The following is a 141277-nucleotide window of genomic DNA, read 5'->3' as shown; positions in this document are numbered from 1 at the left end:
ACAGGGGAAACTGTTGAATTCCTGTAATGTTTCCGATTCCCGCGGGCGCAGCCACCTCCTATCCGAGAGCCATGCCAGTCTTAGGTCAGCAGACAATACCTGCAAAGGAGGCGCAGGCTTGGGCGTGGTCACTGGTCCCCGGGGCTGCCGGATCTAGGACCCGGAGCCGCACCCTTTGCGGACAGTCACCACTACGGCCTCTCTCTGATTTTACCACACTGCACCAGGCCAGATGCAACCCGCCTCCAGCGCTTCAACGTAGGCCGCCTGGCAAACAAAGCCTGCTGGTGTGGGCAACCCACTCCGGATGGAGGCGACCTTCGGCTCAGGGTGCCGCGTTGCCGGGGGCAGCCCGCGCCAACCCTGCCACGTCTCGGCAGCCGGTCAACCGCTCCGCGCGGGCGCGCGGCAGCCAGAAGGCGCCCGGCCCGGGGCTGCGCGCTGCTGCGACAGGCTGCAGGTCGCAACGCCCCCACCACCACCACCCTGAATTCACGACGGGGCTAGACGACCCCACGCAAGCCCCACAGAGGCAAGCACAGTTTGCTCTTGGTCCCCACGTGTCCCGAGATTGCTCTGCGTGTATTTTCTGCCCAGAAAGCGGCTCGCTTGAGTTGGGGAAGGGGGGCAGATCGTGGTCGGGCGGGTGATAGTGGTAGCTATTGTTCTCTGGGTCTTCCCGGCGGGAAACGTCCCCCATGCCGCCTGCCTGGCAGCACACACCGCTGGGCAGAGCCTACCAGCCCGGGAAGAAAAGGGTGTGCTGGGGCGGATCCCCACAAAACCCCTGAGTGACTCCCCAGAGGCGGGTCTCAGGCCGCGAGGGACAAAGCTCCACGTGGGGTCAGCCCGGTCCCTCCCGGGGTCCGCCATCCTGGGTCCCAGGACCACGCCCAGTTGGCCACCTGGGCCACCAAGCCCCCCTAGCCTGGAGCGCAGGGTCTTCAGGTCCGACACCCACCGCTCTGCTGCTAGCCCCTCCCTCCTCCGGTGACACCCCTTCACCAGGGGGACCCCCCCCTACTCGGCGCAGGTCTCCCCCTCCCACCCGCCTTCCCTCTGCAAATCCAGACGGTCCCCATCCCCACGCTCCTGCAAGTCCCCTCCCCTCCTCATTCTTCAGTCTCGGATGTGGCCACCTGCACCGAGTGTTCCGCAGGCCAGGCCTCCTCAAACCCTGGGCCCTACCTCCCCAGAACCCCGACTGCCCCACACAGCTTTCCATTCACTCGAGCGTCCCCACCTTGGCTCGAACCCCAGGCCTCGAGCTCGCCTCTCTGCGTCCCCGCTTCTCCCCAGCTCACGCGGCTGCCTTCTCCCCTAGGCCTGGGGGCGCCAGTGTCGCTAGCCTGCCAAGCTCGATCCTGCGGGGTGAGGGGTGGAGGGTCCTACACGGATCAAACGGGGGACCGGGAGGGGCGGCGGCCTTTGTGGTTCAGCAGGTGCCGCGGAGGCGACAGGCGGGTCCACTCGTTCCACCAGACTGGGAACTGGGCCGCTGAGTTCGGTCCCAGTCGGGCCAATAGCAGCCCGGAGTCAATTCTCGGACGGAGGGTGTGTATCTGGGCGGTGGGTGGGGTCCCCCGTTAGGACAGATGCGGTCAGGGCGGGCCCCCAGCTAGCGCTCCCTCCCGGGGAGCGTTCCAGGCGTCGCTGCCCCTCGTGGGGCAAGAGGTGCGCACCTACTGTGTGCTCGCTGTGCCACCCCTTCAATCAAGCCGCCTCTTCACCCCAGTTCTCGGCTAGCGCACCGACGCATCACAGGTTAAACGGGGAGCACGGCAGCACGACGCGCACGGTGGGCGTACAAAGGGGCCCCGATCCCGACTCCATGGAGCCCAGGCGGCCACCAGCTCTCAGCCTCCCAAGTACAGCTCCCACCGAGTCCCCGCGGCTCCGGCCCGCAGGCGCACCCCATCCCCGCCCTTTTGTGCGCTTCACAGAGAAACCCGGAGGAGGCGAGGAGGAAGCCCCAGCCCGGGGAGGATAAGCCCACCGCCCTCCCTGCCATCACCCACTCCTCCAGGATGCTGCGGCTGCTAGGGTCCGTGGGTCCGTCCGTCTTCCCCGTTTCGCCGCGGCGCGGGAGCTGCGGGTGCTGGGCGGCGGCGGCTGCACGCGCGCTCGCTGGGTCGCCGCCTTGGAGCGCCTGGCGCCGGAGCCCGGAGCCGGGAGCGGGGCGGGGCTGTGGGTAGGAGCTGGGGTGGTCTCCGCCAATCACCGACCAGACGGCTCCTCCCCGGCGCTCCCACCGCGCGCTGGCAGGTCCGGGAAAGGCGGGGACCCGCGGCGCCCCGCACAGTCGGCGCCGCGCGCGGCCGCCGCCCGCAGACTACAACTCCCGACGGGCCCTGCTGCAGGGTTGGGGTCCGAGGGGGGAGATGGAGAGCGCATCCTGGGAACCCGCTGACCCCACCGGCGCCCTGCTCCGCGAGCCTTATGGTTTCCATGGTGACTCGCGACACTTCACAAAGCCCGGGCGCTCAAACACGAGTCCCCCGGGAGGGTTCCGGGGCGGGTCCCGAAGACACCCCCTCCCTCCCTCTCCGCCTCCCCTCCCCCTCCAGGTCCCCACCCGAGGAGCTGAAACAATGCCCCGGCTGCCTGGGCGCCTCCGCCGCCCGGCCTGCCCAGAGCTGCGGGGCGCGGCCGCCCGGGGCCCCCGGGGACCTGCCGAGACCCAGCCTGACGCCTTTGAAGTGGGCGCGCTGCTGGACCGCGGGGCGAGGAGGGCGGGCTCGCGGACAGCCGCTCGGGGCCACCTCGGCGTGCGGGGTCCCCTGAGGTCTCGAGCCGGACCTGCACTCTCATGCCTTGCTGCTTGGGGTGGGGCAGGCTGGGGGCTCTCCGGGCCGAGCTCTCCCGCGGGCTGCAGACCCCGTTTCCGGCATCTCTTCCTAGGGGACGGGAGGGGTCTCTGGGCAGGTTAGATAAGCTCATTTACATTCGCATCACCTTTCCCTTCACGTCGTAAATCAACGCTCAATGTCACAAAAACAACGGTCTAAAAAGGGAGAAGAGGAGGGCCACCGCTTTGTTCCGCCTCCCTGGCTAATCCCTCTCCGACCTCTGCGTTTCGCTGGGGTTTTTTGGTTTTCTTAATAGCTTGGATTCGGTGTGGTCATCTATCTGTCTCCTTTCGTTTGCTGCAGCGCCAAAGGAGTTGCTTCCAATAAAGTGTTAAAATGCATTACGGAGTCCTTACCAACAACCCCGTCCGGGAGGGGGTGGGGTGTCCCCAGGGGCGGCTGCCGCGGAAGCCCCTCCCCTCCAGGGTTCCCGGGAGGGTTTGGTTGGGGAGGGAGGCCCCGGGCACCCGGCTACACCATCTGGGGTCTCCTGAGGTTGTTCGCTGGGAGGCATTTTCACACCTGGTGGTGCTTCGCGGCTCTGGGGAGTTGCCCCTCCGCGGGTGCGCCCCTGTGGACCCTGTCTCTGTTTTCCTTCCCCGGGCAGGTTGGCGGGCAGGGGACACAGGAGGAGTTTCATTGGGCCTCCACTTCTGGGAGGCTGGCTTGCTTGCTCTCTATTCAGCCCTCCCGACCCCCGTGAACTCTCAAAGCAGCCAAGGAGTCCACCACCCTAAAGCATCCCCAGCCCAGGGACGCACGGGACAAGGCTGCGAAAGCTCGAGGCAGAGTGGTTCACTCTCCTTCCGCTGCCCCAGCTTGGAGAAATGTCCCAGGGGCCCCTCAGGCTGCCCAGCTTCTCACCCAGACCCAGGGGGGGTAGGCAAAATTGGAGTAAACGGAGGGGTGGGGGTAGGGGTGGGGTGCCTGCAGTCTGGTTCCCAAGCTGCCTGGACTGGGGGCCAACGCCGGCATTGGATGTTGTCTAAGGGGAGGAAGCCCTCTAGTGTCTAGAGACATTGTGTGCAGCATTTAGATCCAATTCAACGCCTTCGAATGGTCGGGAACGCATAGGGACCCTAAGTGGACAGGGTAGAACTGTCCCTGAAAGCGTCCATCAATCTTTACTAGAGTAGAAAACCTCGTCTTTCTTCCTCGGAGCAGCTGGTGGTTTCAAACTGCTAACCTTGAAGATCGCAGCCCAACGCGTCCCCACTACGCCATCAGGGCTGCTGAAGCATTTCATTTGGATTTGGTGGCTGCTTTGTTGTCTTGAACCCTGGTGAAAACTTGTGAGTCATCAATCTGCCTGGAATTTTGATCAACGTTGCATCCAAAACTGAAGCTGCAGATGTCTTCAGTACTCGATTATTTTTCTCATTCATTTGCGCTTTCATAATCTGTACTTTCTCTCCTCGGAAGTAGCGTCAGCGATGACACATCCCTGAGATTATAATCCTTGCTCCCCTAACCTTCTCACTATTTGACCTTCATAAGGTGGGCGATCCCCTCTGAGGCTCAGCTTCCTCCAGAACAGAGATGTAATGCACTTCTTTATCTGTGCTGTGTAAATGCTGTGTAAACGCCTATAAACAGCATGACACACTGCTTGGCACCTAATATGCCCTCAACAAATAAAGTCATTCTTCCCCATCCGTTCAACATATGTAGCTAGTACTATTCGTCTGTTCGAGAACATTGAACAAAGCAAAGCATCTAAGGCTACATGACCACATGACTAGCCCCAATAGGGACAGGTTAGGACTTGTCTGATAAAGCTCATGTGGCCATCTCAAAGTGAAATAGGTATGCAGGTGAGGGCAAACTCCGTGTGGAATAAGTTATCAGGGAATGGAGGAAGCGTATTTCGATTTCATCTGAAAATGAAGGAGGGCTCAGGATTGGATGAATGACGCGAAGTAGATGATTGATTCCATGATGAAGGAGCAAAAACCTGAGGCTGAGCAGGCCCACAGGTGTTCAGAAGACGGCTGAAGAGCCCGCCCTGTCTTACAGGTCACGTCCATGAGTGAGGCTACAGAACCATATGACAGATAGTAAGACTTCACTGAAGAAGAATGTGGCATCAGGATTGGAGGAAGGCTTATTAACAACCGGTGCAATATGCAGATGACACCACCTCGCTTGCTGAAAGTGAGGAGGACTTGAAGCGCTTGCTGATGACGATCAGGATTGCTGCCCTTGGGAGGGAGGGAAACAAATGAGGAGCTGATACCCAGGGCTCAAGTAGAAAGCAAATATTTTGAGAATGGTGATGGCAACAAATGTACAGATGTGCCTGACACACTGGATGTATTTATGGATTGTGATAAGAGTTGCATGAGCCCCCGATAAAATGATTTAAAAAAAAGGATTGCAGCCTTCAGTATGGATTACAGTTCATTGTAAAGATGACCAAACTCCTCACAACTGGGCCAACAGGTAACATCATGATAAATGCAGAAAAAATTGAAGTTGTCAAGAATTTCGTCTTGCTTGGATCCACAATCGATGCTCATGGAAGCAGCAGTCGAGAGATCAAAAGACACATTTCATCAGATAAACCTGCTGCACAAAACCTCTTTAGGGTATTAAAAAGCCGCAGTGTTACTTTGAGGATGAAGATGTGCCTGACCCAAGCCATGGTATTTTCAGTTGCCTAATATGCATGTGAAAGTTGGACATCAAATAAAGAAGGCCACAGAAGGATCAATGCATTTGAATTGTGATGCTGGAGAAGAATATTGAAAGTACCGGGGACTGCTGAAAGGACAGACAAATCTGTCTTGGAAGTACAGGCAGAGTGCTTCTTAGAGGCAACGATGACCAGACTTTGTCTTACATACTTTGGACATGTTGTCGGGAGAGACCAGTCCCTGGAGAAGGCCACCATGCTAGGTAAAGCAGAGGGAGGGGCAGTGACGGTGAGGAAGGCCTTGCCGATATGGATGGACACAGTGGCTGCAACAATGGGCTCCAGCCTAGGATGGCACGGGGCTGTGCAGTGCTTCGTTCTGGTGTGTATGTTGTGTACGGGGTTGCTATGGGTCGGAACTGATGGATGGGACCTAACTACAACATCAGGAGTTTACAAAGTTCAAGGCTATTTGTTTTATACGTAAGCATGTCTTGTGGCCCAAATAGCCCTAACAGCAAACTTCAGGATGAGTCACACTCCTGGTTAAGTGCTAGCCATACAAGGGAGAGAGACAAAAACTGCACTTGTCAAACTCTTGCTATAAACCAGGGCCTATTGTGTGTTGAACCTTAGTACCCCATCTACCAGGGAGTCCTGCATATTTTTTCAGAGATGAAATATCCTCTTAGAGCAGTTCAGTCACTTGCTCAGACAGTCATTCTTCTAGTGAGTAGCAGAACATAGCTTCCAAGCCCACTGGATTAGTCTGAGTAGACTAGAGTAACAGATCTAGGGAGGCTCATATGTGTGTAAGAGAGAGCTTTATATAAAAGAGTAATTGTATATTAAGAAAACAGCCCAGTCCAGATCCAGTCCAGAAGTCCTATATTAGCCCATAGGTCCAGAACCAGTCTATAAGTTTCTCTTCAGACTCAAGCAACACATGCACACTCATGCAAGGAAGATCACAGGCCAGTGGGTGGAAAGTATTGTGGATTTAGTGGTGGTAGAAGCATCTCCACGTGGCTTCTCCAGCTCCAGGGCTCTGGCTCCATTAGCGTAGCTCCATGTGGCTTGTCAACAGGAATGTCTCTCAGGGAGAGAGTGTGTCCTGCCTCCAGGGAGAAAGACAGGAGTTCCCAGAATCCTCAGGAGAAGGCCAGGCCCACACAGAGGCCTCATTGGCTATGGCCTGAAAGACAGGCTAGACCCCACCCCTTTTCAAGTTGACAGGAGATTATGTAACCGCCACACCCAGTCTGCCTGATTCCTGCAACACAGCCTTCTCTACTGGCTCTGGGGACAGAGGAAGTCTGTGGTGGCCATGAGGACTTTCAAGGAAGATCTCTTGTACCTAGATGCTCCTGCTCTGCAGGTTCAACCTGTCCCTCCTTGCGGTGCCAGCTGGGAAAGGGGACTCTCCAATATGCCTGAGGAACTCTGTCATAGGTTTCTTCCTCAGTTATCTTTCTTTTGTACCTTTCCTCCCTCCCCACCCCCGCGTTATAGGCCTGCTTCTTAATGACAGCTCTAGCGGGGAGACCATGTTGTGAAAAACAAAACCTAGTTCCAAATTATTTTTTAAAAACACCAGTCACAAACACTTTACCAAAGAACACATTCAAGCAGCCAAGGAACACATGGAAAGATGCTTGTGACCATTAGCTATTAAAAACAAAAAACACACAAAACTTTACTATTTTCTAATTGATTCCTATTCATAGCGGCCCTATAGGACTGTCCCTATAGAGATGGGGAGCCTTTAACTCTTTACAGGAGCAGAAAGCTTCATCCTTCTCGACAGAGCAGCTGGTGGTTTTGAACAGCTGACCTTGTGATTAGAAGCCCAATGCACAACCCACTACCCTACCAGGGCCCTTAAAAACAAAACAACCCTTTGAGAATGATTGGGGCAGGGAATGTGCGGATGTGCTTTATACAATTGATGTATGTATATGTATGGATTGTGACAAGAGTTGTATGAGCCCCTAATAAAATAAAAAGAAAGAGCTTTAAAAAAAAAACAAAGAAAGCCCCAATTCCCCGCCATGGCATTGACTCTGGCTCATAGCGACGCTGTAAGACAAGGTAGAACTAGCTCTGTGAGTTTCCAAGGCTGTAACGCTACCAGAATAAAAGTCCGGTCTTTCTCCCTTGCAGCAGCTGGTGGTTTTAATCTGTTGTGCGACCACTATGCCACCAGAGCACCCATCCAAGCCACTAGAGAGTGCACATCAAAACTACAATGAGACGCCATTGCTACAATGGCGCTTCAAAGAGGTCTTGTGCAGCCAATTACCCAAGGCAAAGTCGCAGATGAGGCTCTTGACCGCTGCTTCCATGAGCATTGATTGTGAATCCAAACAAGACAAGTATCTTCGACAGCTTTGATCTTTTCTCCATTTATCAAAATGTTATCTATTGGTCTAATTGTGATGATTTGCTTTCAGCACCCTATATTCAAGGTCAAATTTCAGAGCCTCTTCTGACCTCCACTTTGTTCTTTCCTTTCTTTCCCACCTTTTAAATGACCTTTTGTGTTCTTCATGTGTGCGATTCTTCATCTCACCCATAATTTTTCAGTTCTTCCATCATTTGTGTCCAATGTGTCAAATCTGCTCTTGAGATATTCTTGAAATTCATGTGGGATGGACTCAAGGTTATACATGGCTCTCATGGATTTGTCTTAATTTTATTAGCTTCCACATGAACTTGCATCTGAGCAATAAATGGTCTGTTTCACAGTCATCCCCTGGCCTTGTTGTGTCTGATTATATTGAGTTTTACTCTTGTTTCTTCCCACAGATGTCGTCCATTTGATTCCTGTTTATTCCATGTGACCAGTTCCACGTGTAGCTGCTGCTTGTGTTGTTGAAAACGGGGTACTTGCAATGAACAAGTCATTGGTCTTGCAAAAGCCTCTCGTGTGTTCTCCAGCTTCAGGTCCACCACCAACCACTGATTCCTCATCTTCGTTTCCAGTGTCCTAATTCCACCCGCCAGTACTTATCAGTGACTCTTGATCGCATGGTTGATTATTTTCACACTGAGAAAACCGGTGAAATTTCTTCATTTCTTCATCACTACCTCTAGTGGTTGGTGCATGAGATAATTAGGCTTTGTGCCAAGTGGGCTGGGGCAGCATCCCCGGGAGCTTGACAGTTACACCCTCATGGTGTGTTCTAATACAGTGTAATCAACTCCACAACGGGATGTAACATAATGTAATTAACTCTGCGAGCTGCCAGCATTTGTGCAGCCCCTTCGATTAGGTCACAGCCTTGATGCAATGGAAGGAAAGACTCCTCAGACTGCTGCCTTTAAATCCAGCTCCCTGGGAACCTGGTCACTTCTTCTAAATCTGGATCCTGCGTCTCGTTTATGGACCTCCAGCCACAGTGTTGGAGGATCCCATGATTGGACTCACTGCCGACCTTGGACTCATTCAGCTTTGCATCCACCTGCCTGCTGTCTTTCTGCGTCTGGCTTGTCAGCCCTGGCAGCTGCTCAAGTCCAGAGGAGCCTCCAGCTTACCATCTGATCCAAGGACTTGAACCGAGCTGGACTTCCCTGCTTCCACGACCGCGTGAGCCAATTAGTGATCTAAGTCTTTTTCTACAGCCATACACATGTACCCGTCACTGGGGTTGCTTCTTTAGGGAACGCAGCCTAACACCGGGCACACATTTGAATCGTAATTGTATTAACTGGACTTCCTTGTAGCCGTGTAGCTATTAACTATCCTGTTATGAGCAGAATTATAACACAAGCTGGACTTTGAAATGATCTTTTTGGTGGTGGGTATGATGGCATTGCCCTTCACCTTGTCATTCTTGGCACAGCAAACCATTTCCAGGCTCAAAATAGCCAGTGCCCGTTTACTTCAGCTCACTAATGCCTAGGATACCAATCCATACGCATTCCATTTCACTTTTATGCCTTCCAACTTTCCGAGATTCACACTTTGTATATTCTACACGTTACCGCGGGTCCTGGGCTGCCGCTTATCCTCAGTCATTGGTCTTAGTGGGAGGACGAATTCGGCCGAGAGACACAGCATGCAGCAAAGCACAGGAAGTTTGTATAGAACGTGAAAGCACAGATGTCCACCAAAGCAGAGCAAAGTTTTAGTACACTTGACACAGGCTCAGTGGGCAGCTCAGGCGAGAATCTGTGAGCCCTGCCTGCCTGGTGGGCTTCCCTTGTGTAGCCCTTTGCCTCGTTTTAACTCCCTCAGTGGTTGGGCTTTCTAAGCAGGAGGCAACTTCGATGGTGTGTTGCTGATCAATTTTTCATTCCCCTCTTTGGATTCCCTCCTCCTTTGTCTGGCTCTAAACTATCCAACAACCTGGCTTAAAGTCTAGTCATCAGTCGGTGTTTACAGCCCTTTCTTCTCATTTCAAGTTAGGCCCAGCACCCAAGGGTCCCGAAAGCTATATCACATCCTCAGCTTTATGTCCCTTCTACGTTGAGGAGGCAGTTCTTCACCAGCCTTTTTACCGAGTGCATCTTCCAGCACTGTGGGGTACCAGCCCCACAATCAGATGGGTCCAAGGGGCGGTTGTGTAATTGAGGAGTAAAATGAAAGAGACACCAGACAAGATAGAACATGCCAGTGCTCACCTCCGGGACCATCATGACTTCAGAAGCCAGGTCGGCGCAGAGAGAGAATATATTTCCAACCAAGACTTATATATTCTTGGGGGTCCCTGAGCATATTGGAGGAGTAACCGAACACCAGTGCCCGGGGCAGGTAAGGGGGAATTGGTGTCTTCAGAGCCTAGAAGAGCAATAGCACATGTCTGCTTCTGTAGTTAAAGCTGCCGGTTACATAGCAATCAGCCACGTGCTTGTAAGAGGTAAGATAGCAGTATGATGGGAGGATACAGTGGGGAACAATATTAATTATGAGACTGTTCTTGGGACTTACCTCCAACTCACAAGGTGAAGGCCTCCCTCCACCCCAGAAGCCCAGCCTGCCAGGCTTCTTAATAGATGAGAAAAGAAGGATTCATCCAGATACACTCTCTTCCCGTTCTCTGCTCCCTGCTTGGCACTGTATCAGACAATGTTCCGCTGCTATATTCATAAGACTGCCAGGGGCTCAAACCACCTCTTCCTTCTGCCTAGCCTGTTCCGAGTCTGGAAACTCTGGCAAAAGCTGTTCACCATGGGCAACAGGCAACAAGCAAGCCACCACAGTAGGACCAACTGGCAGATGCGTGGTGGCCACGAGCCACGCTTTCAGTTAAGTACCAGAGAGGATCCTAAAATGACATGATCGTTTGTCAGTTCTGCGCTCCTTTCAAACATCATCCTGAGGACACCAAACGGTCAGCCGTTTCTCAAAAGCAAAGAAGAGACTCTGCGCGGCAGGAAATGGAAGTAACGAGACAGTTGAAACGCTGTGCAGTGCGTCCCCAGTGTCACCGAGCACATGGCGCACATGGGAGGCGGAGCAAGACTGCAGGGGCAGCAGGACGGACGGTGGCGGGCAGTACGATCAGGACAGGTTTCAGACCCCCGCTGAGGTGGGGCCGCCCAGCCCGACATAAGAGACACACCGAGAAGGTTGGGGAGGTGGGGCGGGGAGTCAGTGCTTGGGCTGAGAACTTCCACATAACCCCCGTGGCTGTCACCCTCCTGGAAAATGTTGCTACCAAACCAGAAACCCACCTTCACCCACCAAGTCGATTCCAACTCACAGCAACACGCTGGGACAGAGTAGCCCTGCTCCGGAGTGTTCGGGAGACTGAATCTTCCTAGGAACAGACAGCCTCACCTTTCTCTCGAGGAGCCGCTGATGCGTTTGAACCGCTGACCTACTGTTAGCAGCCCATCGCCTCACCCGCGGGGTCATCGGGGCTCTCTAACCATCGGACTCACTTTTCCTGGCACAGAAAACACTTTCTCTCCGGCTTTCACGTTTAAACATTAACATTTCCATTTGAACTACAACTCGTCTTCCGTGGAAAGAGAATAGACACAAACCAGCAGAAAGGAGAAGTCTCTGGGTGGTTCCCGAGGCCCTAGCAGCTGGACCAGAAGTGGGCTATTCTAAAGTTGCACTGTTTTTCACACACACATTGAGATCCGTGAAGCCAAAAGGAACCTAGCCATTGCATCGTCTCAATGCCAACATTATCCAGATGGGGATAATGAGGCTTTGTTATCGGCCTTTTCTTCCTTAACAAACGATTCATTTGAGTATTAGCAAGAATAATGGCAGGGAGGACAGAAACCCAATGCAAATCAAGGCAGCCGCCAGCAGGGGAGAAGAGTTTCTCCAAGAGCCAGGTCTTTAACCACTGTTTTCCTTGCCCACCTGCCACACTCCGCAGCGCAGCACTGGGTGAAATCCTGCCCAGAGCTACGAAGCGGAAAATCCTGGAGGCTTCCCTCCCGGCTCCCACAGTGGATTTTTAATTGTAAATTGAATGCAAAGAAAGGAAACAGTTTTTTTAAAAGCCATCAGTTACTTATTTTTACTTGAATTATTTCTGGTAATTTTTCATGAAGCCAGCCTTCCTCTGACCCCTTCTAGTTCTTTCTCTTCAATGAGCCCACACTGATCTCAAAAGACTTAAAGCTAAGATGGGTTGTGCACTTCCTGTCGAGATCGGATGGGAGAACTGGTCATTTCGTGCTAAGAGTTGTATGAGTCCCAGTAAAATGATTTTTTTAAAAAAATACAAAAAATGTGAGTCCCTTCCAGGCAGTTGGCCATGTTGCTGTCTTCCAAATTTGCTGGCAAAGACAAATGAGTGCTTCCAGCGCTTCATTAACTTGTGAAAAGATTTCAGTTGGTATTCCATCAACTCCTGGAGTTTTGGTTTTGGCTAAGGCCTTCGGTGCAGCTTCAATTTCTTCCTTCAGTGCCACTGGCTTTTGATCGCATCCTACCTCTGGAAATGGTTGACTGTGGATCAATTCCTGTTGCTACAGTTACTCTATATGGTCTTTCCATTTTCTTTTGATGCCTCCTGAATTGTCGAATATTTTGCCCACAGAGTCTTTCAAATCTATTATAGCTATAGTGAATTGTTGGTTCATTTTACCTTACAGGAGCACGGTGGTTACATATTGGGCTGCTACCACCATCCAGTCTACTGGAGAAAGATGATGTCTTCTACTTCCCTGAGGAATTAGAGCCTCGGAAACTCATAGGGGCATTTCTAGCCGTCCTATACGGTCACTGTGATGGTTAGGTTTTCTGTGCCAGCATGGCTCCCATAGGAACATTTAGCCTGTTAATCAGGCCACAGCTTGATTGGAAGGTGACCCAGATAAATGGCTATCTGGGCTGGCCTCCTTCTCTCTCTCTCTCTCTCTCTCCCTGGAGGTGGACCCCACCCTCTCTACTCTCACCTTCCTGTTGACAAGCCTGGTGGAGCCACGCTGAGACCTGTGAGGGCCCTGGAGATGCTTCCACCGCCACTGGATCCACAAGACTTTGCACCCACCGGCCTGTGAGCTTCCTGCATTTTGCATCATGGTATGTGCTGCGGGAGACTGAAGAGGAATTTTCAGACTTGTATCGGACATATGGGCTAATATTGGACTTATGGACTTGACTGGGCTGGGATGCTTTCCTCATATACAATTACTCTTTGACATAAACCTCTTTCTTATACACATATGAGTGTCACTAGATGCGTTTCTCTGAATCAGAATCAACTGGACGGCAATGATTTGGGTTTTATTTCCTTGAAACGGTCTCTGGGCAGCACACACAGTTTCCTTTCACCTGCTAGCCTAAAGGTTGCTGGTTTGAACCCACCCAGATCTGAGGAAGACAGACTAGGTGGTCTGCATTAGTAAAGATTACAGCATAGAAAGCTCTCTTCTGTAACACGGGATTGCCATGAGTCAGGATCAGCCTGATGCCACCGAGTTTGGGAATCGTGGGTGTGTTTGCTTTAGAGAGTCTGTGCAGGGGGAGTAAATGCAAATTCAGAGAAGTCCATTTCTGATCCGGTGTCTCAGGGCAGCGGGCTTATCCAGGGCATACTACTTGCTGCTGGTTGTGGGCATTCTAGTTCCAAGCAAAAATAAACTCTTACTTCAAAACTAGACATTGAAATTAAATAAAGTCAGGGTGTAGGGCCAAGGGGGATGTGTCCCAAGTCAAAAGGAATGGCTGAAAGTTCGGGAGAGTTCATTAGCACTCGGGGATCATGAGAGCTTGGATGTTTTCAGTCTAAGCTACCTTTCAGCGGGGTAGCCACACATCCAGTTTGAGACTTTGTGTAATTGTGTGAACTCCCCTGCACACACACACACACACACACACACACACATTCCCCTTTCAAATAGAAACCTGAACGTCCCATGTGGGTGCTGTGTAAGACACCCAAGGAGCCATGTCCCCTGCGGTGACTCGGGCCCCACAGTGATGCCTACTCCTCAGAGTAGGGTGGCCAGCTGGGAAAGTGCCTGGCTGACCTGACACTAGTCAGTCCCCTTGGCTAAGACCCCCCTTTCCCACATGCTCTCCGTCTGCCAAGGTGAACAGAGACAGGCTAAAGGACCAGCCTTTGAGGGACGTGGGCTACCTTTGAAAGCTGCCTGCACCACTCACTCAGCTGTGGGATCTTGGGCAGGTTGTGCAGCCTCTTTTGACCCTAGTTTCCCGCTCAGTACAGGAGAGATTGTGCCGAGCCTACCCACGGGGTGGCCATGCCCAGGAAGAGCGACAATATCCTAAGATGTCCACAGATTAAGCACACGTTAAGTGTTCAATATGGTTTATGCCAATAAGTTGAATATTTTAACACTATAACTCACTGCCAGCTAGTCAATTCCAACTCATAGGGACCCTATAGGACAGAGTAGAATTGCTTCTGACATTTTCCAAAGCTGCAAACTTTATGAGAGCAGACAGCCTCATCTTGAATCGTGGCTGGTAGTTTTGAACCACCAAACTTGCAGGGAGCAGAACAATGCTTAGCCCACAGTATCACTAGGACCCCTGTAACAATGTGAAACTCGCTGCCAACAGTGACCCTATCCAGACTTTCCTAGGAGCCCCAGCAGCATAGAGGGAGCTGCTAACTACAAAGCCAGCTGTTCTAAACCACCAGGCTCTCGGCAGAAGAAAGATGAGGTTGTCTGCTCCTGTACTGATTTCCAGCTTGGGTAAACCAACAGGGGCAGTTCTGCTCCATCTTACAGGGTTGCGCTGAGTCAGAACTGACTCAATGCTAGTGAGTGAGAAGCCTTAATGGGGAACAGAAGCCTCATCTTTCTTCCAAGGAGCCGCTGGTGGCTTTGAATCACCAACCTTGTGGTTAGCAATCCAACACAAAGTGCCATGGATCAGACAATGCCCTGGGATAGGATGTAAATAGGATGTGATGACATTTAATAAATGGCCCAACATCTTGCTGAATTGAATAGGAAGCATTACATAAACGCCAATTGCTATCATCATCGTGATCTGAGGTGTGAAGTGTCCCTTCGCCTTGCTCCTCCTTTGTGTGTGTTTGGGAGGCTGGGGGTAGGGGTGTTGACAAGCAGCTCTTTACCTTGAAAGAGCACTTCACCTAGATTGATGGCAATGCAACGGATGTGGTTTGTAAAATCTATCATTCCACTGGACACCAAAATAGAACAGATGAGTCAAAGAATCGAGAAACTTGCTGAAAGCGTTTCTAAAGATTGGCAAACTTTTATCTCATAATTGTTGCTTTTATGGGTAGTCGTTAGTTGCCATCAAGTTGATTCTGACTCCTCTTGACCCCAGGTGCTAGAGCAGCGGTTCTCAACCTGTCGAATGACCCTTTCACAGGGGTTGCCTAAGACCACCGGAAAACACATAAATATTTCACAATATATAATTGCATATTGTTTTTTGATTGATCACTATGCTTTAATTATTATGTTAAATATGTAACCATGAAAATACATCTTGCACATCAAATATTTACATTATGATTCATAACAGTAGCAAAACGACAGTTATGAAGCAGCAACAAGAAGAATGTTGTGGTCGGGGGGTCACAACCACATGAGGAACTATATTACAGGGTCACGGCATTAGGAAGGCTGAGCACCACTGGGCTAGAGGAGAGGCTTGCTGCACAGGGTTTCTAGGATATCATCGTAACGGAAGCTCGTCACTGGAGCCTCTTTTCCCAAGGCCTGATTGGGTGGTCTCACCTTTGGGTCTGCAGTTGTGCCCAAAGCACCTGTGCCACCGAGGCACCCAGTCACGTCTGGAAAGAGAGATTTGAATTGCAACGTCATCTAAGATGGACAAGGAGGTTCACGAGAGGAGGATCTTGGGAGTCATTCTTGAGTATGTATGGAAGAAAGGGGCCAGTCACGCGAAGTCAAACCACGTGGGGAAACTCTACAAGGGAAGCCTTGGTATGCCTTTCCCAACCCCTGTAGCTGGTGGGATGGGGCAGTAAAATCATATATGATGCTTTGTAGCTGCCGTCCCTGAATGGGACTCTTGACTCACCAAATCTCCCAGCCCTACTCTAGGTGTTCAGCCAGTTTTCTAAGAATATCTGGGGACTTGTCTGGGAATTATATTGGACTGAAGTCCATACTTGTTAGTTTCCATTGTTTTCTGTTAATTACCATCCTTGTGGGCATGGGGTGGTCTCTCATCCTGATTTTGTGTATTAATTTTTAATGAAAAAACTAGGAGCATATAGGAAGAAGGATTCATTCTTACTGTGGAAAACATCACAGAAAAAGTGACCTTTGGATGGGGTCTTTCGGGGGAAGGGGGATGAGGTGTCGGGGAAGGGAACTGCAGATAGGAAAACTCCATCCGGAAGTGCAAACGTCTGTGTTATTTCAGGCATGATGCTATCTATTTGCCTGGGAAGTGTTTCTTGGATGGGAGGAGGTGAAGGATGGGAAACTATGGGTTTGGGGTACATGCATTTGTCCCCTTGACCATCTCTTAGGGCGTGGCAGCAGTAAACAGAGCTGCTTCTCCCCAGGGGCATCGCCCAGAACAGTGAGCATTTGCTGAGTACTAACTGTGTGCCAGCCCGGTGCTATCTGCCCCCTCTGGTTCTATACTTACGTTGATTATTAAGTTTTTTGGTTTACATTCCCATTGTAATGGCTTATTACAAATGCTCTCTCGGGAGCTCTAGTGACACCGTGTTTACGTGTTGGGCTGCTAACCTCTAGGTCTGCAGTTCAAAACCACCAGTCGATCTGAGGGAGAAAGACAGGGATTTTTACTCTCATAAAGAGTGACCGTCTTGGAAACCCACAGGGATAGTTCTTCCCTGTCCTATAAGGTCGTTAGGAGTCGGCATGGACTCAATGCAGTGAGTTGATATTGTCTTTGCTGGGGTCAAATCAGCAAGAAATTACACATTTTCCTAATGTGTTCATCTGACTTGCTCTTCTTTATTAACAATCCAAGAACCTTGTCCAATTTAAAAACTTTTAAAATGTATCTCTTCCTCTTAACGAATTTGATTTTTAAGTATGACATGAAAAATTATTTTGTGACACTTTGATCCTGTACATCAAAGTAGTATCTATTGATTTAATTTCTCCTCTTCTTTACTTCTGTCTCATATTTTGCTGGGTTTTAGATGACTTGTCTTTCAGGTTGTTAATCAATTCATTTTACCGTAAAAGATGACACTGCCATATCCTGTCCAAGAGGGGGCGCTGCTGGACATGCCTCTTACCCCTTTAGCGGGAGGGTAGCGACCTGCACCTGGTTAAAGGCTGAAGGAGCAGAAGGGAGAGAAGAAAGAATATTGCCTGAGCCTTTCTGGAGCTCTTGGGCCTGGCTGCTGGCGAGCATTCAAATCCTCATGTCAAGTGATGTGAGTTGAATCCTGGTCCGCGGGCCCTTTACTCTTCTCCTGACGCCTGTGGTTAAGACAATCCAGCTCTCATTCTAGGCAGATGAGTGGCCTGTGAGACTTGGTCTTGTACTTAAAGTTTGCTCACCAAAGGCAGCAACAAGCAAACAAAATTTGCTCGCCATGAGCGAAGTTCAGGTCAGCAGTTTTTAAAACATTGTCTTAAAAATTTTAAATTACAGTACATTTGTTATTATCATAGAAGTCAGATATATTTGTTGTGTAAAATTGGAAAGGATAAATAGAAAGGTTGGGGGGGGGAGGGAAAAATCACCCACAACTCCATATTCCAGGGAGAATCACAGTAAATATTTTGGTATAAATTCCTTCTAAAGGTTTAGCACAAATGCATTTATACTTCTTTATTTTTTCCACAAAAGTGAGATCATATATATATGATACTTTGGGGCTTATGAAATTAGTTCTGTGTTAATTTATATACACCCACTCATATCATCATTGCTGTCAGGAAACATTGTGGGTTTTGAAATGGACAAAATATTTATCGGATATCCAACTAATGGGATATTATTATCTCAAATGTGTCTTGGAAGAAGTCCAGCCAGAATACTCCTTTGGACTGGTCCTCAGTAGAGACCAAACTCAAACCAAACTGACTGCCATGGAGTCGAGACAGATTCACAGTAACCTGGTAGGACAGGATAGAACTACTCCCATGGGTTTCCCAGACTCTTTATGGGAGGAGAGAGCCTCATCTTTCTCTAGCGGAGCAGCTGGTGGTTTCGAACAGCTGACCCTGCGGTGAGCAGCCCGGCTCATAACCAGACCCCAGCAGGGCTCCTCTCTGGAGAGACTAGGCCCTGGAAAAGGACGTCGTGCTTGGAACCGTAGGAGGGAGGAAGGGAACAAGAGGAAACGATATGGGTCCAGATCACCAGAGGGATGTGTCAGGGTCGGATCTTTCGTCATACTTATTCATCTGTGTGCTGAGCAAATAGCTGGGAAGTTAGACCACGGGAAGAAGAAGGCAGCATCAGGATGGGAGGGAGATTCGATAGCCACCTGCGATATGCGGGTGACACAACCTCGCTGGCTCAAAGCAGAGAGAATGTGGAGGTCAAAGACTCCAACTCAGTGTAAAGAAAGCAAACAGCCTCACAAGTGGACCACATCACAAGACACTGAGAAAAGACGGAAGCTGCCAGAAGGTTCATTTCATTCGGATCCACAAGCAATGCTCATGGAAGCTGCCAGGAAGAAATCCAACAACCGAGTGCACTGGGCCAATTCGCTATGCAAGACTTCTTGACAGTGTGAAAGAGCACTTGGCCCGAGCCACAGTGTGTTTGATGGCTTTGCCCGCAGGTGCACGCTCAATGGGGCATCCGGGAAACTGCGGGGAACTGATGCGCTCGGAGAGGGATGGTGAACGTGCCGTGACTGCCAGAACAGGCCCGACAGTCTTGGAGAAAGTAGAACTGGAATGGACCTCAGAAAAGAGGACAGTGAGACCTCACCTCACCTACTTTGGACTTGACATCAAGAGATACCCCATCCCGTTACCCCCAAGCCCCCCCAAAAACCCACAAAAATTAAAAAGCACTGCCATTAAATTGAATCCAACGCATAGTGACCCTATATAGACTGTAAATCTTTAGGGAACAGAAAGTCTCAACTTTCTCCCAAGTGATGGCTAGTGGATTTGAACCACTGACCTTGCAGTTGATAGTCCAACTCTTATCAAACAGCACCACCAGGGCTCCCAGAAGAGCCCAGTCCCTGGAAAAGGGTATCATGCTTGGTAAAGCAGAGAGATCAGGGAAAAGGGGGGAATACTCTCGACGTGATGGGTGGGCACACTGGCACACTGGTTGCAACAGTGGGCTCATGAGGCTGGCACAGGACGAGGCAGTGTTGGGTTCTGCTGTCCAAAGGGTTGCCATGAGTTGGAATTGACTAGATGGCACCCAACAACAACAACAACAACAAAGGTATCTGCATGATTCTTTGTCTTTGACTATTTTGCAGCTCTGCAGAGAAGAAGTTACCAGAAGCTGAGGGTGATGTTATGATTCCTATTTATAGAAAGGCAAATGCATTTTTGTCTGAACAGATGAATTGATTTCTGTCCTGTGGAAGTGATCAATCTTCCTGTGTGACTGTGAAGTATTTTCCTATTTCGGGAAGATACTGAAAATAGCTCATATCATCTCTTATTAAAGGAGCTCTGTTCTGATTGATTTGTATGGAGCTAGATGTCTATATTCATTGAATAGCCCTAATATTTCCCCACAAATAAGGATATTTAACTTGAAATGCTTAAATATACTAGATTTTCTTTTATTTTATTATAAAAAGAGTCTTGATGGCAGAGCATCGTGTGTTGGGCTGCACTCTGTGAGGTCAGCAGGTTGAACCTACCTGCAGCTCCTCTGGAGAAAGACTGAACTTTCACTTCTGCAGAGATTTACAGTCTCTGAAATCACCAAGGCAAGTCCTGCTCTGTCCTATAAAGTTGCTATAAGTCAGCAATGACTCAATGGCAGTGAGTTGGGGGGGCCTGGAGGCATAAAAACTTCTAGCTCAGAAATATTTTAATATCTAAATTCATCATTAAGATAACTCCTTGCTGAAGAGATTAGATTGCAGTTTGATTTTAGAACACATATGTCTTTTCTCTGATTTCTCCGTGTTAATTATAATACAAGCATAGATTTAATTTTACTTGAACTTCTCTGTTCACAGAGCATAGTTAATCGGAGCTTCCTGAATTACAGACACTGATCAATTAAGCTCCCATTACTCCTCCGTGGTGTTTAAAATTATCCTAAAACATGAATGTAAAATTATGCATATTGAATCATCATTATAACAAACTCTTCTGTTTACACTCATTATGTTTTGTCATATGTCACCTTGAAGATAATTAGCAAGACAATTAAGTAACTTAAAATCTTGGATAAAGACTACATTGAGCTATCTCAATGGATTCCTAGATAATTTCTAGATAAGATAGAATACCTAAAAAACAAAAACCAAAAAGTTACTAAACACAAACTTTAATTTATAAATTTTAAAAATATTTAACAGATTATTGAGATATAATTCATACACCCTATGATTCAGTGGTTCAAACATATTAAAAAGAGTTGTGCAGAGGAAAGTCAAAGGAAAGAGAGGAAAGAGCTAGGAGGCAAAGGGCATTTATAGAGGTCTAGACAAAGGTATGTACATGCAAATATATATATGAGGATGGAGAAATAGATCTACATGCCTATACTTATAGGTTTAGTATTAAGGTAGCAGAAGGACATTGGGCCTCCACTCAAGTACTCCCTCAATGCAAGAATATTTTCTTCTATTAAATTGGCATTCTATGATGCTCACCTTCTGACACAACTGCTGAAGACAAAGCAGGTGAATAAGCAAATGTGGTGAAGAAAGCTGATGGTGCCTGGCTATCAAAAGACATAGCATCTGGGGTCTTAAAGGCTTGAAGGTAAACAAGCAGCCGGCCATCTAGCTCAAAAGCAATAAAGCCCACATGGAAGAAGCACACCAGCTTGTGCGATCACAAGGTGTTGAAGGGATCAGGCATCATCAGAAGAAAAAATCTTATCTTAGTGAATGAGGCGGGGGAGTGCAGAGTGGAAACCCAAAGCCCATTTGTAGGCCACTGGGCATCCCCTTACAGAAGGGTCTCGGGGAGGAGATGAGCCAGTCAAGGTGTGATGTAGTAATTATGAAACATACAACTTTCCTCTATTTCCTAAATGCTTCCTCCTCCCCCACTATCATAATCCCAATTCTACCTTACAAATTTGGCTAGACCAGAGGATGTATACTGGTACAGAGGAACTGGATGTGCAGGGAATCCAGGGCGAATGATCCCTTCAGGACCAGTGGTGTGAGTAGTGATACTGGGAGGGGAGAAGGAGGGTGGGTTGGAAAGGGGGAACCAATTACAAGAATCTACCCTGGGGGACAGACAACAGAAAAATGGGTGAAGGGAGATGTCGGACAGTGCAAGATATGACAAAATAATAATTTATAAATGATCAAGGGCTCATGAGGGAGGGGAGAACAAGGAGGGAGGGGGAAATGGGGAGCTGACACCAGGGTGGAGAGCAAATGTTTTGAGAATGATGAGGGCAATGAATGTACAGATGTGCTTTCCACAATGGATGTATGCGTGGATTGTGATAAGAGTTGTGTGAGCCCCTAATTAAAAAAGAGAGATGTGCAATTATCAAAACAATCCATCTGAGAACATTTTTTCAGGCTTGTCCTCATTATGATTTGCTGTCCAGTTCCTGCCAGCTCCCCTGCCACACCCAAGACACTGTTAATCCAGTTACTGTCTCTCTGGATTGGCCTCTCCTGGATGTCATGTAATTTTGCAGCCTTAGAAGGAATTTAATACTGTATAGTTAATTGATTTGCAAAGCAAACCCAAGGAGGCTTATGTACTTAATTAATTCACACTCTTGTTAGCTAATGAAAACTAGTCTTCTGTGTGTGTGACCTAGAATAATCCCTGGGATTATGATAAATCACAAGAGGATCCTGAGAAGACTTTGGGATAGTGAAAATACAACGGAGCATTCTTTCAGTGGAAATTTAGGGATGGGCCCTTCCTATAGGCGTCCACAGGTTGACTCTTCAGCAATTGTGGTGAGTGAATTACTTGATCTGGCTTTTCAGTCAGTCTTCATACCTCCCACCAAATGACAGGGTCCAATGGAACCAAAGCAAACCCGTTGCCACTGAGTCAATTCCAATCCACAGCGACCCTCGGAATCTTGCTGGGGGCATGGGACTGGGTACAAATGGGAGGTGCTTGTGGCCCACCAAGAGGACTGGATAACTTGCTAATGTAAATAAGGGGGCATGACACCCTTGTGAGGTTGGGACCCTAAATGCGCACTGCTCAGTTTTACCACTTGGGTAGGCTTAAAATGAACCATCCCAGAGGTGTAAGACGGGGCGTTCATGGCTGTCAAGAGAGCCTGGAGGGAGAACCGATCTCGGAGATCTATGTGTAACCTCCTCTCTGGGAGATTGGCAAGGGGGAGGTGGGTGAGGGGAGACGCCGGGGAGTGTAAGATAAGATATGATAATTATTTATAAACTATCAAGGGACCAGGGGTGGGATCGGGGAGGGAGGGGGATGGGGGAAAAAAGGGAAACCGAGCTGATTCCAGGAGCCCAAGTGGAAGGTGAATTATGAGAGTGACGAGTGCAACGAATGTATAAGGGTGCTTTGCTCAATTGATGTATGTACAGATTGTGATAAGAGCCTTATGAGCCCCAATAAAAAGATTTAAAAAAAAAAAAGAGAGAGCCTGGAGGGAAGTGTGTCGCAGGGCTTAACCTCCTCTGTCCAGGTGCAGACAACTATGGCACCAAGAATGACAAGAAGCAGCAACAGAGAAATGTCAGCAGCAGAGGCAGCAGGACAAGCCTGGGAATGAGCAATGGGCTACTGGCTCACTGAGTGAAACGACTATGTGCCTTCAGCGAGGAGGCTTCCTGGTGGAGTGAGGTGCCTTAGAGCACTGATTGGCATAGAGAGCTAAAAGAACTTTGGGTCTTCATGAGCAGGACAGAGGCCTTTGGGATTGGGTGTGCTTGCGGGCACTGATTAAAGAACTGTATCTCTAACATTCCTGCACCTGAATTGTTACTTTCCTAATAGGGAACCTGTAACTCCCCTAATAACCCCTGTACTGTGAGTATGACCTGTGAGTTCTGTGGGGCCACGAGTAGAGACTGCTGAGGGAGGGAGGGAGGGAGGGGCGCTATCAGAATGCGTAAGAAGGGTGAGGTGGAAACCTGTCTTACCTCCGTCTCATAGGAATCAGCCTCAAGTGGCTGATGATCTTGATTTTCCCCCCTCCCTCTGAAGTTAGATGGTGATGCAAATCATTCCTATTTATAGATGTAAGGCAGATTTGATGACAGAAAGAAAGAAAGAAAGAAAGAAAGAAAGAAAGAAAGAAAGAAAGAAAGAAAGAAAGAAGGCAAAGGTAGAAAACTGTTTCTAAGGTTTATTTCAGAGCTCCCAGCAAAGTTCATGGGTCCCTAATTGGGGCCAGAGAAGTCACGCTGCCCGCGAGGTAGGGGAGGACAGAGAAAGGGATGGGAGCATCCCGAGCTGAGAGTGAGGTTCAGGAGGCCCCAGCTGGGGGCTGGTGGAGTTGTGCTCTCTGGGAGGGAGGTCAGGAGTTTTATAGCCCGCGTCTAGGGGAGGGTGTAGCTGGGGAATTTCCCACTGCAACTTTGTTGTCCACAGATCCAGGGCTAAGCAACAATGCTCAAAGTTACCTGTCATGGTCAGCCTTCTGTACCTGGGCTGGAAGGCCGTCGAAGGGGCGGGGAGACCTGGTCTTTCACAGCGTCCTTCAAATGTTTTCACCAGCTGGGGGCGTCCCTCCATTTGCCCGCCCCACCAACCCCCGCTTCTGCCTGACGATGGACATATAAATGACGTTTGTCCAGTAATGAGGTTTTATCCAGTAAGAGTGGCCAGTCTTGTGTCTTATGTTCATGAACACGTTCACCTCACCATTCCTGAATCCTTACATGTCTGCTCACCTTTGGAAACAAGTTTTATGACTCACAGATTCCGTCCCTGAATTAAAATCATTCCTATATTAGCATGAAAGTCATGATTGTACTTTTCTCCACACACACCAACCACCAAAACAAAACAAATAATGAATGAAAGAAAGAAAATCAATAGATTCAGAGCATTAAAGGATATGCTTTTGAGATCTTCTGAGGGGTGTGTTTCCATATTTCCTCTCTTCTTTCCCTTTTCTTCTGTCAGAATTCTTTTACTGTCTCAGGGAAGGGATGATGGCATTTACAGAAAGCAAAGACTAAATGAGTTAATTCTGGACTTTTTCATCTCAAAAGCCTTGCCCTGGGGGCAGGAGGAGCAGAAGGGACTCCGGAGTAATACACAGTTCCAGACAAATATGAGTCTGAGTAAGCCTTTATGTCCACAAAACCAATAGACTCCCAGGCCTGGGAGAGGAGAGAGAGAGTGCCTGGGTGTGGAAATGGTTAACACCCTTCACTGTTCCTTTATTTGGCCCACTGTCCTCTTTCCAGAAAAATAAATTTTCTCAGCGCTCCCTGGCAACTAACAGCTTTTGTGCTCTAGCCCTGGATAGAGGATAAGGTGTAGGTACCTGCTTTCGCAGCCCCCTGGATTGTTCCAGTGCCCCCGGGGCTACAGTGCTGACACTGGTAAGCACGGTCTTAGTCTAAATGCTAAAACAGTTCGTTTGTGGAAGGCGCAGTCCCCAGTGGGAACCCTAACTCCATGTTGAATCTTGGCATAAGTTCAGAGACCATTTGAGGTCTTTGTACGAGGGGGACAGAATGGAGCTTTCATAGCATGCGTTTTTCCCACTAGATGAGCATCCAGCAGCTCCCTCTGCTGGCCCAGCATGAAGCTGAGGACAGAGGCTGGAGCTCGCTTTCCCACAGTGGAAGGAGGCATGAGGCAGTGCCTGCAAAGCAAGGGAGGGCTCTCTCCAGGAACAGGCAGAAAAGGGGCCCCAGAGTGAACACACAGGAGTAGAAGGCTGGCCCTTGAAGTCTCCTTAGCAGGTGAAGGCAGAGCAGGGAAAGTTCACCAAGACCAAACTTTCTGCCATCCAGTCTATTCCTACTCAGGAAAAGAGGGGCCTTATCTGACCTCGTCAGAGGCTGTTCTGAAAGGTGTGGGGCCCCAGGCCAGGACAGCAACCCTAACAAATCTGGGGGACTTCCTCCCTCATCTTTCCTGAATGTCTCTGTGTGCACTCTGGGCAGGGGTTCTCCACCTTCCTCATGCCACGACCCTGTAATACAGGTCCTCATGTGGTGGTGACCCCCCAACCATAACATTATTTTCATTGCTACTACATCACTGTCATTTTGCTACTGTTATGAATCATCAAGTAAATATCTGATATGCAGGATGTATTTTCATTGTTATAAATTGGACATAGTTAAAGCATAGTGATTAATCACAAAAACAGTATGTAATTATCATTCATGAAGTGTCATCTTACCTCCAATACTGCTGCTTTCAACACAGTAGCTGCTTTTAACAGAGTAGCTACTTTCTACACAGTAGCTGATCTCTACACATGGTTGACTGGTCTGTGCAAGTACATTATGGCGCCAACCCTGTCACACCTGTATTTGTATGGAGTGTATGTGATGGGGTTGGTGCGATGATGTCGTCACGCTGGGGTACTCTTATGTGAGTGTATCTGCATGTGGGCAAACCCGCCTGGAGACGGATAGAGGAGCTGTGTCTCGGTTCCTAAGACCATCGGAAATGTGTTTTCTAATGGTCTTAGGAGACCCTGTGAAAGGGTTGTTCAACCCTCCTAAAGGGGTCGTGACCCACAGGTTGAGAACCGCTGATATAGAGGCATATGGTGGCCAGCATTGATTGCTATGTACATGTAGACTGTACAGGTACACATACTAACTGAAAGTTTGGTGGTTCAGATCTACCCGGAGGTACCTCAGATGAAAGGGGTGGCAATCTACTTGTGAAAACTCTCTGGAGCCCTCTGGGCTGGAGGATAGTTTGCAACATGATGGATTGCCAGACGAACTGAGAAGGCCGGGATTGTGGTGAAATGTAGGACCTGTTATGGGGCCTCCCTCAGGAAAATGATGGAGATGATTGAAATCAGCCAACATGTCACGTGCATTTGCTCTTTCTGCGGCAAAACCAAAAGAGACGAAAGCAGTAGCTGGCAGTGCCAGCTCCGTGGTCACACCACCTGGGCCTACGCCGCCAGCTCCATGGTCACAGCAAAGCCCTCCATCAAAGGCCAGTGGAAGCGCCACCATTGAAACATCTCTGGCCTGAAAACAAAATCAAGTGGAAAGGAAACCCCTCCGTCATTCAGTTGCACCCTCATGCCCATGAGGTCCACGTGGCCACACAACCTCTGTGTGAACTTATCTCCGTTGATGTTTCGAAGTGACGGAACGCGTTGACTGGCCCACCTATCGGGGATCTGGTCTCTGCATTTTTCTGCAGCAGCATGTGTGTCCACGAGAAGATGTTCGATTCTTGAAGGAGCCCATGCGGTGCTGCATCTGGAAGCACCTTTGGGTAGGCGCATGCCCGCGCAAATGTAGCTTGAAAAATTGTGTGTGCCAAAGCCAGCTTGCTCAGGGAGAGTCAATTGTCCACGTTTTGGGGTTCCCCCACCAAACTTTCATGTAAGGCTGTTATGTTGGCAGCCCAAACTCGCCATGGTGGGAGCGTGGACACCACAGAAACTAGTAAACGGACAGACACGTTTTTCTGTTGTTGCTGCTGCATCCTACGGGTGTGTGTTGGTGTGGGACCTACTTACCAGTGGAGAAGGATGGATGTGAAAGTGGGAGCCTGTGTCGTGAGTCCCATTTGCTTTTGTAAGCCACAGAGTCAAGGGTGCAAACGGAACTAGTTTCCTATCACTAATGTTCGGGCTCAACCCTCGTCTCTCTGATAGCAGAAAGCTTAATGTGTGATTAGTCACAGACATAACAATAAGTCCAGTGGCATCAGCGATTTCTCCGTCATTTCCCATTTCAACCCAGAATCAACACTTCTCCTCCGGGCCCCCAGGGCTGCGTCTGAGAGGCAGAGCGAGCAACTCGGCGGTCGCAGGGCAGAGGGGCTGTACCTCTGCCATCTGCCGAGATGCGCAATTTTCCATGCAAAATAGGATACTTTGGTTATCAGTGTCCAGTCTGCATGGGAACTGCCCCACGTCCCTTGAGGTCTGCAGCTGCCCAGTCCACATGGTCACCTTTGGAACCTGTCCTTTTGCCAGGTGTCAGGGATACTTCTGTCTCCTCCTGCTGGGCTTCTGTGCTCTCCCTCCAGCCATCCCCCTCCAAGAATCAGACCAAAGGAGAGAAGGGAGAGGCCCTCACCTAACCACACAGCACCCTAGACCACAGCTTTCCAAATGTATTTGGCCTATGGACCCCCTTTTCACAAAAACACACACAATTACTCAGCAGCCTCTGGCAATGGAAACCTTTATACTATAGTCTGCAATTCAGGACAAAGTCTATCTGCTTCTGCAGGTCATCCAGTAGCTCCCTGGGTACCTCCCACTTTGGGAAACACTGCCCTAGACGATGAGCTGTCTGTCCATCTTAGAGAGGCTGAAATTCTCCTAGGTTAGACTCCTAACAGGGAGTCTGAGCCCAATTTCCTGTAGCTATGCTTCTGCTACTCTGCAGACTAACAATTCTCTAGGGGTATGGGTACTTGCTACAAGCTTAGTCAGGGTTCTCTGAGATAACTAGGGGTAGATGGATAGTTGGATAGATGATATATATATATATATATAGATAGACGGACAGATATTCATTTCAAGGGATTGTCTTATGAAATTTGGAGATTTGCAAATTAAAAATGGATAGGTCAGTCTGGAGACTTCTGCAGGCTTGGATCCCTGAATCTGAAGGTCAGGTGATGGGAATAGAGAGACAGAGAGAGAGCAAGTTCTGACAAAGTATCTCTTTAAGGGTTGAAGGCATAGCAAACCCGAAGGAACTCCCTCTTTCGATAATCAATGGATTAGATTATATTGTGGAAGTTGTTTACATTCCATTGCATGACATTATGTTAAGGAACAACAGCTAGACTAGTGTTTAGCAAAACCACTGGAAGCCGTCGCCTAGCCCAGTTGGCACATAAACTTAACCATGACACGGGTGAAGAATGAGGGTAGGCGGTCAGAGAATCATAGGGTTCCCAGTTTCCTCATTTGACCCTATATGATCTACCCCTCTTGATGTTCAAAACTCACTACCACTGAGTCAATGCTGACCTATAATAACCATAGAGGACAGGGAATGTGAGTTTCCGAGACTGTTGCTCTTTGTAGGAGTAGAAAGCTCCATCCTTCTCCCGAGGAGCATCTGGTGGTTTTGAACTGCTGACCAATGTGTAATCACTATGCCACCGTGTGTGTGTGTGTGTGTGTGTGTGTGTGTGTGTGGAGAGAGAGAGAGAGGCTGTGAGAATGAATCACCTCTGAATCTAGGAGATGTGAAACTGGTGGGATACATTTCCCAGGGTTTCTGCTCCCCCTCCCACCGTTAGTGCCTGCTGCTCCACCAGGGACTAATTCTCTGGGCCTCACCGGAGTCTTGGGCACAGAGCTCTCTCAGCTATCCACATTGTGTCCCGGGGAGAACCAGGCAAGTGGTCTCCATGAGCAGGGCCGGGTGGGCTATGCAGCCCAGACCAGAAGCTGGATTCTCCCAGAACAGGCCCTCTGGAGCGGTGCGCAGTGTGTGAAAGCATTGCCATCTCTCCCGAGTTTCTGTCTGGCCCACTTACAACAACAACACAAACTTCACCTGTCTCATCGAATTGTATTTCTAATTCACAAGAAGATATTTTACACACACACATACACACACACAATGTCCCCCTTTGATCTTAAAGGACTGATGATTCTAACACGGAAGGAAATTCAGTTCCAAACCAAAAGGGTGACTAAGAGCCATAGCCTTGGGGTCTCACCTGTCCCCGTCCAACGAGCCAGCCCGACATCTTTCATGATTGGAGTTTCCTTCCTCTCTGCCCACGTCCTTCAAGGTGACTGCTTCACACCCATTGGCTTAGTGTCCTCTTTGGTGAAGTGTCTGTCTGTTCATGTCCTCTGCTCACTTTTTAAAACTGGATTTTAAATATTTTTCGTGCTGCATGTTGCCATGTTCTATAAACTTTAGAGATTAGCCTGTTGTCTCTGATGTCATTGCCCAAAATCGCTCCCGGTCTGTGGGTTTTCTGTTTTCTCATTTGGTGAAATATTTTTATATACATATTTCATGTCATCCATTTCATCCTCTGTTGTGTGCATGTGTGTGAGTGCGTGTGCTGCACTGTGTTTAATGGTATATTTATATCATGTATTATAATCCCTATTTTGTCTCTATTTTTCCATCAGTGATCTTTATATGTCCAGATTTTACATCTAGCCTTTTGTAAACAGAGTGAGATATGAACTCCATTTCATTCTACTGGAAAGGGATCCCCAGTTTTGTCAGCACCATTTGGTAAAGAGATGATCTCTTCCCAATTAACGTGGTTCAGCTTTTTGACAAAAAACTCAGCTGTTGGTAAGAGTAGTTTTACCTCTGGCTTCTCGATTCTGTTCCATTCCTGGGCATGCTCGCACTCTCCCTCTCACAATTGTGTGTGTGTGCATACACACACCATATACAGCCATGATAAAGATATATATATACACACACACACCATATACAGCCATGGTAAATATATATATATGTATATATACACACACACATACACACACAATTATACATCCATGGCATATTTATAGCCATAGTGTATTTTTATTTATTCATAAATTTATTTTAAATGATATATTTATAAATTAAATGTTATATATTTATATAAATATATCCTATAAACATATAGAATATGTTATGTAGAAATATATTACATAAATATAAGCTATATTGTGTGTATTTATATACTATATTAGCTATTTTATATATTTATAAATTATATAATATAAATATACATATATACATATAGGTATACATTTAATTGCACCAGTACTGAGCTGTTTTGATTACCATGCTGTTGTGATAGTTAAATTTTGCATCAATTTGGCTGGACCAGGAGTCTCAGTCGTTTGGCAGTTGAGGTCCCCTCCATGATATGACCTAAAATTATATTAAAAGGTTCATGATGGAATCTGTTCTGGGAATATTGGGGTGTGATGCAATCCCTTATGCAGATAATAGGCCCAGGGGTGTGGTCTTCTTCCATATATAAGTACACACTGGAGAATTTTCTCTTTTGTTACTTCTCTGGATCCTGGATCCATCTCATCGACCTCTGGTTCTTTCAACTTGAGTCCGTGGCCCGCCATATAGCCTGACAACACTGGGAGATAATAGTGGTCCGCCATATTGCCTGGCAGCTACTAGTGCCTTGCCATATAGCCTGCCAACCCTGGGAACTAATAGTGGCCCGCCATAATACCTGCTGACCTTGATTTCTGTGACTGTGCAGCCAGGAACCTTACCCGCTGGCCCTGGATTCATCCACCTCTGCTTCCACCAGCCTGTGGTCTTATTTCCTAGCTTGTCAGACCTAGAAACTACATGATTCATGAAACACTTCGAGCTTAACATGTGACCCACAAACTTGAACTGGTCTGGACTTACCTGCTTCCACTCTACCTTTATAGGTTATATATATATGTATGCATGTATGTATGTATGTGTGTGTGTGTATATATATATATGAAATCAAATTATCCCAGAATTATAGAAGCACACCCCCTTATGATTAGTCACGACCCTGATTAGATGACTGGAACATGACAGGTCAAGGCATCTTAGGACTCCAAGCAGCTCCTTTAAATATTCATATGGATAATAAATGCACCACTAGAAAAATAACTTAGAAATACTAGATACGCTTAAAGCTCACTGTAAAAATAAAACACAAGAAGGTCCTGGAAATCTAACAACACATAGAGCTGATGTGGGCTGGATATTCTTCCAAGCCTTCCCCCTTAGTTTGATGTGAGTCATCCTGAAAAATGTCTCTCTATCGGGGAGGAAGGGGATAATGCGGAGCTGATGCCAAACAGTTCAAGAAGAAAGAAAATGTTTTGAAAATGATGGTGGCAGCAATTATACAATTATGCTTGATCTAATTGAATTATGGGTTGTTATAACATCCGTCAGAACTCCCAATTAAAAATTAATTGAATAAATAAATCTCTCTCTAATCCACTCACCACTAAGCTGCTGATGGTAGTGCTGAGGGAATGGAGGCACAGTTAAAGTCAGAGTAGTTTCAGACAAGAGCATCTCCCTTCACCTGCTCTAGCCCCACATGGAGGGGCTTGTGCTATGGTAAACCCTCAGGTGGTACTTGAGTGACCGCCACGGCAAAGTAGAAGAGGGTGTTACAAAGCTTCACCAGACGGGGATGGTCCCATGCAATGCCTCCAAGCCTGGTTCTCCCCTTCTTGGTATTTTTAGCTGATGACCAGGGGTCAGTTCTTGGTTGCACTCACTATTGTAACCAGAACAGTGATTTTAATCATTATAATAATTGTTGTATGTATAATCAATCAAATGTGCCATGCAGCTACTGTGTAATCTGTGTAACCGCACAGCAACCTTCTTTGCGATGCCACAGATGACGTGTTTTGAAGAAGCCATCGTTTGAGGAGTTGATACTGCACCTTGAGTTAGTCCTCTTAGTAAAATCTGATTGCTCCTCTAACACAGCGGTTCTCAACCTGTGGGTTGCGACCCCTTTGGGGGTTGAACGACCCTTTCATAGGGGTGGCCTAAGACCATTGGAAAACACATATTTCTGATGGTCTTAGGAACCCAGACACTGCTCCTCTGTCCATCTCCAGGAGGGTCCGCCCACACGCAGATACGCCCACATAAAAGTACCCAGTGTGATGACATCATTGTGCCAACCCATCACATATATCCTGTACAAATACAAGTTCATGTGACAGGATTGGTGCCATAATGTACTTATGCGGACCAGTCACATGTATAGAGAGCAGCTACTGTGTAGAGAGCAACAGTATTGGAGGTAAAATGACATTTCATGAATTATAATTACTGAGTAAATGTAAAATCATGTACTATAAAATCATCAACTACTGCAATATATAGAAATAGATATAGATATATCTGCACCATGGGAACTTAATCTGGATGCTGATAGGTCTTTATATATTCAGCTGTGGTTGATGTGAATACTGCCCCCTTGTGATAGTAACAGGGATGTAAAAAAAAGGTAAATCAGAGGAAACTTCAGTGAACTGTATTGACTCAGCTATGCCATGTATCATCTTTTGTATTATTAAAGCTATTGTTATATATTATTTTCATTAGTAAACCATTCCATGACAATGGATCATGTAGAGAAGAACATTAAGAAAAGAAAATATAGTGAGGATTTTTTACAGTATGGTTTTACCTCAATAATTACAGCAGAAATTGAGAAACCACTACGTGTTATTTTTGGTGAAGTTCTATCAGCCAAATATACGAAGCCGAACAGGTTAAAACTCCATTTTGACAGCAAGCATCTGAGTTTTGCTGGGCAAGATACCAACTATTTTAGAAGCAAAGCTGATGGACTCAAGAAAGCCAGACTTGACACTGGTGGCAAGTACCACTGTGTGAGTCTGGGTACATTAGAGAAACAAATCCGAAGAAACTCATATGTATAAGAGAGAGTTTTATATAAAGGTTAAGTGTACATCAAGAAAACATCCCAACTCAGTGCTGCCCAAGGCCACAAGTCCAACATTAACCCATATGTCTGACACCAATCCACAAAGTCCTCCTCCATCTCACAAAACACACACTATGACACTGACCGCAGGAGGAAAGCCGAATCAGTGAACATGTAAGCAACTTAGTGCTGGCAGGGGTCTCCACACAGCTGCTCCAGCACCCAGGACTGCATCAGGGTAGGTCCATGTGGCTTCTCCTTGGAGAGGTCTTGCAGGAAATGAGCCTTGCCAGCTGAAGCAGGGAACTGGTTAAGGCAGCTACTAACCATCAGAGAGCAAGAGACCCGAGAACTAGAAAGGTGAGGCTCATTGAGCCATTTATTTCTCCGATCTTCAATTAACCCTACATGTGTTTATCGGCCAGGTTGGCACAATAAGCTTTAACTAACTCAACCACAAACAAAACATAGCAGCCGTTGAAGCTTCATATTTGGTGGCACTCAGAATCGCCAAAGCTATGAAACCTCACACCATTGCTGAGGATTTACTGTTGCCAGTGGTCAAAGACATTGTTCGAGTTATGATCAGAGATGAATTTGTTACAAAATCGAGTGCAATTTCCTTATTTAAAGACACTGTCTGCAGAAGAATAGATGACATGTCTGCTGATATTCTTGATCAGGTAATCCAGGAAATTAAATCTGTTCTACTTCCAATATTTAGCATCCAGCTCGATGAATCTACAAATGTTGCAAAATGTTCGCAGTGACTGGTTTATGTGAGGTATAGTAATGATGGTGACTTTAAAGATAAGCTTCTCTTTTGCAAACCTCTTGAAATGACAACTACTGCACTTGATGTATTTGACGTAGTTGGATCATTTCTGAAACAGCATAAGATCTCTTGGGAAAAGGTTTGTGGTGTTTACCCAGATGGTGGTCCATGTGGATTCAATATTTGGTACTGAATGAGTCACCAAAAGTCATCGAAACTCACTGTATGATTCATTGGCAAATATTAGCAATGAAGACGATGCCACAGGAGTTACACAGGGGTTACAAGTAATGAAAAGCATTATAAGTTCTGTCAATTTTGTAAAGGCGAGCACTTTAGACAGTTCAACGAGGTATATGTGCCGAATAATGCTCTGCTGTTTCATACTGAAAGGAGATACTCATCAAGAGGAAAAGTTTTAAAACGTGTTTTTGAGCTTCATGATGAACTCAAAACTTTTTAAAATCAGAAAGCAAGACCGAAGTTCGAAGTACTTTCCAGCGATAAAAGTGAACTGTCAGAGGAAGCCAGCCCCTAACACCTCATTACGGGTCCGGTAGGCGCAATTGTACAGCGATAATAAGTAAAGATCATAGTAAAGTTATAGAGAGCATGAGAGATAGAAGTATTGAAATAAATGGAGTCAGTCACTTTTCATGGTAGCATGCTCACCTCTGCCCCACTACATGGTCCACGTGGAGGGAGAGAGAGAGATTTAATGCTAGCCCAGGCCTTGTATATTCTCTGGGGATGTGCCATCCCCCTAATTACAGGTGAGGACATACGTCACTGGAAGGGGCTGTCCTATAGGTAATACAGTAATGAGAGGGGGGTGGTCTAGGGATATACATGCAATAGGAAGGGGAGGGATTGGGGTTATACATGTGACAAGATGGGCAGATCCTAGGTTTAGGATGGCGGCTTAATTTTGACCTATTCCCTAGATCTCCATAGGAACCATTATCAGTAGGGTGTAAACCCCACCTTCTGGAACCAAATAAATGTCTGCAGGCATTCATTTTCTTTAACAGCAGGGAGTGGGGCCTGCCATATAGTCTGGCAACTGATCGCATTCTGGGAGGATGTCTGAGCATCTGGCCTCCCCCCACAGTGAACTGCAGAAAATAGCTTACTTGGTTGCCATCTTTGCCATCTTGAATGAGTTAAAATTATCACTGCAAGGACCAAATGCAACATGCCTCAATTTGTCTGATCATTCCAAATGAAACTTCAACTTTGGCCAAAAAAAAGGATGAAAATAAAATGTACATGTTGCCTACCTTATCTACTTTCTTTGAGGAATGTGACATTGAACGAGACAAAAGGATGATGATGATAATTTCTGTGAAAGAACACTTGCACATGCTTTCATCTTACTTTCCAAATCTACCTGACACCCCATTTGCACGTGCCAGAGCCCATTCACAGTCAAAGTTGAAGATGTTCCTGAGACAGCACAAGAGGAGTTCATTGAACTTATTAACAGCAATGCAGCGAAAACGGATTTCTCTACAATGCCAGTTACAAAATTCTGGATCAAGTGTTTACAGTCATTACCTGTTCTGTCTGAGACTGTGTTGTGCCTTCTTCTTCCTTTTCCAGCAACATATCTTTGTGAAACAGGGTTTTCCAGCCTAGTGGTTATCAAGTCTAAATACAGAAGTAGACTTGTGGAAGATGATCGTCCTCTTGCAAAGACTGCCCCGAGAATTCCTGACCTGGTGAGGAAGAAGCTATCTCAACCTTCACACTGACCTTGGCTTTTTATGCATCCTGTCCCAAAATGTAGCAATGTGGTTTACTGTTGTTACATTGTTTACTGTTACCCATGCTATACCTTGTTTCAAGACAAAATTTCATTTATTTGTCATTAGAAATAAATGTTTCACAATATATAATTACATATTAGTTTTGTGATTCATCACTATGCTTTAATTATATTCCATTTGTAACAATGAAAATATATCCTGCATATCAGATATTTACATGATGATTCATAACAATAGCAAAATTACAGTTATGAAGTATCAACAAAAATAATTTTATGGTTGGGGGGTCACCACAACATGAGGAAGTGTATGAAAGGGCCATGGCATGAGGAAGGTTGGGAACCACTGCTCTAATACATCCTTATTTTAACACTGAGCCTAGTGAAAATCAACTCACCCTAGACAAGAGCTATTCATATGGTAGGGTGACGAAGGGCAATCTAATGATCCAAGACTTGTGATACTCAGCTCGTGATATGACTAAAATTATTATATAAGAAAAGTGACTCCACGGTGGGTGATCAATGTCCCCAGCAGAGCATTGATCAGAAAGGGGGGATGTGTAAGCAAACCTCAAAACCTAAGCCATTTGATAGAACTAAACTGGCGACCCAGGTCCAGATTAGAACTTCATTTTATATCAAAGTCTATTTTTTTCTTTAGCCTACTTCTGCTTTTTATGCAGTACTGTTCAGGAGCCCTGGTGGCATCGTGGGTACAGCCTAGACTGCTAGCTGCCTGGTCAGCTGTTCAGAACAACCAGTTACTCCGAGGGAGAAAAAGAGGCTCTCGACTCCCATAGAGAATTGCACTCTTGGAAACACACAGGGGCAGTTTCACCCTGTCCAACAGGGTCACCAGGAGTCAGAATCACCAATGGCAGTGAGTTTGGTTTGGTTTGGGGTACACAGGTAAATCTATTCAAGATTGTCCTTAGTATATACCCTGTTTCCCCCAAAATAAGACAGTGTCTTATATTAATTTTTGCTCCCAAAGATGCACTAGGTCTTATTTTCAGGTGATGTCTTATTTTTCCATGAAGAAGAATATGGTGCCCATTTATTGTTTTACTACAAGAGACTTCGCACTTCCTGTCTGCTCTGGCTGCGCTGTGACCAACAGTGAGCTACATGGCTCCTGCTGCTATGGTTCAGAGTCCAGAGTTACAGTAGCTTTGGGGGGTGTCTTATTTTCTGGAAGGTCTTATTTTCGGGGGATCCCTCATACTTCAGTGAGAGGCAAAACTGTAAGTAGGTCTTATTTTCAGGGGGCGTCTTACTTTCGGGGAAACAGGGTAGGTAAATCTATTCAAGATTGCCCTTAGTAGACAGGTAAATCTATTAAAGATTGCCATTAGCTATTCCTGGAACCTTCCTGTCCATTCCCTTCCTTGCCCAAATGGTTCTTGGAAGGAAAACGCAGACATACTAAGCTCCCGCAAGAAGTAATTTTGTCAAGTTCTTATCCCTGCCTGCCCTAAGATGTCTGCAGATTAGAAAACGAAATTATGCTGGAGTGTTTGCGGGTTTTCAATGGGAAATTTCTGGAATGCCGTGATCACCCGATGATTACCCAAAGCCCTATCCAACAGAAAAGTGCCCGCTAGGTGCTGGTGCTTTTGACTCCAGCTCATCGGGGCGCAGTGTGCTCTCTTACTGGGTCACCCAGTTTGAACTCCCTGTCTGTGCCCTCGCTGTTCCTCTGGACGCACTGCTGGGCTCGTTTCTATCGCAGAGCCATCTCTGGCGAGAGGCCCTCCTGCAAGTTCCTCGGTGCTTTCAGGAGGAGGAAGCTTTGATTTCAGTGCTGGAGAATTGAGTCTTCCAGCCACTTAGGAGGGAAGGGTTTTTACTGCAAGTGACAAAAAGAGCGCTACTACATAGATCAACTCAGCTGTGTGTCACCAGGGGCTCCAGAACCAGGGCTTCCTGCGATCCTTGGGGACACTGGGACAGTCGTCCACACGGAGATATTTGGGCTTGGGGACTTCCGAATAGCCTTGTTCTCACACCACACCCCTTGACGCACTGCCCATCCCGTCTTCCCAAGAGTGAGCTGGGCAGGGGCTGCCATCAGAGGGGCTAGTGAGCCCCGAGTCCCATGAGTCCCACAGGGCCAGGCATGTGCGGTTCAGTGGCCTGCTGAGGCCTGAGCAGAGGGGACAGGAGCGCCTTTCCGAAGACAAGTGGGAAGAAAGTAGCGGCCATGGCTGACCGAGCGGTGACCCAAGGCCCAACACAGAGCCAATTAGCAGCCACCACAATGGTGATGGGCTTGGAGCAGCGTCCACAGAAGGCCTCACGTGCGACTTGCATGTCAGGCCGAGTTAACACCAGGAGGGCTGAGTGGCATCAGGGTGGAGGCGACCCGGGCGGTGGACATGGTAAAGCTTCCTCCCGGGCTCTGGGGAGCTGAGTCAAGTGAGGCACGCGAGCCGGCATGCCTGTGCTCGGGAGCTCCTGTGCTGGTGTGCACGTGTACGTGTGCGTGTGCATGTGTGTGTGTGCGTGTGTGTGCATTTGAGCACATTCAGTGTTTGGTGTGTGTCGGCAAGCATGTGTGCCTCCTGCTCACCGTCGTTTCGCAGGTTTAGTGCTTAACGACTTTGGTGTACAGGGGGATTATGGGAATAAACACACCCACGTCCTTGCCCTCATGAGGCTTCGATGCCAGCAAGAGCAATGGAATAAAGTAGAGAACAAGTAACAAAGTAACAAGACAGAAAAAACAAGTAAACATCTACTGCCTGGCTGCGTCCTGGAAAGGGCACTGAGGAAGAGTGGGCCAGGACACCAGAAGAGAAGCGAGGAAGGCTTCACTGAGGAGGTGACCTTGACCCTACCCATGAGGAGCCAGCCAGTTCACCATCTAGGGGAGGAAGGCTAGAGACGGGGCAGAGTGAGAGGGGCTGGCATGCCACTAGGCTGCTGGTGAGCCTGGTGTGGGCTGAAAGAAGAGGCGCTTCCTCGGTGGGGTGACATCTGACAGACCAGGCAGGGGACAGTGCTCAGGAAGACCCTCCTGGGCCAGCTTGGCTCTGAAGACCACCTCTGAGCTCTCCCTGAACCCATTCACTGCCTGGCATGGAGAGCCTGCTTCAGCTCACAGGCTGGGTACCCCAGGTCTGCTGATCCTACTGTGTCCACATGGTGGCAGCTCCCAAGGAGGACATTGTCCAGGGCTCTCACAGGCCAGGCTTGACCTTGGATCAGGAGCCAGAAATAGCTAGTGTGTCCTGAGGCACAAGGCCCATTAGCAGAATGGTGTGACAGGCTGTTGAGAAGCCCAAGGGGAACCTTGGGAATCCTGATAGGAGGCCCTCAGCTCTGAGTCTCCCTGAAGGGCCAGAGGCCCGACATGGTGCTCAGTCACAGGCAAGGGCAGGTCCCAGGTTAGGCCTTAGAAAAGTTGGGGACTCGGGCCTGCCCTTACTAAAACACTCCCCCTCACACACATACACACCCCACTCAATGAAAGGGGTGCTCTCCAGGCTCCCGCAGAGATGGCGAGCACTACCTTTAGGCGTGGATCTTTAGCTCCCAAGGCTGGCAGCCCTGGGAGGAAGCGGCTCTGAGCTGGCTCTGGCCGAGGCCCTCAAGAACGGAAGGAAAAGAGAAGGAGGCAGGTGGGGAAAACTGCTGTTATCTCCCCCAAACTACCAAAGGGATCAGATTGGCATGCGTAGCGAGGCTGACAGGTGTGTGTCTGGCTGGGAACCGCTGTCCGTGGGTCTGCTTGTACCTGTGTGGTTTGGGGTCTCAACCTTCCTGGGACCCCCCTGATTGTGTAGAAGACTTTGAACTGGTCTCCAGCTGCTTCTGCTCCATCCATCCACCTGTGGGGTCTCTTTGGGGGAGGGGGCCTGAGGTACCTCTGGATTTGTCCACCCTTCAGCTGCCAAGTCTCTAAGGCTCTTGTCTTAGTGATCTAGCGCTCCTAGAAACAGCACAAATGGTGGTTTTGAGAAAGAAAACATTATCTTACTCTCCCCAAAATGTATGTGCTGACCATTCAGGAGGCTAGATGTTGGAATTCGGGGTGCCAGCTCTCGGGGAAGGCTGTCTCTCTTTAGGGGCTCAGGAGAAAGGGCTGTAACTCTTATAGCTTCTGTTCCTGGGCCATCTTCATGGGGCCTGGCATCTCTCTGCCCCACCTCTGCTGCTTCTGCTTGCCTGTTTAATCGTGTGTGTGTGTGTGTGTGTGTGTGTGTGTGTGTGTGATTCTATACACAGACGCAGTGCACTGAGAAGTGGATTATGGCATACAGAAGCAGTTAGGTGAAAATTTAACATCTTATCATTTGATCTCCCATTTGACCCATTTAAATTTTGTTCTACTTTTTAAGCTGTTCTGCTTTGTTTTAGATTGAGGTGTGTCTCTGTTATTGTCGTTAGCTTTTAGGTTTGTCTTATTGTTGCTTTCTTTTGTATCTCTTATGTACATGAAATCCAGCACAGGTAAATCTAGAGAGAGTGACCAGATGGATGGTTTCTTGGGGGCACAGCAGGGAAGGTTGGGGAGATGTGGAGCTAATAACAATGAGTCTAAGGAAGAAGAAAATGTTCTAAAATTGATCGTGGTGATGAATGTACGACTCTTCTTGATATGATTAAAATGCTAACTCGTATGATATGTGGATTATATGCCAATGAAACTGTTTAAAAGATTCTATATATAAAGAACATATATATTATATCTCTATTATGTACATATATAATGTTAATGAGGTAGGATTAGTACAGGGTAAATCTTAAATCAACCTCTTTTGAAATATATATGTTATATAACATGTGTTATATATTTATACTTTATATAGAATATATTTATATTGAAATAAACATAATATTTATTCCAAAAGAGGTTGACTTAAGACCTGCACTGATTTTGTCTCATTAACACAATACTGACAGCCCATTCCCAACCACAGGCATAGAGGCTGGGCTTCACAACACCTACTGGAGAGGACACAATCCCATCCATAACAACCCTGTCCCCTGCCTGAGCCAGAGCTCCTCAGGGGAGAAGCTGCCTGCTCGGCTCGCAGCCAAGGTGACAGCTGGGGCTGGCATGGTGGCTCAAGTGGCTCTCAGGAGAAGCGGTTCTGCTTCTGTCCTGGGCAGCAGTTCACCCTTGGCTCTGCCGCCTTTCACACACACACACCCTCCCCACTTCAGCCAGCCAGGCCTGCGGCCCTCCCTCCGGCCACACTGCTCCTGGCCCCTCCCTGGCCTGGGGCTCAGTTCTCAGACACATCGCACAGCCCTTGATGGCCTGAAGGCACTGGAGGGTAGTGGTGAGGAAAGAGGGCAGGGCGACCAGGGCAGGGCGACCAGGACAGGTAGTTCAAGTTGGGAGGAAATTAGGAGATCTGGTCCCTTCCTCTACTTATCGGTACCATCTACTGTAGTTCTCTCTCTCTCCGTGTGTGTGTGTGTGTGTGTGTGTGTGTGTGTGAGAGAGAGAGAGAGAGAGAGAGAGAGAGAGAGAGAGAGAGAGAGAGAGAGATTACCTTCCACATAATGTAGATGCTCACCGAATCCTTCTATGGATGGTCCCCTCGATTAGGTCAGACTGTGCATGGCCAGATGTGGGTCTGCAGATCTGGGGTTGGAGAGGTAAGGTCTAAACTCCCGGAAAAATAAATAAGAGGAGACGTCACAAGGCCACGGGAACGAGTCAGAAGAGGATGTGTGACACTCAGGTTAGACTAGGAGGCGATGGGAGAGTTAGCTCCATCAGGAGGGCTGGGCCATGCCGTAGGGGTAGCAGGGAAACACCTGAACTTGTAGCCAGCCGTCAGTCATGCAGGGGAGATGCACAGGATTAGGTGCCAGGTGCTAATCAGGCGCCAACCCCCAGGCTGGCTGTTCTTGCCCACCCTGAGGTCGCTCAGCAGACTGGTCTGGTGACATGCCCCTGACAGGCCACAGCCTTGAAACCCCACAGAGTCGTTCCACACTGCACACCAGGGTCACCATGGGTCAGAGCCAACTCAATGGCAACCGACAGCCACAAAAGAGATCCTGGAGCTGACGGATGGCTGCAGAGGTCGTGGCAAATTTAGCAGGCTGGACACCTGTGCTCTTTGGCTGGCGCGGTCTGGCCAGCCCTGGTGGTTGAGGCAGAGGAGCCGGTGCTGCCTGTCCAGTTGAATTGGAAGTAAATAGTCACATGAAGAAGTGGGATTGACGATAGCCAAACATTTGATGTCAGAAAAGTGGGAAAGGGCTTGCTTTAAGTCTCTTGCTGCCCTCACAGTCACCTTATAGCGCCCCTTCAGGCTGGAGAGGAACTGCCTCTGTGGGTTTCCAAGACGCTAGCTCTTCACGGAAGTAGAAAGTTTCCTTTCTCCCACTGAGTGGCTGGTGGTTTCAAACTGCTGACCTTGTGGTTAGCAGCCCAACATGTAACCACTACCCCAGCAGGGCTCCTCAAGCTATTGATCATAATATCACACTAGATAGGTACACTGTTTCTACATAGTTCAAAGCAGGGACACAGAGCCAGTTTGCTGGGTCTTCCCTGGTGACCGGAGTTATTCCATCCAGGTTGTGAGAAGTAGAACTAGCTCCCAGTGGGATTTCTCCCAACCCTGGGGTTCCTCACTCTGCCTCCCTGCCATCGAGCCACTGCAGACTCAGAGTGGCCCCCGGGGGTTTCCGAGACAGTAACTGCCCCTGTCTTTCTCCCACCGAGCTGCCGGGGGTTTCCAATCTGCTGACTGTGAAGATCACAGCCCAGCAAGTAACCACGACACTACCAGGGCTCCGCTGGGATTCCTGAGTCCCTTCATCAGTTCATCTCTTTCCCTTGCTTTCCTGGGGAGGGGAGCTAGTGGGTTAGAGAACTATCTTCTAATCCAGAATTCCAGCCATGGGGACCACCTGGGGCTGCTTGAGCAAAGACACAATCACACTGATCTGCAGTCTGCGTGCTGTTAGTGATAGAGGGGAGTGAGCGTGTTAGTCTGGGTAGACCAGAGAAACGAGTCCAGGAAGACTCATTTGTGTCTAGGAAAGAGCTTTATATACAAGAGCGATTGAATGTTGAGAAAATGCCCCAGATCAAGTCTGATATGCCAAGTACCAGTCTGTAAAGTCCTCTTCAGACTCCTGCAACACATGCAACGATGCTGAGTGCAGGATGATCACAGGCCAGTGGGTGGAGAGTCTTGTGGATCCAGTGGCGGTAGAAGCATCTCATTGCTGGTGCGGGTCTCCACATGGCTCCTCCAGCTCCAGGGCTCTGGCTGCATCGGTGTATCTCTATCAGGCTGGTGGTCAGTAACGTTTCCCAGGAAGTGAGCCTGTGTCCCACCTCCAGTAAGCTGTTTATCTCCTTAGGGCCTCCAAAGGAGGCCATCAAGCTGCGACCTGATTAACAGGCTAAACCCCACCCCTTCGCTCTTAAATCTCAAATTGGCAACAGATTATGTAACTACTTCAGCAGCGCTGGTCCTCAACCTTGATCCCCAGGGGCCAGTGTTGGCTTTAAGTCTGTGGGGAAGTGCTGCCCCTTGGAGTGCCGTCCTGGTTCTGTCACAGGTGATGCTCTGAACCCTGGTGTCATGTGTCCCTCCTCCGTAATGCTACTTTCGTGTTTTCCTCCCTCCCTGGGGGGGATGATATTTAGGAATACGTCAGGCCAGCTGAGGCGCTGTGGTGGTGCTGTGGGGACACACCTGGGCTGCTGGCCACAGGTGTGCAGCTCCGACTCTGCAGCCGCCCCAAGGCAGGAAGGTGCAGGCTGTCTGTGCCTGGAAAGAGCCTCAGAAACCCTAGGGGCCGCTGTCCTCCACTCTTCACGGAGGCTAGGGCCAGAATCCACTCCACGGCAGTGGGTCAGATTGGGTTGGGTTTTGAGGTGGACAAGCAGAAGAAACGCCATGTTTTAGCTGCTGAATGACCTGCCTCCTTCTCCCTCCCCTCTTGGAAAGTCCCACTAGTAATTGATTTTAGAATGTACTCTCATGTACCCAGGTTCTGGACACTACAATTACACTATCCTTCAATATATCCTTTGTTTTAATATTGTTCCTTTTAATGTTGTGATCTAAATTGTGTCGTTAATCTTATTATAGCAACCAGGATGTTATAGTCAATGTTGGTATTGTTTCTTTTATGACAGGAATGTACTTTGTAATGCATGCCTGCTCTTCTTGAAGTTACCAGAACATTATAATCAGTCCTGTACCTTGTAATGCTTCCTAACCCAAAAGAATAGTGATGTTAATTTTGCTTTCTGCTTCTGTCCACGCTTGCTTAAGTCTTAGACAAAGGAAAAGTGAAGATTTTGTTTTTTTTTTTTTTTTTGGCTTAAACAATGGACCCAGGACTGCAATCAAAGAATCGCTTTGAGATTGTAGCAGTCCGGTTATAACCAAATAGACTCTTCTCTGAACCCTCAACAGTTTGAAGCCCTGTTGAGAGTGTATTGCCTCTCTGCTCACAGAGGCCTCTGTGTCTCCACCTGTCCCTTAGAGAGACTCTGCAAAGGAAACTCCCCACCCCAGCAGCCTGGTCACATGACCCAAGATCAGACACCCTCCCTGAAAGGCACCCTAGACAGTGGCTTCTCACACAGGGACTGGGTGACCCCCAGAAAATCTGAGGCATCTTAGCAGGTGCCGCATGGAGTGCAGTGCAGTGGGACGCTAACCCCATGAGAGAGAAGAGAGAACCACGTTCCTGGACCCGGGCTGGAGACTCCTGTGAGGAGGAGGTCAGAAAGAAAGGCCACCTTTAGCCAACCTTTATACCTACTCTGACCTCCCACAGCACCCTCTACCTCTCTGCTTGGCTAGGTAATCCGTGGTGATTGCAACACCGAACGCACAGAAACCACTCATCCTTGCAGGGTTTCTGAGGGAAGCAACAGGGTCAACCCTGTATTAGGAATGGGATCCAGACCGGGAAGCATGCCAGCCAAGTCTCCGGTCTTCAGTACAGGCTGGCGCGCTCCACGCCTCTTGGTCGTGCCCTGCTCCTCTTGCCCCTGGAGGATGAGCTACTCTCAGCTCCTTGAGGACAGGCCTTTCCTTAGCCTGACCTCTGCCCTCTTTAGGCAAGTTTTGGCTCTGCCAATGAGTGCCAGGAACACCCCACTCCAACAGCCAGCCTGCTGCCCACAGGCACTCGTCTCTCTAGCTTGTGCTTTTCCAGTTGGCACGCCCACAGCTGCCACCTCGCTCTAGGGATGCACGGAGGGCCTCTCGCACCGGTTCTCCTGGTTCAGCTGCGGCCATTTCTCTGGAGCTGCTTCTGTCTGGGATTACAGCTTCTTCTCCGGTATTACAGCTCTGTGCCGGTCCACCGAGTCTAGGATGTTCTCTGAGCAAAGACACCAAGTCCAAAGGACTAGCTCCATTGCTGACTCTTCTTGAAGGTGGGGTGAGGACTCTCCTTCCCATCCTTGGATGTCTCCGGATGACAAAGCCCTGGCTAGGGTTCCGTATGCCTTACTAGCATGGCCCCACCCGTGCAAGTTTCACACACCTTATGTGCATCATTAGTACTGTATTTGCATAGTCCCACCTAATCACTTGTGTGGGAGTCACAAAGATCTGGGCAAGAAGGGCCATCCTAAACCATTGACTGCATCGCAACTACAAACGTTTGAGACTCTATTTCTGAATCGGTAAGGCATTTGCACAGAGCAGTGTTTTAAGGATGTAACGGGACATACAGGGAACGCCCCTACTCCTGATCCTCTCCACCTCCACCTGCAGGTCTCTTCCGAGCGAGTCATACCGCCATTTTCTAATGTGCTGCCAGAGATGTTGTATGCAGGAAGTAAGCCCATAGACTGGCATGTACTTCACCTATCACACAACTTAATCATTCAGTTATATTAGGCAGATTTCGGAACATCCACAATCCATTTGGGAACATCTTTCCTGGTTCTCATTGTCCTTAGCACCCCATTTCCCCGCTAGTCTCCCCTGCCATGAACTTAGCAATTATCAATCCAGTTACAGGCTCTATAGATCTGCCTATCCTGGATCTCCTAGACAGAAAACTACATAAAGCACAAAGAGGAAGCAAACAACCATGATAGAAAAACCTCAATGAAAAAGAAAGCAGAGAGCTGATAGATCTCTTTCTCTCCACCTGGTCCCCTGTCCCCAAAGGAGGCCCACCTATGTGGGTACGACTGTCCTTAACGAGGCTTCAAAATACAGAAGTGAACAGGTAGGTTGTCTTCTGTCGCTTACAGTGCTGGATTAAGAGCCTTGCTCCCACAGAGCTGCGGGTGGTTTTGAACTGCTAACATCCAGATCAGCAGCCCAACACAGAAGCACTAGGCAACCGGGCCTTCCTTAGAGGTTCGCATTGCTCTTTAAACCCGACCTTCAGGACCCCTTAACCTGAGGACTCCTCAGAGGTCAGCAGATAGAAACCAGGGAGGCGAATTCAAGGCGCCTGGAAACTTAGAAGGGAAAGAACTTCGATCTTTATTTTCCCCAAACCCTAACTGAACTGTACGCTTCACGGGCAACAAACGCTGAGCACGTTAACAAAATATCTGTGACTGTCTTACTGTATATGATTGAAGATCTCTTGAAATATCATCTCCATTCATCCCTACTTTAACTTTAAGGTAAGTAGTTAGTGGATTTTCAATAGATCTGGGTATGTTATGCGTGAATACAGGTGTGTATAGGCTCTATGGACAAATTTGGTTTAAATTTTAGGCCCGTCTTTTCGTATAATTGTTTTTCTTTGTAATCTTCTATATTTACTGTTATGCATAAAAGTCATATTCTGGGAGGGTGGTGGGAAGATGGGGTAGAAAGGGGTCACCGATTACAAGGATCTACATATAACCTCCTCCCTGGGGAACAGACAACAGAAAATTGGGTGAAGGGAGACGTCGGACAGTGTAAGATATGACAAAATAATAATTTATAAATTATGACGGGCTTATGAGGGAGGGGGGAATGGGGAGGGACCAGGGAAATGAGGAACTCATATCAAGGGCTCAAGTAGAAAGCAAATGTTTTGAGACTCATGATGGCAACAAATGTACAACTGTGCTTGACACGATGGATGGATTGTGATAAGAGTTGTTTATACGAGCCCCCAATAAAATGATTTTTTAAAAAGTAATATATCCGAGATAAGAAACATGGTCAGACTCCCAAAGGAAAAGGTGGCTAGCCCCAGGTGTACATACTTACTGATTTTGCGTGCCGGTCTTGGCCACTAGATGGGGGTGTTCCAGATCAGGGATGGCGCGTTCCTCTGTAGCTAACAAACTCACTCCGGGGTGTGCGCATTCAGCACCTGTAGGCTCTAGGGCACCTGGAGTCTGGCACTGGGCGAGATGCTAGTGATACAAAGATGCGGGGCGCGCTTCAAAGGAACTCAACTCGGTCTAGTTACAGAGTTAAGCCTGAGGATGACTCAGGAACTCCTGACTTTGTTTTTCCTGTGGCCCCAGCTTCCTCAACGAATTCGATCAGACTCATAGCGTTTCTGAGACTGTAAGTCACTACTGGAATAGCCCAGTCTCATCTCTGAGCTGCCCGAGCAGCTAGTGGGGTCGAACCGACAACGTTGAGGTTACCGCGCCGGCACCTAACCCACAGCGCCACCAGCGCGCGCTAGGCACTCAGTCATTCGTCCAATGTTCCCCGTTAGCCTATGCAGCAATCTCCTCCTAGGGACACCTGGCCGGAAACTCCACGTGGCAGGTTGCGGGGAGGGACGGCGGCTCCCGCTCGGTGGGGACTGCAGCTGCCGCGGGAGTGCGCCGGGCGGGACGGGGCCTGCCTCCCGGGCTCCCACGAGCACCCGGTCCCCGCCCGTCGGGGCTGCCTCCTCCCCCCGCCGCGGTCGCCCCCCCCCGCCCCCCGCGCCGCCCCGCGGCCCGCGGGACCTGGAAGCCAGCTGGAGCGCGGGAGCGCTCGGGGAGGCAGCGGTTGGCCCTCCGAGCCGGAGGGCGGCGCTAGGCCGGGCCAGACCCAGTGCGGCGCTCGGGCCGGGCTCCTCTCGGCGGCGGCGCGTACGGCCGTCCGCGGGGCGGGGACGCGGCTGCAGCGGCGGCTCCGTGTCGCCGGAGCCGGAGCGCGCAGGCCCGTCCGGGCGGCCGGGGCGCGGGGGGCGGAGGCGCCATGTGGTTCATGTACGTGCTGAGCTGGCTGTCGCTCTTCATCCAGGTGGCCTTCATCACGCTGGCCGTCGGTGAGCGTGCGCGACCCCGGCCCGGGCGGGCTCCCGGGCTTGCCCAGGGGGCGCTTCGCGATGTTGCCAGGGCGACCCCTGCGCCGAGCCCCCGGCCGTGGTCGGCCCCCCGCCTGTCCCGCCGCCTCCTGCTTTTTTTCGGCCCCCGGCAGCCGGGCCTGTCCTTCCAGGCGTAGTGCCCGAGAGAGGCGGACTCCAGCGCCGCTAGTCGCCGGTCCCACCCTGCGACCTCCGCGCCCGATTCCCCTCCCGAGCCCCTGACCCTCCAGCGCTTTCTGCTTGGACTCGTTGCCTCTGACACGCTAGCCTCCTGCTGATTCCCTAACTCCGGATCTCAACCGAAATCTCACCCCCTGGAAGCTCTCTTTAGGCAGTTTGCTATATCCCAGAAGTGCCCTATACTTCTCCTAAACTAGTAGGTCTCACATGGGCATCGCCCGACTCCCCGATCCTGCTCACTGCTTCCCTCTCCAGCCCCGACCCCAGTTAGAGGACCGGAGGAGACCTCTGTTGACCTGTTCGGCGCAATCCACTATTCCGCCTGAGGCCTGGCACATAGTAAACGCCCAACAGATAATTATGGAGTGAATGAAACTCTGCTCTCTGGGCCAGAGGTTAGCGGTGCGTTGTGACATCAAAGGCAGGATTCTCTCATCCACTTTGGTGGAAGCTTTCCTTAGCCGCTTTGATGAAAAGTTTGGTTTCTCCACTCTTGGAAACGCAACGCCTGCTCCATTTCTTCTCCTTTCCAGCCCTTGAAAGATTGACAGGACCTAGAGGAGGACTCGCCAGAATGGAGGGGTGGGGGGTGGATGCTGCTGGCTAATCTCCCTACTTGCCCCTGCCTACCAGCCGCTGGACTCTACTACCTGGCAGAACTGATTGAAGAATACACAGTGGCCACCAGCAGGATCATAAAATATATGATCTGGGTAAGTGACAGTGCCCCCCCCCCCGCCCCTTTTCTGCCCTGCAGGGTGGGGTGGGGAGAGGCAGTAGGGAAAGTTTGACAGGGATGTGTGCTCCTCTGCCCCTGCTGTTTACTAAGGGTTCCTACCACCTCTCCCTCTGGCTAGATCAGTGGTTCTCAATCTGTGGGTTGTGACCCCTTAGGGGGGGTAGCAAAATGAGTCTTTTCAGACTACAGGAATGCCTAATTGATTTATATAATCACTTCAAAAGTCATGATCAACATGGGTTTTTAAAGCAAAATAGAAAAGATGAGAATTGAAGTTTGAGCTGTGTGTGTGTGTGTATGTGTGTGTGTGTGTGTGTGTGTGTGTTGAGATCACAGTGTAAATAAAATGTTTTGCTTCTTGCGGCTTGTTGTGAAATAAGTTTTGAGAGTCGGAATTAAAAGATGTTGCCCATAGGGCGCAACGAGCCCAGTTGGGACAGCCAGACTGGTGACTGCAAAACAAGACAAACTAGTGCTGCCCAGGGTGAGTCCCGGAAGGCTGCCTGGAAGGGGATCCCTGAGCTGAGCCCCTCTGGTTGTTTCAGTTCTCCACCGCGGTGCTGATCGGCCTGTACGTCTTTGAGCGCTTCCCTACCTGCATGATCGGCGTGGGCCTCTTCACCAACCTGGTCTACTTTGGCCTCCTCCAGACCTTCCCCTTCATCATGCTGACCTCGCCTAACTTCATCTTGTCCTGTGGTGAGGGGACTGGGGAGCAGAGGAGTGTAAGGGTGGTGGTAAGGGGCTGGGATGTTCGCCCCCTCGTGGGCACTGAAGTGGATACAGAGAGAGGAGGTAACCCACCGAAGACCTCCAGGAGACCAAGCCCACTGGGAAGACAGGGTCTTCATGGCCTAGCGATGAGCTTTTGTGGGCTTGTGCTGAGCCCCGGGCAGGGGAGCTTTCCCACAGGATGCGTTTGAAGAGGCGTTTGGGAAAAAAGAAGAGATTGTTGGGTTGGGTTGGCTGAGGCAAGTCCCCAGGCTGAAGCCAGCCCTTCCCTGGCCGGCAGGTACTGCCTATCCAGCCACCTGATCCAATGTGGGAGCCCCAGGGAGACTGGGGCACAAGCCTGAGACAGCTTTGTTTTCTAGCTGCCAGTCAGCCTGGGGTGGGTGCTCAGGGGGACCCCCTTTTATTCTCATGCTCTGTGGCTGCAGCTGCCTGGGGATGCACCTGACCCTCTTGCTTCCTCGTTGTCACTCCCGAGCCTGGGAAGTCACGTCTGTCCCTCGGGGCTGTCGCCGCTCCTTCCCCGTTGGTCAGGGTGTCAGATGGACTTGGAGTTTTGCTAGAGTTGCTTGTCTCCTTCTGTGAGAACCTGGAAAGAAAACCTCACTGACCTGGAGGGCACAGTAGTACCAGGAGGGTGGTCTTCTCCAAACGCCCTGTCCTATATTCACCCCAGGATTTGTTCCACGGGGGGTGGGGGTGGGGGGGTTGTGGGGGGAGTCCTTTTCCTAGAGAGCAGGGGCTTCCCCTTTACCACCTGACCCCCAGCAAGCTCCCTTGGTTTGTGACCCCTTGTCTGCCCTCCTTCAGAGAGCTGAGGGAGTATCCCTACAAGGTGTTGTGGGCCCCGGGCACCCTCCTCTCTTCCAACGGCCCTTGGCATGTCAGAGGTGTGGTTTTTGCTTTAACAGGGAGAAGGAAATGGGGCGGCCCTTAGAGGGGGTTGAGAGATGAGTGGTTTTGGGTCCGGCGCAGGGAGAGGCCACCTCTGAGCAGCTTGCCCCACCAGCCCCGTCTCTCTCGCGGGTCCTGCTCCTCGTGAACTAGCAGCGGCATCCAGACAGAGCAGTTCACACTCGGCACAGGGTGGGGAAGCAGCCGCCTCAGTGTTGAGGAACCCCAGACCGCGCCCTGCAGCAGCCAGCACACTGCCACCTTATTTGCTGAGCAGCGCCGGCCTCTTGATCCGAGGAGGCCCTCCCCCTGCTGCCCACTCTGCAGGGGCATCTCCTGGGGGCATCGAACTTGCACCTCCACCCAGGCTCTCGCTCCAGGAGGCCCGTCCTGTGGTGTTTTGAGTGCGCGACAGCAGATCCTCCTGCTGGTAACTGGCAGGTGCTCAGTCCACCTTGTCGTTGACCCCACAGGGCCTCCTGCAGGGCCAGGCTGGACAGATGGGAAAGTGGGTTCTAGGAAGTTCTCCCACTGGACCACGCGTTGGGGCTCCTCCTTCTCAGGGGCCTTTGGAAGGTTGGCTTTGAGCCCTGCCAGCCCAGCCGGACCGACTCTGCATTCCCTCCACAGGGTTGGTGGTGGTGAACCACTACCTCGCGTTTCAGTTTTTCGCGGAGGAATATTATCCCTTCTCAGAGGTAAGACGGCGAGTGGAGGAGGCGTCTTCTGGGCTGAGGGCCGCCCTTCCAGTGAGTCCTTTGGGCCCGCTTGCCTGGATTTCAGCCTATCATCCTGAGGGTCAGGAAGGGGCGTTGGGTGGCCCCACAGGCTGAGGGTGGCCTGCAGCCCTGAACCCAGTGACCTGCCTGGGTTCCGGCCTCTCGTGATATCTCCACACCCGCCTGCACCCGTTTGAAGCCTCAGGGAGAGCTAGGTCCCTGCCTGGGGGGAGGTGTCTGGGTGTGTGTGTGGTGCAGGCAGGGCTTCCCCCTCCAGGCCAGAGGCGCTACTTGTGCTCCTGACCCAGATCCAAGGCTGGCGGGCAGGCGTCTTCAGCATCTACCTCCCCCCCAAAATTCTCTCTCCATTTCTGAGGGTGTCCTGCCCCTGCCTGCCGGGCCCTGGTCCCTGTTACAGACAAGGTCAGATGTGGGGGAGTGCGTGCACCCTTGAGCACCTCTCAGGCGTGGCACTGACCTGGCCCTCTGGGTCCGTCCAGGACACCCTCTCCTCAATCTTTCTCATGGCAGGTCCTGGCCTATTTCACCTTCTGCCTGTGGATAATCCCCTTTGCGTTCTTTGTGTCACTGTCGGCCGGGGAGAACATCCTGCCCTCCACCATGCAGCCCGGAGGTGAGAGGTGGGCGGCTGGGGGGCAGGTGCCAAGCTTGGCTGAGGGACCAGAGCCCAGTGCTGTGGTGGGGGCTCCCAGGCTCCCAAGGGGCTGGGACTGTGGTTCCCACTCACCTGGCTGCCTGTGTCTCCACAGATGACGTGGTCTCCAATTACTTCACCAAAGGCAAGCGGGGCAAGCGCTTAGGCATTCTGGTCGTCTTCTCCTTTATCAAAGAGGCCATTCTACCCAGCCGACAAAAGATATACTGACACCCTGTGGGGAGGGCTGTGGGGGTGGGATCAGGGCCAATCGGGCCCCTGGGCTTCTGCTCTCGGCCGAAGCCATGAGCCTGGATTACATGGTCCCCCAGCCCTGGCCCTCCTCCCCTTGACTCCCCCTGCAGCCCCCATCCCACCCCCCACCCCCAAGGACTTCAGCTCTGGCAGCTGTAACCTCAGAGGGCACAGGGAGGCCGCCGGAGGTCCCCCTGGCTCTGGGCACGGAACGCCCCATGGCCTGCCCCCATCTGGAGGGTTGTGGCTCTGCCGGGACCAGCAGGCAGGTTAGAGAAGTTGGAGCGCAAACAGTGGCCAGCCCTCTGGGTGGATGGCCACGCGAGGGGCCACGGCGCGGCACTTCCAAGAGGAAGACTTCGGTCTGTGAACTGTGATTTCTGTCCCGAGTGCAGCGCCCGTTTGAATAAAGATTCTGGGTGGCACTGTTTGCCTCGCTATCGAGAAGATCATCTACTTTGCTCCCTGCTGACCGCCTGCCCTGGGCTGGCCCGGATGTGCTGCTCCAGGGACTTCTTTGGTCTGCGGGTCTTGCCCTTCCGAAGGGACTGTACTTGTAGCCCTTGGTGGGCAGGGGGCAGGAATGAGGAGAGGAGCCTGGGCAGGGGTGGGGAGGTAGAGGCAGCTCTTCTGTGGCCCTCCCTTCGCTTCCCCCACTTTTCTCCAGGGTCCCATGGCCACTATGCATGAGGTTGGAGTGGGGACAGTTTAAGCCTGGTTTAGACTTTCAGAACAGCTGTCGTCTCATGAGTTGTCTTCCCCTGGGGAGGAGTGGATTCTGGCCGAATTCTCTCTCAGGCTCAAGGAGAAACTGAAAATTAACAAGTGGGGTCCAGGCAGCCCGGGCCACTGCCCGACTTAAAAGCAGTGTGGCTGGTGGGAGAGCAGCACTATCACCCTGAGCACACACGAAGGCAGACCCTCTCTCTACTCTGGGCTCCCGGGCTGGTGACCTCAGCTCCCTAAGGCGGGCCAGGCCCCAGGCGCAGACCAGCATTGGTTGACCTTGCACTCCAACTACAGTGCCTTGCAAATACTCCTTGCACATACGGAAATGAGGGCCCTATGCGAGCCGTACCGGCCTTGGCCTATACCTCAAAGCCGGGCCGGCAGGCGTGGAGACCCTTCCACCCCTTGGGAGTCCCCTGTGCTGTGAAGCCTTTCCTCAGCATCATGCCCCGGGGCCCACCGTAGCCCTTCAGTTCCTTGCCACTTGCATTTCCCCTTCTCTGAAAAACACCAGCCTTCCCCTCGCACATGCACCCTTGCCAGCCAGCTGGCGGCCAGCCCTATGCTCCCCTCTGCCCACTTCTGGCCCCCTGACTGCAGTCAGCGTCACCTCCGCGTTTTCTCTGACGACAGGCCCGAGAGCCCCTGCTTCTTGGACCACACTGCCCTGGCCTCTGGAGCACAGCCCTCGGCTGGCTCTTGTCCTCCTACCTCTCTGGGTGCTTCCCGGCTCCTGTGCAGGCGGCTCCAGTGGCCCCAGGCACAGGGGGCTTCTCAGGGTTCTGTCTTGAGACAGGGAGCCCACCCACGCTGATGGCGGCCAGGCCTGCTGAGGAAGCGGGTGTGGGCCTCCAGCCCCAGTGGTCTGAACCTCGGGGGAGGTGGGTAGGGGGCGTGTGCACAAACAGTATGAAGTTCATGGCCCAGGTGTTCTCGTGAGCCCACCCCCTGAGTACCAGTCCTGATCCGAAGACCACTCAGGAGCCAGACCATAAACCAGCTTTCTGCCCTGGCTTCCTCGCATCGCTTTCTAGAAACTGTGAAGCCTACCTTCCTGACTTCTGGTTCCAGCCTCCCTCACTGCCACCAGCTGTCACCTGGGTTTATTGTGGCAGCCTCCAGAGCCAGAGTTCTTTTGAGAACACAGGTGATAAAGTCACATCCTGGCTTCCCGTGGCCCTTGGGATGCAGTCCAGACCCCCTCGCATGGCTTGTTGGCCTCCTGTGTCCTGGTCCCTGCGGTCTCTCTGGCCTCATCGCCACCTTGTTGCACTGGGCACCAGCCTCCTGAATCCAGCACCCCTTTCTCTCCTCCTGCACCCCCTCCCCCTCTCTCCACTTTGACACCTCCCCCTCCACCCATGTACCTGGGTTGCTTCTTGGTTAGCTTGGATTTCACTTCCTGGGAACAGCTTGGAGTCTTCCTTGTCCCACCCGCGCCCCATCACTCAGCTGACTTGCCTGCTTACCGGTCTGTCTCCCACTAGACTGTAAGCTCATTGAGGGCAGAACTGTCCTTCAGTTTTTGTATTAACAGTGCTGGGCGTGCTGCCTGGCACACAGAAAAGCACTCAATAAACGTTTGTCGAATGAATGCGTTGTAGCGATGCCTACAGGGGACAATAAGGGATGCACGACCACTTCCTGGTGGGAGCGATAATGCTTCTAGTCTCAAACTGCAGCCCCAGACCCTCCCTGGCCCCAGGAGTGCTGTATCTCCTACAGACACCTCCATGCCCCATTCCCTCCCACATTCTAGCCCTAGAGATGAAGAGCGAGCTCTGGAGCCTGCAGCAGGGAGGACTTAGTCTGGGCAAGGAGCAGATTTTCACAGCAGTCTCTCTCTCTGGAAGCTCATCCCTGGGAGGTGGGGGGCCGGGCTAGGAGGGGGACAGTGGGGATGATGGAGTCAAGATGGAAGGGCCCTAGAAGGTGATCTCCACTCGCCCTGGGGCCCTCTCCTAAGCCAGGCTGCTGGAGGCACATGAGGCATCTTGGTAGCAAGAAGGCAGGCCTAGGATGTAGCCTGGCGGCAGTGGGGCTCCTTGGAAGTGAGGTGACCCCTCTCCCTGGTTCCCCATCCTCATCAGGGAATTAACACACCCAGCCTCCTTGCAACTGCTGCCTCAGCAGCATGAGGCCACCAACATAACTTTATGGGGTCACTTCTTGAGGCAGGATGGGCAGCCCGTGGTGGGCGCGCAGGGCTGACAGGAAGGTCTCGTCAAATGTCTCCTGCAGGTTCATGGCCAGTGTGTCTGTCCAGAAGGTGCCCAGCCGCCGCTTCTGGGGCACATCCCTCATGGTGAGCGGGTGGAAGCCCCCGGGCACCTTGATCCTGTGTGGTTTCAGCGAGGGGTACAGCTCATGAACGGCCACTTCGAAAGGCAGCTGGGGCAGGGTTGCCACCAGGCGGCCAGTGAGGGTGTACAGCAGCGTCCCTCCACGCACATCTCGGCACACTCTCACAAAATTGCGAAAGTCAAGCTCCCGGGTGGGGACTGGCTGTACTCTCAGGCCGGAGCCTTGCTGGGTGGCAGGGACACAGACCCGAGGTCTGGGCTGCCTGGCCACTGGTGGCCTGTACAGCACGGACGTTGACCCCACCAGGGATGATTGCTTGAGGCGCGCCTCCAGGAAAGGGTGAAAGCTCTTGGTCGGCTGCACCCCGGGACACCTGGGGAGCTTTATGAGGGCAGTGGACGGGGCTGAAGCGCTAGGCTCCCGCGTGGCATCTTGGGCCGGCAGCAGCTTACGTTGGAGCCAGTTCTTGAAGTCAGCGTCATTCAAGACTTGACACTTGTTCTGCAACAATGGGGGGGGGGGGGGAACGAGGCAGTGGGGGAGGGCTGTCCCCCACCCACCCATATCCCCTACTTACCAAATTCTCTAGTCTGTTGGATGCGATATAGTTGATGTGCCAGGGGACTCCAAGAGAGAAACCCTTCCTTGTTCTGAGAGATGACCCTCCAGCACCCCGCAGTCCTCCCACAGTGAACCACACGGATGGGGGAGCACGTCCTGCCCTAAGAGTCTTTGGGCCGAGAGGGAAAAGCATAGGAGAAGTGCTTCCCAGACCCTGGAGGAAGGCCGAAAGGCTTGGGATACTGGGAACCAATGGAGTTCATCAGCTCCAGTTTCTTGGATGTGGTTGAGCCTTCCTGAGGGGTCCCAGAGAGGAGACCAGGCTGCCAGGACTCCGGCCTTGCTGTCGCTGCAGACTGTGGTCCCTGACCTGCTTGTCTGTGTTTGCACCCTCTCCGGCCTGTGTGGCTAAAGTGGTGTGGAGACTGACCAGCTCCGGGGGTAGGTAACAAGCAGGTGAAAGCCATGGTCATCGCCCTTCCTTCCTGGCCTCAGACCTAAGTCTCTCAGCAGAGCACTCGTCCTGAGCGCTTGAGGGCTGAGACATGGAGAAGGCTGCAAGGAGCTTCCAGGAGAGTTTAGCGCCCCAGGACCAAAGTGCAACGGCAGAGTAGGTGACACTGGCGGAAGACGAGAGCCATGGAGCTGGAAGAGGGCTGGGGTGCTGGATGCCACTCACCCTGAGCTCCTCCTCCCTCTGAACTCCACCTATGTTCCCCCAACACCTTGCTGGGTGTTCTGGTTCTTGCATCCTATATAATCACATCTGCTTAAAAAAGAAGCAGGGTGTCATGGTTACACGTTGGACTGCGATCTGCATGGTTGGCAGTTCAAAACCCCGAGCAGCTCCTCAGAAGACCAGTGGGCCTTTCTACTCATGTCAACAGTTCCAGTCTCAGAAACCCACAGAGTCATTAGGAGTCGGCATGGATGGCCGTGAGTTTGATTTGGGTTTGGAAAATCCTTCAGTCACTCCCCAAGGTCCTCCCTGATCCGAGCCCCTGCCAAACCTGTGGCTGGTCATCATCCGGTGCACACCTGACGCCCCCAGCTCTACTAGACTGGCGCTTCTTGATATGCAGGCTGATCCCATGCACCCTGATGCCTCCCTGCGGCTCAGCCCTCCCTTGCTGCTTGGCCCGGCAGGCTGATGCCATCCATCTTTAAAGACTTCTCTCAAGCACACCCCTCTGGGACATCATGATGGACCATCGCCTTCCCTACTAGATACCAAGCTCCTTGCATGTGGGAACCACATCCTGTTTGTCTTCCCAGCCCTGGGGTTCAGGTGTGAGCACCCAGTGTCTGTTGGAAGGAAGCTCAGATCTGTAACCAGAATATATGTCCCAGTAAAGGCAGGGCCTGGGCCTCTGAGGTTCTCCTCAGCCACCACTAGGAGGTCGCCATGAGTAAGAATCTCGTCTGCAACTGGTCCTGGTCAACCTCTACAGCATTTGCTCCCAGAGACACGACAAGAGTGTGGGCCGAGTGGTGGCACTTGAGCCGGAGAATAAGGTAGAACAGGAAGACTCCATCTGGTGAGAGTCCTTCCAACCACCCTTTGTGGGTCACTGCCGCCTCTGCTGACAGGCCTGGGTAGCAGCTGAGGCCTAACCCCCCTGCCCAGTCTAGTGCCCCTGCCCAGCCTAGTGCCCCTGCCTGGCCTAGCCCCTCTGCCCGGCCTAGCCCCCCTGCCCGGCCTAGCACCCCTGCTCGGCCTAGTCCCCCTGCTCAGCCTAGCGCCCTTCCTGGCCTAGCCCCACTGCCCGGCCTAGCCTCACTGCCTGGCCTAGCGCCCCTACCCAGCCTAGCCTGTTGCCCATCCTAACCCCCCTGCCAAGCCTAGCCCTTACTTGGTACTTGGTTAGATACCACTGCTCCATGGAGGCCAGCCTTCCCTTGAGCCTCTTCAGAACCCCCATCTCACGGTTCAAGTCATTCTTGTCCCGTTTCCACATGGCATCCTTCAAGAACCTGCTGCCCAGGGGGGAATGTGTCACCCCCACTGTGACAGCCTCATGGTGGGCCTGCTGCTGAGTGGCTGGGGGGGGGGCAGTGCAGGAGGGGCCTGTCAGAGAGGAATGAGCGAGAGGACCACACCCACAGCCCAGACCCCCCCTGCTCACTGCAGTTCCTCTGAGGCGCAGTGAGAGGGGAAAGTGTCAGATGACCATATCACCCCCCTTCGTTCAGCTGAGGAGCCAAGGGCCCAGCACAGTGAATGCTAAGTCCCAAAAGGGAAACACTGGGACTAACACCCTGGGCAGGCGCCTCTTTAGCCGACTTACTCCCCAGCCCATAGAAGAAGACAGATCATCTGGCTTCACAGACTCGGACCTGCTTAGCCTCGGGCAAGCATCTTGGCAGGTGGGCTGGGCGGAGGAGGGCACTGGCGGGCCATGGGTGGTTCTCTCAAGCTCACCGGGCACAGCTGCGGTGGTTCCAGATTTTGCACAAGTCGATGGGTTTGCAGCCCGTGACATCTTGGGCATGGACATCAGCACCGTTAGCAACCAGCACCTTCACACAGCCCAGCAGGCCCTCGCGGGCTGCCAGGTGCAGGGGGGTGCAGCCGCATTTTGTTTGACTGTAGCGTGCGGTAAGAGAAGACCAAAGGCATCAGGTAGGTGGGCCACCCACTTGCAGGCCCTGCTCTACCTCCAGGCCTCTGGGTGACCCTGACCCCATTCCATCTCTGTATCTCCATTTCCTCACCTCCACCTTGGGGAGGGACCGGACTAAATGAATGGTGCGTGTCTCTGAGAGGCTATATCGGAAAGGTGACGGGGGAGGAGGACCAGAAGGAGAGTGGGGTTGGTAGGAGCTCAGAATACTGCGCCACTCGCAAACCAACCACTGCCTGGTCCTCACTCCCCGGGCTCTGCTGCATCTTCCATCCCATCCCCTGGCCTTGTCCCACTCCTTCCTGACACATGGCCCCTGTGGGACCCAGTTCTGGTCACTCCCACCAGCCCTCCTTCCTGTCCTGCCTGGGGCGGCCTGCCTAGAAGAGAGGTTCCTGCCTACCTGCCCCGTCTGGCTGTACTCACGCGTTGATGGCTGCGTCCTTCGCGAGCAAATACTGAATGCAGGGGAGGACCACGGTCTCACTGTCCCTGTGGATCACCAGGTGCAGGGGCGTCTGGCCGAGGTGGGTGCGCTGATTCACGGGGAAGTTGTACTCTTCCAGCAAGACCTGCAGGCACTCAAGCTTGCACTGCTGGGCTGCACAGTGGATGGCTGAGAAGCCCTGTGGAGGCCAGAGTAGGGCAGGGGCGGCTGAGCAGGAATTGGGGTCCCAGAGCCCATAATGGCTTGTGGAATGTCCATTTCTCTGTGCTCTGGGAATCGCTCACTTCATTCGCCCCAGTGTATGTGTGTCAATTCATCCCACCTCGCTGACGCAAAGTGGCCCTGGGGAGGGGAGTTTGGTCCCTGGCCTTCCTCTCCAGGGCAGTCCCTACCTTGCTGTCAGTGGGGGTTTCCCCAGTGTTCCGATTGAGGCAAAGCCGCAACCAGTCTGTGTTGCCCACCGACGCAGCGAATAACTCGTAGCTCCCCATCGCCTTGTGATCCAGCTCTTCGGCATGGCTGGGCAGGGGGCTAGCAAAGAAGGAGCCAGGGGCAGGGTTGGTACCTTGTGTCCCCAGGTGTGTCTGGAGGCAGGGCCAGGGCTGGCTGGGCCAGAAGGTAGAAAGGAAGTAGGTAGGTCGTGGGAGGTGAGGCAGACCCCAGGCCACACACGCCTGCCCAGGGAGCACAAGAGGAGAGAAGCGGGTCAGTCATTCCTGTGCATGCGCAGTTGGGTCACCTTCCCCGGGGTCCCACCTGGGTGGCCTGGAGAACAATTCACCGCAGGTAACCAAGCGGGCTCTGGTCTTGGACTGCGTGTGCATCTTAGTGTTGGCCAGGACTGGGCTTGCTCCCCACCTCGCCTAGAACCTCGGGACTGGAGGAGGGTGACGCAGATGCCGCCGCCCCGCCCCGCCCCCGCCGGTCCGCCCCTACCCTCTCCTCCCACTGGTCTGCAGGCCTCCCCTTCACTCCCCGCAGCTGCAGCAGTCTCCAGGGCCTGCTGGTCGGCTCCTCCCATCCAGCGTGCCCAGCCGGCCTCTGGCCTCGGAAACTCAGCCCCCAACACCCAGCCCCCAACACCCACACAACGAGCAAAACAGACATCGATGCTTTGTTTCTGATGACAGAAGCGAGCCACATCGACGGCAACAGAAAAATCCGGGAGGAAATGAACAAGCGCAAGCCCAGTACTCGCAGATGTCCGTTTATTGGGACCGACATCCGGATCATTTGAGTATACACACTTTGAACTTCTTTTCGTTTCGCGCCATAGGATGAACTAGTTCCCAGTAGGATTCCACATACTAAGCGCATGCTATGACGCAACAATAACCCTGACATCATGATGGGTGTGCGGTGGTATGACATGTGCTGGGGGGAGGAGGGACACAGCCATAGGGGCCCATCCTGAGTTACTGGGACGGAAGTAAGAATCGCGTGCCAGAGGGCATGACCATTGGTTAGCTGTTGATCAAAACACTGGCTGCCATCCAGTGGATTCAGACCCGCAGCGCCCCTACAGGCAGAGGACAAGAACTGAAATCCTTAAGGAAGGTGCACCCTGCCTTAGTTAGCTTTCTTCCCCGAACTCCCGGTGGGTCCAGGCGGTTGAGCAGGTGCCAAGCGGAGTAGCCATTGGTCCCCCAGCCCCCTAGTTCTTGATACCTGCTCCCAGGTACCCTCCAGAAAGATTTGATGCTCATGCTTTTACTTGCAGTGAAAGAGGTTCGCTGACAGTGGACACACATGTGCCCAAGTTTCTGCATCCTTTCAAGGAGGATCACAGTATCTACTTCCAAGGACACAGAGAGAGCAGCGCAGTGGATTTGATAAGCTGAGAAGAACAACTCTTTAGACCATTGTTAGCACGTGGATTTATTGTTAGTGCTTGGATTAGCATTGAATCTTTGCTCACGAAATTGGTAGTGGAAGCATGCTGTAGTTTTATTCACCTCTTCGATTACTCCTTTGAGGACGAAAATAAAAACAATCAACAACCAAAAATAACATCACTGCCCTCTATTCAATCCCCACTCTTTTTTTAACGTTTTATTAGGGGCTCATACAACTCTTATCACAATCCATACATATACATACATCAATTGTATAAAGCACATCCGTACATTCCCTGCCCCAATCATTCTCAAAGCATTTGCTCTCCACTTAAGCCCTTTGCATCAGGTCCTCTTTTTTTTCCCCCTCCCCCCCGGCTCCCCCCTCCTTCATGTGCCCTTGGTAATTTATACCTCATTATTTTGTCATATCTTGCCCTATCCGGAGTCTCCCTTCCCCCCCTTCTCTGCTGTCCCTCTCTCAGTCAATCCCCACTCTTAATGACCCCACAGGACAGAGTAGAACAACCCCTCTGGGCTTCCAGGTGTTAGCCTGGAGTAACAGACAAGTGCTTTAACCAGGGTGCCACCAGCACGCCTTAAAGGAACACCAGCCAGCTGGACTCTGGCGCCTGTTGGTTTACACATTCGACTGCTGGCCATCCCTCCGAGGGAGAAAGATGAGAGGTTGTCTCCTCCTGGCAGTTCTGTGGTTCTATGGGGTTGCTCTGTGTCAGCAAAGCTGGGGCTTTTCCTCCGCTTTCTGCATCCCTCCACCCTTTGCCCCTTCCCCTGCTCCTCACAGCAACTTCTCCTTTCCTGACTGGAGCAAGGCAGATTCTCCCCCAGCATTCTCTCCGACTCCAGTCAGACACCTCTTCTTCCTTGGTTGTTCCTGAGCTCATATTCCACCAAGGAAATATGGCCTAACCAAATAAGCATCTCCCTGAGAAGAATCCTTTCTGTGCCCGTTAGCACACTTTAAAAAGGATCGTTGGCCAAAGATAACAATTACAAAATTCAAATCTGGCAAAGGAAAAGGATCAAGGCTAAAATGATGAACACCCAATTTGTAGAAGGCTCTGGGGGACGGTGGGAGTCCAAAGCCCATCTGCAGAGTACCTGGTCAGACTGAGCCACTGGCAGATCCGCTCAAGCCACAGACGAGACTTGAACAGCCTCACTACCAGGCAGAGACCACTGTACTCTTGATTCTGCTGGACCAAGCTCCATACTTGGCCAGTTGACCTCCCTTGTTCTGGGTGCACGTATGTCTTACTTACTTTCTGCCATGACAGAAATTTCTTCCCTGACTTTTTGAATGTTGATTGGGGGGGAGGGTGTCTTCTTTTTCTTACTCATTATTTGTATTTTTGTCTTCAAATTATCATTGTTTTATCCTTACCATCTTGTTTTCAATTTTGTTTTTTATTGTTTCTGTTGGGATACTCAGTTTGTGAAGCACAGGAGGAGTGGATGCATAGTGATAACAACTGAGACCAGGCCTGGCAGGGGACACAGGGGTAGAGGGTGGGTGTTAGGGAGGGACAAGGGATTTCAGGAATAAAAAAGAAAGGCAGGAGGGGGCAGGGAGCACTAGAACTGATTGTGATTACTTAACTCATTTCAAAGGTGATTTAAACATGGAGGGGGGAGATTCTAAAATGGATGTGGTAAAGATTGTACAATTTTCCTAGATATAATTGAACTGTTGAATTGTGTGATATGTAAATTATGTGCCAATAAAACCGTGTAAAAACATGAAAAAGGAAACCCAAGTACCTATCACCCAACTTTAGCCATCAGTTCAGCTTTCACTTAAGATCATGCATTCTTCTCCTCAGTGTTTTTCTGAGTTGGGTGGGAAGCGTTTACAATTAAAACTTGGGAGACTCCTAGCAGGTCAAAACATAGGCTAGGAGTAGAGGTGGGTGGGGTGGGGATGAGAAGGGGGTAACAAGCGCTCACAGGGAAGCGGGTGCAGGGCGGTGGGGCAGTGTGGGGCTACTAGAGCGCAGTGTCTGCAGCTGGGTCCTGGGGCACCCTCTCCCGAGGGTAGAACTCGTCCAGGACGCTCTGCGGGATGCGCTTCAGCATCTCCTTGGGGAAGATGCGCAGCAGCTGCCAGCCCAGGTCCAGCGACTCAAACACCGAGCGGTTCTCGTAAGGGCCTAGACAAAGTCCAGTCCGGCGTTAGGAGCGCGTGGGGCGGGCCGAGGGGGCGGGGACACGGCCTGGGTGCAGCGGGCGGGGGGGGGGGGGGGGGGGGCGGGGGGCCTCACCCTGCGGGCCTCACCCTGGTGGATGAAGTTCTTCTCGAACTTCTGCAGGAACTCCAAGTAGAGCAGGTCCTCGGGGCTGAGCGCCTCCTCCCCGACCACGGCCTTCATCGCTTGCACGTCCTTCCCGATGGCGTAGCAGGCGTACTGGGGGAGGGCAGGAGAGGGCAGGGGTCACCGCAGTCCAGCGGCCCCCACTCTGACTGTGCTGCCGAGCCCCTTTGGGGGAGGAATTGGGTCAGGAGAGAAGTTCATGGGCCAGAAGGGGCTCACACCTCCAGCGCTGAGCCTGCAGGCCTCTCCTCCTTACCAGCTGGTTGGAGACATCTCCGTGGTCCTTTCTGGTCATGCCCTCCCCGATGGCCGACTTCATCAGTCTGGACAGCGACGGGAGCACGTTGATGGGGGGATAGATCTGGGGTGCACAGGTGTCCCAGGGAAAGGGCATGACATAACATGACGTTTGTTAACAACTAAACCCTACCCCACTGCCCTCAAGTGGATCCCAAGTCAGAGAGACCCTACAAAACTCCCTGCCATCCGGTCAGTTCTGACTCAGACGTCTGATAGGACAGAGTAGAATCACCCCCTGTGGGTTCCTGGGACTGGATCTCTTTAGGGGAGTAGGAGCCTCATCTTTCTCCTTCAGAGTCATAGGCGGTTTTGAACTGCTGAGCCTTTGGCTCGCAGCCCACCATGTAACCACTTCACCAACAGGGCTCCCAGTTACCCTACAGGATAGAGAATTGTTCCCACAGTGTTCCAGAGAGTAGAAATCTTTCTGGAAGCCGACTGCCTGCACCCCAACCCCACTGCCCCGAGAGGTGGTCTTCAACCTATCTTTCCATTAGCAATGGAGTGCTTCATCCACTGCACCACCTTAGTCCATAAAAGGCTCCCAAGTCCACAGCTGTCATCATCTGGACAACACCTGGGTTGATGTCCCAGATGCAGTAGTTTCGAAGAAAGAGCCTGCCGTGGTGCTAAACAGGGTGCACGTGAATGTCCTGGATGCCACTCATGGGTCCCCCTGGGAAATGCTAGACTGCCGTGTACCGGCAGTACCGAGTACCAAAGAGGGCTAGACAGACACAGGGAGACAGTGAGAACCTGCCCGGTCCACACAGAACACAAAGGCGCAGGGCTTGCTTTTTACCAACTTATGGGACAGACAATTCTCTAACCCTTTGACACATTATGTTCAATCCACTTGACCCCATAGTGCTTATGAGTTGGACTGCGATCCGCATGGTCGGCAGTTCAGAACCACCAGTAAGCTCCGTAGGAGATAGACTGTGTGGCTTTTTGACCAGGGTAAATGGCTACAGTCTTAGAAACCCACAGGGGGTAGAGATGAGTCTGCGTCGACTCAGTGTCAGCAAGCTTAGAGTGTTTTGTGGGTCCCTTAACCGCCATTAATTTTCTAGGGTCCCATACAGGTCACTAGTGCGGGGAGAGAAAGGACACGCAGTTGGCGTCTGTGAGCTGAAGTGGCCTTGACGGCAGTAGGTTTGTGGGGTGTGCCATGGGTTTTCTGTGAACTAACTGAGTGTCTGTCCTCACGACTCATCTGCGCCGTAATCTCAGATCAGAGAAGTGACATTATTTTCTCTGGGTGGCACAGCCAGACCGGCGGGATTCTATCGGGACTGGCTCTCCAGGAGACCCTCCTGTCTGTGATCACACCAGCTTCACAGGTGGTTGGGGTCAGCCTTGCCTGCCCCCCACCACCGAGGCACAGGCCAAGCTGGGGAGAGCAGGAAGTGGGCAGGGCAGGGTGGTACCTGTCTATTATGAAGCTGTCTGTCCACGTAGATCTGCCCCTCTGTGATGAAGCCTGTCAGGTCTGGGATGGGGTGGGTGATATCTACAGGAAAATGGGCTAGCCTCAGTAGGGAAAGCAGCAGGAGGGCTTTGAAGGGAAGGGGCTGGAGGGGCTGGTAGGGCAGCGGGCAGCTCACCCACCGTCATTGGGCATGGTAAGGATGGGGATCTGGGTGATGGATCCACCCCGGCCCTCCACGCGGCCCGCCCGCTCGTAGATGGTGGCCAGGTCGGTGTACATGTAGCCTGGAAAGCCTCTTCTCCCGGGCACCTCCTCCCTGGCAGCAGAGACCTGCAGTACCGTGGGCATGGAGATCAGAAACGGGGAGAAAAGCTGACACACAAGGAAGAGGGGTGGGGGCACAGCTCTATGAAAAATGAGCGGGAATGAGGAGGGGAGAGACAAGAGGAGGAGCCAGGTGGAGGCCAGCCCCCCTCCAGGCGGTGAATTTGAGGACAGGCTGCCACCCGGCTGGGCCACTCACCTCCCGCAAGGCCTCTGCATAGGAGCTCATGTCTGTCAGGATGACCAGCACGTGTTTCTCACACTGGTAGGCCAGGAACTCGGCCGTGGTCAGTGCCAGGCGTGGGGTGATGATCCGTTCAATCCTGGGGGTGCGGCCAGGGGTGAGGGACCTGGGGCCCTTAGTGCTCCGGTGAGTGCTTACTTAGCCCCAGTGCTGAGTGGAAGGTGGGCTGGGGAGTGGGTGTTACTTTCTCATGAGGTTGAGCCCCTGACCCCAGCTCTCAGGCCAGGCAGTGGTTCCCAGGAGGGGGCCGCTTCAGCCAGACCTGACACCCCCTGGCCCCTGAGATTCAGAGGCTGGGGCCTGAGAGGGGCTGGCCCTTGTGGGCCAGGGTGTGAGGAAGGGCTGTTCCTCAGCTCAGGTGACCTCTTGCCCACTCCCCAGGGTGTCACACTTGAGTCCCCTCAGGGTGCTCAGAACCCCCTTGCAGTTTCACCAGGAGCCCCTGGAGTGGAGTCCCTAGCTCATGGCAGCGGCTCTTCCCCAGATAGGGTTGCTGTGAGCTCAGGGTTGCAGCCACCTTCTGGACCCAAGTAGGTTTGCCAGAATTTTTTTCCCCACCCACTTGGCCCTCAAATTTAAAGTCACATTTTCTACATTTTTAAAAGTGCATATTGGCTTAAGGAAATAACCCCTGAGGGCTGGCATTGTGCAATGGCCCAGGAGGTGGCAGGCTGGCAGGAAAGGGGCTCCCTCTGCCGCTCCATGAGCTGCCGCCAGCCCTCCCCAGGCCTTGCCTCCCTGCAGCGCTCTGCCCAGTCTGTAGTCCCAGGGCACCCCTGCACCCTGATATTCTGGGTATTGGAAGAGGGCACAGAGTGCCCGCCTGGGGTCAGTCTGGGCCTCTTGGGAATGTCTCACGTGGGGTCGTTGGCCAAGTTCAAGAAGAGGCAGACGTTCCCCATGGCCCCGTTCTGCTCGAAGTCAGACTTGAAGAACCTGGCTGTCTCCATGTTGACCTGAACACACAGCAGGGAGGGCTGGGAGAGGCCTGGCCACTGGCCCCCCACCCCACCCCTGGCCTGTCCTCTGCGCCCAGCCCCACCTCTTCTCAGTGAACGGATCCCTGAGCCCCCTCTCCCCTCTGTTGTCTCCTGTCAGGTCAGACAGGCTTCTCCGGGAGCAGGGTTGTCCCTCCCCATCAGACAGGCTGTCCCCCAGCCCCTCTTACCCCCATGGCTGCAAAGACGATGGCAAAGTTGTCCTCGTGGTAGTCCAGCACAGCCTTGGACTTCTTCACCAGCCCCGCCTGGCGGCAGATCTGGGCAGCAATCTGTGGGGGGGAGGGGGATGGTTCTGGATAAAGGAGGGTGTCAAAGCCAGAGCCCAGTACACGTCCCATACCCCAGCAGTCCCCAGGAATTTCCCAGAGCCATTTCCAGCCCCCACTTCCCCCCAGCCCAGCCCCTGGTGGGAGGGAATGAAGCTCCAGGAATGGAGGGAATGTCCAGGGAGGCAGCCTTTCTCAGAGGCTGGGGCTCATCCTGTTCTGGGGCTATTAAAGGGCCAAGGGGCCTGTCATGGACAGTGGGCAATTCCAAAGTGCAGTGGTCTCGGTACAGATATGGGGCAACTTGGCTGGGGCCCCAGCCCGCCTGTCCTATTCTCGGGCAGCCTCTTGCCTCCTTCCCAAAGTTGTCTTGTGTAGGTGGGCAGGGGGGCGGCTAGGAGCGGTGCCTATGCCTTCTAACCACCAGACCCTTTTGAGGGTGAGCTGGGTGGGCATCAGAGGAGGAGTCCTTGGCACTTCACCAGGCTGGGTGGCTGGGCACCCCGGGTGGTGGTGGGAAGGGGTCACAGGGCTGCCTTGCACGGGGAGACTCTGCACAGGAGCATCAGGACCATTATCAGGGCCCATGGGTGGGGCTGTCAGCTCTCAGGGACCCACAGGGGGCCATCCAGGGCAGAGGTTGGAAAGACCTGCTGGGGACAACAGGTGACTGGCCCCTGAGGAGGCCTGGTAGCATTCTGGGAGAACAGTGCCAGTCTAGAGGCTGGTGATACCAGCACCCAGGCTCCTGCCTGCTGGGGCCCACCAGGCCAGGCCCCCCACACCCGGCCCCTTCCTCTTGGCCGAGCCTGCTGGCCTCTGAGACCTCACCTCATTGTGGGGCAGCCCAGCTGCCGAGAAGATGGGGATCTTCTGCCCACGGGCAATGCTGTTCATGACGTCAATTGGGGAGATGCCAGTCTGGATCATCTCCTCGGGGTAGATGCGGCCATGGGGGTTGATGGGCTGGCCTGGGTGGGGTCCGGGGACAATCATGGGGACCACCCCAGCATTACCCCAGCCCCCCCGCCCCGCCTCCCACAGTGACAGGGCTTTCTGTGGTAGCACATGTCCACTCAGATGCCCATCCGCAGCTCCTGCCGTGTGTGAGTGCTAAGCTCTGGTGAGGAGGGTGGGGGGCACTGAATTCCATGTGACTGCAGTGTCCATATGCAAACGTGGCCAGGGGGACCCTGGACAGCAGCTCTCGGGAGCAGTGGAAGCTTGCAGGGCCTGGAGGTAACTTCCTATCTCAGGGGATTTCACTCTGTGCTCTATCCCTGACTTGTGGTGTGGCCTTGGGCCTGTCACACAACCCCGGGGGGTTCTATCTGCCCCCCTCTAAACTGAGTCCATAGGGTGGGAGGACTGAGGAGGGCCCCAGCCTGTGGGGACCCCATCTACTTCTGCCAACCACCCCAGCCACTGGCCTGGGAACGGAGCTGGTCAAGGGTGCATGTGAAATCTTCACAGCAGTGAGGACCGGGTAACAGAGACCGGCCAGGAAGGGCCAGGGGCAGCATTCCAGGCTCTGTGTCAGCAGCTGGCCACAGATGTGGGGACAGAGAGGTCTTTTCTGCTCTCATGCCCGATCTGGGAGTCAGTCTGATGAGCCCGGGGGTGGGGAGCCCTAGGCAGAGCTGTCTCTGGATAGGTGATGGGGTGGGGAAGGTGGCTGGGGGCTAGGTCACAAAAGCCATCTAGAGCCTCTGGTCACTCACCATTGATGTCCAAGAAGTCTTCTGCCATGACCGCTGGCCCCTTGTCAATGGGCTTGCCGGAGCCATTGAAAACCCGGCCTGGGAGTGGGTGAGGGGGGTTGCTGCCCACTTCTTCACCTCCAGAATTTCCCACCTGCCCCACTGTACCCCCATCTCCCAGTCCTGCCCCGAGTCTCCTCTCAGCCCTCAGTGACTCCAAGGGAGCCTCTTAGAAGGGCCCTCCCTCCTCTCCTAAAGCCTTTTGCAGGTAGAGAACCTGGTCTAGGACAGTGACTGCGATGGGGACAATTGGGGGCAGGAAGTGGGGAGGGCCAAGAAGGTCAGGTGGGGGGAGAGACCCAGGGGCATGCAGGGCTGATCCGAAACAGGTGGCCGCCTCCCGTGCCTTTGGTAGGTTGAAGCTGCCTGCCTCTTCTCTTAAAGGACACCTGAGCGGACCTCAGAGCGCTCACAGGGGTGCCAGGCGGGGCGGCAGCCATGACGCTGCAGTGGCATTGCAGGGAAGCTGAGCCCCTCCCCTGGCCCTCACCCAGCATGTCCTCTGACACTGGTGTCCGTAGGATGTCCCCCGTGAATTCACAGGTAGTCTTCTGGGCATCGATCCCAGAGGTCCCTTCAAACACCTATGGGACAAGAAGTAGGTTATTCCACTGAAGGGCTTGTGGGAGAGAATGGGGTTCCCATTCTCTACACCCATGTGTACCCAGGTCTGCGCCCAGTGCTTCCAGGGACATAGGCTACTTCCGTGGTGTCAGAACCGGGGGATGCAGCCAATCACCAATACCTGGTGGATAGCTCTTACCTGGACAACTGCCTTGGACCCAGTCACCTCAAGCACTTGCCCGCTCCTCTGAGTCCCATTGGGGAGGGTAAAGTTGACGATCTCAGCATACTGGGCAAACTGGTCATGTGAGTTAGAGAGAGAGAGAAAGAGAGAGAGTTCAAGACTGGAGGGGAAGCCCCCCAGCCTTCCTTGGTCCATCTCACACCTCCCCTCGTGAGCCCAGCCACTTTGGGAAGTGAATCTGTTGGGAATCAAGCTGTGCCCTCCCAACCATGTACGCTGGAAGCCCCACCCTGGGCATGTGACCCTGTGTTTTGTTTGCTTGTGGTCACAAATGATTTCTTTTTAAAATAGTGTTGTATCGCGCTCGCTGTGAAAATGTGCCGTGAAATCAGGTTCCCCTCTGAGAATCTTGGTGTCCATCAATGAGGTGCTGGGCACTCGGCACCTCCCACAATGAGTCAGGGTGCTTTTTTCTTTTCTCGGCTCCCCCCACTCCCACCGCAATCTTCTCATCTTTGCTGTGGAGTCATTGTGACCTTGGGTGATACCCAGGTTGGAAATAGGGCTCCTTCAGGTTGGGAGGTCCCTATCAGCTGAGGGTCTGTCCAAAGAGAATCACTTCTGAGTTTTAAAGAGCAGCATAGTTGACTCAGAGACCAGAATGCACCCTGGAGGGAAGCCAAGCTGGGATGGACAAACCTCTTCCCAAGAAGGACGGAGAGAGGACCTTTGCCGAGAGCCAGGGTGTTGAATGCAGGCGTCTGGCCTTCAGGACCAGGTGAAAAGAAGTTTCTGTTCCTTACACACACCTGCTCGCAGTATTTATGTTACAGCAGCACTCGGAAACTAAGGCAGGCTGGAATGACTTGGAAGCAAGTCCCAGGGAGCTTTACCAAGGCGTCCTAGCTCTGTCCACACAGAGGGCGCAGGAGCAGAACCGCCCAGTAATCAAGAGCACTCACTCCTGGGGCTCCCGTCTTGGCTTCAAGATACCATTATCCACTGCAAGGAACCAGCCGATTCTGGGACTGAGGCTAGGGACCCGGTAAGAGGATCCTGGGACAGCTTAAGACCACACATTAGAATGATGGGGATCTGTTTAAGGGACACAGGAACCAATTTGTAGGGGTTCACACTAGAGAAGTCTGGGACAACTGGAGCGGCCGAATACTAGTGACAGTAATCAATCTTTGTCCCCTGGGAATAAAATAGGAGTTAATGAACCCACAATGATATCAATTTTCAAATGAGAGGGATGAAAAGAAAGTGTTTGGGTTTTTTTTTTCCCTACAGTGGAATGACAATGAATTTAGAAGGAGTGATTGAATTATAAACCTCGCCCAGAGCAATAATTCAGGCAAGAAACATCACTGGGTGCTGAAGCCAGTAGGTGAAAGATAAAAACTGGGAGGAATATTGACAGCCCCAAAGTATCCCTATAAAATATGCAGAAATAAAAAGAAAGAATACATTTACAGTGGAGACAAATGGAGATGCCACTCTCTCAAGGGACCTTTACTGCTGGGAATTCCGGCTAAGCCACCCCAGGGCCTGCAGCACAGGTGGGGGGGAGCGGGAGACGGGGTGCCCATGGCAGGAGGTGAAGAGGATGTGAGGACAGGGGTGTTAGGGTGCAGAGGAGGGTGCTGCAGCGCGGTTGGGAGCCACGAGAGGGCGCGGAAGAACAGGGAGATGGAGAGCCGCGGGGGACTGTGTCTCTTCAGCGGTTCTCAACCTGGGGGCCACGACCCCCTTGAGGGTCAAAGGACCCTTTTACAGGGCTCGCCCAAGACCATCGGAAAACATAAATATCTCAAACATATAATTGCATATTGTTTTGTGATTCATCACTATGCTTTCATTATATTCAGTTTGTAAACATGAAAATATATGAAAGGGTCGGTCAACCCCCAAAGGTCTCTCAACTCACAAGACATGAGAGGGTTTCCAGGGTTAAAGGCAACATAGGCAGACATTTTTACAGAAATTTAAAAGAAAAAAGTCAAAAAAAGAAAAAGAATGACTATGTATTCTTATAAAATCACATAAGTGAAAAGGCAGAAATGACTGTAAAGCACTGAAGGTGCCTGTCCCCTATTCCATCTCTCCCACCTCTGCCTCCCCTTCCCGGAGAAAGCAAGACTAGTCCCTCCTCCTCCTCCTCAGCCCACGCAATGTGAAGACCATTCATCCCGGGAATGGATAAACATAAGCTTATAGTATTGATAACTATGGTACAGTCCTATAAATGTATTTTCTCTTCCTTATGATAATCTTAAAAACATTTTCTCTAGCTTATTATTATAATACAAATAACATAAAATATTAAGGGTCTTCCACAAGTACATGGAAATTGTGTCTTATGCAAACACTATTATGAAAAAGATTCCTTTTTTTTTAAGACTCCTTTTGTTAAAAACCAAAATAAATTCATAGTAATTTGCTATAGCCTCCCTGAACAGAATCTAGGCTGGGGCAGTAAGAAGACGAAGGTGTCAGTTTGGAAAGCGGGCCAGTCCGAGCAACAGGGATTCTGTTAAAATCTAAGCAAGAGCAGACCTGGAATTTGTGGCAAGGCATGGGTGTCAGACTGGTGAAATCCCTGGTGCTTACAAAAACAACGAATGGAAAGTCAGTTCAAGCAGGAAGGAGCCAATGTTGGCGATGAAGCCCTCCACAAACATTTCCAAGGAAGTCACTCACCTTGCGCCCTAACTGAAGATCACCAGCCTAGAGCAGGCGCAGTACCAGCACCACGCACTGCACACCTTGCTGAAGTCCGCTTACACCCGCTAACTAAGCAAGATCCAGGAAGCCTTCTCTTCTTTCTGTCTTTTAACCCCGTCTTGCCACAGACTTTTGGAAGTTCCCTTCTATGTGTTAGTCAATTGTAGGCAAGGCTTCCAGTCAACAGTGACCGTCCTTAAGCTCTTAGGGAGTCAGATGGATTTTTGAAGGGTGGGGCAGCCACTCCTCCCTCTACCTCATTCAAAAGACGGCTCTGCAGTGAACCCTGTGAGGCCCAGAAAGACACCTGCTTTTGTTCTTTGGGGTCTCACATGTTCCTGCCTCCGATAGAGTGCAGTCTTACCATTTTCCTACCCCTTCATTTTGGTGGGAAATCTTAGCGTTTTCCTGCCTATCAGATATTTACATGACAATTCATAACAGGAGCAAATGACAGTGATGAAGTGGCTCTTTTGGTGCTGCTGGTTCGGCTCCACGCTAGGCTGCTAACCACACTGTTCAAGCCCAGTTGGAAGAGTCACTGATAACTAGTCTCAAAGAAGAAGAAGACTAGAATAAACTGTGGAAACCAGACCTGTGTAAGGCACCTGCCTTTTCATTTGTGTGATTTTATAAAAATACATAGTCATTCTTTTTCTTGACTTTTTTCTTTCTCATTTCTGTAAAAATGTCTGCCTATGTTGCTTTTAACCCTGGCAACCCTCTCGTGTCTTCTCTATCCTTTCCCCTCCAGCGGTTCTCAACCTGTGAGTCGAGAGACCTTTGGGGGTTGACTGACCCTTTCACAGGGGTTTCCCAATTCATAAAAGTAGCAAAATTGGTGAAGAAAGTTGATGGTGCCCAGCTATCAAAAGATATAGTATCTGGGGTCTTAAAAGCTTGAAGGTAAACAAGTGGCCATCTAGCTCAGAAGCAACAAAGCCCACATGGAAGAAGTGCACCAGCCTGTGTGAATCACAAGGTGTCAAAGGGATCAGGTATCAGGCATCATCAGAACAAAAAATCTTATCATTGTGAATGAGGGGTGGGGAGTGCAGAGTGGAGACCCAAAGCCCATTTGTAGGCCACTGGACATCCCCTTACAGAAGGGTCTCAGGGAGGAGATAAGCCAGTCAGGGTACGATGTAGCAATGATAAAACATACAACTTTCCTCTAGTTCCTAAATGCTTCATCCCCCCCTTCCACTATCATGATCCCAATTCTACCTTATAAGTCAGACTAGACCAGAGGATGTACACTGGTACAGATAGGAACTGGAAACACAGGGAATCCAGGGCAGATGATCCCTTCAGGACTAGCCATGTGAGCGGTGATACTGGGAGGGTGGGTTTGAAAGGGGGAATCGATTACAAGGATCTACAAGTGCCCTCTTCCCTGTGGGACAGACAACAGAAAAATGGGTGAAGGGAGATGTCGAACAGGGCAAGATATGACAAAATAATAATTTATAAATTATCAAGGGCTCATGAGGGAGGGGGAGCAGGGAGGGAGGAGAAAATGAGAAGCTGATGCCAGGGGCTTAGGTGGAAAGCAAATGTTTTGAGAAGGATGAGGGCAATGAATGTACAAATGTGCTTTACACAACTGATGTATATATGGATTGCGATGAGTTGTATGAGTCTGTAATGAAATGATTTTTTTAAAGTAGCAAAATTACAGTTATGAAGTAGCAATGAAAATAATGTTATGGTTCGGGGGTCACTACAACATGTGGAACTGTAGTAAAGGGTCATGGCATTAGGAAGGTTGAGAACCACTGTCCTAATTGCTTTCTTATTGTGTATTGCCAATCCCTTTACCCAAGTTAAGGTGCACTGGTAGTGTCCGCATGGTGGGCAGTTCAAACCCACCAGCAGCTCCATGAGAGAAAGACTGGGCTTTCTCTGCCCATCAACAGTGTCAGTCTTGGAAACCCACTGAGAGTCCACATGGGCAGTGAGAGTGGGGGGTTTGCTATTGGGAAGAGTGCTGTGAGGGACACAGGTGGACCCTTATCTCTTTGTGTCGTGGCTCCTATCTTTCTGATACAAACGACGTGGAGGGGTTGCTGGGTGTTTTTGTCCCCAACTTTGTGAGGAAGCGCCAGCGTGCTCGCCAAGGCAGTTACGCCACTGGGCATTGCCACCTCAGTGAATGGGGGCTCCAGGCTCGCTTCAGCTGCCCACACATTTGCTGTTTCCAGGTTTTTTGTTTTATTTTAACTTCTGCTAATGCTAGGCTGAGAGGCTAGCTCCTGGTGGTTTGGCTTTGCATCTCTTGAATGGCTACCAAGTGCAAGCACTTCTTCCTGCGTCTGCGGCCACCAGACTAGGTCTTTGGTGAAATGTCTGTTCCGGTCTTCGCCTGGTGTGTGGTACACGTGTTATGTGCTGTGGCCCAGAGCATTCAGGAACCCTGAACCACCGCGCATGGGCCCTTGGAGGGACCCAGTACCTGCAAGAAAGCTCTCCACCACAGATGGCTCCCCTGCACAGTATGCTGGGAACGTTGGGAAGGGGAGGTTTCCCAGGGAAGAGCCCCAGCAAGGGGTTGGGGGATGTGGATCGGTCAGGAGGCAAGGGGGTGAAATCAACCCCCAAACCAAACTCACTGTCAAGTTGATGCAGACTCTTAGCAATTGGTCATTTCCAAACTGCTGACCTTGCAGTTAGCAGCTGACATCCAACCACCATGCCACCATGCCACGGGGGGGAAGAATGTGCCAAAGTCCAGAGACATCAAATGACAGCTCCAAGCAGACAGGCTGGATTTCTCTGGGTGAGGAGGGGTGCTAGGACCTTGTAGGAACCTTTATTGAAAGGACTCTTAAGATGGAGCCCCACTCACTCCCTCCCTCACCCCCAGCTGAAATAAGTGTGAAACTGTAAAACTCTGAGCTGCAGGTTGGATAGAGATAGGGAGGGGTGAGAGAGCTGGTTGGAGGAGGGGAAAGAGGTTGGCTGTTTGCCTAGCTGGGAGGGTGTTATGGATGAAAAGATCAGTGGTTCTCAATGTCCTACTGCCTCGACCCTTTAATACAGTTCCTCATGGTGTGGTGACCCCCAACCATAAAATTATTTTCATTGCTACTTCATCACTGTCACTTTGCTACTGTTATGAATTGGGCAACCCCTGTGAAAGGGTCGTTCCCCCACCCCCAAAGGGGTCGCAACCCACAGGTTGAGAATCTCTGGATTAAGTTGTGCCCCCACCCTCCAAATGAGGGCATTTTAAACCCTGACCCCTAGGTCTGGGGTTGTAATCACACTAGGAAAGGGGGTTGTTGGGTTAATGGGGCAGGATCTGTCTCAGGTGTGTCTTGAGTTGTCTCCTTTAAAATATAAGAGATGAAAGAAACCAGGGACTAAAGCTGCTCCTGGGTGGTGGGGGGAGGGATGGGGAAAGAAGCTGGGAGCAGACTCACATTGAGACCCAGCCCTCTCTCTGAGCTCCCCTAGGGCTTGGAGCCTCCTCCTTAGGAACCCAAACCCTGAGCGTCTGGTTTGCTAAAGCCCCCATTTCAGATGGGTGTCGGAGGCTGAAACAGGTTGATGTCTGCAGATGCCCACAGGGTGACCCCATGCCTTTGTGGCCCAAGAATTCCAAGCCCCAGGGGGCTGTCAGGGCCCTACAGAGAGCACCCCACATCCCATGGCCCATCCCCTCTGTGACACCCCCTTCCCTTCCCACTCAGTGGCTGGCAACAGGTGGCCTTGGCCATGTTAGCTGCTCCTGCTCGGCCTTCTTGAAGAGGTTAGATAGCAGGGAGGGTTCACAGCCTTCCTACTGATGGAGAAGAGGAGGCACAGCTGGCCCAGGCTCCATGCTTGCGCTCTCGGTGTCTGAGGCCCACTTGGGGAGGCCAGGCTGGGAAAAGGAGAAGGGGATGGCGCAGCTAGGAGACAGTTGGAGAGGAGAGGAGAACGTGGGAGTGATGGGGGTTTAGAAAGAGCAGGGCAGACCTGGGGAGTTCTTTCGGGGAAAGGCAGTTTTTAACAAATCCTGCGGATGGGAACTCCTTCAAAGAGGTGGGGTGAGCCAGAAGGTCTTACCTTGACCTGGTCCAGCACCACCAGCGGCCCGTTGACGCTGCACACGGTCTGGTAGGCTGGGGGAGCAGATCGGTGGGTGAGGGCTTGCCTGACCCCAGCTCCCCTCACACCCTGACACAAGCAGACCCTCCCTCCCTTCACACACACACACACACACACACACACACACACACACACACACACACACACACACACACACACACACCCTGCCTTTCTGCCCGGTGTGCCTCCCCCTCCCCAGCCCAGGCCATCAGGGTCATTAGCTGTGACAGGGCCAGCCACCATTGCTGTAAGGGTCGTGCCCCTGCCCGCAGGGCCTCCAAAGTCCCAGACACCTGCAGGAAGCAGGGGAGGGCCCTAGAGGGCAGAGGTCTCCTGGAGTCCCCTCACTGTGCAGAGACCTTTAAGCTGGTCCCTCCAGCCGCTCAGCCACCCTCCCTACCCTAAGGCCCACTCCCTCCTCTTCCCTCCTCCCTCCTCTCCACTCACACATTTGAAAAGCTTCTTCCCTCCCCAGCTGGGGCCAGGACCTGTCCTCTGCTGCCCCTCACCCCCCTTCAGCCCACACTGAGGGGGCACTGTGTTTGGAGAGGGTGGGAGGGGGTGAGAAACCCAGAGAGTTCTGACTACCCCCTGCCACAGGGAGCCCCACTGGGTGGGGGGGCAGGGGGACGTGGGGAGGGCTGCTGCGTGGGGGAAGGCGGCGCAGAAGGTCCTACAGACTAGTGACTGGAAAGGTCATGGGAGCTGTGAGGTTAGATAGCATGAACACTTCCTAACCCACCGTCCAAGGCAAGAGCCTGGGGCTGTCTGACAGGACAGTTGAGACTCTGCTAGGACAGTGGTTCTCAAGCTTCCTGATGCTGCGACCCTTTCATACAGTTCCTCATGTGGTGGGGACACCACCCCCCAACTGTAAAATTATTTTCATTGCTATTTCATAACTGTCATTTTGCTACTGTTACAAATCATCGTGTAAATATCTGATAGGCAGGATGTATTGTCATTGTTACAAAGTGAACGTACTGGAAGGGTCCTGATGAATCACAAAACAATATGTACGTAATAATATATTGTGAAATATTTATTTCTAATGACAGAGAAATGAAATTTGGTCTTGAGGCATGGTGTAACATGGGTAACAGTCTTCACGCCGGGTCCTCCTATGTGGGCATATCTGCATTTGGGTGGACCAGCCTAGAGACAGATGGATAGAGGAGCGGTGTCTTGGTTCCTAAGACCATCGGACATATGTGTTTTCCGATGGTCTTAGTCGACCCCTGTGAAAGGGGTCACTTGACCCTCAAAAGGATAGAGACCAACAGGTTGAGAACTGCTGTGCTAGGAGGCCTGGTGGCATAATGGTTATGTGTTGGGCTGTGATCTGTGAGGTCAGCAGTTTGAAACCAGCAGCTGCTCCTAAGGAGAAAGAGGAGGCTTTTGATTCCCATAAAGAGTTGTCTTGGAAACGCATAGAGGCAGTTGTACCCCGCCATAGGAGTCAGCATTGGGGGCTTGTGGTGCTAGCTGAGCACCCTAGGACAGTTCCTTTCCCTGGACCTGGGGTCACCAGGACCCTTCCCTGTGGCCCTGGTGAGTTACCAGCCAGGCTGCTGGGGAGAAATCTGTCGAGGGCAGCTGGCTTTCTGTGGGTGCTCGGGTGGGTGCAGGCTGCAAGGACCTCAGAGGAGTGGGCCAACCCCTTCCCAGTCTGAAGGAAAGCAGGGCCCCTCAGGCTGCAAAGGCCTGTGTGTGTCCACTCAGAGGAAGCTCCTGCGTGGGGTCTGCAGACCGTTTGTGCTCCCTTGCCGATGGAAGGTCCCTGGTTGGAACCAGGCAGTGATGGCAGCCAGAAGCAGGTGACAGCAAAGGCTCACCAGCCAGAGGGGTTTGTTTGTGTTCAGAGTCAGACAGGGTATCTGCGAAGGAGTTGGGGCTGGACCCCAGACTGTCGGTTGGGGAGCTTCCCATCAGACTGCAGCCCTGCCTCATGGCTCACTTCCACAGAGGCTTCCTTCCAGGCACGCCTGGCCTCAGCCCGCCAGAGGGAAATGAGACACTCTTAATGCCCAGCCTTCCCAGGCTGGGAGCCAGCAGGTACCTGTCCCATCCGGGTCCCTTTCTTCTGAGGGGTAGGGAGCTCTCGATGTTGGACAGGGATCTTCCAAGAGTACGGATTATCTGGAAAAGTCTGGGCTCTTGGGAGGAACAGGAATAGGCGTCCCCGTGCTGCAACTCAGAGCAGGGGACCACCTGCCTCACTGGGCTCTCAAGTCTACAGCGCCTCTTCCCCTCTCCTCCCTCCTCCCTGTTTCACGAGGAGATGTCCCACCTCATAAGTTAGACCCCACATACACTGCCTGCCTTGATCCCCACCCCAGAGACCCTTCTCCCTGGGGGGTGGGGGGATTGTCAGCACTCTCCCAGCACTGTCAGCTCCCCACCCAGCAAGCCCTGCTGTCTGTGACCCATAGGAACTCCCTCCTCCACTCCCTCCTCCGCAATCCTCCTCCAGCCCTCCCTTTCCCACCTGGCTTCTCACAACAACGCCTCCAGGTGCTCCCATGCTCCCAGGGCCCTCCACCCACCCAGGCAGCAGGCACCCTGAACCAGAGCTTGGGTCCCCTCTTTGTTTGTCATAGTACCTGGAACACCTCATGGTCCTTCCCCACCTCTGGGGCTACTCCTCGGTCCACTTTGAGAACCTGTCCCGTCCCCCCCTCTGGAAGACCTAGAGATGCCATGGGTTCTCATGGCTCAACTGCATGTGGTTCTTTCCCTGGATGGGCTCCCATCCTCGGCCTCCTCCCTTCCTTCTGCAAGTAGAATTTGGGGCCCTTCTGCAGGAAAGGAACCCTGGTGGCACTGTGAACCCCAAGGTCAGAGGTTCGAAACCATGAGCTACTCTGTCTGCTCCTGTAAAGATTTATAGCTTCAGAGACCCTACAGAGTGTTGCCTAACTCCAAAGCAGAGGCCTCAATTTGGGTTTGGCCTCCAGTCTCCCCCCACAAAAAACCCCCCAAACTTACTTCTATGGAGTTGATGCCAACACATAGCAACTTGATAGAACAGGGTCGAACTGCCCTGGTGGGTTTCTGAGACTGTCACTCTTTATAGGAGTAGAAACCCCTGTCTTTCTCCCCAAAGAGTGGCTGGTGGCTTTGAACTGCTAACCTTGAGGTTGGAGCCAACCTGTAACGTAACCAGGGCTAGGCTAAGCATATAGTCTGTGAGCGAAGGGGGGTGGGGAAGCAGCCCTAGTGGCAATAGTGGTTATACGAGCCATAAGGCCAGCAGTTTGAAACCACCAGCTGCTCCGTGGGAGAAAGACTCAGCTTTCTACTCCGGTAAGAGTCACATCTCGGAAGCCCACAGGGGCAGTTCTACCCTCTCCTTTAAGGTCGCTGTGGGTCAGAATCAACTCGGTGGCAGTGAGTGGGGCACATGGTGACCACTGCCAGCTGCTAACTGGCAGAAAGCTGGAGGTGGGTGCCCACTCAACCTTCAGAGAGAGGCCCACGCAGTGCTTTGTGCGTTCTCCACGGCAACCGCCATGCAGACAATTAAAGAGGAGAAAGCAACAAGTGCCATCCAACTGCTTTGACAACAGCAGCCCCTGGATCCCCAAGGAGCTCCTCCCTTCTGGTTGTCATGGGTTCAAGTCCACTCAATGGCCACTTTTTAATTTTTAAAGAAAATAACAATCTATCGGGGGCCACAAGGGTTGGGGGGGGGAGAAGGGAGGGAAAAAAAGGAGCCGATCCCAAGGGCTCGATGGAAAGTAAATGTCTAGAAAAGAACGATGGAATATCTGTACGAATATGTCAGATACAATTAATGTAAGGTTTGTAACAAGAGTTGTAAGAGCCCTCAATAAAATGATTTTTAAAAAACCACTTCAAAGGTATAGTTAAAGCACAAAGAATTATGTATATTTTATTCTAAAAAATTAAAATATTTGAAGCAGAAAAAAAACGGAAAATAACAGTGTCAAGTGAGATGTGGAATGGGAGTCTAGAGCCTCTAATCTCAAAGAGGAGGTAAAGTCAGAGAGCACAGTCACAAACCGCAGAGTGCGCTGGGAGTGCAAACAGCAGCCTGGTGGCACAAGGATTAAAGCTCCTGCGAATGCCCTCTGGCCATCGCTGCTGGAGGGGGATGACCTTGCTATCCGACCAAGACCTTGCTATTGGACCAAGAGCATTTCCAAGTCAAGTGCGGCTGAGGCAGCGAGCTTAAAGTGTAACATCTGATCATTTGATCTCCCCTCAGATCCACTTTAAAGTTGTTTCAGTTTTTCTCATTTTCTGCTTTCTTTTCTATTGAGGTTTTCTTTTTCTGTTTTGTTTTGTCTTGGTTGTTGGTTTTTTTGGGTTGTTTTGTATGTTTCTCTGTATATGAAATCCAGAATAGAGACAGAAACAACATTGATCGTTTCCTAGGGGCATGAGAGGGGAGGTTGGGGGAGACGGGGAGCTAGCTACGATTAGTATAAGAAAGAAGGAAATGTTCTAAAACTGAAAAACTGATTGTAGTGATAATTGGACAACTCCTTTCAATATGAGGGAATCACTGAATTGTATGCTGTGTGAAGTGTTTGTCAATAAAAGTCTAAAAGGAGGGGGTGGGACCTGTTGTTCAAGAAAGAAGAGAATGTTTTGAAACCGATTGTGGTAGCGATTGCACAAGACTGCTCAATGTGTTGGACTGTGGAATGGCTTAGCTGTAAGAGCTCCCAGTAAAATGGTGTTTTTGGGGGGAAAAAGTGCAAAAAAAAGTCAACAGCAGCAGAATGGGGTGAGCAGGCCCAGACTGTGAGCTGACAGAGCCCTTGCAAAACCCCAAAATGTAAACCCTCCCCAATCAGCAAATTTAAAAAAATTGTTAAAAAAGACAAATGACAAAGCAGAGCGATTCGATGCGGCGGTGCCCACATGGGCTGTCAACATTGTACAGTCACCTTTACACCAATGTGTGCAACAGGTCCTAGGCAGCGCCCACCAGGCTGGAAGGCTATTCACTTTTCATTGTACTCACTGATTTATGTCTTTGGGGAAACTTGTGAGTCTGGATTATTTTTCATATCAGAAAAAAATCACTGAAGGTGCTTTGGAAGTCTTTTTTTTAAAAAAGAGGAAGAACTAGAACCGCTTTGGGGCTGAGGCTTCAAATAAAGAAAGACTTTCCCTTCAGGCTCATGAGTTGGAAGATGGGGGCACCTGGCAGAGGAGAGGGAGCCCTGAGAGAAAGATGGTGTCTGTGAGCACAGGCTGACTTCGGGGGTCGAGGAAGGAGAGCAGGCGTGTGGGTGGGGGTGCAGTGGTTTCTAGTGCTCAGTGCTGAGCCCCCACTTCTTAGAATACCTGAGCTGCCACCAAGTTGATTCTGAGTCAGGTAGGCCCATGTGTGTCTAAGGAGACCTGTGGTCTATTGGAATTTGGATGGCTGGGTTTTCTTGGCAGCAGATTTCCCGGCCTTTCTTCAGAAGGCCTGGGTAGTGTAAACAGTGAAGAAGTGGCTTGGCTCATCAGAAACTCAAATTCACCCAAAGGTGCCTTGGGAGAAATACCTTTCTCAGAAGAGTGTTAAGCACTAGGGGTGCATCGCAGAGCCCATGTGTGCCCCCATCACCTCATCTACACCCCCCACCATGTGTCCTGGTCCACACTTATCCCACCTGAGGGGCTATGCTGCCTGCTCCAGTCCTCTCCCAGTGAAAACAGAGGAGACAGAGACTGCACAGAGCTAGGAGGGGGGTAGGCCTAGGAAGATCCCCCAGGAAGAAGGGTAGGGGGCAGAGGCTTTGGGAATCATACACCTCAGTCAAAGAGCAATATCTTCCAGCAGCCACACACTCTCCTTCAGGCCACAGGGGCTTCTGATCAAAGTAGAGCTACAAGGATGGGGGTGGAGGTGGGGAGCCCAGTAGAGGGAGGAGAGGAGGAGAGCAGGGGAGTGGGGTGTGGAAGGACTGGAGTCTTGCTGGCCCCTAGAAATACATCAGACTAGCCCCCAAATGCAAATCCTCGCCACTGGACCAGTAGGTAACATCGCAATAAACCGGAGAAAAGACTGCAGTGAAGGACTTCATCTTGCTTGGATCTGAGCTCCAGGCGTCTGAAGTCAAGAGTTCAGGTGCTGCTGCATGGCACTGGGTAACTCCGCTGCAGAAGATCTCGTTAAAAGGTTGAAAAGCAAGGAGGTTACTTTGAAGACTAAGGTGTGCCTGACCTGAGCCATGCATGGTATTCTCAATTGCCTCCTAAGTATGTGAAAGTTGGATATCAGATAAGGAAGAAGAATGTATGCATTTGGATTACGGTGCCTTCGATGGACAATGGGAGTCCCATGGGCTGCCAGAGGGGAAACAGCCTGTCTTGAAGGAAGGGCAGCCAGCATGCTCCTTAGAGGAAAGGATCGTGAGACACGTATCAGGAGAGGCCAGTCCCTGGAGGAGGACATCATGCTTGGCATTTTGCCGGGCAAAAGGGAAAGGCCCTCCACGTGCGATGGGTGATGGGCTCTGTCATGAGAGCGACTGGGAGGACGGAGCAGGACCAGGCGGTGTTTCATTCTGTTGTACATACACAGGGCCACCATCGGCCTGGGACCCAACTCACTGGCTTTCACAACAGCCCTAAAAACGGAGCCCAGGGAAGCAGGCAGTGAACGGGTGCAGCAATGGGGCAGGGTGAGGGGAAAGAGTGTAGAAAGCCCTAGGGCAGCAGTTCTCAGCTTGTGGGTTGCAACCCCTTTGGGGGCCAAATAACCCATTCACAGGGGTCACCCGATTCAGCACAGTAGCAAAATGACAGTGATGACGTAGCAACGACAATAATGTTACGGTTGAGGAACTGTAGTAAAGGGTCGTGGCAAGAGGAAGGTTGAGAGCCAGTGCCCTAGGGGATCTCTTCCACTCCCACCTAGTCTTTCTACTTCCTGCACGCCAGCTCCCCAGTTCACAGCTCAGTCCGGGAAACCTCCATTTGCTCTGAGGCCCAGGAGGTAGCATCCTTGTTATCTGCCTGGGGGGGGGGGGTGCTGGGCCTGGTGGGGGGCACAAAGGGGAGATGGGGCTGGTCTGAGAGGAACCTGGGGCCACTGCCAAGTGCCAGTCAGCACCCAGAGCGAGCATCTCCCAGCTTAGCAGCCTGATGCTGGAGTCAAGGTGGGCCGTTAGTCTTGCCCCCAGCCAAGGCCACACGGGTGGGCGAGTAGGGCCAGGTCTCAATGGGAAGCCGCCTTTCCCAGCTGTCAAAGGCTCTGCACAGGCATTTCAGCATGTGGTAGGAGGTGTAGGAGGATTGAACTTCTGCACGGGGCCAGGACCTTCAGGGCAGGTCACAGCACCTGTGTGGCTGTGTGTGTTTCCTCAAGGTGCGACCACCTCCTTCATGGTCGAGTCACTGCAGCCCCTCCGCCTCTCCCAAGGCCCCAGCACACTGTCTGGTTCTCCCCTCAGCCCAGCGCTGGGCGCCTTCAGACCCCACCACCTCTCTGGCCCCATGGCCATCCAGCTTTGGGGACAGCCAGGGCGGTACCTACTGAGCAAGCAAAGTGCCCTTGACCGGAAGCCTGGTCACTGGGTGTTGCCCATGCCACTGTGTCCACTGCATGAAGGGGCAAACTAAGACCCTCCAAGCCTCCGAAGCCAAAGGGACCAGCTGGAAGACCCTGGAGGGAGGGCACACACTCCCTCCAGCCGCCCTGCCCACCTACCCACCCCCATTGTCTTAGCTGACACTTTGGAGGGACTGCAGGCTGGGGGAGCCCACTCCCCCTGCCCTCCAGGTCAAAAGCTCAGCGGGAGCGCTCCAGCAGCCCACTAATTAGGGTCAGCCCTGCCACACCTGCAGCTGCTGGGAGGGCACTGAGGCGGCAGGCAGACCCGCTGTGAGGCCAGGATGGGGCAAGCCCAGGGCAGCAGGTCTGAGCCTTCCCCAACCTCCTGGAGGGATTAGGGGAGGGAGGGCAGGGGCTGCAAGTGAAGGGTTCTTTAAACCCGACCCAGGGCCTGCTGGCTGGACCCCTCTCCTGTGACCTTCCTATTCCCATTGGTTTGGCATTCAAGCCCCTGGGTGCCCAGACCTGGCTCCATCCTTCCACCAGATGGCCAGCATTTTCTTCCACACCTTTGCCCAAGCTCTGCCCCTGCCCCCGGGCTCGCATCATCCTCCCAGGGGCTCAGCCGTAGTTCCAAGCCGCCTCCTTCGGAGATGGGGTCTGGGGCTTTTAGGGAACAAGTCCAGCTCCGCTCCATGGGAGTCAGACAGAAAACTTTGAGCTAGATATTGGCAAGGGTTGAATAAGGTGACCATAACAAAGATTCATTCCCCCCCAACCCTGAGGTGAATAGTGTTGGGGTTCAGCCCCTCTTCCAGGTCCATTCCCTTCGTGGACCACTGTTACCCTCCACGTCTGTGAAATCCATCTCTGCCGAGAACCAAAGTCAGAACACCCAACCACATTCCCAACAATTCCATTCCGACACAAAGCAACCCTATTGGACGACGTAGAACTGTCCCCCCGCCCTGGGGTGGAGTGGGGTCTGAGAATGTACATCTTTAGGAGAGCAGGTAGCCTCATCGCTCTCCTGCAAAGCAGCTGGTGGGCTTGAACTCATGACCTATTATACCACCAGGACTTCTTCTGGAACTCCCCCCACTCACAGGCGCACAATCCCTGGGGCTTGGAGCCAGCAGGCCCTGCCCCCAACCTTCCGGTTCCCCCAGTTCTCCTCCCAGCCTCTTCTGTCCCTACATTAGGAAGTCAGAAGGAGCCCTGGTGGCAGTGGTGATGCACTGGCTGAGATGCCCAAGATCAGCAGTTTGAAACCTCCTTGGGAGCAAGGACAGGACTTCGACTCCGATTTACAGCTATAGCCACCAGAGACCCACAGGAGCGGCCCTCCCCTGCCCAGTGGCCGTGGGTTTTTCAGTTGTTCCATCCAGACCAGAAGACCAGACACACGGACAGTGTGTCCCACCACGGAGGCACTACTGCTGCTGCTACTCCTGCCTGCACACAGCTGTCCTCAAACACTCCTGGGTCCTGCACCCTCCCCTCCTCAGTCACCTGGGGAAAAGTAGAAGCCCATCCCAGGGCCTGGAGCAGCGGTTCCCAACCTTCCTAAGACCTCGACCCTTTCATACAGTTCCTCATGTGTTGGTGACCCCCAACCATAAAATTCTTTTCTTTTTTTCATAAAATTATTTTCATTGCTACTTCATCACTGTCATTTTGCTACTGTGATGAATCAGGCGACCCCTGTGAAAGGGTCATTGGACTCCCAAAGGGGTCGTGACCTACAGGTTGAGAACTGCTGGCCGAGAGCCCGCCCCTGGGGTGGGAGGGTATCTGCGCTGGGTCACTGGGTGCTAGCAGCAAAAGCAGAGGTAAGGAGGGCTGCCCTCATGCCAACGCTGCCAATGCTGCCGGCACGGCCAGCGAGCACGGCTCTGGGCACTCCCCTGAGCCAGCTGTTTTGTGTGAACACATAGCCTGGGGGTCGCATGAAGCCACCGTGGCAGGAGCGATCCAGCACAGCCACTGGTTCCAGGTTGGTCAAAACTGTCAGTGTTTTCCCTCGTTCCAGCTTGCTGACTCTCAGTGGGCCTGGCAGGGAGGGAACTGGATGGGAGCTGTCCCAGGACTGGGCGTTCTGGCCTGGAGCGGGCCGCAGGGGAAGGGTTGAGCCCTGCAGGGCCCCTGGGAGGGCACCTCCAGAAGAAGGAGAGGTGCATATGGGTCCTGTTCCTACCAGACTTTAAGTGTGAACTCAAAATCCAAACTCAGTGCTATAAAGTTACTTCTCACTCTCAGTGACCCCAGGAGGACAGTGGAAAAACGGTCCTCATGGGGTCGCAAGGCTGTGATCTTTCCGGAAGTGGGCGGTCACATCTTTCTCCTGCGGAGCAGCTACTGGATCTGAATCACTGGCTGCTGTCACTGGAGCTCCTTCTGTGGCCCCAACCCAAACCCAGCCCACTGCCACGGAGTTCATGCCCACTCACAGTGCCCTATAGGGCAGAGGTGAGCCACCCTGCTGGGCTTCCGAGTTTATCAGTGTAATGGCTAAAGGTTAGCTGCCCGATACCTTACCTGCTGCACCACCAGCACTGTGCCTGTGACCCCGCGGGGCTACCAAACCAGAGAAAGCTGTGTGGGACGTACACTGCCAGGCCTTTCCTCCAAGTCACCCCTGGGTGGACTCCCATTCCACCCTGCCCCTCAGCAGGGGAGCAAGTAAACGGAATGCATCTCCCAGTTGGCACCACTCCTTGCTCCTTTACAGGCCAAGTCTCCTGGATAAGCAGGGCCCCACTCCCAGTTCTCCCCAGTTGGAATGTAGCTCCACCCTCAGCACCTCCTGGGGTGCCTCCCAGTGCCCCACTATCCCCTTACTCGGGTGGCTCCACAACGGGCTTCCACCTTCTGGGCTAGTTGGGGGACGAAAGAAGGATGTGGGAGGGAGAGGAAAGCAGGAAGGACCAGGCTGTACTAGGCTCACTTTTCTTCCCCGCCTTTTGGAGGGGGCTCCCTTCCGCCTCCCCCTCTGCTCCCCACTGCCCTCCCCCTCACATACACACACTCATATAGCCTGGGAGCAAATCTGACTCTGCTTAGCTGGGGCTAGCTCAGCCGGTTTACCCCAGAGCTGGGTTGTCCAGAATTTGAAAAGGCACCTGGTATGGGAGAGTGACCTTGACCAGCGGGGTGGGGGTGGGGGAGGATCCCTTTGAGCTTTCTGTGCCTCATTCCCCAGCCACAGCCAGGCTACCCTTCTGAAACTACCAGGTCCTCCTCCTGGAGGGCACCCACACCTGCACTTGGGCACCAGGCAGCTGGATACAACGCAGCCACGTCTGCGACATCCCGGACCACACACTCTGAGCCCCTCGGCTCCCCCGGGGGGAGGCACATGTTTCTTCACTGATCACACACATACTCAGACTGTCACACACACATTCCCACATGTCTTCAATTAAGGGACTGTTAGAGCACATGCATTGTACACACACACACACACACACACACACACACAGGCCTGCACCCAGTTATACCTTCTGAACATATCTCAACACACACCCATTGACGGGCCATCCAGCGTCACCCACTCCCTCGTCCTAAGAAAGCACACAGGCTCTCCAGTGTACACAGAGCATCCCAAACACTCATCCTCTGGTACTTCTTCTGCATGTAGAGAGTTCTGGCATGCACGCATGCACGCGCATGTGCACACGCAGGGGCAGTGAGGATCTGGACTCCAGGTCCTAGGACTCAGTACCGCAGGGGAGGGTCCCTGCAGCCACTCTTCAGTGGTACCACTGACTCATTCTCTCTGTCCCAGGAGACCCAGCACCCCCCGACCCCCTGCCCAGCCTTGAGCCTTGGGTTCCCCAGGCGCCTGGGCCCAGTGGCCCAGCTCATTTTCCATCTTGCACCCACGGCAGGGGGAGTGGTCCTACTTACTGACACGGGGGTGGGTGATGAAGTTTCGGGTGATGGCCTGCAGATGCTCACGGGCCACGCCCAGCTCACAGCCATTGCTGGGGAGCCCCCCAGACCTGCTGTCTACCTGCGTGGCCATGGCACAGGGACTGGCTGCCAGGGGAGCCTGCTGGGAGAGCGCTACTACTCTGGAACCAACTGAACCCGCCTGGGGACAGCCCCTCCCCTGCCCTCCTCTCCCCTCCCCTGTGTTGACTGTACACTGGAAAGCAGAGCAACTAGTTCAGGGCTCCTTTCTTCAGAGTGTCCCCGTGGGGCTGGAGCCCTGGGCGGCCGTCAGACGTCAGTCTCCTGGTTTCTCCCACCAGCTGTCATGGGGGTGGGTGGTGGGTGGGGGCTTTCCAGTCAGCCCTGCTTGGGCTGGGAGTGCAAGGTGTGGTGGTGGGGGTCCACCCGTGTCTTAAAAATCGAGCTGCCAGAATGTGATCATCAACATCGCTGAATTACATGTGCAGAAACCACTGCATCGGCAAATCTTTTGTTGTGTGTATTTTTACCACAAACACAAATGTCTACTTTCAGACCTGTCTTCCTCCTGGGCCTGACCATTGGGTCCTGGGAAGCTTTGCTCTTCAGGGACAGCAGACAATGTATGTGTGCTCCGTGGGTGACCGGCAGGTGGGGAGTGGCATGCTGGGATCCACTCCACTCCACTGGGCTTCGGGCTCCCCAACACCTCATGTCAGACTCGGGACTTCCTGGCATTCCTAAGCACTTCCCCCACCCCTACTGCCAGAGCAGGGGCAGGGGTGCATGGGCCCTTTGTGAAGCTCTCCATGTCTCAGCACCCCACTTTGAGTGGCTTGGGTCAGCCCACTTGGAACCAAAGCAGGGACTTAGCAAAATGAAACACTCAAACCAGCAACTGTCGCCCAGGCCACCCAGGGACAATCTACCTGCACCCTCTGGCCTGAGAAGCCGGGCAGCCTCCAGTGCCTGGCACGGCCCCCTTCTTTCAAAGAGGAGCAGTGTGGTTCCAAAGGACCGCTGGGGAGAGGAGCTCTGCGGTGAGGGTACAGCTCTATTGCTAGTGGTGAAGGTCAGCCGAATAGACAGGTGTGGTCAAATGACGGAACCACATGCGTACACACACACACACACACACACACACACACACACGGTACCCACAGCACTTCCCTGCACTGTATTTGGTGACTTCCTGTGAGTCCTGGTCCCACTGTGGGCTAGGTCTGAGGGTCAAACCCCACAGCCACTCTGCCTGAGAATGAGGCGGCCGTCTGCCCCCCGGAAAGGTGACTGGTCCCGGACACTCTTGGCGTTGACTGGTTGGCAAGAGGTTTGGTGTGGTTTGTGACTCTATCATTATTTTTAAAACAAAGAAGTTGAAACTGTCTTGAGCCAAAAGGAAAAAGTAGAATTCTTTTCCAAATGTGTTTACCCAGCAGCGTTGAGTGGCAGACCCTCCCCAGCATGGGCCTGGGGTCTTGCCCGAGTTGACCTTTGATGAGGCCCCTCCCTCTCTCTGGACTCTGGGCTACCTTCCCATCAGCCTGCGTGTGTGCCTGCACCTCAACTCTGGCAGGCCCGGCACTGTGCCTTCCCGTGGAGGAGAGTGTTTGTTCTGGAAAGAGGAGCTGGCAGAGGGCCATTCGGAACCACAGACAGCATGGACTTCGGGAGGTATGGCGGGCCTTGGGACGCCCAGGTGGGTTCTACTGGGAGTGGGCACCTCCCCTCCCTGAGGAGCACAGGGCAGGAGCTGGCAGGGAGTGCTGCTGCTGTCGGAGATGGTTTCCCTTCTAGGCATTGACGTTGCCTTTTATTTCAGTCACACACACACACACACACACACACACACACACACCACTCACACACACAAGTGCGGGACCAAGGCCATCTGGTCAAGTCTCTGAGGGAGGGTGGGAGAGGACCCGAGGTGGCCAGCCTGCCTCTAAGCCGGGCTGGGTACAGTCCCCGGGGGCCCCCAGGAGGCCTGTGGTGCTGGGCCAGGGATGCAGTGTCACATAGACGTGATAGGCTTAAGTGTCAACTTTCCGGCTGCCGGGGCTGCTTCCTTTCCGCTCTAGCTGGCTGTAGGGCTCAAAGGCCGAGGAGGCCAGTTCATAGCCAGCCGGCAGGTCCAGGAGCGGGGCCACAGAAAAGCAGAGGGGTGGTGGAGGGGGCAGCAGAGGGGGCGACGTGGGAGCGGTGCCCAGCTGGCTGAGACGAGAAGAGTTCCTGAGGTCACCCAAGGAGGGGCCCCTGTGGGCAGCAGGCAGGCCTGGAATCAGCGCCAGAAGGCCCGGGGCCCTGGGCACGGGCAGCTGGCGGCCCTGCTCCAGCAGCTGCAGGATGTTGGAGGTGGCAAAGGCCTCTGAGGCAGAGGAGGACGCCCGCTTCTCCAGGTCTCTGCTCTGGTCTTTCTTCTGCTTGGTGCGGCGGTTCTGGAACCAGACCTTCACCTGGAGTCAGAGGGTGGGCCAGGGGTGTCAGGAGGAAGGACCAGAGCCCAGGCAAGGGAGAACAGAGGGAGAAGGCAGGGAAGCCAGGGAAAGGGGAGCAGAGCAGAGGGAAAGAGGGGTGAAGCCCAGTGGGGGTGGAGGGGGAGACGGGAGAGGAAGGTGTGTGGCCAAGGTGGAGCAAGGGAGGGGAATAGAGCAAGAGATTGGCACTAAAGTCATTAACCAGCCTGTCAGGTGAGAGACCCGGGAACCTCAAGTTGCAGGCCTCCTGCTCTGCTAAGTTGGCTCTGGCCTGGGATGGGAGCCCGACTGGCAGGTGGAGGGAGGATGGCCCACCTCAGCACCAAAGTTCATGGCTTCAGCTGCCAGCATGTGGTGCTCCCCGTACCCCACCCCCACCCCCTGCTTTAGACCCAGACTTCTAAACTGAGTCTCAGGCCATGAATCTACCTGCCTGTTAGACACCCCACCTCACCCCCAACAGGTGTCTCAGAAATGCTGAGACACCACACACACAGAAGCTCAGCTCAGATCTCCCCCTACAGCCCCACAAGCAAGGCCCTGGAAACCCCTCCCGCCCTGCACACTTGCTTCCATTTCCCTCTCCTCCCTCAGTGTCTCCTACCTGGGCTACCTGAGCAATTGGCACAGCCTGGCCACCCACACCTGAGGCCCACCTGAGGGAGCACACAGCACTAACCCTCAGGCCTACCCCCGACCCTTCAACTCAGGCTGGGCTGGGTGGGCTCATAGACGCTGACCTGTTCAGAGGTGGTCTCGGTTGCAGGGCCAAACCCTAACACCCACAGGGCTGAGAGGAAGAAAGAACAAGGGTTCTTCTGGCCCCCAGGCCACACACTGCTGTCCAAACTCTGTCCACACCAGGCCTCCCAGACAGCCTCCCCGCCCCCTCTGGGACCGAGGGACCTGCCTGATGGCTGTGTCCACTGGCCATGGAGGGGTGACTCAGGGAGAGGGCCAGATGTGAGCTGGGAGGGGACTCTGGATCACTCAGCAGGGGATTCTGGCAGCTGGGACATTGTCTGGAAGGTGAGGCACAGGCTCCTGGAGGGTGTGACCGGCTGCCCCTGCAAAGTCTTCCTTTCATGAGTAGGGCCATGGCCAAAGTGGGACCAGACAGGACCATCTCTGCCTCCACTCATGCTCCCTTACCCACCCCACCCCCAGCTGTGGAGTGAACCTCTCTAACCTGCTGGGACCTGGTCATCCCTCTGCTGAACGTACCAGCAGCTCCCTCCCTCTTGCCTCAGGAGACCAAGCTTCTCGATGGGATACTAGGTGTCGCAGGAGGGTGGGTGAAGGGACTTCCCAGGGCCACACACTCAAGGCTGGAGACAAAGAGGTGCGTGCACTCAAAGCTGTCTAAAGAGGGCCATGGAGCACAAAGCAGAGACCGGTCTCCGGCCAATGAGAAGAGGCAGCACTGGCCCTGCCGGCACCACCCGCCACCCACTCCGGGCCCTCCCTGGACCCCAGGAGAAAAGTGAGGTTTGGACCTCCGGGAGCTCACTCCTTGCTGATCGGCCCTGTGGGGGTGCAGTGTTGATGGGGATGGGGAGCTTCCTCCCCTCCCTGAGGACGTGCTTCCTCCCCAAAAGGCAGGCGAGGGCCCTGAAAACCCCACTTGTAGGGACTGCAAGTGTCCACAGAGAGGTGAGACCGCTACTCTCTCCCCAGCTGCAACACCTGCAGGCCCTGCCACTGGGGCCACCAGTGGGACTGGTGGGCCTACGTCCCCAGGGGCACAGAGGCTGGCCCTGCCTCTGGACTCGAGGTCTGTGGCTGCTGGAGCTGACTGTGCCTGCAGGAATGTGGGTTGCAGGCCAAGGCGGTCCACCTTGCTTCCCTCTGGCATTTGGAGAATGTCAGACTCTCCAAAGCCTGTGGCCTCTCCACTCAGGGAGTGGGAGGAGGTGGCCAGCACTGGAGGGGGCCTGAGCAGGCACACCTGTGGGCAGGGGAACCCTGGCCACTGTCCCTTCGGCAAAACCTTGCAGAAGTGCCAGCCTGGGTGCCTCCCCAGGCTCTTCCCAGAAGGGGGCCACTAGCTATTTCAAAAGATCTCTGCCTTCCTAAGGCCACCACCCTACTCCCACCCAGGAGGAAGAAGTTGAAGGTGCTGGGGCGCACAGGGCTCCCGCTGGTCGCACTGCCCCCTGGAGGTTGCAATGGGAAACGTTACAGAGAGCACATGTTTCTTGTTCTGGAAACCTAACCACCACCCAGGTGGGGGTGAGTCCTGTTCTGAGTGGTGAGTCAGAGAGGGTAAGACTTAAAACACGTGAGTTTGGTCTTTCAGACAGGATTAGGATGAGTTTTGATAACCAAAAGTATCCAGGAAGTTCTGGGATTTATTTGAGATTGATTGATGGATTGGTTCATTCATTTATTCATTCAACAAATGTGTCCCGAATGCCTTGTGGGTGCCAGCCACTGATCTTGCAGAGAGAGACCCAGAGAAAACCCTCGGGCAGTGTAGTGGGGAGACAGACAGATACAAGCAAACGCAATACCCGGCCCCAAACACCAACCTCATTGCCACCGTGCCAGCTCCAACTCCCAGAGACCTTAGAGGGCAGGGTGGAACTGCCCCTGTGGCTTCTGAGACTGCAGCTCTGTATGGGAGTAGAAAACCTCATCTTGCTCCCACGCAGTGGGTGGGTGGTTTCAAACTGCTGACCTACAACTAGCAGGACAAACAAATAACCCACTATGCCATGGCTGGTGGCAGTAAGTGCTCTGAACAGAGGGAGGTACTGATCTGTTGTAAAGAATTAATAAAAAATGGCCCGATACATGTCAAGCTACACTCCCGTTCTGTCCTTAATTAGTTGGCCATCTGTGGTCTGTTCCTGGCCTCAGGTGAGGTTTGTGAGGGTACCCGGAGCTCTAGAGAAATGCGGCAGGGCACCAGGCAGTGGCATTTGCTTAACCGTGACATGTGAAGGTGATGTTATCAGGAAAGGGTGAAAGGGGAGATTCCCGTTTTTTTCCCCCTTAAAGAAGAAAACACTTAGGTCTGTCACCTGCTGAATTCAATCATTCCACCATGCCAGTGTACCAGGTCCCTGGGGGCCCTGAGCCTGCAGGGGTGGCATGTCTTTCCCTTGCATGGAGTCTGCCTTGCCTCTTTGCCTGGCTAGCACTTAAGGGGTTAGCCCCTCAGGCCAGGCACCCCTTCTCGGAACCCCTAGACTCAGTTTCCTCATCTCTGAAAGGGAGAAAGACTACCTAAACCACTGGGAGGCTTCATTTAAAGGGGGATGACATCATGCCTAGCCTGCACTGAGCAGGAATTACTATTGTTTACGGCTCAAGGAGACTTGGTGGTGCTGAGGGTTAAGTGTGCGGCTGCTAACTGTAAGGTTTGCAGTTCAAACCCACCAGCAGCTGCATGGGAGAAAGGACGTGGTCGCTCTCCCGTGGAAAGGTGCAATGACTTGGAGTCCATGTCTCTGAAACCCCCACCGAGACTGGGTGGGACAGGCCCAGAGGCCCGCGCACCTGTGCTGGGAGCTAAAGGTCTAGGGAGAGGCAGCACGGACACGCCCCTGGCAAACAGAGGGCACCTGAGGGCCAGCCTGTACTCCCCTCTGCCCGTGCATCCTGCGTCATGAGCTCAGTAAAAGGACAGACAGACTGAGGGAGAGACAGGCTTGCTGCCCTCTGCTGCCCTCTGAGCTTGTCTTCCTCCTGCAGAGAGCCTACTGGTCCACCTCACGGTGCCCCTTGTGATCGCTCTCCCATAATTCTGCTCCTCTCCAGCCGTCAGCAGCCCGGTACCACCAATGTACCCATTTGTCCAACCCAAACCACCCTCCCTGCGCCTCTTCCCCAACCCCCCCACCGGGCATGTAGCCCCTTCCTTTGGGAATTGTGTTTGTTCTAGGCTGTCTGTGGCTACTGGTCTTTTCTCTGTGAACCTGTTGGAACTTTCCTAAAAGTTAGGGTGTCCCCATGATAACCCATGGTCTAACCCCTCCCCCAAGGGGAGCTGGGCTGCCAGGGCCTAATTACCTGGGTCTCCGAGAGGCTGAGCTGGCGGGCGAGCTCCGTGCGCTCGCGGCCCACCACATACTGGCAGCGCTGGAACTCCATCTCCAGGCGGTACAGCTGCTCGGCCGTGAAGGACGTGCGGGTCCGTTTGGGCCGGTCGAGGTCCAGGCCCTTGGGCAGGACGATTTCCCGAATGGTTCCTTTGGCATCTGCAGGGGTCACGGAAGGGGTCGGGTTAATCCACCAGCCAAGGGATTCTGCATGTGATCCAGGATGAGATCCTTAGACCTCATTCTGGCTCTGTGACCTCTGACCCTTCTGTGCCCAGCTTCCTCCACCACCCAGGGTTGGATGCTGTTTCTCGTGTTTGCTTGGCACAACCGTTTCATTGGCACAGACTTCGCACAAGATGCCATTGAACTACGCAGTCACTTTCAGAACACCTTCTGCTCCTATACATTGTTGGTAGCTCCCCATTTCCTCTAACCTCCTGCCAGGCCCCCTTTCCATCCAGCTACTGTCTCTATGGATTATAGGATCCTGTATTTCCTATGCAGAAACCATGCAAAACACTAACAGGAAGTGGACAACAACAATTACTACACAAAACAGAGAAAAGCCTCAGTTGAGATGTTGTATCTAATCTGTCCACAAGCCAAGTTGTGTCCGAGTAAAATTGCGCTGGGGTCTCAGGAGCAGATTGGAGGGTCTTTCTTGTGACGTGCCACTAAGTTCTTAAAAAATTAAACATACTTTTAACATGCAGTCTGGCGATCAAGGATTTGTCCTAGAGAAATGAAATGTATGTTCACATGAAAACCTGCAAGCAAGGGCTTACAACAGCTTAACTCGAAATAAATAACCCAAACTTAGAAGCAGACAGTGGGCCTCACTAGGTGAGTGGGGAAGCAAGCTAGAACTGCCATCACTGGAGAAGATTCAGGAAGACCGGGGGATGGCTGCAGCCACCATCACTGGAGAAGATTCAGGAAGACCGGGGGATGACTGCAGCCACCATCACTGGACACCAGCAACAACGTGACAGGAGTTACGCTAAGTGCAAAAATAGAATCCCAAAGGGTGAGAGGCAGTCTGATTCTAGTGTCATCACATTATAAGATGACCAAATTATTCAGACGGAGATCAGTGACTGCCAGGCGTTGGGGGAGGAGGGAGAAGACGGGGCTGAAAAACATAGCAACTTCCACAGGCGATGAAATCATTCTGCATTTTGTTTTGTTTTAAAGATCATTTTATTGGGGGCTCTTATAGTTCTTATAACAATCCATACATCAATTGTATCAAGCATATTTGTACATATGTTGCCGTCATCATTTTCTAAACATTTATATTTTATTTGAGTCCTTGATACCAGCTCCTCTTTTTACCCTCCCTCCCTGGCTCCCACCCTTGTGACTCCTCAATAAATTAGATTATTATTATTTTCATATTTTACACCGACTCTCTCTCTTCACCCACATTTCTGTTGTTCAACCCCCTGGGGGTATACATGGCAATTTGGCCCCCCCTTCCTCATCTCCTCATCCACCTTCCTCCTATCCTCTTGGTATCACTGCTCCCATTTCTGTTTCTGGGGGGTTTATCTGACCTGGATTCCATGTATCTGTGTCGAGGGCTCTTATCTGTACCTGTGCACATGCTCCGATCTAACCAGAACTGAAAGGCAGGACTGGGGTCATGATAGTGGGGGGTGAGGAAGCCTCAAAGAATCAGAGGAATATTGTGTGCTTCATCAGTGCTATACTGCACCCTCACTGATTCATTCTTTCCTTGTGACTCTTCTGAGAGAGGATGTTCTATTGTCTACAAAAGGGTTTGGGGCCTCTGTTCAAGCCCTCCCTCAACTCAAGAACACGCGCTCTAACAACCTGGCATTCTGTGATGCTCACCTTCCCAACACAATTGCTGAAGACAAAATGGGTGCATAAGCAAATGTGGTGAAGAAAGCTGATGGTGCCCAGCTATCAAAAGATATAGCATATGGGGTCTTAAGGGCTTGAAGATAAACAAGCAGCCATCTAGCAGAGAAGCAACAAAATCCACATGGAAGAAGCACACCAACCTGTGAAATCATGAGGTATCAACAGGCTCAGGTGACAGGCATCAAAAGGCCACAAACAAACAAACAAAAACCATATTGTTGAGAAAAGGGGGTCGGAGCAGAGACCCAAAATTCATTCTGCATTTTGATTTGGGGAGGGGGGGGTGATACAAATTCCTACATGTGAAAAGATGCCACAGAAGGGCGTACGAAGCCAGTCATGAATGCAAGTGAAGATGGGTAAAATCTGAGGAAGGTTTGTGGGCTCATGAGTCACGTGGTACCTGTGCCAATTTCCTGGTTTTGAGCATGCCCTCCGAATGCAGGAGATGCACCTGTGGAGAAAGCTGGGGGATGGGGACACAGAATCGCTGGATGGTGCTCGCATCCTCTTGAGACGCTATACTTATTTTACAGTAAAAACACATGGAAAGCCTGCCAGAGATGCGGACACACAAAGAGGGGAAATTCGCAAGCATCTGACCGTGTATCTGCAAGGGGCCCCGTGTTCCGTCTGCACTTAGGAAGTTGAATGAAAGTGTCACACAAATCAACATCTTTCATTTTGAACATTGTGCACTTATTTCATCATGAGGAAAACTGGAAGGCCGTGGCTTCACATGCCACCGGAGGCATTTAGTTATATTTTAAAAAGGATTCTGCTAAGATAGTAAGTCGATTATAGCAAACATGGAATGTGAATAGAACATCACGGATGAGGATGGTGATCAAATGGCCGAATGATGGAAGACAGTGGGATGCAGGGCACGTGACACATATCCCACTGTGTACAAGGACCTTCAAAGGGGGCCATAGAAAACTCTATGATTCTCTCATTTCCGTCTCCATTCCTTTCCCTGGAAGCGCTCTCAAATCCTGAAGAATTTTTAGGAGAAAGGGGCATCCTTAGTGGGTGAAGTTAAGAAGTGGAGTTAAAGGAATTATTTGGTCAGAATAAAATTAATTTAAACTTCCATCTCATACCATAGGTATCAGTCCATTTCAAATGGGTTAGAAAGTTAATCAGAGACCAGAAAATGTTAAAAGTATCCAAAATAAAATATAGCAGGATATTCTTGTAATCCTAGGCTTGATAGGGTATTTCTAACAAAAAAAAAACACACACAACAGAACTGGAGATTACAAAGGAGGGGGGGAAATGCACTGGCTGTCCTAGAGTTAAAGGTATGCATGCTTTGTCCTTGTTAGTAAGCAGAAGTTAATGGTTACGCTTTGTGTGACAAGAGCGCCCACGTGAGGGGAAAGCACGTGCATACAGGATCTAGTTTGACTCAAAGCAGTGAGGTCTTGGTCCTTGGTTTCTGGGAGACAATTCTTAGAGTAACTGAGGCATCTGCTTCGATACCTCCAGGCCAGACTTGTTTTTGTGTTGGTGAGTCTGGACTGGAAAAGGCTTACACCTGAGAGATTGACATCAACGAGCTACAGGAGGCCTGGCTTAGCCCATCATGCTGAAACGGCCAATTAAAACCCAGAACCCCAAGGTCAAAGGGCTTCCTAGTTGGCAAGACCATCTGGATTGAGGATAGTGTTCCCCTCAGCACATAAAAGCTCTGAGTTGGGAGCCCTTCCAAACCTCGTTCTTATGTGTTCTGTGTACCCTCTGAGCCATATTAAACCTGCAGTGATGGTTACGGTGTACTCTTCTGCATAGCTTTCCATTGGACTAACAAACCCAAAGGGACAATGGGAGCCAACAGGTCAGAAAGCAAGCATGCCTTGTGGGCCCTCGAGCCTGCAGCTGGTTCTCTACTGGAGTGTCAGAGAGTCTATGCCTAGCAACACCGAAAAAGCTCAGTGTGTCTTGTGGACTCCTTAAACTTGTGGCTGCCTAGTTGTCAGCCTGAAGGACAATGTCCTTTTAACTTTTGAGCTTGGCTCTGCCCGGGTGACTAGAGTCAGAGTGAGAGTCCCCTGTGGATGGCATGTGACCATGGAGAAATGGGAAGGAGCCTTCTGGGAAGTGGCTTCCTGCTGATCCTGAGCAGACAGTGAGCAACTAAGGTGGGCGTGGCTCTCCACTTAACATAAGGAACAGATTAAGAGAAAATACTTAAAAGAGACAAATGGATAATGCCCATCATATATAAAATGTACCCACAAATGATTTTTTTTAAAGTGAAACAGACTGCTAGAAAAATAGTCAAAGAGTTTGTCTGAACCATTTGTAGGAGAAGACACCCAAATGACCAGTAGTAACATGAAAAGGTGCAGGAAAATTCACAGAAATCTTTATAGCGCAAGTTCACCCTCACTACCATTGAGTCAATTCTGACTCCTGGCGACCCTATAAGACAGAGTAGAACTGGCCCAGGACGTGTCTTCTTCTCCTGGAGAGTGACTGGTGGGTTTGAACCGCTGATCATTCAGTCAACAGCACAAGACACAACCCTCTCTGCCATCGGGGCTCCTAATGGGCATGGCAAGCGGTCCCTAATAGTAACAGTCATGTTGAAAGGGGAGAGAAAGGCGGGGGACTCCCTGATCTAACACGTGATGCAGCTGCAGTAAACAAAACAGCCCGGCACTGGTATTACCATAGACACAGAGAAAATAAAATAAGACAGACACAGAGACCACCGGAATAAGGACTCCAGAGCAGATCTTATAAATCTGTGGTCAGCTGGTTTTTATAACCAGCATTTTATTTGCTTTTGGCAAAAGTTTACATGGCAAATTAGGTTCTGGTTTGGCAATTTCTATACAGATATTTTGGTGATATTAGTTCCGATGTATCCACGCTTCTCTTTGTTGTGTTCTGACTGTCCCAGTTCTTGATGTTCTGACCCCCACCCCACCCCCACCCCATATCCACTCATCTGTGCTTGACTATAATTGGTGACCTTTGGTCTCCCATAGATGTCTTGTTTTTTGTTTTATAGAACACCATGCTCACAGGTAATGTTCTACATTTTGTTTTCCTACCTGTTACCTTGTTAAACAATGACCTGTGGGGGAGGGGTAGTTTTGATTCAAGGGGTAAGGGGAATCTCAGGGCAATAGTCTTAGGGAATCCTCTAGTCTGAACTGGTCAGTCAGTTTGGGCTTTTTGTGCATTTGAGTTCTTCCCCATATTCCACTCTTGTTTCACCAGCGTCTGTCCGCTGTGGCCCTGGTCAGTGGTCAGTAGGGCTGGCCAGGGACCATCCAGTTCTTCTGGCCAACTGAGTTTTAGACAGGGGTGCAAAGTCTCCCCAATGAGGAAAGCAGAGTCTCTCCAAGAAGGGGCGTTGGGGAACTTGGGTTTCTATGGGGTCCTTATGGTACAGTATCGATCGGTGGCAGTGAGTTGTACCCAGGGAAAAGAGGAGCACGGTGGCACAGTTGGCTCTGCCTGGGGATGCCAACTGCAAACCAGCGGTGCAAACCACTAGCGGTTCTGCAGGAGAAAGACAAGACTTTCACTCTCACCAAGAGTTACCGCCTGGAAAACGCACAGGGGCAGTTCTCCTCGGTACTGTGGGGTCACAGAACCAGCTCCATCGACGGCAGTGAGTTTGGAGAGAGTTTGACTTGCAGAAAAGTGAAGCAAGACCTATGCCTCACACTGTACAGACACACACACACACACACACACACACACACACACACACACACAAAATTCCGAATGGATTCAGGCCCTCGGTGTGCAAACGAAAACCATGCAATTCTTAGACGAAAATGCCGAGGCAGTGCTGGTAAGCCTAGCTTTTCATAGAGATGGACTAGGATCCATTAGCAAAAGCACAAACAGCAAAGGACACGGGGTGCTAACGACAGTGAGTGCAAGAAGGGACACGTGTTCTAGAACCGATAGTGGTGACGACGGTGCAACTCCTTTTGATGATTGAACTCTTGAATTGTATGATATGTGGACAACGTGCCCCAAGCCTTTTTTTTTAAGGCAAAATAAATCAACGAGACCTCCAAACTTATTTTCTGAAACCATATTATCTCTGATAAAAATCTAACAACACACACAAGGGGTACCCCCAAAAACCTGTGCCAAGCTGAGTGGCGCTTTTGTAGTCTGCATTTTCCCTCACTAGGATCAAGCAACTCTCTCTGAGAGAGTGCGCCCAGCGGCATGGCCTGGGAGGTGGAGGAAGCGGGGCACAGAAGGGCCAGTAGCTCACTGGGGGCCAGACATACACTCTCTCCCTGAGAGACATTCCTGATGACAAGCCACGTGGAGCTACACTGATGCAGCCAGAGCCCTGGAACTGGAGGAGCCATGTGGAGACCCACGTCAGTGCTGAGATACTCCCACCACCCCCGGATCCACAAGACTTTCCACCCTCTGGCCTGTGATCTTCCCGCATTCAGCATCATTGCATAGCTGCATGAGTCTAAAGAGGAATTTATGGACTAGTATCGACATATGGGGTAATATAGACTTATGGTCTTGATCTGCACTGGGTTGGGGTGATTTCTTAATGTACAATTGCTCTCTGATAGAAAGTTCTCTCTTACACACAAAGGAGTGTCTCTGGATTTGTGTCTCTAGTCTGCCTGGACTACACATCTGTCTTCTGTACTTTAGACAGGTTGTCAGGAGGGACCAGCAGCTGGAGAAGGCCCCCATGCAGCTAAAGCAGGAGTGAGCGGAAAACAGGAAGACCTTCTACATGGCGGTAACCAGAGGCTTAACCAGAGCAACAACGGTAAGGACGGCACAGTGTTTCATTCTGTTGCACTTAGGCTCACTATCTGAGTCCCTAAAAACAATAGTGTTGTGTCACTGACTCAACACAGACTTTTTTTTTAAAGAGAAAGAGAGAATGTGTGTTGGGCCGGGTTGAGGAGAGAAACAAATTCAGTGACACTCAGCTATGTGAAGTAATTATATATCACTAAAGCCTCCCAGTCCAATTCAAGTCCATAAGCCTGATACTAGTCCATAAGTTCCTCTTCAGACCCATGCAGCCACATGCAATGATGCCGAATTCAGGAAGATCACAGAGTGGTGGGTGCAAATTCCTGTGGATCCAATGGTGGTGGTCACATCACAGGACTCTGGCAGCAATCGGGGTCAGCCAGCGGGAAGGTGAAGACAGAGAGAGAAAGAGAGGTTCCCAGGTCCCTCCTTATGAGAAGGCCACGCCCACAAGGAATGTGCGATAAAGATGGCATTGCAATGGGTTAGGGGAAAGACTAGACTATCCCACTGGCCTGTGATCTTCTGCATTCAACATCACTGCATGTGTTTCGTGAGTCTGAAGAGGACTTTATAGATTGGTATTGGACATATGGGCTAATATCAAACTTAGGAACATGATCTGGACTGGGCTGGGATGTTTTCTCAATGTTCAATTGCTCTTATATATAAATCTCTTTCTTATATATATAAAAAAAGAAAGACTAGACTATTAAGGAAATAATTTTTGGATGATTAGATCAACATTTGGCATACATTAATTCATCTCACCAGGCATGCAAACATAAACACAAGATGCATTTAATAGTGAAATATAAAAAGTAAAGTTCTACAAATTAAAGAAATAAAACAAAAGAATTGTTTTTAAAAATAAATAGTGGACTTGAAAATGTGAGTACAAAATCTTCTTCCATGTAAGGGTAAATGACAGATCATGAGAAAACCCACAAACCGTGTCTAGCAGAGTCTGATGTCCAGTCCACACACAGCTCCATGAGTGGAAACCACACAACTCAGTGGGAAACTGAGCAAGTTGTAGGAAAGGACTAGTCTCAGAAGAAGAGATCCAAATGGCTAATAAGTAGATATGTTTTAAAATCAGGACCCTCCTATACTCTGGTTTCTCTTCAGATCGTATAAATCTTTCGCCTTTTAAAATCAGGACTCCAGAGGAAATCAAACAAAAGAACAGCAATGAGCATGTGTGTGCATGTGTGTGCATGTATGTGTGCGTGTGTATGTGTGTTAGCGTGTGTGTGTGCATGTGTGTATGTGTGTTAGCTTGCTTTCACGTGATCAAACGGAGACAGTTTTGGCAAAGGTAAGGGATTCTCAAGCATTGTCCTTTCGGACAGGTAGCCGCCGTGTGTACGAGAACAAAACACTGCCCGGCCCTGCCCCATTTTCACAATTGTCATGTTTTATGGGAGGGCCACTTCAAAATTCCTTGTTAAATTTAAAATGCAGTCTCTTTATCCTAGAAATTTTAAAGAGACATCTGGACATGTTGTTTGCAAGAGGAGGAGGCAGAAAAGAGAAGGAAAAGGTACAGTAGGAATCTTGCTGATGAAATCACAGGACAGCCGTGACTTGAGTAACAATGTAGACAGGAGTACTTCTGCACGCGCTTACTGAACAATGTCCACTGCACATCAATAACTGAAACCATGAAGCTCAGCCACCCTGCCACCGAGTCGATTCTGACAGACACCCTAACACAGTGGTCCTCAACCTTCCTCATGCCATGACCCTTCATACCATTCCTCATGTGGTGGGGACCCCCAACCATAAAATTATTTTCATTGCTACTTCATCACTGTCATTTTGCTACTGTGATGAATCGGGCAGCCCCTGTGAAAGGGTTGTTCCACCCCCAAAGGGGTCACGACCCACAGGCTAGGTTAGAACTGCTCCTGCGGGTTTCTGAGACTGTAACTTTTGTTTTTAAAAGAATTTTGCTCTTATGACAAGTTTGGTTTTCAAAAACGAGTCTCTTGATTGAGTCAAGTAAGGTGAACGATTCAAAACAATGTATTCATTCAGGGCACATCTTAATTGTCTTTGACTCCTTCAGAAGAAAGAGTTGCAGGCCAGTCTGAAAGTCTTGAAGTCCTGTGAATCTAAAACACTTCTACTGAAACCGAAGACCCTGGCCCAGAGGAAGGTCTTTACTGGAGTGTGTGTGTGTGTGTGTGTGTGTGCATGCACACACAGTACATCTTTTCATTATTGTCTCCAGGTGTCATGGCCAGACTCCCTGACACCAGCAGTAATGCTTTGTGCCTCTAGATGTCCCTCCCATCTCAGCCCCTTGCCGGAATAGTGACACTATAATGCCACCATCTGATCCTGGGGGGTCAAGCTAGCAGGAGAGTCTTCTCAAGTTCTTGGTGAAGCTGCTACTTTGAAGTCCCTGCTTTACTTCATGAACCCCCGCAAAGACTTCTTTCATTCTTAAATTTAAAGCTACAAAGAATGGGAGTGGAGGTCTCCGTGTGCACGATGGTGCATCTGTCGGTTCTGTGTAATTCCCAGGGCAATCGCCAACCTTGTCCCCAAAGACCACTGCGCGCTGCCACCTTCTTCCTTGGCAGCTTCCTCTGCCCCTGGACCACGCTCACTGCCCGCGTGGCGTGGAGTGGGCCGTGGAGAACAGTAGAGTCCTGCAGCTTGCTGACACATCTGGGCATTGGCCTTTTGAGAGTGTACTTACAACTTTGTCACGATGCTTTCATGTAGAAACAGTCGCCTTGCTGCCATACACCGCTGGCCAGCTGTCCCCTTGGCTGCAGAGAGAGCTGACTAAGGTGAGGTCTGTATTCTCAGAAGCAATAATGGCCGTCTGCTCCACGTTCTCCCAAACCTCTCATGAAGCATCAACCCTCTCATCGCCCGCAAGCTGATTCCGCCTCCTTGTGACAGGGTAGAAGTGCCCTGTGGGCTGCCAAGAAGACGTGGCCACAGAGCATTGCCGATCTGCACGTTTGGGAAGCAGGGATACCGTCCAGACTTTGCACGCCTCTCCGGTTTTCTTGACCATTTCTTCACAGTCAGCCTGTCAGACTCCTGCTCTTGGCTCACTGTGAGGACGATAAGTGGTAACCACCTCTCCTGGCCTCCCCAGCTTCCATTAGACTCTCTCTCTCTCTTTCCTCTCTCCTCTTCCCTTGTTTTCCTCTTTCAGCTACCCATCCAGGGCTGATTGATCTGGAAAGTAGACATGGAGGTGGAAGGCCTGTGCCAAGATCCTGAGAACAAGCCCCATACAGAGGTCAGGAACAAGGTGAGACTGTATGTAACTCTCTTTATGGGAGTAGAAAGCCTCATCTTCCTCTGGAGGAGGTGCCGGTGGTTTCAAACTGCTGAGTTTGTGGTTGGCAGCCCAGCTCATCACCACCACACCACCAGTGAAAATATGACGTGTATATCAATTCACTTGTGTATGTTTGTGTGTGTGTGTGTGTGTTGTATGTATAAAACAGCAAAGAGTAAAACCCAATTCAGTGCATGGGAACCAGTCTGGAGAACTGCCTCACTCTCCTGTTCCAGTGGACAATGGAAGCCAGGCCCTGAGGGAGCAGTTCTGACATCTGACTTGACACCCTTCATTCTTAATTGGGTTTGTTGTAAGGACTTTGTCATGACCTTGATATTAAAGGTCATTACAACAAATTTAAGAACCTACTATAGAGACGTATAAAGGAGACGATTGTGGAGAAGTAGACAGGAAACTACTTCTTCTGGGGGCTGGAGAAGACTTTTCTAATCAAGAACTACAATCTAGAAGGCCAACAGGAAATGACCATTAGCTCTGGTTACAGCTACACTTGGGTTTAGAATGAATAAAGCTCAGAAGCAAAATTAATTTAAAAGGTCATCTCTGGGATCCTTACAAACCATGTCGCAGAAAGCGCAAGACTCTCTTCCCTCTTACACAAATTACTCTTAAACCCGGAAGAAACCAATGAACAAGCCAGTAGAGAAGTGGGCTAACCGCCCGAGCAAATGACCCAAAGAAGAAATGAAGCAGAGCATAAATGCAGGACAACATATGTGAGCTCCCTAGCAAGGGAAAATGCCAGTAAAAACAAGATGTCCCTTTTTGTCGATCCATTGTAAAAGATTAAGCACACTCTGAGTTGAGTGGATGTGGGAAAATGGACGAATGCATTCCTGTTACATTTTGGGGGTGCCGTCTGGATATCTCTATCATTGTGTGCTCCCTGCACCCACGCACCCAGCAGCTCTACTGCAGAACAGACCTGGGAACCGGCTCCCATAAAGATTAAAAAACAAAAAAGACCAAACTCGGTTCCATTGAATTGAATCGATGCTGACTCTATACAACAGGGTAGAACTGCCCCTTTGAGTTTCTGAGACCCTAACTCTTTAATGGAGTAGAAAGCCCTGCCTTTGTACCATGGAGTGGTTAGTAGTTTTGAACTGCTGACCTTGGAGTTAGCAGCCCAATGTGTAACCACGACTCTATCAGGGCTGAGTCAAAAATTCACCAAACAGCACAAATTCACTAACATAACAATCACAGTTTCAAGTGCACACACTTGTATTTTCATATTTTCACTTCAAGGAATTTGTTCCATAATTACTTTAGATGTATGTGAAATGATGCTTATTATTATAAACATTTTATTGCAAGTAATTTCAAATATCTATAAAAGTTGAGAGATAGTGTAACAAGCTACTATATACTTATCCTCAAATTTCAATCATAATGATCTCAGAATCAATCCTATTTCATCGATATCTCCATAATTTTAGCAGTTCTCAAACATATCATTTCATCCAAAGTATTTCTATATATCTCTCTAAAAGAATAAGGGCTCTTTGAAAAACTTAACTACATTACTGTTGTCATACTAAAAAATAACATAATTCCTTAATTAATAAAACATTCTATCAGCTTTGTATTTTTCAAAATGGTCTCATAAATGAGATTTTTTAAAACATACGTATTTGTTCATACTATAGGATACCTGCATACTCATTGCAGCATTGTTTAGTGAAAGTTAGGAACATAAATATCCATCAACAGGGAACTAGTTAAATAGATTATAGCCATAGAATGGAATACAATGCAGCTATTAAAAAGTGAGGTATTTCTAGATAGAAAGATTTCCACAACCAATTCTTAAATTTAAAAAGGCATTTTGTAACAAAAATATCATTTTTGCAATATATGACTTCCATAGTTGTGTTTTTATATCTCAAGGGAAAGTTTCAAAGGTGACACCTGGAAGGACATGTATTGTGTGGGAGAAATGAGAAATGTTTACTTTCTGTGTTCACAGGACATACTCAGAAAATTAGCACCCACTGCTTTCATAATGGAAGGAGCCCTAATGACAAAGGTGGTTACTGCATTCAGCTGCAAACCAGGCTGGTCATTCAAAGCCACCAGCCACTCAGCCAGAAGAAGAGGCTTTCTCCTCCCATCGAAACCCACAGGTGCATTCCAATCCGTCGTGTAGTCACTATGAGTCAAAATGGACTCAATTGCAGCTTTCATAAGAAGATATGTGAGCATAGAAAGTAAAAGTGAGGCCATTTGAATAATATGAAGCTGAAATTTTACTTCCAGGAATTTTCTAACTTGTGGAAATGTCCAAGGAAGAAAGTCATTTATTTTAATGCTGCATATAACAGCAAGACATAGGGAACAGACTAAATGGTGTGCACCTACAGGACAGCAGCGACGTAAGTTGCTGGGTGCGCTCCCTACTCACTGCTGTTGAGTAGATGCGGACTCCTGCTGCCTCCAGCACAGGACAAGCTGCCTCTGAGTTTCCAAGTCTGTAACTCTGTAAGCAAGTAGAAAGCCCCATGCATCCCTACACTCACACAAACAAGCAGCTCTTTACTTCCGAAGATAAGTAAAACCAGCACAGTGCAGAAAAGGAGTTATATGTGCTACCCTTTAAATAGAGAAACGGAAAGGAAGAAAAACCAGACTGGATGCACTGACGGGGAGTGGATGAACATGGCTAAGTGGGACTGGTCCATAGGGACCAGGACTGAGAGACAATCTCCAAAGACTGTACTGAGGTTAAAAAACAAGAATTATTTACCTGTTATAAAATTAAATGCAACAGGTTTTAAAATTGTTTTTAAGTGGGCATGAGTCTTTCCGAGCTGGGAAGGAGCCAGTAAAAACCCAGCAAGAAGGGCTCCAAACCCCATGCCCGGGGAGCTCATGTCACCATGCGGATGAGAAAACGAACAAACCGGACTGCCCTTGTGGAGACAAGGGACTCAAGCTTTGCTCCAACCAGTGGGACACTCTGGGGTCACCCCACAAGGTGAGCTGATAAGATGGCCATTGTCAGTTGACATGTCCTGATAACGTAAATTGCCCAACCGTCCATAAAATGTGGCTCTACTTCTATTAATGTGCGTGTCCCCCTGACATCGAGGGGGGAAGTTCCCTAGAAGGACCAGGTGGGAGAGAGAGCAACCCAATGTGAGCCCCACCCCCAATCCTAAAGACCTCCCTGCCTGGACACTCCCCACCCCCACCCACCCCAGGCTGGAGATGACTAGGCGTGGATGGCTGCCTCAAATCAGGCTCTTTAGTAGTTGACGTCTGTCGCACTTGGAAATGTCATTCTGAGCCTTGTCTGGCACCCCTCCCAGGCGAGTGCTCCTCTCTGCACCCCCCTCTCCTAGAGACTGCGGTGCTGGAGGTAGGGCATTAAAACCTCGCCTGGTTAATATAATAGAGACTCCGCCTGCTGCATCCCTGGGTGGGGTGCCCAGGGCTCTGGCCAGACTTTAGATCCACCTCTGGGACCGACCCGCCAGGAAATGGGAGTGTGGCCACTTTGGGGAGCCGGCCATTGCTTCTGGTTTCCTTTCACAGGGAACATTGCTGTACTTTCTCCTTCATTTAAATGAGCTGTCAGCCTAAGCAACCCTAAGGCCGCGCCTGCTAACGCAGGTTGGGCGGTGGGAATTCATCTGCAGCAAAGCTGACAGCCTGGGAAACCCAATAAGGCGGTTCCACCTGCCACGCTCAGTCCCTTCCACTCAGACTCTCTGCGATGACAGCGCCCAACCACAGCATCTTCTCTCTGCGTCCAGGGGACTCCATGGGGAGCTGGGTTCTGGTTCGAGGTGAAGAAGATGCCCTTTGCCCACCTGGCCGTGGCGTGAGGAACCGGAGCTTGGAGTACAGCAGAGGCAAAAAGGGCCTCAGTTCCACGCTGGCCCCCGTTGCCAGCAAGGGACTCACTGCGGACAGGCAGCTGCCTGCTCCCAGCACAGCCACAGGGGCGGGTGGTGGTGGTGTAAGGCTCACACTGTGGGAGGTGCTGTCGACTTTGTGACTTTGTATCCCAACGGCTCCCAAAGTTGTGGATCTCCCTGGTAGGCAAAGCAGCGAAGCTACAGTGATGTGAACTCCATGTTTTAATAAATACTATCTCCTCTCCCATCACCACTTTTGCACAAAGGAAAAGGCACAGTGACCTCAAAGGTTCAACGGAAGTTCCTGCGTCAAGGGCCTGGTCCGCCTCACCCTGACTCTTCGAGTCCCCACTCTGCTGACAGTGGGGGGGGGGGGAGCATTGTCATCTTCTATTCATTCGAGGACTATTAATGGAGGGTCTATCTTGTCCCCCGGGGCTCCAAGGCTAGTCTCGCCCCCTCCAGTGGCGCAGTGTGGGCGTTGCTTGTGATGGGGTCTCTGCAACAGCGCTGCAAAGGGCGGTCTCTGAGCTCCAGGCCTTGTGGTCAGCAGGGCCGGAAGCTCTGTGCAGGTGGGGCCACTGTCGTTTGCTTGGTGGAGGAATCCCTAGCTGCCAGGCGGGAAGGGCCTTTGGAGAAAGAAATTCAAAAGGCTCCCTGGGTCTCTGGGGATCCCAGGACCTTCTAATCCTAACCAGGTGCAGCGCAGACTCTCTCTGGACCTCCACCCTCTCCTTCGCCTGCCAGATCCCTGCCTGGCACCTCTGAAGCGCTTGGCTACACTCCAGGGTCGGCAGGTGGTGGGAAGCCAAGACCACCGGATCCAAACTGCACCTCTGGGGGGCTCATCTGGACTGGGGTGGAAGTGTTTGAGCCAGGAGCTTAGACCACCTGGGTCCAGGGGACTTCACTGTCCTTGGTGCCCTCCACTGAGATGGAATCCCCCACCGCTGGTGGCACAGCAATATGACGGGCTGCCAGCCTCCTAGGAAGTGGTCATTTTGTACTAAGCACCCGGCAAATAAGAGGGGACAATTGTATGGCTATTTTCCGGCAAGGTAAAATAGAAATGAAAGAGCGGTGAAGTCAGGCTCAGGCTCTGAAGTCAGGCGCTAACAGGGAAAATGGGTTCCCCCCCACGCCTCTCTCCATCCAGGGAGGCAGGAAGGTGGGGATCTGAGGCTGCTGCAGCCGCTTTTTCTCCTCTCCCCCCAATCTCAGGGGTCCACTCACTGTCAGTACCTCCAAAGACTCCACCTCCCAGGCTGCCGGGTCACCTAGGAGTCTCCCTGAAGGAGAATGTGCACAGACTGTGATCCATGCAGCCCCACACACGGAGGGCAGCCATGAGGCGAGGGAGAGAAATGCCCACATGAAAAGCTCTGCGTGGACCCTTGGAGATGAATTGTGTCATGAAGTCTATTTTGTCCTCCTGCCCAAAACAAAACAAAAAAGCAAAAGGAAATTCAGCAGGCAAGACAATTCCAGAAAAATAGAAAGGAGCTGTAATACCGGACAATGAATGTGCTTCCAAAGAAATCAATTCCTTAAAGAAGGGTCATGGAATGTTATGACATCTGTAAGAGCTCCCAATAAAAATGATGAATTAAAAAAAAAAAAGAAGTGTCACTTGCAGACCATTCACCCCTCCTGCTCTGAGGAGGCTCCGAGGTTTGGTCCTGAGCGATGGTATCAGAATAACACTCAGAAATTAAGGATAAAGGCGCATGGGTGGGCCCAGGGCCCAGCCCACTGGCAATCCAGAGCTCATTTCAACGCCACCCTGGGCCGCGCCCTGGTCCTGTGAGGCAGCCCTGAGAGACCTGAGAGATGCCCTGGCCCCTGAGTCCATTGTCTGCTGGAAACTCAGAGAAAAAGCGGAGATGGTCAGGGCGCGGGACCTGCTGCTTAGGGTAAGGGCAGGAGACTGTCCCCACAGGCAGTTCCCGACTGAGCCCCCCAAACTCCAGTCCCTTAGCCTTGAGTGGCCGGATACGTTTGTGGGTGCAAGGATCCCTTGCTGGGTGTTTCTATAGCTGGAGAGTGAGGAGGAGCCGCAGACACGCTGGCAGACCTACCCCCTACCACCTGAGCCGGGAGGTCCCAGGTCTCGAAGAGGAAACAGGGAGCCCCGCAACTCAGCGGCCACGTTACGCTGTGCCCCCACTCTCTGACCGCCAGCTGAGCAGCCTGCGGGGAGCGCTCACTGGCTGCTTGCTGGATCAGCACAGGAGGCCTGCGGTTCACCAGGATGGGCGCGCAGAGGGCGGCCTCAACCCGATCCTGAAACCCCCGCAGAACAGCCTCGGGGGAGCGGGCCCGGGTGCGGATGCCTCTGGTATGCAGGAACGAGTACACTGTAGGGCCCAGGACAGACGTGGGGTTGGGTGGCGCTGGCGCATCCCCCCCCCCCGCTGTATCCCAAAGAGTTGTTCAATTAGCATCCAGATGAAAGTGGGCCTCCAGTGGGCGCGTCGGAGCCGCGGGTGAGAGCGTGAGTTTGGGGGCCGCAGGGCGTCTGGTGTGAGAATGATGGCACCTCCTCTGCCTTCTGGGATCCCGGCTCCACCGCGGTCTGTGAGCCGCCGGGCTGGGCTCTGGGTCCGCCGGGAAGGCCGGGCCCGGGGAGCAGCCTGCGCGCTCTTGCCGCACCAAACACTCGCGGGCTGTAGACCGCGCAGGAGGATGTGTGGGCAAGTCGACTCGGCCCGGTGGAGGCCTCGCTGTGTCCCCGTGGGAAATGAGGGGCTGTGAGGACGCCCACGCTCGTCGCCTCGGAGGCTGTGTGCGTGCCCGAAGGTGGCGGGACGCAGCCTCCATGTCGAAACCGGAGATGCAACAAGATCGGCCCGTGTTCCAGGGAACGTGGGCCGGAAGCTTACATCTTTGTCAGAACCCCTTCAAGAAGCTGGAGGCGAGCGGCGGGGGGTGCCCATCTTCTCCCCCAGCTGGTTCTTGACCTGGCGGTGGCTCACCTCCCTAAATAGCGGGGCGCGCAGACCCAGGGTACCAAGCCACCTCTTCCCATCTGCTACCTCCCCTGCCCCCACCGCCGCCATTCCACATTCAAGAAACATTTGTGTTTGTGGTTTTACAGCAGGCCTTCTGGTCCTCAGCACAACCTTAGGCAAAAGTTAGAAGTTATGGCTCCCTTGTCCAGAGGAGGATTTGGGGACAAAGACAGACAAAGAAACTGGTTCTCAAAATAATAAGGCTGGGATTGGAACTTCACCTAATTCCGTGATTTTAGCTCTCTCTCCCGCCCGCCCGCCCGGAGACTCCGCGGGTAGATCGGTTATCCTAGGGTGGGGCCCAGAGGTAAAAAGCCTCGGATCCAGAGGAAGCGGGGTCGTTCTTGTGTTCTCATCGCACCAGCTTGCAGGCAGCTGCATCCACAAACGCCTCTCTTCTACCCTCGGCCTCCGTCTTCCCGCGACAGGCAGGAGGTGGATGTGTCCTCGCAGGACAAGGGCAAAATGTACTCCAGGCTCTGGGCCTACTAGAGGGCTCTCTCTTCTGGGCCCTGGCGACGTGGTCCCTCTTCCCCAGGGCCTGTTTCCTTTAGGGCGGAGGCTCCGCCCAGAGCCCTGGGGAGGCGGAGAGTGACGCAGGTGACCCGGGCTGGCAGGGATTAGCGGTAAAGGACGTCCCAGGCAACTCAATGGCAAAGGGCGGAAGGATTTAATGGGCCCCCTTGCCTTTCTTTTCCATTAGGTGTGTGAATCGCCTTCCACGCTTTATCTGTGAGCTTTTTATTTTATTACAGGAAAGAAACGGCATTGCTGCGCTGTTTAGCTGCATCGGTATAAAAAGGCACCGTCTGTCGAGCAGCACAGGCACATCTTCCCCAGCGTGTCCACCTCTGCCCGGCCTTGCGTGACCCCCAAGGTGGAGGTTCCCTTTTGACGCGCATCTTCAATGAGTCTATATTATGTAATTGACAACTATTCACAAAATGCATTGTTTCACTCCCAGGGTTTGAAGAGAGGAGGAGAATGTAGGTGCGCACAGACGCCAATATTCTGAGCAAAGGGAATGTCCACCATGCACACGGGTGCGAGGTGGTGAAGCCGAGAACTGACAGTTTCCCCAGGGGGCCTGTGGGCTTCGAGACTTGGCCTCTCCATCTCTGGAAGCCTTGCTCATGTCCTGGATGGAACTGACTGCTCCCTCCTTGTCTGTGGAATGGAGTCTAATTTAATCCCAAGTTCCTGACAGGCCCACATGGCTTCTGGAATCTGGTTGACCCCTGCCCCCACCTGCAACTGCCTTGACCCAAGCCTGCCCCCAGAGCAGGAGTAGCCACACTTCCCCGGGAGTTTCCCCCAAGGCTTCTGCGTCCCTGCACCTCTGTCTACAAAAGCCATCACTGGCTTCTCTCTCCCCAGGTTGGGCTGCCCCCATACTTGATCCGGTCCTGTCTCCCATCCCCTAGCCGCTCCCACCTAGAGGCTGCCAGGATGGCTGTGGGTGAGGAAGGCAAAACCCAGTCTGGCCTTGGGACCCCAATGGGTGTCTGAGTAGCCGAGTTCAGATCGGACAAATGCAAGAGCCCGTGCCAGTAGAGACAGACCCCTGAGGCCGCTTCAGAGAGGCTTCCCAGCGTCTCCAGGCCGAGGCCGAGGCTGTTAGCGCTGGCCCGGACCCCTCCTGAGCGAGGTTTGGGGCAGGGAGGAGGCCGGCAGGGGTCTGCAGGCTTTGCTCGGGTGGGGGAGTCAGGGACAGGAAGGCGAGCTGTCCCCACTAAAGATGTAGTCTGCTCGCTGGCTCTCGCGGTCCCAGAGCTTCAGAAGGCGGAGGACCCAGGCCCCGGACTCCCTGTGTTCTCTTCCACTCTAGATCTGGCCAGCCGGGCGGAGGCCAGCGGGGTTGGGATCCCGGCGCTTCGGCGCAGCGAAGTGGACCGAATGGGGGTTCGCGGGAAGCGGGGTCTGCGGAAGCAAGCTCGGTGGAGGGAGAAGGCCGGGACGGGCGGGCTGATTGGCGCGGGGACCCTAAAGGCTGGGCCTGGGGAAGGCCGCGCTGCAAGGAAGCGAAGTCCAGAAGGCTGGGCAGACGAACGAGCGCCGCGCTGGCCAGCCTCCGGGTTCCCCTGACCTCTCCGGCGAGGAGCGGACGCGAGTGCCACCGTGGGAAGGGGAAGCCAGACCACAGGAGGCGCGGAGCCTGGCCTGCTCCCCGCGCGGGTCCCACGCCCGCTCCCCACCCGCAGAGCGCAGCTGCTCCCCTCGCTGTGCCCCGGCGGCGCCCACCCCCCAGCCCGCCGTGCCCAGCATCCTGGCGCGGCCAGAGAGACTGGGGACCGTGGGGCGAGGTGGATGGGACCTCCGCCGCTTTGTCCCCTGACCTCAGCTCGGCGTCCAACACACAATAGGCGCTCCGAGCGAACGCTGAACAAGGGATTACGAGGATGGGGCGGTGCAGCAGCGGGGGGTGAGGGGCCTGCGACCCGGTGTGGTCCCCAGGGCCTGGGCCCCGGGCTGTCGCTCACCTCGTACCAGGATGCGGCGACAGTGGTCGGCCTCCCCCGGCGGCCCGTCGCTGTGGGAGCCGCTCTCTCGGGAGCCTGCAGGACAGGAGGCCGAGGTGCTAGCGACTTCCCTCGGGCTGCGGCCGCCGCCACCACTGCGCGAGTCCTCGGCTCCGCCGCGGGGCCCGCCGCCGCCTCTGGACTCGGCCTGGCGAGCTGGACCGCGGTCGCGCTCCGCGCCCCCATCGCCCATACCGCCCGCCACCGCCGCCAGGGCCACCGTGCAGCCAGCCTGGGCTCTGGGAGCTGCGCTCAGCCCGCGCGCCCCGCCAGGCTCCTCCTCCTCGGCGCTTGGCCCGCCCCGATGACCCGCCTGCCCCTGGTGATTGGTCGGAATCGGCGGGGTAGGCGTGGTCTCCGAGTCCCCGAGGCTCACGGGGGCGCGGCTGCGCGCGTCCACCTGCTGGCTTGCAGCAGGCCGAGGGACACCCGGGGTGACGCTGGGACACCGTGGGCCGTCCTGCACGCGGTCTTAAAGTTTATCGCCCCCGGCCCCGCAGTCAACGACCCCACCCACGGATCCGCAGCGAAGCACAACCTCGCCGTTCCCGCGGATGTAGCGGGACCGAAAACCAAATCGCGTCCTCGCCCTGCGGAACCATATCGACGCTGACCTCTGGAAAGATGCTATCGGAAAACGACCACAAGGGTCGATGTATAACCCCTCCCAGGGGGGCGAACAACAGAAAAGTGGGTGAAGGGAGACAGCGGAATATGTAAGATATGAAAATAATAATGTATTATTTATCAAGGGTTCATGAGGGAGGGAGGAGAGGGGGAGGGAAATGAGTAGCTGATATCAAGGGCTCAAGTAGAAAGAAAATGTTTTGAAAATGATGGCAACATATGTACAAATGTGCTTGACACAATGGATGAATATATGGTTTGTGAGAAGAGCCCCCAGTACAAGTATTTAATAAATAAATAAACCAGATAAGGCGGGGGGGGGGGCTTTCTAAGGGAAACTCAAAGGGCAGTGAGGAGTGTCATTTGTGGGAGACGATTACAAGGAAGGTGCATCAAAGGATGCAATCAGTGAGCATCTCCAAATCGCACACGCAGAGACTGTTGCTTGTCTGCTTTGCTGTGTGCGCTCTGAACACCAGCCAATCAATGGGGTTTAGAAAAGAGAAGTCACCCAGGCATGGGGGCAATGCTGGCTGGAGAGACAGAGGGAGAGGAGGAGGAGGTTGGCTTTGAGGGAGCACATGTTGGGGTGGGGTGGCCTGGGGCCAGTCGGTCACTCCCAGAGATTACCAAACCACAGCCACCCTCTGGAGCCCAGACCTCAGCCCCTCCGGGAGAACCAGGTTGAGAATGGAATAGATAAATCCAGAAGGATGAGGCAGAGAGTCGGATTGGCTCTCCCAGGCTGGCTTTGGAAAGCCTTAAGGATTGGAGAGGCCAAAGAGAGCAAGGCTGAGACTGTGGGAGACAGTGAGGCCTCCATACTCTGGGTATCACCCCAGGCAGGACTAGCAGCAACTCTAGCCCTTTCTAGGGAGAAGAGGCCTCAAGTCCGTTTTTTGGCTTTGCTTTTCTCTGTCATGTTGGGAAGAGCCAGGCTTCAATTTCCCCTCCTTTGCGTCAGAAAAGGAAAGGCTGGGAGATCAGCCCCCACACCCCCAAGACATGTGCTCCCAACAGCTGAGATAGACTGTGACTGCAGGGTTTGGCTTTTCTTTTCTGGATGGAGCTGTGAGCTGTGAGCCAGGGGAGTTTGGATCTGTCTGAGGTCTGTCCTTGGGTGTGCCAGGTCTGAGTGACAGTCACTTAGGCGGGCTCCGTGGCTCTTATGCAAATGTACAAGCTAATAAACATCAGTACATTTGTGTGTGTATGCGTCAGGGCCTAGTGTATGTTCAGTGTGTGTACATGTGAGCAATTAGCAATTGCATTTGTCTATGTGGCCAATCTCAGATGTCCCTGGCCTCAGGCAGGAAGGGCTATCAGCTGCCCAATTGGCTGCCCAATGGTGGCATTGTGCAGGGTTTACGCCCTAACAGAGGGGTGGAGGCTAGGCTACTGAAGAGGAAGGTAGGAATGAAAGGAAACCAGGATGGAACTTGGCCACTTGGGTGATTTGGGTGAGGGATGGGAGGGGCTTTAGGGCAGGGTTCTGAGCAGTGTAGAGGGATGGCAGCAGGGTGTTTAGGCTGGGGGAAAGGAGGGCCCAGAGAGACCTGTGACCCAGCAGGAACAGGCTTAGGGCCCAGTGGGAGTGGAGAGCGCCCCTCCCTGGATTGGTCCCTCCTATCCTGGCCTCTAGAGGAGCAAACTCTTCTGTGACAGCCACCTCTTCAGCCTACACCCCCCCCCCCCAAGCAGGACTTTCATTGCTTGAGGGGCCCCTAACTCCTGGTACCCACTCCTGTCTTCATTCTCTTTGACTTTCTCAAGATACATTTCTTAAATTGCTCAAGTAAGAGTATTTTCTATACTCAATTTTTTAAAAGTCTAAGCAGAAAAGCTCATAGGCGCTTTCCCAGGCTCTGAGCCTAGTCCCCCCACTATCCCGCCTGCAGGATTTCTGTTTGTTTAAACAAACACTGAGGTGGGGAGGAGGGACTGGGAGCCAGCTGTAATCATCACTTTGGTGCCAGGAACTCAGGTGTCTGTATGGGCCTCTTGGTAGGGGTGATGGGGTGGTCTGCCAAGGGCCTTCCCGGAGGTGCTCAAGAGTGGGTGATCCTTCCCCTTTTCTCCCTAGGCATGGGGTCACTAGCAGAGCCCTCCCCCCAGCCTCATAGGGGGCTGCGGAAGTTGCTGCACAGTGAGCGCAGGAGACCCCAGGCCAGGCCCAGGACTCTCTCTCAATTGGCCCCTTTCGCTGGATCCGCGCCCTTCCTCCACCTTTCTGTCTGTGTGCGCTGCTCTCTTTCCCGAAGCCCTGGGCTCGGAACCCTGTGAGACAGGACAGCTTCTGCCAGCCAGTGGAAGGGGGTCTGAAAGAAGAGGGGCGCTTAAACCCCTGCCTCTCTAGCCCCAGGCTGCCCCTGAGTCCATCGTCCATCTTGGGGCACACAAACCTGCCCCGGGAAAGCTCAGTTCCACATCCTGGAGGTGGAGTACAGGGCCACTGGGCTACTGCCAGCATACTTCTCCCTGACAGTTCTTTCCGGAGGGCACCGGTGGGGTGGGGGAGAGAATGAGTGCAGCGTGGGGCTCTGGCTAGCTAGGGGTAACCCTCCTCCATCTTTTTAATTTTTGAAAAAGCAAGTGAGGAACCCATACGGGATTGCAGGGGTGGCGTCGGGCCTCTGGGGATAGCGCAGAGGCCTGAAAGGTTTGCTCGGGCCTGGGACCTCGCACCAGGTCCAGTGCAGAGTCAATCCCAGCTTCCGACGTGGCCCTGGTAGGATTCCAGAGATCTCGCTCCACACCCGGGGCTCTGGCTCGCAGTTGAGCCGCCGCTCCTGGGAGTGAGAGGCTGCTGGACAGGGTGGAGCGCAGGCAGGGAACTGGGCCACAGGGCTGCCCCAGCCCCGAGGGAGTCCAACGAGAAGGACCAACGGGGGGGGGGCAACGAGGGGCGCCCCCCCCAGCCCCTAGATCGCCTCTGAGGCTCTTAAAGACTGAGCTTGTAAGGTGGTGGGGGGCGGCTGTGGGGGGTGGCGTGGTGGTGGTGGAGGGACTAGCCTGGTGGCACAGCAGGCAGTAGGCAACGGCACCACCACCTGTCCTTCAATTCCGGCCGACTTTTCCGGCCGCCTGGGTCTATTTTGAGGGACCCCTCAGGGTCCCCCCACACCACCTCCGCAGGCATTGCTCTCCCACCCGGTGCCCGCCTGCTCTCCAGCCACGCGGCCGGGCTCCCACCTCTGGGTGCTGCGTGCGGGCTCGTGGGATCCTGAGCCCCCGGGAGAACACCCCCAGGCCCACCCCCCACCCCCGGCGCTGCTCAGCACCTCGCCCGCGAACCTCAGCATCTCCTCCCGCGTTCCCGGGCCTTAGGCCGGGCTGCAGCCCCGCGCCGGCGGGGCCTCCTCCTGGGAGCTCCAGCCCTGTGGCCGCCGCCCTCGCTCGGGCCACTCCCCGGGAAGTTCGGGCTGGCACGGCAGGCTCTCTCAGGCCTGGACCCCCAGCAGGACCTGCCGGGCCCTGCCCCCTGCCCCAAGAGGGGGCTTTCCCCTCCGCCCCCCCCTACCCCGCACTGATCTAGGGCGGTGCTCCGTACCGCGGCTGCGGCGGCGCCCGCCGGTCGCCAGAGCCTCGTCCCCGCACCATTCATTCTGTCGGCTCCCCTCCTCCTCTGCCTAGAGTAGCAACGGATTTGTTCCGTTTGTTTGTTTTTTCTTGCAGTCTGTGGTACATCAGTATTCCGTGCCCAAACCACAACTCAAAGACATCGATTTAAAAAATCATTTTATTGGGGGCTTGTACATCTCTTATCACCATCTTATCACCATCTTATCACATCTTATCACCATTGTGTCAAGCACATTTTTACATTTGTTGCCATCATCATTTTCAAAACATTTTCTTTCTACTCGAGCCCTTGGTACCAGCTCCTCTTTTTCCCCCTTCCCCCTCCCTCCTTCATGAGTCTTGATAATTTATACTTGTTTTTTTTCGTGTCTTGCACTGACGGATGTCTCCCTTCTTCCTTTTTCCAGCACAGGCCAGGCCACACCTTATCTTCAGAGCGACATCTTTGCTCTGTCACATTTTCAAGAGGCATTTGCAGCAGATTTGCCCAAAGCAGCATGTCCTTTGATTTCTTGACCGCTGCTTCCACAAACGTTGGTTGTGGATCCCAGTAAAACGAAACTCTTGCGAATTTCAATCTTTTCTCCATTTATCACGATATTGCTTATTGGTCCAGTTGTGATTTTTAATTCTTATTCTTTTTTTTAGTTTGAGGTGTAATCCATGCTGAAAACTGTAGACTGGTCTCCATAAAAAGGTGCTTTGCTTTTTCTTCAAGATTGTGTCCTTTGCATATCAAAGGTGATTAATGAGTCTTCCTCCAACCCTGGTGCTGCATTCTTCTTCATAAGGTTCAACTTACAGGACTGTTTGCTTAGCATACAGAATAGGTATATGCAAAAATACAACCCTGAGACACAGCTCTCCTGATCTTAAACCAGCCAATATTCCTTTGTTCTGATCATGCAACTGTCTCTTGGTCCGTGTACAGGTTCCCCATAAGCACAATTAGGCATCCTGGAATTCATATTTTGTGAAGTGTTATCCATAATGTTATGATCCGCACAGTCGAAAATCAATGCACTGTTAGGAAAACACAAGTAAACATCTTTCCAGTCTTCTGCTCTTTCAGCCAAGAGATAGCCGATGTCAATGATGATATCCCTAGCTCTGAGTTCACTTTTGAATCTGCTTTGGATTCCTGATCACACCCTCCTGATGGGCTGCTGCAATGCTGAGTTCTCTTCAGCAACATTTCCCTTGTATGTGACATTCATGATACTGTCTCATGATGTCCACATGCGGTTGGTTCACCTTTCTTTTTAATGGCGCAGATCTGGATTTTCTTCTCATTGGTTTTGCCAGGCTTTCATATTTCTTGGCATAGATGAATGAATATGTTCAGTGTTACATCAACTTGTTGACACTTCCCAATAGACATTCCTTCAGTTCCTAGAGCCTTGATTTTTCCTTATGCCTTCAATGCAGTTGCACTTGGGCCTCCAGGACCACCAGTTCTTGACCATCCCAGTGTGGCTGGATAGTATCCAATTATCTTAGTATCTTAGTATCTTCTTTTCATCTTCTTGTTATACACCATTCAAAGTTTTCTGCATAGCATAATCAAGATTTCACTTGAGTCTTGAAGTTTTTCCCTTCAGTGCTTTCCATTTGAGAAATGCTGCATATGACCTTCCATTTGGTTGTCTTTGAATACTTTGCTTTGTTTTCTTGAACTGCCTTCTAAAAGCTTTTACTAGCTCCTTTACTTCATCCTTTCTTCCACTGACTTTAGCTGCTCTTCCTTCAAGAGCGAGTTTCACTGCCTTTTCTGACACCCATCTTGGTCTCTTCTTTCTTTATGTCTTTTAGAATGAACATTTGTCTTGTTTCATGAGTGATGTCCTTGACCATACCCATCTGGTTTGGGTTATTAGTGTTCAAGGAGCCATATCTATTCCTGAGATGGTTTCTTAAGTTAGGTGGGATACCTTCAAGGTCATTCTATGATCTTCTGTGGACTCCCCCCCCCCCAACTTGAACTTGCATGTAAGCAAGCAATTGATGCGCTCTTCCTAAGTGGGACCCTGACCTTGTTTTGATGAATATTAAACTCTCCATGGTTCTTTCCACAGATGTAGCCCATTTAATTTCTTCAAGCCAGGCCCACCACACATGTTCAGTTGTTTATGTTGTTGAAAAGAAAAGTACATCCAATGGCGAAATTGTTTGACTTGCAAAATTCTGTCACTCGATTTTATTTCTATCACCAAGGCCATCTTTCCAACTACTTATTCTTTGATTCCAATTTTTGCATTCCAAACATCAGTAATCATCAACACATATTGATTGCCTCTTTGATGAATGTTGGCCTGCGAAAGTTGGTAAAAATTAACTTGACTCTTTACAGGCATGTAGCTCTTATCTTATTACTGACAGCTTGGCACTTCAGTACAGATCTCAAAATGTTCTTTTTGATAATTAATGTGACTCTATTCCTTTTTAATTTTTATTCCCAGCATAGTAGGCCATATGATTGTCTGCTTTGAGCTCACACCCCATTAGTTCTGGATCCTGGAGGTGTCTCCAAAGTACAGCTCTTTGTTCTGTTTTGGCCTCTTTGGTCAATTCTAGAGCTGGTCAAGAACTGTTGGCAATGCCAAGTCAGATACAGTTTGTTCATGCCTTTGCCATTGGCTGTGGATTAAATTGCAGGTGGGCTAAATTCTTGACAACTTTAGTCTTCTCTGCGTTTATCATGATGTCATCCACTGGTCCTGTGGTGAGGCTTTGAGTTTTAATTATATTGAGTTGCAATCCACCCTGAAGGCTGCTCTTCAGCAACCACTACTTCAAGTCCTCCTGGCTTTCAGAAAGCAAGGTTGTATCATCTACACACTACACGTGCTTAATAAGCTTTCCTCCAACCAGTGGGCATAGATCTGTTTAAAATGTGCCGTGCCAGCTGGAGGTCACTGACTTGGGCTAATTCATTCCCAATGAGAGACTGGCTAGAGTAAAGGCCAGAAGATGACCGTTCCAGTGTGGAGATGCAGGGAACAGGCTGTGGTCACCTTTGCCTGGGCTTCAGGTGTTGTTGAGGGCAGTGAGTGGGTGCCTAAGGACATGTGATCTGGAAGGAGGGGGCTTTCAGGAAGAGGCTGGGGGAGGACAAGGAGCCTGGCCAGGAGTTGCAGAGATCTGAAGGCCAGTCCAGTGGGTGGGAAGGGACAGTGCGGTGGAGGCAGGGTGGCCTCTCCATTGACCTGGACACCAGTGTCCCCAGATACTCCACACAGTGACACGATCCCCTCCCCATCTTCCCTTTCCATGGACTCTCCTGCAGGCATATAGCATTCGCCCCTCCCCGGCATTCTCCAAGCCTGAGAGCTGTGTCTGCTTACTCTCCCATCTTTCTCCAACTGTCAGCCTCCAACGCCTGGCCTGCTGGAATTTTTGGGGAGGAGAGGCAACACCTCCCATTCTTCTGTGCTTCTCTCCTGCCCTTCTTCTGCCACCTGCCCCTCCCTTGCAACCCTCTCCCTCTCTGGGCAGGGGCATCCTTTTCGCCCACGAATCGCATCCCATCAGGCTCGAGTTGGAATCAACCTTCCATACACTTCTCTTTAAATTAATGAAATCCCTCCATACCTTTCACTCCGACTGCATTCCATTTTATCTGGACCACCCTCCCCTACTCATGCGTGCATGTGTACACACACGTACACACACACACACACACACAGACTATCCACCCTTCCCTCGTGGGAAGGCTGAGTGCTGCGGACTAAATGCACAAAGCCGGGCAGCACGCCACAGTTTCAGGAAACAGAGGAGACTCGTGCCCCATTTTGCAGAGAAGGAAACTGAGGCTCAATGTCTTCAGAGTCCAGCTAAGGGGAAAGCTCTTTCTTGCTCTCTGCATTCTGAGACTGGTGCCTTCTTGGAGCCAGAGGGGCCCAGTGGCCCCAGGGCAGCCAGAAAGAGGGATGGGGATTTTCAGGTGCAGGGTTAAAGGGGGCCTGCCTGGCAGAGGACAAGGGAGAAGCAGCAACCTCTGCAGAGTTTGGAGAAGATGGACACTGAAATCGCAAGCGCTCGTAGCAGCTGTTGAGACAGTATTTATTTATCATACAGCCTGCCCTCTTAAAGTGTACAATTTAACGATTCCTAGTATAGTCCCATGACTGTCGAACCGTCTAGGAGCCCGAGTGGCATATAGGGTCAGGCATCCGGCTGCAAAAGACGCCAGCAGTTCGAAGCCCCAGCAAGTTTGAGGGCGAAAGGTGAATGAGGCTGTCTGCTCCCATAAAGATTTACCTTTTCAAGGGGGAGGGAAGAAAAAAAGAGGAGCTGATACCAACGGCTCAATAGAAAGTAAATGTTTAGAAAAGAATGATGGCAACATATGTACAAATATTGCCTGACACAACTGATGTTTGGATTGTAATAAGAGTTCCCAATATTATAAATTATAAATATTATAAATTCCCAATATTATAAATTCAGAACACTCTGCCCCCAGGCAGCTTGACTCTGTCTTATCTTGTCACTACAGTCTGAATTGACTCGATGGTAGTGACATTGTTTAATTTTTGGTTTATCTATCTTTAACCTCCTAACTCTCTTCCTCTAAATTTCTACCCTACCCCCATGTAACCACCAGTTTACATTCTATCTGAAAAACAAACAAAAACAACCAAACTCACTGTCATTAGTTCTTACACATCGTGACCTTATAGGACAGACCACAACTGTCCCTGTGGGTTTCCTAGACTGTTAACTCTATGGGAATAGAAAGTCTCATCTTTCTCCCCAGGTGCTGGCTGGTGGTTTTGAACCACTGACATTGCAGCCCAACACACAACCACTATGCCACCAGACTTAAGTATTCTGGGCATTTGAAATAAATGGGATTGTACAATATGTGCTCTTTTATTTAGCATATTTCAAGGTTCATCCACACTGTAGAGTGTAGTACTTAATTCCTTTTTCTGTAGTCAAATGATGTTTCACTGTGCGGCTAGGACGAATTTTGTCGATCCATTCAACATCTGAAGGGCGAGCAATGGACCACAGGCTGGAGATGCGTTATCTGGGTGCTGCATTAGCAGCCTGGTGAGGTTCAGGTCAGCACCTCTTAGTGGCTGTGTATGCTCACTGGTTGCCTCCCTTCGGGAAGTTCAGTCCTATGAAGAGCTGGCCAGCTTGGTCGGACTGGCTGTAAGAAGTCTGGCCTCTGGGTACCCATTCACAGCCAGGCTCCCAGTTGGGCTGACTTCCAATCCCATCTCCACCACCACCAAACTGGGTGGCCTTGGGCAGTTGCTTAACCTCCCTGTGCCTCAGTGTCCTCATCCATAAAAAGCAGTATTAATATTAACTTTCCGGAGTTCATATGGGGAGCAAATCTGGGTTGAGCACGTTAGGCGGCACCTAGTGGGTGCTCCTATTACGGATCATTAACGATGCAAGCCGAGAGCTCTGGTGTCCAGAGAGCACACTGGGGCGCCAGTGTGAGGTTAGAGTTGCCAGCAGGACTCTGGGACTGGGTGAATTGCACGCTGGTGGCAAGGGCACAAGAGAACCTCTTTGGGGGGCCTTTAATCTGCACTCCCCGGGGAAAGGGAGTAGGAAGGCAGGAGGGCATCACTCTCCCCCACTGGCTTCTCTCAACTTTCCATTTCCCCAAATCCGAAGCAGCACAAAACAGGGCAGCCAGCAGCAAGCTCTGCACTGGAACCTTCCCCTCCAAGCGTTGTGCGTTTAGGGGACCACAGGGACCACTCCCTCTCTCCTCTAGCCAGGCCCAGCGAGTCTGGCCTTTTCCCCCAGATGGTGGCCCAGCGTTCTTTCTCGGGCCCTGAAAGACCAGCCCAGGGGTCCGCCAAGCAGGGAAGCGTAGCGAAAGGCCGAATCCTACCGCTGGAAGAAGGGGAGGGATCGCGGCGGGAGGTGTCCCATCCCTTCCTTTTTACAGCAGGCTTCATTGAGCTGGGCGACCCGCTCCAGTTAGGAGCGCTTCCCCCGCCCCACGGGCTGCCGCGGGGAGGGGGGCTGGAGGTCCGTGGTGAAGGAGAGTATCTCCCTATAGTCTTTTGTAAATAATAGCGCCCGGTGGACGTTGTTGCTGTTAGTTGATTTTAACTCAGAGCGGCCCCAGGCGCCAGAGAACAGCCCAGCAGGAGTTTCTAGGCTGCACTGCGCTGGCAGGTAAGCAATGGGGCGCTAACTGCAAGGTCAGCGGTTCAAATCCATCAGCTGCTACAAGGGAATACGAAGCTATCTGCGCCCCTAGAGATGGAAACCCTATAGAGTCGCTATAAGTCAGACCTATGATCGTGGGGTTTTTTGTTTGTTTTTAAAATCTTTACAGAGCCATGGGGTAGGTTCAACTGCCAGCCTTCCAGACCATCAGGCTCCTTAGCCCATTATGCCAGTCCAGTCAAAGCAGTGGTTTAAAACGCCGGTTTTAGGAAGAGGTTTGAAGAGGCTGTTGTTTCGCTATTTCCTTCAAGGACCACTGCAGGTCTTTCCTCTCCGACTTGTTCTTTGCTGCATGGCTGTGGCAGCAGCCACACTTCACATTCAAGGTCACTGCCTCCCTCCCACTGTCCTCAGCCCCCAAGGAACCCCTGGGTGTTAGGCCCAGTAGCCTCAAGAAGTGATTATTTGGGATCACTGTAACCCTGAGGCGGTTGGTTCTTCCACTATCTCAGTTAGGAGCTGGCCTGAGGGGAGCGCTGGTTCAAAAACTGGGGAGAAGAGGAGTAGCAGGGCGGATTCTCTCCCTGGGGGAGGGGGGCTGAAGACCACCTCGCAGGAACCATCTGGAAAAAACATGAGTGGTCACTGCAATCTGGCTCCTTCCCTGCCCCACATGCCCCAGATCCCAGTAGGGGAGGAAGTGCCCAGGAGAGGAGTGACAGGAGCCTCTGGCCCAGGCTGGCAAGGTGGAGGAATTTGACTCCCAGTGAGGCTCTGAATGGAGTCCAGTCGCCCCAGTGAGTTTCTGAAGCTGGAATCATTGGGAAAAAAGAGACTTTCTGTTCTAGAGAGCCAGAGCCCTGGGGAGCTTGGCCTTATAGTTTAGCCCTAAGCCCCACGCAGAACCAGGACTCCGAGGAGAAGCCTTCTGAAAGGGAAGCACGGCAGGCAACGGGCCTAGGATGAGAGGCCTCCGTCGGCATGATGGCTATATACCCCTTAAGCTCACCACTTAAAAAGAGGATTTCAACATTTAGGTGTGCAATAAATGTTCTTGTATTAAAAAAAAAAAAGAGCATCCTTCCTCACTCCGAAATGCTGCCAGGACTTGACACGTGCAAGGAGCAATTCGCTTCTCGAGAGACCTGCATCCTTTGGAGTATCTTTCACTCAATATTGGTTGAAAACAAAACAAAGGGGATGGGCAGCAGAAAAGTGGGTGAGGGGAAACGTCGGACAGTGTAAGACATGACAAAATAATAATACTTTATAAATTATCAAGGGTTCATGAGGGAGAGGGGGCATGGAGGGAGGGGAAAATGAGGAGCTGATACCAAGGGCTCAGTAGAAAGAAAATATTTTGAAAATGATGATGGCAACAAATGTACAAATGTGCTCGACACAATGGATGGCTGGATGGATTGTGATAAGAGTTGTAAGAGCCCCAATAAAATGATTTAAACCAAAGCAAAACAAAATAAAAACTAAACAACAACAAAAAAAACCCCAACTCACTGCCGAGAGTCTCCTACCCTTAGCGACCCTGTAGGACAGAGTAGAACTAACTGCCCCTGTGAGATTGCAAGAGATGGTAACTCTTTAGAAGAGAGCCCGGCGTTTCTCCCGCGGAGCGGCTCGTGGTTTCGAAGGAGTGCTCACCTCATGGGTAGCTGTCCAGAGCGAAGCCCAGTCCATCACGAGGACTCTTTAGAGTATAGAGTGTGGGGCCGCCGACTTCGTTGCCCCGCGGGCTCCGCGGGAGCCTCCCCCAGGCAGCCCGCCCTCCGGCCTTCCTCCTCCCAGTGCGCCGGCCGCCGGTGGAAATGCCCACTTCCCCACCGCGCGCCGATAAAATCTGCCGGTCCTTGGCGGTCAGCTAGGTTTCTTACGGGAACAAGTGAATTAAACTCTGGCGCATCGAGGCAAAAAGCAAGCGAAGGAAAGGCTGACACCCGAGACGATTTGCCTGGGTCTGGTTCTGCGTTTTTGGGTGGGGAGGCGACGCGGGACGGCCCTAGTCTGAGCCCCAGATCGTCCCCCCCCTCCAAGAGGCCCGAAGCCCCTTCAAAGGCGGGAGAAAAGCGAGGGGCGGAGGGGTCAGAGGGGAATTAGCGCGCGGGCCGGGCGAGGGATCGCTGGGGGCCAGAGTGCGCGCGGATTAGCGGGTTCAGAGGCAGGTCAGGGCGCGGAAGGCGGCGGCGGGGGCCGCGCGAGGTCAAGGTCCCGGGCTGTGCGCGAACGGCCGGCCGGGTGCGGAAACCGGGGCCTTCGAGTGCTCGAGCCAGGGTCGCTGGTCCCCAAGGGCGGCGAGGTGAGTCGGGTAGGCATCCGCGCTTCCCAAGCAGGCGCGCGCCCGTGTGATAGCGCACCAGCTGCCGAACTTCTCTTTCTGGCAGATTTCTTTTTCTTTTTAACAAATAAATCCTTTTATTGGGGCTCATACAACTCTTACCACAGTCCATACATACATCAATTGAGTAAAGCACCCTTATACATTCCTTGCCCTCATCATTCTCAAACTTCGCCTTCCACTTGGATTCCTGGAATCAGCTCATTTTTTTCTGGTAGGTTTCAATCCCATTTCCTTTTCTGTATTTTACACACATGACCTGGGTCCCTTTCCAGCAAGGTAGAACCTCTCTTTGGCAAACAAGTCAACAAAATACACCCAACAGTGCAAAGATCTTGTCTTGCTAGGATCGCCACACTGCTTCATACATATTTTGGAGGGTGTGCATGTGTGTGTGACTAAGATTTGTGTAAAATGATCACAGTGGACCGTGCGTACCTTACGTGTATCCAGCCAGCCGAAGGCTTACTGCAGGAGACTGCAGGTACACCTTACAGGAAAAGTGCGTTGGCGGAATGTCCCTCTGTGCGCCCCTGACTTGAACTTTTTAGGAGAATGTATCCATTTCTTAGGGTTTCTGTTCACTTTGTTCAGGGTTGCTAATGGAAAGATGAGCGGTTCAAACCTAGTGGCGGGGCGGGAGAAGGCCTGGGTATTTGCCCCTGTAGATGACAGCCTAGAAACCCCAGTTCTACTTTGTGACAAGTAGGCTCCCCCCCCCCCCATCGGAACCGCGGGACAACAGTGGGTTTGCTTTAAAATAGTGTTCATATATTCCTGAAGTTCTCTCCCTCAGCGTCTCTCAACCGAAAAAAAAATAAAAGCAAACCTTTGTCTTTGATTTGCGTGAAAGCTTCCAGGACAAACCACTCGGACACCTTTTGCTTCTTGGCATTGATTGCAGCCCCCACAACGGGCCAGCGCTGGTCTCACTCCGCTTTCTGACCCCTCCCTGCCTTCTCCCGAGTGGACCTACGTTCAGCGTGTTATTTATTGACCCCCCAGGTGCATGTCTATTGTCTGGCCGAAAGCTGAGCCGTTAAGAGTTCATTTCCAGGTTTGAGGGGTGATGACAGGCTGTAGTCTGGGGAGGGTCGCTCTCTACTTTAAAGACTCCAAGTCCACTTTGATTTTACTTTCTCTCCCTCTCTCTCTCTTTTTTTAAAAGCTACTCAGACCACTCTCTCAAACTTTAAAAAGTGTTCGTGGAGTTTGGAGGGCAGACTCGGGAGATTAGGGGATGTGCAGTGAGCACATCCAACAGAAACGGACAGACAAGCAGACAGACAAGACAAACGGATGAGCGCCAAAGCTTGCTCACCATTTCCTGCGACTCCCCAACTCGCCTCCCGCCAATGATCAGCCTCTCTTGGTCATAAAAAAGAAAAAAGAAAGAAACTCTCCTCTCCCCACCCCCTCACCCCCCTAAATGGAGCCCGGGTGCCCAGAGGTGTGGCTCGGCCTCCCTGAAATTCAGCCCTCTGGGTTGGGTCCGGTTGGTTTTCCACGGAAAAGCCTCCAGAAGGGGAGCCAAGCTTCCAATTCTTAGGGTGATGAAGGTGGCGGTGATGGGGCGGCGTTGGCTCGCAGGGGAGAGGCGGGGGACCGAGCGGCAGATGGGTGCTGGGTGGCCGGAGGAGGGGCGGCGCCTAGGAAGCCCAAAGAGATGGGGCGGGGCCGGAAATGGGCGACCTCTGGGGACAGAACAAAGGGGGGCCGGGCCTCCGCCTGCGGCGATGGGCGAATCCTTGGACTTGGTCCTCCGCCTGCAGGTCTTTGTGGGAATACGCTGTTGTTAATGGGGAGGCGAGCCTGAAGGAACCCGTTTCTAGGAGACCCCACTCACGCAACCGACCAACGCTCAGCCCCTTCTCACGGGAAGCCTGTGTGGAGGCGGTGTGTGTGTGTGTGGATGGGCCCAATACCTGGGGCCTCCCAGTCCTGGCTCAGCCTCCACTGACCGACCAGCTCCCGGGAATCCTTCCCTGGGCGACCCGACCCTTTCCTCTTGGCGGAAAAGAACTCCATTCTCTCGGCTGGAACCCGGGTCAACAGCATTGCCTCTTCTCTGAGCGCCGCTTGCACCCTCAGTAAGGTTGGCACAGTGCGAGAGAATTGAACGAAGGGGGAAACAAACCAACCCCAGTTAACCTGAATGAAACATGTTTCCTAAAAAAAGAAACTCGACTTTTTAAATATGCATATTTTGTGTGGTTTATTCATACCATTATTTGATACTGGCCTTTCCCACCGAAGGCACGCCCAAGTATCTCCGCCTGCGATGGTCTTCTTCCCCGCACACCCAGCAGCCGCGGACGATTCTGCTCCGGCCCCTTTTGCTTTAGCGCTCCACTATCAGACACTCTGGGGAGTCAGTGTTTCACAGCTAGAGGATGCTTGAGCAGGAATCTTTAAGGCATATGCCCTTCTCCTATGACAATTGTTTCTTTTCCAGCCAAGCCGGGTAAACAGGACAGGCACGGTTTCATAACTTTTTTTAATTGTCATACTTCGTTTCAAAATTGCGCAGGCTTTGATTTGGGGGCCTCTATGGACCGGGCTTAGCGCCAAAGGCCTCTGGAGGGTGGGCGTACGGATGGAAGAATCCACCCAGGGCTGGACCAGCCGTGTGCGAGTATCCTCAGGGCACCCGTGGCAGAGGGGCAGCGACTTTCCTTGCTGGGAGATAGTTCCAAAGAGCTCTCCTGGGGAGGCCACCGAGGTCCGTGGCCAGCAGGTCGCAAACTGAGCGAGGGATGCAAGAACATGCAATAACCTGAGTGGGGTTGGAGAAGGGCGAAGTGACCAATGTCCATTGCCCTCTGGTCATAGTCCAGTCGTAGCGACCCTAAATTAGTGGCTTCTATTTCTTGGGAATGGCAAGTGGGAGCGACCCTAAATTAGTGGCTTCTATTTCTTGGGAATGGCAAGTGGGACCGGAGGGGTAGGGGACGTTGCAGTTCTGTCAAGATCTTGCTCCAGGCAACTGGAAACCGTAACCTAATGCATAAAATAATGCTATTTTTATTAGATGCATCATTTGCTATTTTTAGGAGAGGTATCACTACACCTCATTCTTATGCTACTTGCCCTTCTGGGTCTCTGTGAGGCTGAATTGCTTCGCTTTGCTGGCAGTTGGTGGGTTATCGGTTTAAAATGTGTCTTGTTGGCTGGGAGTTTGCTTTTATTTTTCCTTTTAAAATACTAGTCACAATAAAATGATTTTTTTAAAAATTACACTGGTAATTAGTTCAAGGAAGAAGAAAGTGTTCTAAAATTGATTGTGGTAATGATTGTACACCTTTTCTGGATATGGCTGAAGTGTGGAGTTGTGTGATATAAGGAAGACGTGCCAATGAAACTGTAAAAAATAACAAAACATACTAGTCACCCAATAGCTTTCATACCAGACAGAGATTATTGTAAACTCCATGGATGGTGGATGGAACCACGTATAAGCTGATGCTCCATCAGTTGACCTCCTTCTGGACCCATCTGAATTGGCTCTAGGTTTAAATACTTCTCGCTTGTTCCAAGGCAAACATTGTTTCTCTGGCTTCTCTTACAGCCGCTGGTCTTCTTTCCCCTCCCCGCTTTCCTTTTTCTGGGTTTTTTTTTTTTTATGGTTTCTGCTGTGTTTCCCAGTTTGTGCACAGAAAGAGGACGCAGGGAGACAATGACTGGTGTCACAGTTTATGGGAGGGGGGAGGGGACTGGAGGAGCAGAGAGTGAATACGGGAGGGGAGAGGGTGCAGTAGAACTGATGACGTATACACAACTCTCCTTAAAAGCAGCTTAACGATGGAAGCATATGGGATGCGAATTTTAAATCAATGAAACTATAAAAATCAAATAACATTCCAGTCACCTGTAAGGAACAATAGCTCCTCTTGACCACAGTAGTAGGTTTTAAATCATAAACATATATATGCACAGTGTATTTTCCATAATGAGAATCTATTAAGCTATTACTGGGCCAGTTAAGGGGGAGGACAATGTGGCTTCGTGCTCTGTGCACATTGATAGTCTCGGACACCCATAGGGGCAGCTGCGACTCTCTCTACCAGGGTCACTCTGAGTGGGATCCGCTTGATGGCAGTGAGATGAAGTATGTCTAATTAAAAAAATTAAAGTCAACATGAAGTCATTGTAAAATAAGCCAGCGGAGGTGTTTTACGTAGAAGCTTGTTTTCCTGAATCTCCCTTCCAGTAGTAGCATGGCTGATAGCTGCAATAAAGCACATGTGATGATACCTTTAGACACATACATATATACCTATACACACATACATATATATACATGTTTATCTATTTTGCAAAAATGGTTCACATTACACTGCTACTCTTTAAACGTAGAAATAGCCCATGATCTTCTTCCTGCCGGTGAGTCTAGCTCTATCTTATTTTTAGTAACTGCCTAGATAACATTATATGACTGCTCAACCATTTTTCAGTTTCATAAATAATGCATACATGTCTATCACAAAATCAAGCAGACACTGTGAAAATAGAAACATAGACAGGAAGCCCCTCTTCATGCTGCCCCACTCCCACCTCATTCCTCTGAGGAGAAGGGCCAAGGGAAGAGCTAGGGGCTTGTTCTTCCAGGCCCCACCTTCCCAACTTTCTGACTTTTCATTGATTCCCTTTAAGCCCCACATTCCCATGCTCCTCCCCCCACCTTGGGTTATATGCATACTTGGTAATGAGCTGTGTGCATATGTTCTTAATTTAGGTTCATGGTATTAAGTTTTGTGTCTAATTTTGCTTTTTGCCTGCCCAAAACTTCTTATTTTAAATAATTTTAAACTTACAAAATTGCAAAAAATCGTACAAAGAACTCAAGTACACCCTTCTTTTGCGTGATCCTTCTCCCTTTTATAAAATTGCTTTTGAACATTTGTAAAACAATTTAACTTAGACACAATTTAACCTTCTAATCTTATTCAACTTCTTCCAGTTGTTCCAATAATGTCCTTTGCTGCAATTACATTTTTGGTTGACCATGAAGTTAAGCCGGGACAATTTTCCTTTGTCTTTGTAACATGGAAACTTTGTGGTGTGGATTTTTCACTTGCTTGTTCATTCATTCATTTAAGGAGTCCCTGCAGTGGGGACAGAAGCCCTGGCGACTGCTAACCCTCAGGTCAGTTGTTCTACCTTACCAGCCACTCAAGGTCCTCTGATTCTGAAAAGAGGTACATCCTACCCTACCTTTAGGGCCACTATGAGTGGAAACGGACACCTTGGCAGTGTTTATTTTTTCTCCCCCCCCCCCCCCCCGTTTTGTGACACTGTAAAGAGCCTTGGTTGTACTAATTGGCAAAAACCAGCAGGCAAACCCACCCCACTAGCCGCTCTGTAGGGAAAGATGGGGCTTTCTCTCCCTTACTGATTTACAGGCTTGGAAACCCGACATAGAGTCGCTATGAGCCAGAATCGACTGGATGGCAGTAGAGTTTTAAGATTTTTTGTAAATATACACACATATATGATATGTAACTTGTTTTGTTTTAAACAACCTGAAATTTTCACAGAAATTGCCAAGAACCATACAAAGGTCCCCCAGCACACGGAGTCGATATTGCTAATAAAATGCTTTACTTAGAATTTCCAAAAACCAAGGGATTTTTCTCATTGTCAAAACCAAAGAATCGAAACCAGCAAATGAACACTGGTCCATTATCACGATCTCTTCCCCAAGCCAAAACCAAACCACATCAAACCAAACTAGCATCTTCACAGAGCTGTGCAACTTTCCCCACAATCAGTTTAAAAATATCCCAGCAGTGCCCTCAACACCTTGAGGATCCTTCAGCTCTCAACTCCAACCTGTCGAGCTCCCAGCCCTCAGCCCTGGGAACCACTACCCCACTTTCTGTTCCTAGAGATTTGCTTAGTCTGGATACTTAATACAAATGAAATCACATTGCATGGCCTTTGTGATTGCCTTCAATTCATGCCTATGGTATCATAAATCAGCGCGCCATTCATTCCTTTGAATGCCCCCCAAATATTTCGTGGTGTGACCATGCCACGCTTTGTTTGTCTATTCTTCTGTTAATGGTCATGCTGAGCTATTTCCACTCTTCAGCTATCATGAATAATGCTGTTACACATATTCACAAGCAAATTTTCATGTAGCCATACATCAATATTTCCTAAAGTGAATGCTATCGTGCCTGGGGGCATGCTGGGATGATCCAGGGTGGGGGTGGGGGCTGTAAAAGCAGATACCTACACTTCACCCTAGATTATAAGCGACAGTACAAATGTTTTTAATTGCCAAGGGGGAGCTGAATAATTTTATTTTCTGTCAGAGTGTGGTAAGCCAAATAAACGTGGGAACCCATGACCTATACTTCTGTTTCTCTTCGGGATATGCCTAGAAGTGGAATTACGGGACCAAATGCGAACTTCAAATTAGCTGGCAATAAAGGAATGTTTCTGGGTGCCATCAAGTTGATTCTGACTAAACAGTGACCCCAGGTGACAGAGTAGAACAGCCCCACAGAATTTTAAAAGAATCTCATTGCCTGTGACATCACAACTTGCAGATTCTTCTAGGGCAGCCAGGCACCATGCAGTCCATTCCTTTGGGAAGCTGAGAAGATTTTTGTTGTAACTTTGGGGAGACTTTCTTGGCTGTAATTTTTATGGCGGCAGGCCCCACCTGGCCTTTTTGGGGGAGCTCCTGGGTGGCCTCCAAAAACCAGCCTTTGGGATAGCAGGCAAAGCGCTCTGGAAAATTGTCCTTTAAGCAAAAGTGGGCTCTTCTGCGGGGTCGGGCAAGTTTGTGATAGACTTAGGTGTTTCCAACAGGTGCGAGCGTTTTCGGTTTTCACGCTGACGTTGTTTTTGTTTTTTTTTTTGGAAAAGCCAAAAAGCCAAACTCACTGCCATGGATTTCAAGTGATCCTCTAGCACCCAGAAACTACCCCTTTTGGGTTTCCAAAGATGGAAATCTTTACAGGAGCAAAAAGACTCCTCTTTCTCTGCCTCAGTGGCTGACCCATTCATCATACCACCAGGGCCCCTCTGGGATAGGGAAATAGCAGTTCAATAAGTGTGAGAGCTGGAAGCACCTGGGGCTTTACCTGGCTAAGTAATTTCTGTGGGGCCTTCCTGGTGGCGCCCTGGATTAAGCCACCAGCTGTTCTGGGGAGGAAGAGGACGCCAGGGTCTTCTGTACTCTAGAGGGTTGCTGTGAGTGACAGTCACCTGGACCTCAGCGGCTTCTGCAGCGTGCTTTGAACTCTACTGAGGTGCACGCAGGGATCTCCCGCCTCCCTCCCCGACAGTCGTGCGCTGGGGCTGGGCGCTCCCAGGCCTCCGCGCTCCCGCGCCGCGGGCTCGTGCTGCCCCCTGCTGACCACCGCTCCCCGCTGCGCCCCAGGACGGCGCCCTGGCGCATGCGCACCGGGCACCGCGCACCCGTCGTCCTCCGCGACCCTTCCAGATCCTTTCTCTGCTCGGCCCTTTCCCGACCCACCGGGACCCCGAGTCTCGAACCGAGGCCCCCACGCCGCTCACGGGTCTCTTGTCTCTGTCCAGAGCGGGGGTCCACGCTGTGCAACCCTGGCCCCTCCAGACGGAACCGAGGGGCGGGGCCGAAGTGTCCCTTAGGACCGGGGACCCTAGCGAGCTGTGCACGGAGCCTGCAAAGCGACCGCCTGCATAACGGGCGGGGCGGGGGTCGGATAAGTCCGAAACGACCCCCTTCGCTGTAGGAACAGTGGCAGCCTCGCCCCAGGCTCCCCCTGGGCTTGGTGTGCAAACTGAGCCTTCTCTTAGTGACCAGCACAGGGTAATGCCTACAGGGACGTGTCCCTGAGAATTGGCCACCAGTTGCGGGGAGTGTAGCTGACCAAAGTCTCAGTTACTGTGTTTTAAAATCCATCAGCTCGCTGGTACTGAGGCACTTTCTTCCAAGGAATGACTGGATGGAGTGCGGGTAAGAAGGTAGGTCCACTCCTGGAAGCCCCAGGACTCTGTGATGGGTGGCTGTGGCTGGAGGGCTTCCTAGTTTTACTGAACTTTTCTGAGTGCCCGACACGATCAGGAGTATGTTTCCAATCCCATGTCCCTCCCATATCTCTGCATATAGCCAGAAGATGGATTTAGTTCCTTGCTGGGTCCAAGCATGAGGTCTTTGTGGCTGGTAGTTCTTGCTCCAGGGCAGGCTCCCAGGAACCAGGGACTTTCCATCAAGTCATACATCCTGAGAAGGGGCCCATCACCCACAGTCATGCCTCCTGCATCAGGTGGTGGTGGGGCTGCCAGCCTCTTGTGGTCAGTGAAGAGGAACGGTTCATTCTCGACTCTAGAAAATAAAAAATACGCCTTCTTGAGCTTTAGTTCATAGGTACTCGGAGAGAACACAATGCAGGCAACAGTAGGGTGCTCCTGGAAATTGGTGGGAATGGTCAAATATATTTTCAGAATGGGGCTCCCCAAGAAGGATAGAGGCTCATTTCTTCCTTTTTACACTGGAGTTTGTGTCTTTCTCACACTTTGGGCCTTCTTGATGGCATTTCACTCCGTGTGCCCACATCCTTCTGTCCCAAACCAACAGCTGAATCTTCTCCCTGGATTCATGCCCACTCTTGACATCTGAGTGAAAGAGCAAGTTTGGACAACACCATTGGACAGATCATTGGACAGATTGGGGCAGATCATTGGACAACATCATTGGACAGATTGGGGCCATAGGAGGAAAAAATTACTTGCCTTCTCTTTAATAGACTTCCTCTTCCATTTCTCCATTACTATAGTCAATCTCCACTCCTCTGGAAAATTCCCCTACCCAACCCTTCTGCAGATCTAGCATGGCTTTCCTCCTACACCATCCAAACAGCCAGAAAATAACCGCAGGGCAGCAGGCAGTCAGACTCCTGGGAATGTTTGTGGGTAGAGGGGCTGATGAACTAAGTGAACCCACTTCACCCCACCTAAATGAAACAACAAAATCGATAAAAGTAGTAAAGCTCAAATCAGAAGTTATGAAACTCAGAATACCAAGAACTTTGAGACATGCTATCCACAGAATCGAGGTCATCAATTCTCAGGGAGCTCTGCACACATTTCCAGGCAACACCTGTAGACTAAGCAACTCTGGTTAGGAGGCCCTGAGGTTGATGCTTCCATATAAAATGATCCTACTGTACTGGATCATCGCTCCAGGTGACGGAGTCTCCCCAAATCACCTAGCAAACCAGTACATAGTGAAGCAAAGATGCCACCTGAGGTCACAGTCTTTGCTCTGGATCAGTGGTTTTCTTTCTTTTTTTATTAGGGGTTCATACAACTCTTATCACAATCCATGCATACATCAATTGTGTAAAGCACATTTGTACATTCATTTCCCTCAACAGTCTCAAAACATTTGCTTTCCACCTAAGCCCCTGGCATCAGCTCCTCATTTTTCCCCTCCATTCCCCTCCCTCTCCTTTATGAACCCTTGATAATTTATAAATTATTATTTTGTCATATCTTGCCCTATCTGATGTCTCCCTTTACCCACTTTTCTGTTGTCTGTCACATGTAGATCCTTGTAATCAGTCTCCCCTTTCCAACCAACCCTCCCTCCACCCTCCCCGTATCGCCACTCACACTACTGGTCCTGAAGGGATCGTCCCCCCTGGATTCCCTGTGTTTCCAGTTCCTATCTGTCCCAGTGTACATCCTCTGGTCTAGCCAGATTTGTAAGTTAGAATTGAGATCATGATAGTAGGTTGGGGGAGGAAGCATTTAGGAACTAGAAGAAAGTTGTATGTTTCATCATTGCTACATTGCAACCTGACTGACTTGTCTCCTCCCTGAGACCCTTCCATAAGGGAGTATCCAGTGGGCTACTAATGGACTTTGGATCTCCACTCCACACTCCCTCCCCCATTCATAATGATATGATTTTTTTGTTCTGATGATGACTGATAAGTCATATCATTCCATATTTAAGTCAAGTCAAGTAGAACTGCATAATTGTTACCAAAATCAGTTTCCAAACAATCTTTCCCCACATGGACTGCTTGACACCATCTCACTTTCACATCCCCCAACCCCCGCTCTCCCGTACATGCTATCCCTATAGGTTCATCCATCCTGGGCTTCATACTGAAAAATGGAAAAGGAAATGACAGAGCTTCAACAGGGTCACCTCCACTGACATAACACCTCTGAGATACGCTCTAATACGAGCAAACAAAAAATGGAACAAAACCAAAAATACAGAAACTTTTGGAAACCAGATCAGGTTCATCCTGGATCACAGGGTGAGGGAGGGGATCTACTGACCAAGTTCTACCTGTTCAGGTCAGATTTATGTCTGTGATCTTCTATACTCCTCTCTCCCAGGCACGCTGTTTAGTGACCAATTTCCTCCCATCCCTCAACTTTAGAGAGGTAGAGTGCTCTGGAGGCTTAGTCTCTAGGCAGATCCACCAGTGAATTTTGGCCTCCCACTGTCACCCATCGCCTTCGACACACTCGATTCTCACAGTTTACGCTCAGATACCGATCTCTCCTGCAACTTTGGGGTGTATGGATTCTAAACCTTTGGTGACTGATGACGGTGTGCTTCTTCCATGTGGACTTAGATGACAACTCCCTTACATGGCTGCTTGTGTGGAGACAAACCTTTAAAACCCCAAACATGATTTTATCCGATAGCCAGGCACCATCTAAATCTTTGCCATATTTTGCTATAGCACCCATGTCTTTCTGTATTCCCTTCCTGTGGGTGAGTATCGAGCAGGCTCTGATGTAAGAACCAATTGTTCTTAAGTTGGAGCTAGGATTTAGTGGGTACCCCAAACCCATTCCTGGTAGTTTTGCTTGCTTCTTTGTTTAATTTGCTGTAACTGGGGTCTTAATACATATGTTATATCATGCCATAGTTCAATCCTGTCAGGCGGAATTATACATTTGCTTCCATAATCAGTCTCCAAATATACTTTTCCTACTTGGACTCCTTGACATTCCTCTTACACCCTTTATCCCTCTATGCCCCCCTCCTCCTGAAACCCTAATACTATTTGGTTTCCCAATAAGCTCAATGTCCCCGGGGTTCATTTACCGAAAAACAGAGAAACAAATAACACAGCGATAGAGGGTGACCCCAATGGCGAGGCACCTCTGAGATACACCCTAATATGAACAAGCATAAGAAAAATATAGCAGAATGGCCATCACAGGATTGCTGAAATAAAATGAATCTTAATGCAGCATACAAGGCATCAATGTAGCAAAACCTTGTTTTTCCACCAACCAACAGCTCACCACTCTTGGTACCGCTGTCTTCTGCTTCCTCAGACACCAAGTGTTTTCCGACTTAAGTACTCAGGTTATAAGTGTGTCTGCGGTAGAGTCCACTTCATGCATGGAGTTCCTATGTGGGGTCTCACTGGTGCAGTCTCTAGAGCAGTGGTTTTCAACCTGTGGGTCAAGACACCTTTGGGGATCGTATAACCCTTTCACAGGGGTCTCCCGATTCAACACAACAGCAAAATGACAGCGATGAAGTAGCGACAAAAATAATTTTATGGTTGGGGGATCACCACAACGTGAGCAGCTGCATGAAAGGGTCGCGGCACGAGGAAGGTTGAGAACCACCGCTCTAGAGCATGCTGTGTGCCCGAAGATCCAGGATTCAGTGTCCCAGTGTTCCACGGCCCTGGTCTGGGTTCCCAGGATACCCCCTGATGCCCTAGTTCAATTTTTCCCACCTGTTGTATGCCCCTAAAGAACTCCCTACTGAATGTTTCCAAACGCATCCTCAGTCACTCCTACCTCCACCTGGATGACAGCCCTCCCTCCCCTCCCCTCAACAGACATGCACCTGTGTTCCCCAAAGGGTAACCATTCCCTGTCCTCTCTCCTGCACTGCCCCTCCTATCAGTGAGCCTCGTCCCTCTGACAGGGCTGCGTCCCTCTGACAGGGCTGCCTCCCTCTCCAGGGGACCTCACCCCAGATCCACATGGCTACCACTCCATAGGCAGCATCTCCCCCACCCCAACTATTTGATCCCAGCTGTCACGAGGTGCCCTCTGGCCAAGTGACCTACACTATACTCACCTGGAGCGAGTGATGTGTGGCTGCTTGGCAATGGTCCGGCTCTTTGCCAGCCTGTTGGACCCATGGTTTTCAGTGATGGCTACTTGCTACAGAACTCACTTGGGAAGCCAGAAAAATATTGATGCCTCACCCCCACCCCCATCAAATGAAGACCATTGGGAATGGAGCACAAGGGGCTGGTAGGGATAAGAACTCCAGTGAGTGGGCCAGAGATGTGACTCCTCTTTCACCTCCTCTGCACATGGATCCAGAGACTCTGGGCAAAGGCAGCACGTCATTCATGTGGGGATGACCGACCAAAAATCAGTTCTGTTTTGAGAAATGGATTTATTTATATGGAATAAAAGCATGTAACCATGTCATCACTGTGCTGTGCTCCTAAATAAAAGTAGTTTAGAAGAATTATATTTGATAACACTCTAAACCACTTTTTCTGAGGGAGCAGTTTGGGGCTTCCACCATGTTAGGTGCCATCAATCCATAGTAACCCCATGGACGAGGGGGCTAGACACTGTCTGGTCCTGCGTCAGCCTCACACGTGTTCTTGTGTTTGAGCCCTTTGTTGCAGCCACTCTGTCAGTCTGTCTTGCTGTGGGTCTTTTCTCTTTTTTGCGGCCCCCCTGTTTTACCAGGTGCGATGTCCTTTTCCAGGGACTGGTCTCTCCTGGTAACATGTCCAAAGACATGTTGAGATGAAATCTCACCACATCTAAGGAGCATTCTGGTTTCCTCTTCCAAGACAGTCTTGTTTGTTTTTCAGGCAGTCTGTGGTACTTTAAATATTCTTCACCAACACCATAATTCAAATGCACGGATTCTTCTTCGGTCTTATTCAGTGTTCAACTTTCAATTGCCTCTGGGGCAATTGAAAACTCCATGCCTTGGGTCAGGCATATTTTAATCCTCAAAGAAACCTCCTGGCTTTTCAACACATTAAAGAGGTCTTGTACAGCAGATTTACCCAAGGCAATGCGTCATTTGATCTCTTGACTACTGCTTCCATGAGCATTGATTGTGGATCCAAGCAAGAAGAAATCCTTGACAACTTCAATCTTTTCTCCATTGATCATGTTGTTGCCTATTAGTCCAGTTGTGACAAGGTGGGTGTGCTTTACATTGAGTTGTAATCCACACTGAAGGCCGCAATCCTTGACCTTCATTAGCAAATGCTTCAAGGCCTCCTCACTTTCAGCAAGGTTGTCTCATCTACATCCTGCAGGTTGTTAATAAGCCTTCCTCCAATCCTGATGTCACACTCTTCTTCACATAATCCAGCGTCTCTGATGTTCTGCTCAGCGTACACACTGAATAAGTATGGTGAGAAGATACAACCCTGACACACACCTTTCTTGACATTAAACCACGCAGTATTCCCCTGATTTGTTCACACAACTGCCTCTTGATGCATGTACAGGTTCACGTGAGCACAATGCAGTGTTCTGGAATTCCCATTCTTCTCAAGGTTACCCATAATTTGTTATGGTCCACACAGTAGAATGCATTAGCATAGTCAATAAAATGCAAACAAACATCTTCCTGGTGTTCTCTGCTTTAAGCCAAAACCCATCTGACATCAGCAACAATATTCCTTGCTCCATGTCTTCTTATGAAACCATTTCTGACAGTCTCCCTGACAATGAAATGCTGCAGCCATTGTTGAATGATCTTGTGACGAATTCTACTTGCAGGTGATATTATTAATGATATTTATTGTTCTGTCGTTTATGCATTCTGTTGAGTCTCCCTTCTTTGGATTGACTCTCTTCCAGTCAGTTGGCCAGGTAACTGACTTCCAAATTTTTTGGTAAAGACCAGTGAGTGCTTCCAGTGCTTCACCAACTTGTTGAAACATTCCGATCAGCATTCCATCTATTCCTGGAACCTTGCTCTTGGTTAAGGATTTCGGTTCAGCTTGAACTTCTTCCTTTAGTACCATTGGCTCTTGATTGTATGCTCCCTCTGGAAATGGTTGAATGTGACTCAGTGTATTCCCTACACCTTCTTGTGATCCCTGCATCATTCAAGGTTTTGCCCATAGAATCTTTCTCTATGGCAACTTGAGGATTGAATTTTTTCTTGAGTTCTTTCAGTTTAAGATATGTTGAGTGTGTTCTTTTTGGTTTTTTTTAATGCTAAATCTTTGCACATTTCATTTTAATATTTTACTTTGTCTCTCGAGCTGCTCCTTGAAATCTTCTGTTCGTTCTGACGCCATCATTTATTCCACTTGCCATTGCTACTCTATGATTAAGAGGAAGTTTGAGTCTCTTCTGACATCCACTTTGATCTTTTCTTTCTTTCCTGTATTTTTAATGACTTTTTGCTTTCTTCATGTAGGATGTTCTTGATGTCACCCCACAGCTCAACAGGTCTTCTGTTATTAGTGTTAAGTGCATTAATTTTTTTTTCTTGAGATATTCTTGAAATTCAGGTGGGATATACTTAAGGTTGCATTTTGGCTCTCATGGACTTGTTTTAATTTTCTTCAGCTTCAACCTGAACTTGAATTTGAGTAATTGATGATCTATCTATTCTACAGATAGATAGCCTCTGCCATGGTTTTAGCTGTTGACATTGAGCTTCTCCATGGTCTCTTTCAAAAGATGTATTCAATTGGATGTCTGTGTATTCCATCTGGAGAAATCTATGTGTATCGTTGCCTTTTGTGTTGTTGAAAAGGCGTATTTAGGACGAACATGTCGTTTTGTAAAGTTCTATCCTGTCATCTCCAGTTTTGTTTCTATCATCAAGACCATATTTTCCAACTATGGTTCTTTCTTCTTTGTTTCCAATGTTTGCATTCCAATCACCAATAATTATCAATGCATCTTGATTACATGTTTGATCAATTTCAGACTGAAGACATTGTTAAAATTCTTAAATATCTGCACCATTAGCTTTTGTAGTTGGCACATAAATTTGAATAACAGTTATATTGACTGGATTTCCTTATGTGCAAAAAGATATTACCCCATCACAGGTAGCCTTGTACCTCAAGATAGATCCTGGAATGTCCTTTTTTGATGATGAATACCATGCCTTCCCCCCGGAACCTGTCATTCCTGATAGAGTAAACCGTATGATTTTCCGATTCCAAATGGCCAATACCAACCCAGCTCAGCTCGCCGACACCTAGGATATTGATCTTTGTGTATCCCACTTCATTGTTGATGATTTCCAGTTCTCCTCAATTCATACTTTGTCCGCTCATGTAAGTTCTGATTCTTAATAGATGTTGACTCATGTCCCAGTAGCAAATGAAGGTCCTGAAGGCTTTCCTCCAGAAGGCGTGAGGCCATCCACGTCAGTACAGTCAGCTCTATGCTGAGCAAGAAGCCTTTCTCAGACACACCGAGAGCCCCCGACCCCAGGGGCTCCTGTTCTGCTGTATCTGACAGCGCTCTGCCACTGTTTGTGAGGTTTTCAGTAGCTGCCAGTGCTTGATGCTAGCCAGGTTTCCAGTGACTACGTCCTCTGCAGTGGGCAGCCTATGATTTCTCCGTAGTCTGTCCTTTGTCTGGAAGCCCTGCTGAAACTGTCCCCGCTGAGCGACCCTGTTGGCATTTGAGATACCAGGGAATGGCTCCCAGCCTCACAGCAACACACAAGCCCCTACAGTGTGACAAACGGATGGGCAGGGGGTGGCCATGGCCCTTAGATACCCTCAAACCGGGAACTGAGCCCACCCCTGGGGATCTCCTGCAGCCCAGCAGCAGACAGTCCAATGAAGGGAACAATAATACTCCAGAGAAATGCACCCCTCAGAAGAATCCACCATAAGAGACCAAAAATGGCAGTATTTCCCCCCAAACGAAGCACAGAGCACAGGAAGGAGCAGGAGAGAAGGCCAAATGGAGACGGGAGGCCCAGGGAG

General features: G+C 51.3%; 4 protein-coding genes across 4 annotated transcripts; 1 reads left to right on the top strand and 3 right to left on the bottom strand.

Annotated features, from left to right (window-relative positions):
• Nucleotides 1–47158: 47158 nt before the first annotated feature.
• TEX261 (testis expressed 261) lies at nucleotides 47159–51971 on the top strand. Its single transcript, XM_075535506.1, has 6 exons — nucleotides 47159–47318; nucleotides 48171–48250; nucleotides 48822–48975; nucleotides 50533–50600; nucleotides 51153–51255; nucleotides 51392–51971. The coding sequence occupies exons 1-6, from the start codon at nucleotides 47249–47251 to the stop codon at nucleotides 51505–51507; spliced, it is 591 nt and encodes a 196-aa protein (XP_075391621.1). The 5' UTR covers nucleotides 47159–47248; the 3' UTR covers nucleotides 51508–51971.
• Nucleotides 51972–54414: 2443 nt separating this feature from the next.
• Nucleotides 54415–58688, bottom strand: ANKRD53 (ankyrin repeat domain 53). Its single transcript, XM_075536052.1, has 5 exons — nucleotides 58590–58688; nucleotides 58176–58375; nucleotides 57548–57712; nucleotides 56979–57099; nucleotides 54415–55065 (listed from the first exon to the last, which is right to left on the bottom strand). Exons 1-5 carry the CDS (start codon nucleotides 58686–58688, stop codon nucleotides 54415–54417), a joined length of 1236 nt encoding a protein of 411 aa, XP_075392167.1.
• Nucleotides 58689–60512: 1824 nt separating this feature from the next.
• ATP6V1B1 (ATPase H+ transporting V1 subunit B1) lies at nucleotides 60513–86811 on the bottom strand. The gene is made up of 14 exons (XM_075535343.1): nucleotides 86694–86811; nucleotides 75221–75276; nucleotides 68456–68554; nucleotides 68183–68276; nucleotides 67654–67731; nucleotides 66764–66903; nucleotides 65834–65935; nucleotides 65524–65621; nucleotides 64621–64744; nucleotides 64277–64427; nucleotides 64096–64178; nucleotides 62622–62726; nucleotides 62329–62458; nucleotides 60513–62203 (listed from the first exon to the last, which is right to left on the bottom strand). The coding sequence occupies exons 1-14, from the start codon at nucleotides 86809–86811 to the stop codon at nucleotides 62040–62042; spliced, it is 1542 nt and encodes a 513-aa protein (XP_075391458.1). The 3' UTR covers nucleotides 60513–62039.
• A 1921-nt stretch (nucleotides 86812–88732) lies between these two features.
• Nucleotides 88733–112817, bottom strand: VAX2 (ventral anterior homeobox 2). The gene is made up of 3 exons (XM_075535298.1): nucleotides 112586–112817; nucleotides 93194–93381; nucleotides 88733–89155 (listed from the first exon to the last, which is right to left on the bottom strand). Exons 1-3 carry the CDS (start codon nucleotides 112815–112817, stop codon nucleotides 88733–88735), a joined length of 843 nt encoding a protein of 280 aa, XP_075391413.1.
• Nucleotides 112818–141277: the final 28460 nt, after the last annotated feature.

The sequence above is a fragment of the Tenrec ecaudatus genome, chromosome 17, assembly GCF_050624435.1.
Source record: "Tenrec ecaudatus isolate mTenEca1 chromosome 17, mTenEca1.hap1, whole genome shotgun sequence".
In the NCBI taxonomy this organism is placed as follows: Eukaryota; Metazoa; Chordata; class Mammalia; order Afrosoricida; family Tenrecidae; genus Tenrec; species Tenrec ecaudatus.
The sequence above is the reverse complement of the archived record's forward strand: the minus strand, read 5'-3'. Positions and strand labels throughout refer to the sequence as shown.

Bases quoted from the DNA above. Each gene is read 5' to 3' on its own strand.
- TEX261 (XM_075535506.1), top strand. From the start codon at position 47,249: ATGTGGTTCATGTACGTGCTGAGCTGGCTGTCGCTCTTCATCCAGGTG. The intron at 50,601-51,152 runs GTAAGACGGCGA...TTCTCATGGCAG, and splicing joins AATATTATCCCTTCTCAGAG to GTCCTGGCCTATTTCACCTT. The intron at 51,256-51,391 runs GTGAGAGGTGGG...GTGTCTCCACAG, and splicing joins CTCCACCATGCAGCCCGGAG to ATGACGTGGTCTCCAATTAC.
- ANKRD53 (XM_075536052.1), bottom strand. From the start codon at position 58,688: ATGGGGAGCTACGAGTTATTCGCTGCGTCGGTGGGCAACACAGACTGG. The intron at 58,376-58,589 runs GTAGGGACTGCC...TGGCCTCCACAG, and splicing joins AAACCCCCACTGACAGCAAG to GGCTTCTCAGCCATCCACTG. The intron at 55,066-56,978 runs GTAAGGGCTAGG...CCATTGTTGCAG, and splicing joins GGTATCTAACCAAGTACCAA to AACAAGTGTCAAGTCTTGAA.
- ATP6V1B1 (XM_075535343.1), bottom strand. From the start codon at position 86,811: ATGGCCACGCAGGTAGACAGCAGGTCTGGGGGGCTCCCCAGCAATGGC. The intron at 68,555-75,220 runs GTAAGACCTTCT...TCACATGACCAG, and splicing joins TGGTGCTGGACCAGGTCAAG to TTTGCCCAGTATGCTGAGAT. The intron at 65,936-66,763 runs GTGAGGTCTCAG...TCCCCCCCACAG, and splicing joins CTGGGCTGCCCCACAATGAG to ATTGCTGCCCAGATCTGCCG.
- VAX2 (XM_075535298.1), bottom strand. From the start codon at position 112,817: ATGGGCGATGGGGGCGCGGAGCGCGACCGCGGTCCAGCTCGCCAGGCC. The intron at 93,382-112,585 runs GTGAGCGACAGC...TGACCCCTGCAG, and splicing joins TCGCCGCATCCTGGTACGAG to ATGCCAAAGGAACCATTCGG. The intron at 89,156-93,193 runs GTAATTAGGCCC...CTCTGACTCCAG, and splicing joins TCAGCCTCTCGGAGACCCAG to GTGAAGGTCTGGTTCCAGAA.